Below are 121,896 nucleotides of genomic sequence, written 5' to 3'. Positions count from 1 at the left end.
ATGAAACTTCTTCGAAGAAGTTGCATGATAACTAAGAAATTGGCCAACTATGTGAGGCTGCAACATAGCCCATCATATCACCATTCCCTCTTGCACTAAGGGAAATGACAAGAGAACTGTGTTTCATTCACTTCAATCTTAGTATTTTGAATTGTAAATGAGCAGCATAAAATGTATGAATTGTGCTACCTTTATAAGTAATCCTTATTTAAAGAAATATCAGTTGTAAAAGTTTTTGATTAAATTAAACCCTTTTACCTACGTTAGGATTAAGGTTAACTGAAGAAGAATGAGCCAGTCCTCTACATTTACAGTTGTGGTGTGAACTGTCCTTGTGCTTGTTTAACCAAGATGCAACAACCCCACTTCTGGGTGAACATCAAGATGGAGAACATTACCAATTTCTCTCATCTCTCATATACATGGGAATTTGAATACTATTATGATTACATAGACCCTGTAGTTGTGGATCAACACAAACTCAAATATAACAAGTGTAAGTAGTTACATTTCTTACCATTCGGAAAAATCAGTTTCAGTACAAAGATTTTATGCCAATTACTTATTTTAACTTTATTTGATAGATTCCGTTGTTATAATATTCTGGATGTTTTTGGCTGCGTTTGTGAGTTTCTTTTTTGGAATTTTAATACTCATGTCACACCCTAAGAACACGCAACGGTAAGAGTTCAACAGTGTTGATGAAGCAATGTTTACTAACAAAATTGCTGGTTATGAATTTTAAAACGGTAGTTATTTTATTCAGAATTGCAATGAACCAGAATTCACAACTGGTAAATTCACAGTTTATTCAATCTTTTACACAGAGCATACAGCACCCAAACCACACAGCTGAGAAGTTCCTTTTCTGCTTAACAGGTATATAAAAAGCTTTGTTTTATCTAAACACTTATGCAAGGTTTGATAATGTTACATTTGATTAGGCAGTTCATATTTTAAAGTTGCAATGTAGAAAATACTAATATGAGTACACACTGTAGTTCACAAATAGAAGGATTAAACTTTCTCTTTTAATATGTTGTCTTCAAAGACTAAGTGATTGACTAATGTCACTACAAATACTTTTGACAGATCTTTGGGCCAGTGAATGTGACTTTTTCGGTCCTTTCTCCTCAGCCCCTGCTACCAGTTTGACATGTAGCAGAAACATCTCTGGGGATGTGGCTCCACTCCACATTTCATATATGTATTGTGACAGCAACATCAGCCCAGCTTCTGAAAATGGGAAGGGGGGGAGTGGGGAGGGACATGACCTAAAATGATTTACTTGTTTTTTTTGTTTGTTTTCTATCAAAGCAGTAATACTGTGTAATTCTTAACATTTTCCTTTTTCTGTTGACATTTCACAGACATATGTGTACCAATGCAAAACTATCAGAGAAGACAATAAAGTCAATGATTTTCTCTGAAACTGGATTCTCTTACCTTTTCTGAACTGGCCATGTGTAGTCTCAGTCAAAGAGAGCACCACTTGATGTAGGTTATTAGAAGGGCAGCCGCACGCCTCCAGTAAGTGTATCATGATGCTTGTGAAGAGCTTGAGCATCTCAACTCTTGAGCAAGTCAAGGACTGGTGCTCAGACATCTGGTGATACAGCCTGAGAAGGTCTGCTTTCAGTGCACGATCACAGAGTAGTGCATCTATTATGCCTTTGTTTGGTATTGCCACATTTTGTAACCACTGAACGAAGTCTACTGTTCCCCTTTCATTACATTTCTCTTCGATCAATGATCTTAGTGACCACTTTATGAGCAGGTGTGCTGTGGCACTGACTTGACAGCTAAGGTGTTCACTGTCACTTTCCTGGGGATGCTTACTGCCCTTTAGATCAGAGATTGGAGATACAGGCTCCCAGTATGTGAAGATAATCCTAAGGTGAGGTTTACAGTTAGCCAGAATGGTCTGTTTCTGCTTTTCCACCTCAGCATCATCCATCTGTTCCCCTTCTTGGGCACAAGACCGAGTAGAAAGGAAGTTACAGCCTTTGTCCTTCACAGTCTCTGAGGGGGGAGATAAACAAACACGCATGTTTAACTCATGTCATATAGAAGGACAATCATCAATACCCAGCATAGAGAAGCAGGAAAGACCATGAGATGTACAAAGTTTACTGATGAACAAGAGCAGTTATTTGCAGAATAGGGCATTTCTCTGTAAGCTTATCCACTAAACATAAACAATAATACAGAAAGTTAACCAGATAGCAGTCAGTTGTGGGCAGAGAATCATAGCACTAACCGAACAACTCCATCATGTGCTTCTCAGCCACATGTTGCAATAGGGTCAGGAGGGCTGCATCATGGGCCATTGAAGCCCAGCAGTGGAGCAGAGAGAGGGCAGCAGAGGAAGACAGGGATTGTGGTTGCAGAGTCAACCAGTCGCTCTCTTCATGCATTTTAAGAACTGTCCTTCGATGCCTCAAAACAGAGCTCAGTGTCTCCACTAACAGGCTCAGATGTGCAGCCTTCACACCCCTTCACACAGCAAAAAAGGCAAGTCAAAAAAGAACACATTTTTATTTACAAACCAAAAACACTAGGGGATATGCATTTTTGTAACGTGTAAATGGGTTTCTCTTTTACCTCAGGTGTCTGATGACGGTGGAGAAGAGACACAGGAACTCATTGATGAGAGGAAGCGGTAAGCACTTTGTGTGCCTCTGAGGTTTATTCTCCGCAGTGGCCTCCATGTTCTGGCTTTCCTTTTGCCCAAGGTTGGTAAACCAAACCACATGGATCAGATCTATGACTGCACTGAGAACACACTGATCAAGGTGTCTGAAATGAAGAAAAAAGGTTCCATTAACACATATAAATAGAACAGTTCAACCGTTCTTGGAATACATCTGTAAAAATTATTTTTATACTGCTCCAGTATAGTAGTGCTCACCTCCTCTCCACTAATTGTTGTGCCCAGGTTATCAATCCATGACCCTTGGTGAAGTTGTAAGCAGCTTTGGTTACTTGGACAGCCTGGTGTAAAACATTTAAAATCTGAGCCTAATGGGAAGCAAGAAAAACTTTTAGTACACGTTGACCAAAATGCTAAACAATGCATGTGAATTTTACTAATAATCTTGTAATGAATGTCATTTCAGTTCTACTTTCTGAGTATGAATCATATGCATTAAAAGACAGAATGATATGCAAAGCACTGTAAAAGGTTTTGCCACAAATGTGTATCTTCGCAATCGATCAAATGCCAGGACCCTGCTTGACATTTCCTAGATGTGTGTTTAATCACCCAGTATTTATTTATTTTCAAAATCACACCGATTGCTGATTTATGGCAATTTTGCTCAAGTTTTGATTTAATTGTGCATTCCCCCCATGCCTTTCAAGGCTGAAATTCGCCTTTCTATCAGCAGATGTCGCAAGGGTTCCCTTGCACAAGTCTATCATTCAGACAAAGGTTACAGTTACCTAACATTCCATTCTGATACGTACTGCTCAAGAATAAATTTAATTCTTTGGAATGTTGCGTGGATTTCAATAGACAACGTTAAAAGTAACTGTTGAGTGGGCTGTTATAATGTTAGGCACCTGGTATTAGAAAAGAGGGACTTTGATTGTGAAGGAGGAAGTTGTTGCGAAGAGTAGAGACAAAGAGGCCAAATACAGGAGTCACGGAGCACAGTAGTTCTCATCATTTTGCACATAATTATAGACTATATATAAACTATACATATTTTGCTACACATATCTTATTTAGTCTGCATAACCTTGGTCTGAATGACAGATATGTTCAAGCGAACCCTTGCGACATCTGCTGATAGAAAGGCGAATTGCAGCCTTGAAAGGCAAAGATCCATCCATCGTCAACTGCTTATCCAAGTCGGGTCGCGGGGCAAGCAGCTCCAGCAAGGGCCCCAAAAGTCCCTATCCAGAGCCACATTAACTAGCTACGATTGGGGGACCCCGAGGCGTTCCCAGGCCAGTATGGAGATATAATCTCTCCACCGAGTCCTGGGTCTTCTCTGAGGCCTCTACCCAGGAGTGCCCAGAAGGCATCCTTACCAGATGCCTAAACCACCTCAACTGGCTCCTTTCGATGCAAAGGAGCAGCGGCTCTACTCCGAGCTCCTCACGGATGACTGAGCTCCTCACCCTATCTCTAAGGGAGACGCCAGCCACCCTCCTGAGGAAACCCATTTCAGTTAAGTTGTTTGACTACCTCAGTGACCTCCCCCAGAGAAATGTAATCTGGTCCCCCATCCGCCTCTTGCTCTGCCTCTATCATAGAGGGCGTGGTGGGATTTAAGAGTTCTTCAAAGTGTTCCTTCCACCGCCCAATAACCTCCTCAGTTGAGGTCAACAGCATCACATCTTTTCTGTACACAGCTTGGATGGTTCCCCGCTTCCCCCTCCTGAGATGGTGGACGTTTCCCAGAAGCACTTTGGTGTGGAGCGAAAGTCCTTCTCCATGTCTTCTCCCACACCCGCTGCTTTGCCTCTCTCACAGCAGAGTCCGGAGACCTCCTCCGGAGACCTCCTCCGGAGACAACATATCCCAGAAGGCCTCTTTCTTCAGTCGGACGGCTTCCCTGACCACTAGTGTCCACCATGGTGTTCGAGGGTTACCGCCCCTTGAAGCACCCAAGACCTTGAGGCAGCAGCCTTCCACCACGGCATCAGCAATGGAAGCCCTGAACATTTCCAACTCCAGTACAATGCCCCCAACCTCTGAAGGGATGCATAAAAAACTCCGCCGGTGGTGTAGTTGAATATCTCGCCTGTGGTGTAGTTGAATATCTCGCGTACAGGGGCCTCCTCCAAACATTCCCAGTTCACCCACACTTCTTGCTTGGGCTAACCAGGTCTGTCCAGAGTGTTCCCCCACCCCCTGACCCAACTCACCACCATATGGTGATCACTTGACAGCTCAGCCCCTCTCTTAACTCGAGTGTCCAAAACATACGGCCTCCGATCCGACGACACGATTACAAAATCGATCATCGACCTTCGGCCTAGGGTGCTCTGGTACCACGTACACTTATGAGCATCCTTATCTTCGAACATGGCGTTTGTTATAGATAATCTGTGACTGGGAGGCCGTTCCTCCCAATCACGCCTCTCAAGGTGTCCCTGTCATTTCCCACATGCACATTGAAGTCTCCCAGCAGCACTATGGAGTCCCCCTACTGGGGCCCTAACCCTCCCCATGGGTGGTGGGCCCAATGGATGAGTGCAAAGATGAAAAAAAATAAAAATAAACACTCTTCACTGGGATCAAATGACCCCTGCTTGGCACTTCTAGAGCTAGGTGGCTTTGAGGATACTATCGAAAAAATTATGAAACATATGATTGCAGACATAATTGACACTCCTATTAATGTATTATATTTCCTAATACTGCAGAATTAACCAGAAATTACAATTATCTTGTCAAATCATGTTTATCTTTAATTAACTGTGTTTGTGTCTCGTGTCAATTGAGTTTCTCTACGTTGTTTTACCCTTCAGGGCTCAACATTAACATTTTTTGGCACTGGCCCGATGGGGCCAGTGGGTTTGAAACTTACTGGCCCAAAGACAGTTTTTACTGGCCCCTCCTCCAAAAGTTGTAATTTATCATTGTTACAACAAAACCAAAGACTTATAAGTTGTGTTATTCTTTTAACATGTTTATTATTTATTATTATTTATTAAACACATCCTGGATATAAAAAGAACTCAAATGAAATCACATTTCTAGTGATAAAAAATGAAAAGGTAATAGTCAACAAAACAATTGACTTTTAACCTCAAACATGACGTGCTCTCTTCCCTGCTGACAGCTATCTCTGCACAACTCTGGCTGGCTGAAACCTCTGGTCCCTCAATGCTAATATATAAAAGCTTCCATAGCATTTCATCAGTATGATACTAGGTACCCAAGTCGACACCATTCTTCTGCTGCAGTTCAATAGCCTGGGGGAACGAGACGAACGGCTGGCCCGTCTTAATTACGTGATATGCCGTTGTTATAAGTCGTGCAATAACACGATGGGCATCTACATTTAAATTCCTGACAACTGACCAGCATGGTCAACGGCCTCGAAGATGGATTGTCAACCATCCGCTTAGCTGTCACGCAAACCAGGTGCTGTCTGCTAGCATGGCTGGTCAGGTATTGTTTTCGAAAATTGTCGGTGCCTCTGTAAAAATATCCACTTTTGGCTGCTTTAGATGGGAACCTACGACAGACGACACAGTGCATCTTCGTTCCATTAAAAAAGTTGCCTCCGTTTGAGCTCGTAGCTCTACTTTGCTGCCATCTTCACTTTATTGTGTATCGACATTAGAGAATTACAATTTGACAACCAGTCGTCACTCACTACTCAACTCTTGATTTGCCAACTGTTCGCCCCACGAGCTGCAAAGTTATTTATGCATTTAGCAGATAGCAAAACATATGAAGGATGTTAACTTTTACAATTCAATTTTTTTTTTCAATCAATAATTTGCAGTGGCCCGATCGGGCCAGTGACTTGCTAGTTTAACTGTCCCAACGTTACTTTTAACTGGCCCCGGGCCATTGTTATTGTCGAGCCCTGCCCTTAATTTTACCTTTGAGATCACTCAATTCCAAATGTTTTCCTTGTCTGTTGTCTACATTTTCCATTTCTCCAACAATCACTCATCCATCACTCTATTCACTGTGTTGCTGGCTAGATGCTTCACCATTTCTTTGTAGAAACCCTAGCAACCCTCAGTTCATTACTCTTAAAAAAATGTTTGCCATGTATTTTTGAACTACAACCTGTTTCAAATTCTGTTCAGTCAATTTTCTAACTATTTAACTTGTTATGTTTTCTGTTCTTGAATAATACTTAATACCCCAGTCAATACTCAATAGCCCTAGTCAGCCAGAACGCATAGTGTTATTGCTGAGTGAACTTCGTGTGTGTCATCTAAACTGGAAGTAGCCAGAGTTTGTTTCCATTTATTGTGCTAAAGTAAGTTAGTTTTGCGGGTTGAGCAGAACGGGATCTAGTAGTTTTGGGTACTTGTGACGTGTCGAGACCCGGCTTTGTTTAGATAAGCTCGCGGGTCGTTGATAGTTGCGGCTCGTAGCATATTTAAGGCAGCCTAGCACTGCAGGGGCAGCCTCGTCTTATAACCTCGGTGCACGAAGACTCAGTCGGACAAAGACAGGGAGTCTACCTGCGGGAGTCCACCGAGGAAGGACGAGGCCGGATCACCTCTTCTGAGGGTTAGATGGCTGAGCGGTTTGGGAATCAGGATATTAATCAGAAGGTTGCCTCGGGGGAATGTTCCTGTACTTACTGTAAGTCGCTCTGGATAAGAGCTTCTGCTAAATGACTAAATGTAAATGTCTTCTGATAAGTATCACCAGAGCCTGTCTACGGAGAGCCTGTCCACTCCTTATTAAGACCCATTGTACCGAATTTGGTTGCAGTTCCACCAGAATTCCACTGGGGGTGATCGCAGGCGAGTGCAAAATGAATGGGAGTCTATGGAGCTAAACGGCTAAATTTGTATCTTTCGCCTGATTTTCGTTGAAAAATCTACGATTGATTGTAATTTTTGCAAGTTCAACATGGATTATTGGTCGCAAGTTGAATGAACAAGTACTTATGTCCTTTCGATTTCTTACAGGGTGAGTCGTTGTTGCCCAACATGGAGAGCGGTGAGCACTAGTGTCCACCATGGTGTTCGAGGGCTAGTAATCCGAAGGTTGCCAGTTCGATTCCCGGTCATGCCAACTGACGTTGTGTCCTTGGGCAAGGCACTTCACCCTACTTGCCTCGGGGGGAATGTCCCTGTACTTACTGTAAGTCGCTCGGGATAAGAGCGTCTGCTAAATGACTAAATGTAATGTAAATGTAGCATTCTGCTAATGAATGCTGATTGGTTGTGAACGACTGGTTACAACCAGAGATCCTGCTTGATGGCATCCGAGGTGTGTGTGCGTGTGTGAACATTTCGGCGTGGTCTTTGAAACATTAGCAAACCAAAACTCTTTCTAGCATGTGTATTGACAGGGAGAGCCTAACCTGTCAGCTGTGTTGTCGACTCCTTGAGATAAAAAAGGATTGACTCAGAGCTTGCCGTAAAGCAGTATCTCTGGCCGTACGATGTGTATGATGTCATTGACCTTTTGAAAGGCTTTTTAGAACAAAAAAACCAACTTAAAAAAAATCACCCTGCAATGTGTATTTTCTTTGCCTCCCCTTTCGAATGCAATATTCAAATTACTAGACAAAAAATGATATCCTGAGAAAAGTGGATTTTGAGGGGTATAGCTTTATAGACCTCCATTCATTCTGCACTCGCCTGTGAGCGCCCTCATATGGAACCAGAATGGAACTGCAACCAGTTCAGAAAAAGTTTCCCGAGAGTGGCAGTTCTCTCCATATTAGACATTCTCTGGTATCACCCTATTTGTATTCTAATCTACCTAGAACATATTCATAGCTAGCATGTGTTTCTCCAGAATTCCCATTCATTACACCACTCGCACACGTAGATATGTTACAAAGTATACACGGTCCACTTTTAACCTTTGCTACCTATCCAGATCTTCTCCACTTTAAATCTGGACTAAGATCTTTATCCAGATCTTCCCGGATGACCGAGCTTCTCACCCTATCTCTAAGGGAGAGCCCGGACACCCTGCGGAGAAAACTCATTTCGGACGCTTGTATTCGCGATCTTGTTCTTTCGTTCACTACCCACAGGTAGGAACGTAGATCGACTGGTAAATAGAGAGCTTCGCCTTTTGACTCAGCTCCTTCACCACGACGGACCGATGCAGAGCCCACAACACTGCGCCGCACCGATCCACTCGTGAACAAGACCCCGAGATACTTGAACTCTTCCGCTTGGGTCAAGATCTCCTCCCCGACCCGGAGATTGCACTCCACCTTTTTCCGGTCGATAACCATGGCCTCAGATTTGGAGGTGCTGATTCCCATCCCAGCCGCTTCGCATTCGGTTGCGAACCGCTCCAGTGAGAGCTGAAGGTCACGGCCCGATGAAGCCATCAGGACCACATCATCCGCAAAAAGCTGCGACCCGATCCTGAGGTCAACAAACCGGACCCCCTCAACGCCCTGGCTGCGCCTAGAAATTCTGTCCATATAAGTTATGAACAGAATCGGTAACAAAGGGCAGCCCTGGCGGAGTCCAACTCTCACCGGGAACAAGTTCGACTTACTGCCGGCAATGCGGACCAAACTCTGGCACCGGTCGTACAGGGACCGGACAGCCCCGATCAGGGAATCCGGTACCCTGTACTCCCGGAGCACCCCCCAAATGAGCCCCCAAGGGACACGGTCGAACGCCTTTTCCAAATCCACAAAACATGTGTAGACTGGTTGGGCAAACTCCCATGCACCCTTCCAGGACCCTGCCGAGGGTGTACAGCTGGTCCACAGTTCCAAGGCCAGGATGAAAACCACATTGCTCCTCCTGAATCCGAGGTTCAACAATCCGACTGACCCTCCCCTCCAGAACACCTGAATAGACTTTCCCAGGGAGGCTGAGGAGTGTGATCCCCTAAAGTTGGAGCACACCGTCCGGTCCCTCTTTTTTAAAAAGGGGAACCACCACCCCGGTCTGCCAGTCCAGAGGCACTGTCCCTGATGTCCACGCGATGTTGCAGAGTCGTGTCAACCAAGACAGCCCTACAACATCCAGAGCCTTAAGGAACTCCAGGCGGACCTCATCCACCCCAGCTTTGGAACTGTGTCGGAAAAATTGAAGATGTAACACTTTTATTCTGTATAAAATGATACTGTGTTTAGCTTTGTGTGCAAAGAGGCCTACCCCCAAATCTGAACTCTGGGTAAACATACAAGACCCTTATCTTGGGGCTGAGGACGAAGAAGAGGGGGGTTTGTTTGTTTATTTAAAGATCCTGTAAAGAAAATTCCATGATTTGCTTCTCAGTTATTATTTACGTGTGAAATGAGTTCCTGAAAGCATGTGCAAAGCGCGAAAACTTTGTCGCACTGAAATGTGGAGTTAGACCGTAGAACAGTTTCTCTTCCGTTTTCAGATCAGGTTTTAATGTGCGGAGCCAAAAAATTACTGATCTACCTCACTTTGACCGATCTACGTCAGATCACTGAATGGCTCCTCCTGCTGTACTGTTATTGTAGCCTACATCAGCTAACTAGCTAGCTTCAGGATGTCTCCCTCCACCCGCAACTGCATCTTCCCTGGATGCAAGAACTTCAGATGCGCTGTAACGCTATTTAACCCTTTCACACGTACGTTCAAAATTTCTTGACTGGTCCCCAAGAGTGAGTTATTTATGTGCGTTAGTTTGTTATATCTCAACGTTCCAGAAATTGATTATGACACATTATAATCAAATTTCTATACAATTTCACAATTTCTCGATTCACATTTGAAAGTGACCTAGTTTGCACCCCGTATTAGTGACGACTACTCAATTCATTGGTTATTTTGTTTATCCCACCTTCTCGTTATGTATTTCTTCTGCTTCAGGGGACTGGCAAGACCTTCAAAGTTTTGGCTAATATTCTGATGCCAGAAGTATTTGTATAACTCTAATTATACCACCCATATATTTTGCACGATACTCAGATGAAAGCAACTGTTGTATTTCACAAGGTGATGTTTTAGCCAAACTAGCTAGCTCGTAGTGTAGTAAAGTGTCAATCAACAAGTTAGCTGTTGCTAATTTACTAGGCTATGTTACGTTGTTTGTGTGGTCGGATTATAACAAATACAAAATAATTCAGATACACCCAGTCAGTCTAACTTGATTGCTATACATCTTTTTGTTCTCTCTTCCATCTCGTAAACCTACGGAGTTGGCAACGAGACCGTGTTCTCAAAATAAGTTACTGGAAACCATCAAAACAAAAATAAAACGATGCATTACAATCCTAGCAAATTAGTCTGACTGGATGCACCTGCATTATTTTGTACTCATTATAATCCGACCACACAAACAACGTAACATAGCCTAGTAAATGATCAACAACTGCTGATTGTCAACCATGAGCCATAGGCGAGACTGCAGAATGACTCCCAGACCACTTGACGAAAGGCGATCAAGCAAGCTCATGGTGCTTGGATACCTTCAAACCTTTTTGGTTGGCTTCTACTTTTCTGGGAAAACCTTTCTGGTGAGTAGATTATTTATAATCACAAGTTATACACATACCTGTGGCATGATATTGAGATGAAAGCATGACTTGTTGTTTTCCACCAACTGATGTTTTTGCTAGCTAGCTCGTTGCTATGTTTAGTCTAATTAGAGCAAACAATAATGCAGACATCCATTTTTAAATTGATGGCTATGTTTTGTGATCTCTTGCTACCATCTACTGCCATTCATTATTCCTCATTTATTGTCAGGCCACAGTTCAAGTATTGCAAAAATGAGAGGCAAGTGTAATTTCTTTGGAAAATCTAGGCTAGGGCTACTTGATGGACGACATGTAGAATAAACCAGACTTTATGCTTATTCAATATAACAACCTATTGAAATGACAAGACTAATGTATGACTAATGTTTCATAGGGTAATGAACACACCTCTTGAGTGCCTGCTGTTGACCGTTTTCTATGTATTAAACATCTCCCTTTCGAGATGTTTAATACATAGTTGAAAGATGGTTCAGATGGTTCAATAATGTTGAAAGATGGTTGCACTGCTGTACAAATTGTCCATGTATAGTACATGGCCTTCTGTCAGGTGTCAAGCAAGTAAGGTCAGCACAAAGCGACTATTCCCTGCTGAACATCAACTAGACCGTCGAGCACTTAATTCCTTGGTGTACCAGCAGCGGCTGAAAGCCCATTTCACATCCCACATCCTCACCACATTGTATAGAGCAGTGGTTCTCAAACCTGTCCTCAAGTACCACCTATCCTACATGTTTTAGATGTTTCGCTGCTCCAACACACCTGATTCAAATAAATGGGTCATTATCTAGCTCTGTAGAAGCCTGGTAACAAACATGCATTTGAATCAGGTGTGTTGGAGCAGGGAAACATCTAAAACATGCAGGACAGGGGGTACTTGAGGACATGTTTGAAAACCACTGGCATAGAGGGACTATAGAGAGCATCCCGAGGAACTGCATCACGGCCTGGTTTGCAAACTGCACCACTTCGAACCGAAACTCTGCAGAGGATAGTGAGGACAGCCGAGAAGATAGTTGGGGTCTCTCTTCCCTCCCTCACAAACTTCTATACCTAACGCTGCCTCCGCAAAGCCACACGCATTGTGGACAAACCCATGCAACCCACACGCACCTGTACATCATCAGACTCCACTCAATATTTTTGCATATGGCTGCTACCTCAATAACTCATGTCCACATATTATGGTATTAGTATGTTATGTTTACATTCAGTTTCCCTTGCACTAGCTTACTTGTTTACATTCACAGTATCCCCACTTCTTGGTGTCTTGAGGCATTTGTCACAAATTTCATCTTGTCTTATTGGACCAATTTTATTGACCTAATTCCACGCAGTTGTTGTAGTTGTCTCGATTATATCTAGGTCTTGGAAGAACATTGTTTTGTTTCATTGTGTACTGTAAGTACATGATGACAATAAATGCCAGTTGACTTGTCATGACAACAGATCCAGAAATCCCAAGCCCTTCATGATCCTGGATGTCCATAGTGGATCCTATGTAAAGGATCATGTCCTAAATATAGCCAGTACATCACACAACTCAAACATGCAGACCTTTTTGCCGATATGTTGACGGAAGCTTTGCCTACCCCTACACAGCATCAAGGTTTTAAATAATTTTTATGTGATATTTTTTATAGATGTGTGCTAATGATATTTCTTGATATGTAACGTGACAATGACGAGATTGTAGCCTTTCCTGGACATGTACCTGAAATGGGTAAAAGGATACTGTGGTAAAAATTAATAAACGTGTTGGTGTGGGTTTTTTAACTTCTTAAAATACTTATTATAATAACACTGTCACTACTGTTCCGATTTTCAAATATTCACACAAGTGAATACACAGTGAATGGATGATATATTATTGTAGTGTAGCTGTCGAGAATCTAACTTGGCTAATACCAAAAATGTAGACTGCCATGTTTTTTGTTTTGATCAGTACTCAATGCTTTGTGGGTGTCAAAGGGTCAACGAGATAACCTACTCTTCTCACTTGAAAATACTGAGGGGTCAAGTGGTACATCATCAAGGGTCATATTTGTTGCCAGAACACAAAAAAATCTAAGATGGCCTCTAGTAGCTCAAAACGAGACAAGACAGACGCTTGTCGGATGTTTTAGATGCATATTTGTGAACGTATATCTATTATTTCGATCTCTGGTTGTTTGTACAAAAGTAACATGTGTTGGAAGTGATAGCCAAGTCAAGGAGAACTGATAGTTTTATGGTTTAGTAGGTGACGTGAGTAAAGCGAGAGTTATTTTTGGTTAGCTGTTAGCTAACATTAGCTAAACTAAATTGTCTTAACATTTTCAATAGATAATAAAGGTCAACTTTCTCAAAATATACAGTGTATGTTTATTATTTCGATCCAGGGCCGTCGTTTAGGGGTGAAAGGTGATGACAATTCTAGGGGACCACAGCCCAGGGGGGGCCCACAAAAACCCCAGAAGCCTATTATGTAGGCTTCCCTTTCTATGACTAAATTATTATGCATAGGCCTAACTAATAGGCTACTCATACTAATGCATCAGAATTAAAACAAAGCCACAAAATCAAACCAAATTGGAAAAAAAAAGTTTGCAATTTCAGAGAAATAACACCCTTCTTAAAAAAATGGTTTGGTCCATGGTTCGCTCCTCTTTTGAAAATTTGCACGTAACGTTATTTTTCACGAAATGCAGCAGCAGCCAGCTGGTTATTAAGAGAAATCTGGATGCCAAAAAAGAGAGGAGAGGAAGAAAAGAGAGGCCAGGAGCACATCAGGAGCCCAGAATATCATCGATTTTTCTTTCGAAGAAAGGTGAGAGTGTTAAGATAGCTGAACAGGTGCCCTGTGGTTCACGAGAAATAGCATAGCTCGCCTCGTTCTACGTCACGATGTTGGAGTGACTAATGTTAGGAGCTAACATTAGTCATTAACATTACTGTGTTAACCGAATGACACTAATGTTTAACATTACGTCTGGTCAGCAGTGTAAAATAATCGCCTGACAAGGCTGACATTACAAAATGATCCACTAAATATCATCCACAGAAAAGATCAGTAAGGTTATAATTCGCCAAACGTTATAATACGCTGTCAAAAAATTCCAGTAGCATTAGGACACAATTTTCCATTCTTACATGAGCGTTTACTAAAACAAAACTGCTATGGTAGCCTGTTGACATGAGTCTTGTCAATGTTAAGCAGGGGCTAATCTTACAGCTTGCTGTCCTCATACAATAATAAAGTAAAGCTGTTTCTCTAGAGCTATGGCATTGATAAGCCAATTTAGATTTTGATGTTAATGCCAAGACTAGGTATTTTAGTTCTTCATCAGTTGTTTCATAAAACATAACCATAAATGTGTACAAAAGCAATATGAAATTAAATCATTAAACCTGTATGTGCTGCTACTACATAGTCAGGCCCCTCTAACCAACAAATATCAGAAATCAAAGCTACTACAGACAGTGAAGGGGATAGTGAAGCGCCTCATAGTAGTACCAGTCATGAAACTTCTGCAGACAGTCCAAGCACAGGAAGTGCACAAATACATGAAAGCCAGAATGAAGAGGCAGAATATTTGACATGCGACCCAGGATTGTGGCCAGAGAAGCTCACAGACCATGATCGTGAAGTAATTTTCAGAAAGCTAGGGCTGCCACTCAGACAGTGGCAGAATGCCAAAGGATTCGGTGGGAAAGAAATTCCCTGAGTATTTACAGTATGCTAAGTCAGCTAATGGATGGGAAAAACAGAAGATAGACTGGTTAATGTACAGTCAAAGCACAAAGGCGATATATTGTTTGCCATGTATGTTATTTTCTTGTGATGGCCTCAAAAAACCCTCGGCTAGTACTCTAAATTCCAAAGGGTACAAAACATAAAATCTCAAATGGCGGAGAATGTACAACAAATTCCCTGACCATGAAGCTAGTAAGCCACACAAAACCTGCTACCTCAAGTGGGAAAATGTGAAGTATTCTTTGAAGAAGCAAAAACAAGTTGACAGCAGGGCTGTCAACTTGGGACAAAAAATCGACTGGGACAAAAAATTGGCCCTGGCATTTTTGGCCCAGGCGGCCAACACCTGACTGAAGTATTGTGTCGTGGTGTCGGAAGACTGATTGAAAAGTGCATCATACATTTAAGTCATTTAGCTAAGACTTGCAGTACGTAATGTCACATTAAATAATGTATTTAAACTCAAACTTACGTGGTGGGTCGCTGTATATCAGATGTAAAAATGTCTGTAAAAAAAACGGACCCATCTGCAACCGACGCAAGCACACCCCACAATTTCCCCAGAATTGTACCAGGGGCGATTCTAGGATCAGACCTTTAGGGGTGCTCAGACCCCAATGAGAATGTGACATGAACACAGTGCCTTGCAAAAGTGTTAAACCCCTTTGCTAATATAAATCCCTAATTTAAATGGATAACAATTCATACATTTATGTATTATTATGCAAAATATTGAATTAATGAAAAAACTAAGGATGTCCCTTCATGAACTACCAGCATCAAATGATAATAAACAATATATATATATATATATATATATATATATATATATATTTATGTATTTTTTATTATATTTTTTAGGGGTGCTGAGATGAAATTTAGGGGTGCTTGGCGACCCTTAAAAAGGGTCTAAAATTGCCACTGAATTGTACCCTCTATAGTGACATCAATAATTGCATTGCAGGTTAATATAAGGGGTGCCCCTAAATTTTCTGCTTGTGCTCCTAAAATTTTCAGTAAGGGGCTACTGTGCTCCTAGTGAAAAAAGTTAGTCTGGAGCCCTGAAATACAAGTGTTATACATTGTGTAGAAATCTGAAGCAGCATGCGTAAACATTCATACACGTTAGCTTTCAAACAGAAAGCTATGCAGAAAGTTATGTACATGTGTAATAAATACTGGGGTTGAATTTAACCAATTAAATAATTTTTATTTTTTTGGTGCAGCGTTTATTCGAGGGCGGCGTTTATTACACAACGTTCATTTTTGGTGCGGCGTTTATTCGAGGGCGGCGTTTATTCGAAGGAATACGGTATGTGTTGATCTCACACAAATAATTAATTAATTCTTAAGAGTTATGACTTGTATATGGTATTAAAAAATATATACATATCGAGATTTGATATTGTATTGTGATTATTACTATTTTGCTTAATATTGGCTTAGCAACTTTTAAAACTGTTAATTTAAATAATTGTAAGATTCATATTTTGTGGCTTTGGACAAAAGTGTCTGCTAAATACAATACAGAAACACACACACAGCCTCCCTCCCTTCCTGAGTCCCTGTTAATTTGCCTACTCCTTACCACGTTGTCAACTACTCTTTCTTCCATCTTTTCCTCACTCGCTCCCATGGCCCTGTCATGGTCACTCTCCTCCTCGGCTTCTTCCCTAACCCTGTCAGTATGTTGTTTCTGCTTCTCTGAGCCAGCCACCTCTCCTCCTTCCTCTACCGGTAATGCTGATGTTGAAGCAGCTAAAGCCCCCCCAAACATGTTCGAAATTTTTGCAAGTTTTGTGGCATTCATCTGTAGATCTGAAGATCCATTTTAGCAATGCTAAACTTTAACGATGTTAAACCAGCATACTTATTAGCCAACAGCTCGTGTGTCAAGGCCTGCGGGAGGCAATATTATGATTCAGGGGAAGGGAGTTCCTGGATTTGATTGGGTCAGGCCAGTGCCAATAAAGAAAATTAACCAATGGGCCGCTGTCAGTTCTCTATGGGCCGGCCCGACCAAAACCATTTTTACCACTGGGCCGCTGTCAGTTCTTTATGGGCCGGCCCGGAAAAAAAAAGCCTATAAATTATATTGCCGATTCGGCCCAAAAATGCGTCGGCCCACCGGGAAAATGCCCGGTATGCCAGATGGCCCTGGTTGACAGAAACAGAGCTATTCTTGAGAGAATATTAGACGTCACACTTTTTGGGGCCTCAAGAAATTTAGCATTCAGAAGGAGCACAGACAATCTTGATGATGTACATAATGGAAACTTAGTTGGCATTATGGACTATAGCTATAGCTCAGTATGATCCTTTGTTGAAGGATAATTTACGAAAAGTGAGGGAGAAAAAGACAGTCACAAAAATGACCCATTACCTAAGCCCAGAATCTCAAAATGAGTTCATTAAACTCTGTGGAGACAGAGTTTTGAAAGAAATATTGAAGGAAAGGGAGCATGCAATTTATTATTCATTGATATGTGATGCAACTCCTGATGTCTCCCATAAGGAACAGAATGTAATTCTGTTAAGATATGTTGATCAGAAGGCATAGGCGGAAATCCCGGGGGGGACAGGGCACACACGACCCGCCCATCCTGAGAAAAATATGATTTAAATAAATAAATCACTGTACACAAGGAAATGTCTATTATATATATTTAACATATTACAATGTAGGCTATGTGTTACAGCAGTAATTTTGGTGCCCCCCTCGGGAATTGCTCTTGAGAAAATGTGATAATTGTCCTCCCCAAAATTGATAGCAGATTTTCGCCACTGTCAGAAGGAGAATGATCAGTGGGATGTAATTGAACGTTTACTGCAGTTCGAAGAATTTTATGGAAAGAGTGGCCATGAAATATCAGAGATGATATTGAAGACTTTAGAGGAGCACTGCATTGACATTGCAGATTGCAGAGGCTAGGGGTTCGACAATGGTGCAAATATGTCTGGTAAAGTTAAAGGGGTCCAAGCTGAAATAAGGAAAATAAACCCACTTGCTACATATCCGGCCTGTGCCTCACAAACTCTGAATCTCGTTGGTGTACATGCTGCAGAGTCATGTCCAGAGGTTTCAACATTGTTTGGCTGTTTGAATTGCTTGTATTGTATCTTCTACAGAGCAATGGGCCATTCTCAAAGAAAAGACTAGCTGCTCACTTCATCGCATGTCCGATTCCCGCTGGAGTGCACGCATAGCGGCTGTTAAACTAGTTGCAAATCACTTACCATCGATCACACAGGCCCTGGATAGCATCCTTGCTAGATGCAGCTTAACTAATGAAGCCATATCAGAGGCCATTGGTCTGAAGAATTATTTCACATCTTTGAAAGCCATCGTTCTTCTCACTTTCTGGAAGAAAATCCATTGAAGACAGAAACATAATTCTGCAGTCAGGGAGAATTGCACTTGATGTTGAAGCAGCCAACAAAGGCATTGCGTGAAGAAATGTTGATCTTTCGCAACTTAGCGGATGGTCTTCTTGCAGAAACTTCCCTCGTTGCAGAAGCTATGGATGTTCCCACTGGATTTCCAGTCAGCCACAAGTGAAAGAAAAAAAGTTTTGCAGATGAGTCAGAGGTCAGAAGAGGGCAACCAACAGGAGACAGAATCAAATCTGTTTCGAAACAATGTTTTGTATGTGGCATTAGATAACAGAATCTTTGCCTTGGATACCCGCTTTCAAGCCATTGCCAAGTATATGTGAAGAATTTGCTGCAATCTTGAAAATCAAGGACTTACAATTAGATCAGATTCACTCAGTTTGCCATTCATCAACAAGCAAATACAAACAGGATCTTACTGCTAGCTTTGAAAGTGAAGTGCGACATCTTAAGTCTGTGTATAGTGCCACATTTTCAGACTGCCAATCTCCCCTTGACCTGCTGATTTCAATCTATAAACTGCAGCTCCAGAGCCTTTTAGGAGAAGTGTGTGTTGCCATCCGCATCTTCTGCACTTCTCCACAGAAAGGGCGTTTAGCAATTTAAAACTAGTTAAAAACGACCTCAGATCCACAATAGCCCAAGACAGACTTAATAGCCTTGCCAGACTTTCAATTGAAAGTGAGCTAAGCAGACAGTTGGACTTCAAAAACTTCATTAGTGATTTTGCCAACAAAAAGGTCCGGTATTGGGCTTTGTAGGTGTAGTTTTTGATATTTATTTTACAAGAAGTATTTCATTGTGTTGTCTATTTTATTATTTTGCAAGAAATTCTAATAGAGTTGTAGATGTTACATAGCTACCTTGGTGATTGAGTATTAACTCCACCTTGTGGAGTATCTTGAGCCATAGTAATGTGATATTTTTGTTTGTTGCACACCAGGTGCTTGATGTTTACATGACAATCAAAATGGCATTATAGTTTTAGATATTTATTTTTAATACATTTAACAAGAAAGTACTTTATTATGTTCTTTATTTTTGTTTTTTGCAAGACATTCTAAAAAAGATGTTACATAGCTGTCTACCTTGGTGATTTGAATATTTAACAGCTCCACCTTGTGGAGTATCTTGAGCCTGTATAATGTGAGTTTGAGTGTGTTGCACCAGGTGCTTGATTTTTACATAATACCTAGTGACTCTTTGTTGAGTGTTTAATTGAAAAAATGGGTGCATTGGGTCAGGCACTGTCAAGAACATACAGAAACAGAAAAATAAAGAAAAAATTATAATATATATCAAAGAAAAAAAGTGGTGTAAAATTGATCTTTGGTGATGAAAAGTCGGGGGGCAGGGGCCCACACCAATATTCTTTCAGGGGGCCCAGAATTCCTAGCAACGGCCCTGTTTCGATCTCTGGTTGGTTATACAATAGTAAAAGGTGTTGAAAGTGATATCCAAGTCAAGGAAAATTGATAATTTTATGGTTTACTAGGTGACGTGAGTAAAGCGTGAGTTATTTTTGGTTAGCTGTTAACTTACATTAGCTAAACTAAATTGTCTGAACGTTTTCATATAGATACTCCAACAGCCGCCTCTGCAGTGACCATTTCACAGCGGATAGTTTTAACATGGACCAGAGACAGACGGGGTTCAGGAACACACGGCTTCTCTTGCAGCGCGGAGCCGTACCGAGCATCGCCCTCCCGGCCGTTCCTCCTCCAGTCGCACCTGGACCATACACCACCGCCAGCAGTTCATCACTCAGTTCTGTGTGCTTATTATAATTATACTAGATAATTTTTCCAGAGGTATCTCTGCTATGAGTTAGTGCAAACCACTAACTTGATATTAGGCTACTCGGTGTAGAATGATGGTATTTTGGTGAAATGGTAGCTAATGTGCTAGAAGTAGTTGGAGAGCTCACTGTCTGCTGTCCATTTTTACTCCTGTGTTACAGCTCTGGGGAACATTTCATTTATATGCATCTGTATGTTTCACTCATTGAACAAATATATTCTACATTTACATTTAGTCATTTAGCAGACGCTCTTATCCAGAGCGACTTACAGTAAGTACAGGGACATTCCCCCTGAGACAAGTAGGGTGAAGTGCCTTGCCCAAGGACACAACGTCATTTGGCACAGCCGGGAATGGAACCGGTAACCTTCAGATTACTAGCCCGACTCCCTTACCGCACAGCCACCTGACTCCCTCCACATTCTAATTCTATACTGTTTTGTTCGGCTTGACGTAGCGTCCATTATGTGGCTCGTAGGTACCCAAGGCAGCGCCTTCCAGCGAGGGGGCAGAGCTTCAGCTCCTTCAGGCGACACGCCCCCCCAGTCTCAAGCAGAGAAGACTGCAGATTTTCTCACGATTTCAAAGCCCAATTTAACATACTTGTTAATGTTTTTTTTTTTCATTTGAATTTGGATGGATAGTTAATAACACATTCTTCTGTGGTGTGGTGTACTTAAAACTCGTTTTCAATTCCACTTTACAGGATCTTTAAAGGAGATATTGTTTGGCAGGGAAGACTGAGGTCTGGTGACCATTAGCTTGTCACCTTGTGGGGGTAGGGTTGATGTTGTAAATGTCCATTGCAAGGGACGCACACACGTAAACATGCATGCACGCGCGCCAGGTCTATGCCAGGGAGCCAATGAAGGAAGAGCCATGGAACATTTGCATGCCTTTGTTTTAGCCAATAACAGTCAAGAGCGGTTCTGTTTAAATAGGTTGCTAGCACAACATGCTAGCGGACAAACTTTGTAGCACAATGGCGTGTGATGTTTTGTCTCCTTGTGGGCCGGCCGCAAGCAATAAAGCTTTCTTAAACTTGTTCACGGACTGACTGTGCAATGCTTGATAGATTAATATTTCTGACAAACTGCCAGTCTGCTGTGAACAAGGCAGACTTCATCCCGGCGTTTGACGGGATGCTTCTCCATGACCTTGCACTCAGGGGCGCCACCAGGAATTTCGCCCCCCCCCCCCCCCCCCAGCACACGTTAGCAACGACACATAACTACAACGTGCATAGATGTAGTAAGACTGTTGCACACAGTAGGCTACTGGCAGCATCATACATTTAAGTAATTCAAGACTTGCATGTACAGTAAGTAATTTCACATTAAATAATGTATTTAAACTCAAGCTTGTGTGGTGTGTCGCTGTCTTCAATGCCAAAGCCTAAACTTGATGTCAAAAGAAACGTTTTTCATTTCCGGCGTATTCAAACAATCCCCTTAAGTTTGGCTAGCATCAGCAGCTAGGCTAGCTTAGCACAATTTACCGAGGTCAGCTTCTCCACCGTGCAGGGCTCTAGTCTAAGATCAAATGGTCGTATTTGGCATTGTTACTGACAATGATCGCTTCCAGCAAACTTCTTTTGAATTAGCCATTTCCCCCTAAATAAATGTCAAGCTTATTTACGTTTTTTTGGGGGCATATTTTCAGTTAGCAGATGGTACCGTTTCAATCGCTATTCTATCTAATACTGCCGGTGACAACGTTGTTACTTAGAATAGCTTGTTTCAAAGGTGGTTCTTAATGAATGAATGCAATATGAGTGGGCTAAATGCTTGAAAATATCAGTACTGTAGAAGGGAAAAACTTAAGGTGACGTTTAAGTCATATAGTTAGGTTAGGTTCATTCTACATAACATTTAGTCATTTAGGAGACGCCCGTATCCAGAGCGACTTACAGTAAGTACAGGGACATGCTACACTTTTTGTATTTTGAATTGTACATGAGCAGCAACAAATGTAGGCTATGCTTTAAAATCTATGCAATCTTCATAAATAATAAGTAGGCATTTTTATATAAAATATACAGAAATATCAGTTGTAAAAATTACAGTTAATAAACGGACCCATCTGCAACCGATGCAAGCAAGCACACCCTACAATTTCCCCAGAAATTGTACCCTCTCTAGTTAATGGATTGCTTCTTGGACTTCGATAGTAATGGGGAGACTGGGGTGCTGCTGACTCATCTGTTGTTAAGTCTGTTAAAAGGGGCAGGGAGTCGGGACAATGATTTAATCTGAATATCTTGCTAAATGTTTCCCTGCACTGATGAAATGTTGATGAAATGTAGGCTAACACTGCACCCAGCTAACAAAATGACGTCCCCAGGACGTCCCTTGTTATCTGGGTAGCTAGATAGCTTATATGGACATTAAACCAACAGGTTAATACCACTCACAGATTGGCTACCCACCTTTCTTGGTAAAAAAATGGGTTACTGATTGAAACCCTCTCTTTTGTCTATCCTCTCTTTCTTTTTTCTCTGATCTTTTCCGAAACCCTGATTTGTGTTTACGGCCCGATATTCTAGCGACTAGCACATCTATGACTGCAACTAAACACCGTCACCGATAAGTGCGCTAAGGCAGGATCAAACCATTTCATGCAGATACAGGGGGATGGTCGGTCAATATGGATGTTTACTTTTTGGTCAATAGGGATATTTAACCTTTATTGCCAAACACAAGTAAAAACAAAGAGATCATTCATTGTATTATTATATTTTAAATGTATTATATACTCGATGATGGTTTATATAATATAATTTTATATTACTTTTTGGGGCCCCTGTCAGTCAGGGGCCCTTAGAATCGTCCTAACTTTTCCCCCCTATACGGCGCCCCTGCTTGCACTGACAGAGACATGGATTCGCCCAGAGAACACGGCAACTACAACTCAGGCCGTCGACTTCATGTCTCTCCTGACTTCCTTCGACCTGACGCTGCTGAACACTCCGGCGACCCACAAGGCAGGAAAACAGCTCGACTTCATCCTGACACGCAACTGTATCACTGACTTCAACTCTTCAACCCCACTGCACATTTCTGATAACTTTTTTATCCAGTTATGTCTCTCTCCCTCCAACTCCTCCTGCCTCCCCACCCCTCGTAACTTATCGCCGCAATCTCTGCTCCCTATCCACCTCCAATTTCTCCTCTATTGTAACATCCTCCCTCCCTCCCATTGACGAGTTCACGACTCACCCAACCGACACTGCCACCAACATCCTGATATCCACATTAACTGCGTCACTTGACACTCTGTCCCGTCAACCAGGCCTGCACGATCTTCTTACTCCTCCCATGGCTTCTCCTACCACTGCTATGCTGACGACACGCAGCTGTACCCTTCGTTCCCCCCGACTGATCCGGAAATCTCAGCTAGAACCGAGGCCTGCCTCACAGACATCTTTGCCTGGATGATCAAGCACCACCTCCAGCTGAACTCCAACAGAACTTCTCATCATCCCGGCCAAACCCTCGATCTCCCACGATCTCTCAATCACCCTGGGATTTGCGATGTTGACCCCTTCATCCTCTGCCAGCAACTTCAGGGTTACCATGGATGACAAGCTCGCCCTCACGGCCCACATTGCTGCGGTCTCCCGGTCGTGTAGATTCACCCTCTACAACATCTGGAAGATCAGGAGATACCTGTCTGAGCATTCCACCCAGCTGCTAGTCCAAGCACTTGTCCTCTCCAAGTTGTACTACTGCAACTCGCTGCTCGCCGGTCTCCCAGCATGCGCAACCTTCCCTCTCCAGAGGATTCAGAATGCAGCGGCCCGCCTGGTCTTCAATCTACCCAGACGCTCCCATGTTACCACGCTCCTCACCTCCCTCCACTGGCTACCCATCACGGCCCGCATCAGATTCAAGACCCTGGTACTGACCTTCCGAGCGGTGATCAGGACTGCACCCGACTACATCCAGCCTTACACCCTCACCCGCCAACGATAGTCTTCTTCTGACAACCGTCTGGTGGTCCCACCTCTCAAGAGCCCCGCTCCCAACCCAAGCTCTTCTCCTGTCTGGCCCCCCCATGGTGGAGTCATCTCCCCACCTACACCAGAGATACTGACTGTCTCTCCACCTTCAAAAAAAGGCACTTGTTCCAGGAGTACAACGGTACTTAAGAAAGATTTGTTGGATCAGATGTTAGTTTATTTCCTCCAAGAACACAATTACATTTATTGAGGGACTTGTTGCACTTGTTGGCTAGTTGTAACTGATTTAACTACTTGTACTCGCTGTGAATTATATTATTGTTGCTTGCTTTCCTCCAGGTACACTCTAGCACTTTCAAGGATCATGTTGTTTAATTGTAATTTGTTTAACTACATGCTCTTCTGGTTCTACCCATTGGAGGGGGGGGGGGGACAATCTCATTGTTTATGATAATTGACCTATGCACTTTTTGTAAAGCTCTTTCTTGTAAGTCGCTTTGGATAAAAGCGTCTGCTAAATGTAAATGTAATACACAGGACCTAAAACTGTGAGCAACTCATCAACTCATTCCACCTAAAGTCAGCATTCTACATGGGGATTATTTTGCTCTGACACAAAGTGAACATACCAGAGTTTGCTCATCACAGAGGGAACTGCTGCTGAAGCCTAGCAGGGTCTGGAAAATCCCCTGTTGGTCACATAGCTCATAACAGTATCTATCAGCCAAGCCTTCTTCCAGGACACTGATGATCCACTTTCGCTCCACCTTGTGCTGCAGAGTAAAACACACACTTTCACACCACAATCAGTCACAAACACCCTAATGTAATAAGTTTTACCTATATTTCTCCAGCTTCTTGTTAGGCTTGTGCCAAAACAACCCTACCTCCATGTCAAAGCTGTAGAAGAGCTTGAAGAACTCTGGGACTCTTCTGAGGTCTAGACTCTGATGACATAGCAGGAACCTGTTAACTGAAACATACATGTGGTCCTCTGCAAAATCAAAGACAAATGTTCATGAATACATTAATCTTCAATGAATACATACATACTAACCAATTCAGAAAGTATATGTACCCCCCCGGTCTGACGGGCAAACCGCACCCTACCACCTTAACTAACAGGTTTTCTGCGGGAAACCCTGCACACCAAAATTGTTTAACAGTGTAGGAATTAGGGCACTTTATACTTGTGTTACCCCCTTTTAAACGGACCAAAAGTAAACGGACAGTTGGCTGATCAGCTGTTACATGGCCTAGCCAGGTGTGTCATTCCCTTTTTTAGTTTACAAATAAGTTGATAAAAGGTCATTTCAAGGGAATATATTGCTGTTAACTCTCAAAATTAAGCTCAAAGAACTGTCACAATCCAGGGCTAATAATTGCAACCATTTTGGGTGCATATGCTCCTGAAATTGTATCTGTGCCACCAAAAAATTAATTTGAGAGCATTTGTGCGAGTGCAAATAATTGTTATGGCGCGACCATGTTTTCATTACTTTATAAAACGCTCGCTAATTAGCCTACTGCACAGTTTGTGCCTGCTGTGAGCTGATCCAGTGACCGGTCCACTGCTCTATCCAATGTTACATAACGTAAACTTAATTATTACGTTCTTAACTTTAATGCTGATTTTAGATTAGGTTAAAATTAGCCATCAATCACTCCTTGTCACTGTGCTCTGTTGTCACATGACAGGGAGCCAACTAGTGCGGAGGGGAGTCAGATGGCTGAGCGGTGAGGGAGTCGGGCTAGTAATCTGAAGGTTGCCAGTTTGATTCCCAGCTGTGCCAAATGACGTTGTGTTCTTGGGCAAGGCACTTCACCCTACTTGCCTCGGGGGAATGTCCCTGTACTTACTGTAAGTCGCTCTGGGTAAGAGCGTCCGCTAAATGACTAAATGTAAATTGGGGAGGCTGTCCCAGGACTAGGGACTGATGTCTGCAAGCTGTCGAACACGGTGCATCCCTCTGCTTTAAGAAGTATTCTGTGTCTCGCCACGTTTCAATACATTTGACGTGCTTCCCCCTTTGCACGTAATTGTTTGGAAACATTTGTAGCATTAGCGAAGCCTGAATCCTTGGCTGTGAAATACAGCCACACTTTCGACCGCTTCGCTTCAGGACATTTTAAATGCACTAAAAGCTAGCTAACGATAGACTAACAGAGCAAGTGTAATATGTTTACTAGCGATCACGTGCAGTGAATGGTTAATATGCTTTTATGTCCGTTTTGGTGAGCCCAGAGGGAAAATATGGCATTTTGAAAGTAGATTACATTAACGGTAGCTAGCTAGTGGTAGACTACAGAGAAAGTGTGAATATTTTACGTCTGTTTCGGAGCGACAGAGGGAAAATATTTCAGTCAACACATTAAGTGCAACCAAAATGAGGAACCGAAATGTGTGTTCTAATCCGGTCCGATTCCTACCGGATGCGTAGTTCCATAGTAGAATCGGGTTTCGGTACCCAACCGTAATCATGACCCCAAGAATCTATTCGAATCGAATTGTGAGGTACCAAAAGATTCCCACCCCTAATATAACATTACCGTCCGTGCTTCAAAATGATACAGTGATATACATTTTAGGCCATACCGCCCAGCCCTATGGTAGCACAAAGCCATTAGGATGAAAAATGTGTCATATACCCACCAGGCTTCAGCATCTGATGGGCTGCCTTGCTGATGTAACTGGTCAACACAAGGGGGAGCCTGAGATTATGTTGCTTGATGCCATTCTTGACTGTGTCCATAAGATAAAGCAGCTAAAAGTACAAAAGCCAGAAAACAAGTACCGAGTTTGTTTGGAACTGACCAATATTAGATGAATGAAAGAAAGTAAAACATAGAGTCACAGTCTGTTTACTTGTTTCTTCTCTTTCAAGCGTGCTCCCTCAAGGTGCTGGCAAAAGCAGGCCAGAACTTGGTAGGCTGCTGCCCTCAACTTTGAGTCATAACTACTCAGGGACACCATTACAAACCCAAGGGCATGGCTGGATACAAACTTCAAGCAGTCAATTACTGACTCTGTGACAAAGACATAAGGGTTTGATGGTAAATTACTTTGAACCGAACTTACAATACAAACAATCTTTAACAATGATGAATAAGATAGTCACCTGGCTGTAGCATTGCACTGAAGAGTGGCAGGAGAAAGCAAGGGTCATATAAACTCTCAAGGTCCTTCACTTGGTCGTCTCTGTAAACCATCTCTTTTCCCTCCTGTTAAAGGATATTGTCTTGATATGTAATTCCCATTCCACAGCTTAATGTATATTGGGTGAAGGGCTGTGGCTCACAAACCTTTGGGATGATTCTGCGTTGCTGGGGGAAATGGGTGATTGTGTGTAGCATCCTCTCAGCTTTCAGAAGGTCCAGTATGTCCTCTGTGCTGGGTTGCTGCCAAAGGGACTGCCCCAAGCTTTTCTTTGCCTTGTGGTGGTCTACAGCTGCAGGGCCCCAGAGGAGAGACCTGGCGATCACAACACATCTCTTTAACACACTGACACACAAACTGAAGTTTAAATGCTCAACATCCTAAGTTGATGCCAGGGGTATCAACATGTCAAAATTGTTATAAATTGATTTGCATTTTAATGAGTGAAATAAGTAATTGACCCCTCTGCAAAACATGACTTAGTACTTTGTGGCAAAACCCTTAATGGCAATCACAGAGGTTAGATGTTTCTTGAAGTTGGCCACCAGGTTGCACACATCTCAGGAGGCATTCTGTCCCACTCCTCTTTGCAGATCTTCTCCTCAAAACCTTAATGACTTATTAAGGTTCTGAGGCTGACGTTTGACAACTCGAACCTTCAGCTCCATCCACAGATTTTCTATGGGATTAAGGTCTGGAAACTGGCTAGGCCACTCCAGGACCTCAATGTGCTTCTTCTTGAGCCACTCCTTTGTTGCCTTGGCTGTGTGTTTTTTTATTGCGAGATTAACGTTATTTTAGGCCTAGCAAACTTTGTAGGTTTTTTTCACATGCTTTTGCAACAACTAGTGACGTTAGAAAAAATGCAACACCACAACGGATCTAGCTAGACAGGAAACAAAACAATAGGCACGCCGCACAAACTTGTTTGGGCTTGCAAGCCGGCTAAAGAGTAGTAAGCTAACGTTACGTTTTGAGTGGATGGCGAGCGCGAGATGCTGAAATGGATGCCAATAAGATTCTGAATGGAAAGTTTACCAAAAGTTGCCAAATGGTTCCACTGACAAGACCAAAGTGATCTGTGTGTTTTGTCGTTGTGAACTGAACTATCATCGCAGCACGTCCCGTCTGAAATACCACTTGATGGCCAAGCACACAGCTGATGCAAATTTTCAGCTCCCTCGTCAAAGCCAGGCGATTGCAATGTTGTTTTCAATAAAAAAATAAGGGGGTTGCTGGGTGGTGTTAAGCAGGCACAGTCTTAAGGTTACCCAGATATGTCAGCACTGGATCCCAGACCGAGAAGAATTTGTCCCTGGACAGTGCGCATTTTATTTTCTCCAACTGTATGAACTGCATTAGGTCATTAAACCACAGAGACACACTGGGTGGATATTTAGATTTCCAATGTAAAATAATTCTCCTGTGTGCCAGCAATTATGTTTTTATATCTTGTCCTTATTGTAGAATATCTCCTGTCTGTAGTACCAAAAATGGCCATTACTGCGTTGGCTTGTAGATCAATATTAAGAGCCCCTGACAATGTCTTAAAGATTGTAGACCAATAGGATGCTAGGGCTGAGCACGACCAAAACATATGGGTTAAGTTGGCAGGAGTATGTCGACACCTGTCGCAGCTTGCATCTCTGTTAGGGTATATTTTAGCAAGTCTGGCTTTGGAGTAGTGGGTGCGATGTAAGATCTTGAACTGTATTATGTTTAATTTAGCACAAGTGCTGCCATTCACTCCTAGTAAAACACTGTCCCAAATGTCTCCTTCCAAGTCCTCTCCCAGCTCATCCACCCAGTCTGCCTTGATCTTTGCAAGAGTCGTATTTCTAAAAGAAGATATACAGGTATTGATTCTTGAAATAAGTCCTTTAAAGCTGAAGGTAGTCCCCAACAGATCATCTAAACCAGAAGGTGATGGTAAATGTGGAAAGTTGGGATCCTGATGTTGAAGGAAGCGGCGGACTTGGAAGTATCGAAACAGGCTAGACCGAGGGAGGGAAAATACTGTTTATATACATATCTTTAAATGTAAAAAGGCCTTGCCTTTGCCAGAGAGTAAAGTCAGAGTCCAATCTAGCTGGAAGGAAAAGATGATTGTTGTGCATGGGACTTAAATGGAGAACATTATTAAACCCGAAGCTACGTCTAAGTTGAAACCATATTTTGAGGGTATTGATGATTACTGGATTGTTGGTGTATTGAGAGGCAGAGATGGGAAGGCTGGAGGTGACCAGGGCTCCAAGAGAAGATGCGGCTTCAAAATGGAACCAGTCTGTATCAGGTGACATCACATTGTTGAAATTAAGAAGATAGGTTATGATTAATGGTTTATCTGATTTAAAATGAAACTCATCTTTTTAGTATATTCTATATTACTGGAAACCCTATGTTAAGCTGTTGACTGATTATTATTAATACTACAAACCAGTAGAAGATATTAAGCCCAAAGTGTAAAGATCTGGATATTAGGGGCTGAGGAATGCGGGAAAAGACCACCTGTAGATATGCTTCCACTTTTACAAGCCAGAGGCCCCCAGCTATAAATCAAGTTGCACGTTTAAGACCCTGCACCCACACACTTGTCTACAGCTGTAGAGTTCAGGGCCAGTACCACTAGCCGTAAATTGGGAAAATTGTCGTTTTATAAAAAATAAACAAAAACCTCCCTGTAATCTGCCACCCCAGGACAAGGGACCAATAATGAGAGGGTGTATAATGCATCTGTGACCAACTGTACTGTACAAATAATAGGAAGAAAATTATATAAGGGATTGTCCGGAGAGAAACGGGCAGCCTGCTCTTGGGAGCTTACTCACTTGGATAATTTTGTCACCCTGTGTCTGAATAAACCTTTGTGAGTTCCAGTGCATCTGTTTTGGACTTAGAATCATTTTCAACTTTGGGACTTAGTCTTATTTTTCACTTGTCAGGACTTCACTTATTTCACTATACAAGGGAACTTACAAAATGATTTACAACACAGGAGCGTGGAGCCAGTGCATGATTTTTTGAACATTTGAGGCCCAATAGTAATGACAAAGATTTGGAAGAGCTAGGCCACCTTGCAGTCTAGGCCTCTGTAACAGTTCTAGCTTTATTCTAGGTTTCTTCCCGTCCCATATAAATGAAGTGAAGATCTTATCAATAGATTTGAAGAACGGTTTAGGGAGATAAAGTGGAATACACTGAAAGAGAGAAATTTGGGGAGCACATTCATTTATATACAGTTCACTTTCCCTGCTAACGATAGGTAAAGTGTCTTCCATTTCTTCAGGTCTGACTTGACTTTCTCAAATAGCAGCATGTCCCTTGTAATGTTAATGCCCAAATATCTAAAGCCATTTTTAGACACATGGAACGGTAGAGCATTGTCTTGTATTTGAAGACAAAGGTCATTCACTTTGGCTAAAATTCAGTTTGTACCCAGAAAAAGCACCAAACCTCCTCAAATCACGGATCACATGGGGGGCGCTTGAAACAGGGTCTGATACATACATTAATAAATCATCTGCGTACAGAGATACTCTATGCTCTTCCCCTCCCATATGGATTCCACTTAACGAGGGTAATGATTTGAGTGTAATGGACAGGGGCTCTATGGCCAGGGCAAATAGTAGTGGGCTTATAGGACAGCCCTGGCGGGTGCCTCTTGACAGCTGAAAATACTGAGCGCGCTTACCATTTGTAATTACTGAGGCTTTGGGTGAGGTATATAAGAGGGTAATCCATGACATGAAATTAGGACCTTACCCACATTTCTTTAAGCATGTAAATAAATATTTCCATTCTACCCTATCGAAGGCTTTCTCTGCGTCAAGCGCGATAACCACCTCGGGGATCGCACTGGGCGCAGGAGAGTGAATAATATTTAATAGCCGGTGGATATTTGTAAATGAATGACGCCCCAAAATAAAACCAGTCTGGTCAGCAGAGACCACGTCAGGCATTGTGGCTTCTAAGCGTAAGGAAAGGGCCTTGGCCAAAATCTTCACGTCACAATTGAGGAGGGAGATAGGTCGATATGAGCTTCATTCTGTGTCATCTTTACCTGGCTTAAGCAAAAGGGTAATTGATGCTTGTGTCTGCGGAAGGAATCCATGGGACACAGAGTCATTAAACATATCAAGTAAAATTGCAGATAATTTACCAGAGAACTTTTTATAGAACTCTATAGGGTACCCATCAGGGCCAGGCGTCTTGCCATTCTGCATTGCCTTAATCGCATCAACGATTTCTATACATTTTAGTGGAAGCTCAGTCTCAGTCCTATGTCTTGTTTTGATAGAAGGAGCTTGGAGACCATTGAAAAAATGTTCCATGTCAGAGCTATCATTCGGTACCTCTGACGTATATAGATTTTAATAAAATGAGGTGAATGTTTCGCCAATTTCTTCTGGATCAATAGTTAGTTCACCATCATCTTTCCGTATCTGTGGGATCTGTCGAGACACAGAGCGGCACTTAAGTTGGTGTGCTAATAGCCGTCCAGCTTTGTCGCCATGCTCAGACATACCCCCGTGATTTTAATATGAGACGTTCTGTCCTTTCAGTTGATGTAAACGAATTGTATTGTGTTTGGAGATCCAGCTTAAAAAAAATATAATTCAGGGGAGGGAGAGGTGGAGTACTGAGAATCCACCATAGCTATTGCTTTAATGAGCTCCTTGTGTTATACTTTTAATTTTATTTGTTCTAGCAGAATAAGATATAATCTCACCCCTGATTACCGCTTTTAATGTTTCCCACAAAAGAGAAGGGGAAATGTCATCCTTTTTGTTGGAACAGTGTTTCCCACACAGACTAATTTGTGGCGGTGCGTCACAGAATCAACACCGGCACCCACATATTGCGTTTCGTTATTCCTTAAAAATATTTGGTTTACGCTATTTAAAACATGCAGCGTATTCGTTCAGCTGCATTTCCTTTCCCTGCTCTCCCTCCATCTCTCGGTCACTCACGCGTGTCTCTCACATACAGACACAGTCACAACGTCAGCACACGTTAGCAACGACACATAGATACGCCGTTCTAGACAGACAGCGATATCAGTGAGCCCTCAGCATTAGTACCATAGCTAAAAGTCTAGGAAAGTTGAGGTTACTTTTCGCTAGGTACCTATGAACATGTCTTAATCTGCTAGACAAGGTTAGGGTTCCTCTTTGTTCTTTTGGTGAGCAATCACACGTGCCCTACTTACCGGCGTCATGGAGCCGACCAGCTAAATAGTCATTTAGCACTAGCGTTGCTACCTGCATATACCAGCTCCGTTTTTCTCCTAGATTCAGACCTAGTCCTGGTAAATTGTAGAGCTAGCCAACTACTACTAGGGGTGGAACGGTACACTGAAGTCACGGTACGGTTCATACCGCGGTTCAGACATCACGGTTCGGTACGAGTTGGGTACAACGGAGGGAAAAGCAAAACAAACCAGGTTCCTCTACGAGTGAATACGGGCACATTGAAGATGACATGTAAAATCCGATTGCGTCAGGGATTTTTTTGGCCCTATTTGTATGTGTATTTAATGGCTGGTAGGGAAGTTGGACAGTTTTTTTTGGTCTCGTTCCAGTGATTGGCAAACCTGGGTGATGGCGTCGGATATTTTTAGTCATTTAGCACACGCCAGATGCATTATATGCGTTAGCATGTTAGATGTATTTCCACTCACATACCCCACAACCAGTGACGTGCGGTGATGTCAGTAAGAGGCTAGGCACTGAGTTATGAAAGCCAGATTACCTAATTTATTGTTAGGCTAATATGTCAAAACAGTAAACGCAGTAAACAGTACAAGCAGCCACATAGCCAATCTTTTCTTCATATCAGTCTGTTTGAAACGATCGAAAACATGTTGTCCCTTTTGCTGCAGTAACTTAGTCCATCTAGGGCCCCGTCCACACTAGCCCGGGTAAATACAAATACCCGTATTCGAATTGAAAACGATCTCCGTCCACACTAGCGTTTTCATATCGTTTTCCAAATGTTTGCCGTCCACACTAACACGGGTACATGACAATCGTTGTCATGGTTACGCCACTCCTGCCCCTCCCTCCAGCCATCACGCTGCTCTGTTTACATACTCCTCGGGCAATACTATTTGGTGTTGTATAATTGGGTGTGCTTTGCCTTCGGCAAGGGCACAACCTTTGTTCTCTCACATGTATATTTATTATTATTATTTATTTTTGCCCCCCTAAATCTTCGTCAATATTTGGCCTACATAGACAACCTAGGTGTAAAAAGTTTCGTCTTGGTAGCGATTGAGTTGCTTGTATTTTGATTTACGTTCCGTTGCATGGTTTAGGCTCAAGTTAAGTTTTTGTGGCGAAAAGTTAAGCTAACGGTGGCTAATTTGCTAGCCACAGTCACTGACGTTACTAACGTCACTACGTCACTAACGTCACGAAAACTCGCGTGACTACCTCTAGCAGAACATTAGTTTAGCAGCTCGTTAACTTCTGGGAGATAGCTAAGCTAACTGCTTTACTGCAAGGCAGCTGCAGAAACGCCACAAGCAAAGAGGCCAGGGTGATAACTATTTACAAATTTTACTTTGTGATATGACACACAATTGTGATGTGTAATGTACAATATAAGCTGATATTATTAAGGAAGTACATCTACTTTCGGAAACAGTAGTCTACTATTTCACTGAAGTATTAGCATCATGACATTAGCCTCTGTTGCCCGGGCAACACATACTACAGTGGTCTATGATGCATCTGTGTTCAATCGTTAAAATAAACATTCCTCACAAATACATTTTCGTTGTAGGATTTATTATGACATTAGTAAACGATTTGTTGGTGAAATTACCATTACCTGTGGTTTCAAACCAGTGTATCTCACTGCAACGCTGTAGCCTACCCGAGACACGAGTGAGTAGCTAACAAAAACATCTCCACAGCTGTTTAGGAAGTTAAACGGCGACACAACATGTTCGGCACTCCCCTTACTTAAATCAAAAGTCTTTCAATAGGTGAAACTATCTGACTACTAACCTGAACTTCATTGCCACAGCCTAAACTTTGTCAATCTGTTCATGAAAATAATTAATTTCAGCCTTAACCGTACAACCGAACGTTCAATCAAATTCAACCAACGCAATCGCTACCAAGACGAACACAGCAGTAGTCTAGTACTGTACCGTAGTAGTACAATTTACCGGGGCAGCTTCTCCACACAGGGCTATATCGCATTGTGCGTTGTTACTGACAATGATCGCTACCAGTGAGCTTTTTATAAATGAGCGATTTTCCACTAAATAAATGTCAAGCTTATTTACGTTTTTGGGGGCATATTTTCAGTTAGCAGATGGTACTGTTTGAATCGCGATTCCATCTTCTACTGCCGGTAACGTCGTTGAATAGTCTTCAAAGGGGGTTCTTTATTAATGAATGAATGCAATATGAGTAGGCTAAATGCCAGAAAATATCACGAGAAAGGAAAAACTTAAAAGTCATAGAGATTAGGTCAATTTTTACTGCCAAATTTATTCGTTTTGATTCAGCTATGAGGCTGCCTCTTGCAGGGGAAATGAGAAGACATCTATTTCATTCTACGCTTCACTCGTATTTTGAGTTGTAAATGAGCAGCAAAAAAAAAGATGCTTTTAAATCTATGTAATCTTTATAAATAATAAGTATGCATTTTTATATAAAATACACAGGAATATCAGTTGTAAAAATTTAATAAAAAAACTGACCCCTGTGCAACCGACGCAAGCAAGCACACCCTACAATTTCCCCAGAAATTGTACTCTCTAGTTTAAAATGGTCCCACCAGCTAGCTGTTCAGCGAGGTCTCACCCAGAATCGCCGGCGCCGCTCTATGTTTGGTTTAAACTGTCTTCTCTGCCTTGTCCCCCTATCGTTCAGGCACACCGAGTACAATGCCCGCCTTCTATGTAGGAGTAACGCGTATCTATTAAGTGATAATACTTGTACCTGAAGTACACTAACTAAACTGGTAAATAAATTATAGAGATGGAGCAGCATATTTCTTTCACCTTCCATGTTCGTCTTGACATTATAGCTATAGTATAGAGCGCAAGCTATCCCCAGTGCCATGGCAACTGAACGTCATCGTATCTGAAAAGCTGGACCCCATCCACACCATAGATACATATAAAAACTAGATGTCTCGTCCGCGTTGCCGGACAATGGAGTCGAACGTCCGCACATGGCGGCCATCTTGCGACAGTCAACTCGCTCACCCATAACATTGTGTTGATGCTACATGTACTTTTTAAATGACCATAACTTTCTCAATTTTCAACCGATTTTGAAACGGTTTGGTTTGTTATCAACGTCAGAGATGTCGGTATGCCACTGCATACTTATGAATAATTATGTTATTAAAAAAAAAAATCGAATAGAAGTATGCAGTGGAATAACGACATCTCTGACGTTGATAACAAACCAAACCGTTTCAAAATCGGTTTAAAATTGAGCAAGTTATGGTCATTTAAAAAGTACATGTAGATTCAACACAATGTTATGGGTGAGCGAGTTGACTGTCGCAAGATGCCCGCCAAGACATCTAGTGTTTATATACATCTATGGTCCACACTACTACGCGAACCCGGCGTTTTCAAATGTCTCCGGCTAAGGGAGCGTATTCGATGAGGTGAGGTGGACAAACAGATGTAGAAACAGGCAGGTAAGAAAGCAGGTCTCAGGATAAGGGAACTCATTTCTATTCTTTCGTTTCTGGCAGATAGGACTTGAATGGGGTGTTAAATGTGTGTATTTTGGGTTGGGCGTGTGATTCATTTTTGATTAATATTATTTAATATAATAAAGTTCTGTGTAATGAATTATTAACGAAGGAATTATTTTGAACACCCCCGGGCAGACATGGATCAAAAAATAAAAATAAGAAGGTCGAGCAATACAATAACTGTAAAACAAACGAGCATATGAAAATGTGCATAACATAAGTATTGAAAGGCAACATAAGTGGTCTGTACAGTAGAAGAGATCCAGGTATGTACTTGTGTACAGTATAATATCGATTAGTCCAGCAATAACGTCAGTGAGTATTCATTCCTCAGGTCCTAAGACCGATGGCTACAGTCTTACTCCTTACTGAACTTCTGACCGATAAACTTCTGAGCTTCATCAGGTGAATCGAAGGTAAATACGTCTTCCCCGCACATCACGCATAGCCGGGCATAGCAGGTGGAATCTGACGTTCCTCCGGTACAAGGCTTGTTTGACGCTGTTAAACGCAGCTCTCTTTTTAGCGAGCGTTGTGCTGACATCTTGATAGACCCTTATGGTGGGACCTTGGTATTTGGGCTCATGATTCCTGGCCCAGCGCAACGCAGCTTCTTTCTGTTGAAATCTGGAGAAACAGACCAGGAACGTGCAGGGGGATGGGATCTGGAGGTCGGGGTCCGGTGGGCCCTCTCCAATTCTGGCGGCGCAGGGAAGACATCGGGACCCATCGCCTGCATCAGTGCCTCGGACATGAACTTCACGGGATCTTTGCCATCCTCGCTGCCTTCAGGGATGTTTAATATACGGGTTAGCTCTTTGCGAGCGATTCTTGAGGTCGTCAATCCGATCCAGAAGTGACTGGTTTTGGAGCGTTTTAATGGCAGACTCTGCTTTCGTTAATCTTTAAAAGTTGTCACCAGCCACAGACTCAACGGAGGTGAGACGGCCCTGGAGAGACTTCATTGTCGATTGTAGGGAGTCTAGTGAGGACTGTAGTGGTTTAATAGCCTCTAGAATCAGGAAAGAGACATCCTCCTTCAGTGAGGTTCTCTGTTTGGCGAATTCTGCAGACAATTGGTCCATGCCAACCACCGCGGGTACCTCTGGAGCTGCAAGAGGTATTGCCGATGTCAGAGAATTGTTAGCTGAAAAAGATGCCAGCTTTCCCGCAGTGCTCGTAGCACCACGTGTGGCCGGAGTTTCCACGTTGTTGGCAAAAGGAAAGTAACAAAAAGCAAACTGGGAGCCCCCACATGTGCGTCCTCTCTCTACATATCACAACCGGAAGTCGTTGTGATTAAATACTTTAATCGTTTGACAGCCCTAGTTTTGGGTCATTGTCGTGCTGGAATACCCATCCGCGACCCATTTTCAATGCCCTGGCTGAGGGAAGGAGGTTCTCACCCAAGATTTGACGGTACATGGCCCCGTCCATATTCCTTTGATGCGGTGAAGTTGTCCTGACCCCTTAGCAGTAAAACAACCCCAAAGCATAATGTTTCCACCTCCGTGTTTGAAGGTGTGGATGGTGTTCTTGGGGTCATAGGCAGCATTCCTCCTCCAAACACGGCGAGTTGAGTTGATGCCAAAGAGCTTGATTTTGGCCTCATCTGACCACAACACTTTCACCTAGTTCTGCTCTGAATCATTCAGATGTTCATTGACAAACTTCAGACGGGACTGTACATGTGCTTTCTTGAGCAGGGGACCTTGCGGGCGCTGCAGGATTTCAGGCCTTCACTGCCTATCTATGTACGTAAAGCGAATTAGTGGATATTCAAACTATAGTTTGCGATCAGTGTGTCTATAGAAGGAGCTATTGAAATTGTCTAAAAACATTCAAGAATCTGATAGATCCAGTTATTGTTCTTTATTTATTGACAGGGCACGGTCCAAGTATTGCAAAAATGAGAGACGTGAAGCCTATTAGTTTCAAGCTAGAAGCTACGATCTCTGCTTGCTGTCCTGTTTATCCTGCTCTCAAATGTTTGCTCCCTGAACAATAAATTGGACTGTGGCTTGTGTACATCAACACGAAATTGGGTTAAAACTCTATGCTAGTTTCTAATTAGGCTACTGCTCATCGCTGGTGGAGTTTATGACTGTCGTGTTCACACTTGTAGTTCGGTTCTCTTGAATCTCTTAATCCGGACCAACACATTTAATTATAGCCTATCCGTAGATGTAAAGGGAACAAAACGTAGGCTATTCTAAATGATCTGTCAGGCTAGTTGTAGTAGATAGGCCGCCTATTGATTTATCAAATGCAACTCTCGTTTTACATGCGCTACTGCCCTTGCGTAACCCGCCATCTACACTTGAAACTGGAGTCCCAATGTTACAGTAATACAATAGCCTACATAAAACCAAAATACACATTCTCAACCAGTTTGATATTATTTCTGACATTATCCACTGAGTCTTGTCATTCCGAAAGTGGTTAAATTGAATAGGCTAAGCATCAACAAACAATTCGCTCTAATTTTTGCAATACTTGAACTGTGTTCTGACAAATTAAGAACATTACATGTTTTGCCAGTATAACTGGATCTAATTAGACCATTGAATGTTTATGATGTCCCTGTATGTTTATACTTTTGACTGGGGACAACAACGCGATATTGCCAGCCGACTAAAATGTTTTGATATGTCGGGCTACTAGAAAAAACTGCAGTCTAGCCTAACCCGCAACGTGCTTGACTATCTTTAGCCAATAAACGCTCAAATGAAATAATCACTCACTAACAAAACGGAAATAAATGACAGATTGCCAGATTGTTCGTTTTAAGACCGTGCCATTGCTCCGTGCAACAAGCGCCATCTAGCGATCAATACATGTCAGTAACAACGTCCCTGTCTGTAGACTCATGTGTCAATTTGCTTCTAGTGTTGAACTCCAATTGTCTTACAGCTGTGGATGAGTACTGAGAGTTTTGGCCATATTTAAGAGGCATGTACCTCAGAGGATGAGAAACAACAAAAAGCAGTTGTAACTCGAGTACTTAAGGTTGTGGTAGAGGTTTTGTGTTACTCTTTGAAATGTACTGATGTTATTGTGGACATTCAAAACATGTATCCTCTCACAAAGCCACCAGTTGGCAGACATTCAATGAAACATGGCTTAATTGTTTACAACAAAAATGACACTTACTGGAAATCTATCATACTGATGTTATTTTGTTCATACTCTTGCAGAAGGAGTAAAAGTTTCTGATCTGCAAACAGAAACAAAATAATTTAAGACTGTAAATAATCTTGAGATATGCAGCCTTGCCTCAAGTCTGCTTCAATGCTTTTTATCAATCAAAAAGGTAAAGTCATAAAAACATTTTCATGAAAGGGTGACACTTTTCCACATCTGTAAACCTCTTCTGTAAAATGTTATTGATTTGTATTTGCACAAAGTATGCCAAAGTTTTGCCAGATATGGCTGTTGAGGTTTTCAAATATATATTTTTTGGGGTGTTTTGAGCACCAGATAAGCCCAACCTAGTTCCATGATATTTGAGAGAAGGTAGATATCTCCACAGCCAGTATCTACAAAACTTGGCAAATCAAACTATCCAGATCCAATCCAATCCCTTTAAGAAGAAAATGTTTACCTGAAATGCAGAGTGTCCCTCCATATGCTCCCAAAAGCACAACATAGTGGTTGAGGTTACAGACTGCAGGACACTTCTTCACCAAGGTTACTAAGAGAGATACTAAGGCTTCTGAAACCAGACATACAACTGAATGTTATGATCTGATAGTGTAAAGTAAAGTAATTGTCCTTGTTTTTTTAAGGGGAGAACATTTTAAATTAAGTAGTAGTAGTAGTTGCCCTGTCACCTTTAGCCTGCCAGTCTCCACAGATGTCCATTTCTGAACCCAGCATGGTGGATAGGAACAGAGAGTGGCTGCTGATCATCATGTGCATAGTAACTAAGGGCAACAGGTCTGTGAGGGTATCCCTGCCACCATACATGACGTCCAGAAAGCTGTTCAGAGTTCTCAGAAAGAGAGGGCATGTGTATCGATACCTGAAAAAAGGAAACTGCATTTCAGGTAAATTAACCAAATTAATTGTTTAATGTATTAATTATAGAATTAATACATTAACTTATATCTCTACACCATCTTTTTCTAAACAAAAGTTCATACAATGCCTTATACAGTGTACATTTTAGTGCAGGGTTAGTGCATTCCTAGAATGCAGTCTTGGTTGGAAGAATTGGCAACAATTATGTTTCAATTCACCCTGAAGTGGGATGCTCTATAGACCAAACATGAACTTTGAACCTAGATTCTCTCAATTTGTCCATTCACAAATTCTAGATGAATGATGAGCTATCGCTTTATTCTTATAAAGCTGGACTGGGTTTCTGAATAATCAACTCACTTCAGTCCAGTCTTCACAAAGCCATTCCATTCGATTGCTGCAACATCTGCAAAAGTCTGAACAAACACTTTCATGAATCATTACAGTCAGGGTTCCCACACATTTTGACCAATGGATATCCATGACTTTTCAATGACTTTAAACCAAATTTCCATGACCAAACTTCTTGTGAAATCTCAGTGTATACGTTAAAGAGATCAAATGTAGTATTTAAACAATGAGAATTCCAAAGCATACAGTATACCTTAAATGACACAAATGAATGAGACAATAGTTTGATTAAAAGAAAAAACATTTATAAATGTACTCTGGTTGACAGGCATTCATAACACTGACACATCAATAATAGCTTTAGTATGTAGTAACATCCAGCTAGTGCACACATTGCTTTCTCTTTTTTAGTGCAAAATTTAACAAAATGTTGAGTTGGCAACTAACTCTTTGACCATTAATCAACAAAAACAAATCACATTTAACCCTTGTGCTGCCTTCGGGTCACATGACCCAAAGGTTCATAACGAACCATCGTTGTGTTTACCCAATTTTACCCAATACAAAAACAAATAAAAATAATTTTCTTTTAACCTTCGCAATGTGGGGGGTCTGACGCATGCTTACAAAAATACAAAATTGCTTTACTTTGTTTTTGTATGCGGTAAAGTTGTCGCAATACGACGGTGGGTCACAACGACTGAGGGTCAGAATGACCCGAAGATAACACAAGGGTTAAACAGGTTTATAAAACAACATTTGCATAACAAGTGCTTTCTTTTTGTGTTTGACTGACACAGACTTCTGTCCCCTTGAGAGGCTAGTGACAGAGAATAGCTGGTGGCAACCTGACCAAGTTGTAATGAGAGAAAAAAAGTGCTTTCTTACTGTCCTCGGGACCTTAATTGAACAGTCACTTGGCAGCTTAGCGTTTCATTTCTGTAAGCTTCGCATCTATCTGCTTTTCAATCTCCAGCAGAGATACCTTCTCTTTTGCAGTTCGGCGGAAGCTGTTGGATTTGGTGATGAAGGTCAGTTGGCTTGTAGCTTCTGCTTTCTCAGCATATTCATCTGCTGATTTCTGAAGTGCACTAATATCAGTCTCCATTCTTGCCCTCTTCTTTTTCAAGTCATCCAGCTCATCTGGCCTTTCTCTTCAGGTCAATTCCTTGCCTCTCCTTTTCTCTTCATCCAGGTACCCATGGTACTTCTGCCTGGCTCTTGTAGCTGAAAGCAACAGTTCTTTGGTGATCTCTACCTTGTTTACGCCCCCAACAGACCTGACATGGTCGACAATGAGCGTCTGAGCCACCCAGGACATCTCCTTCTGATTCTCTACGATCATTTCCTTGTTGATTGAGAATCCACGCTCAACACTGCCCTGTCCATGAGACAAGACAAGCAGTACCTTCACCATATCCCACACTCTGGAAAATGATGGTTTCAACCCCATTGTCTCGTACAGGAGGGTGTCCACCTGGTCTGTCTTGGGGTCAAACTCCCTGAAGTTGGCCTGAAGAGCAGCTGAGTCACAAAACTCACTGAACTGAGGATGTCATCGCACACTGACTCGTCTACATGTTTGGCCTCAACAAGTGTGTGCGACATTCTTCTCATTTGGGGCACGCACAGATCCTTGGACACAGCCATATGTCTTGGGTCAAGGCACTGCATGTTTCTCACCAGTTGGTGATGCACTGGACCCTTTTTCAGCAGCTTTTCAGTCAGTGATCAAGAGATTCTTACAGTCCATCTTGATCTCCAGCACCTGCCTCTCTGAAATCTTCTTGGAAGACTTGAGTTGGTTTAGGGTGGTTTCTGCTGCAAATCCAATGTCAATCTTGAAAGAATATTTGTGCAGACTGCTGTCCTGAAAAGCAACATGGAGGAGCTTCAGTGTGGAGATGGCCTCCCTCAGGGTGTTTTCCTTCAGAAATCGTCCCATGAGCCCTTCAAATATTGACATGAAAATATTGATTAATTTCAAATATTCAACATTTTAATTTTGATCAGGTACAGCATGGGTTTGTTTGTTTGGTAGGCGGTGAGGAATGGAGTGACTTCTCTTGCAACGCTATTGAAGATTGCCACTTTCACGGTGAAGAGAGGATCTGCACAGCGGTCCTTCAGAGCCTCAAATGACTTCACCTTTGGATTGGGTAGTTCACCTTTTCCTACCATCTCAATGTAGGCTTTTACGTGCGGCCAGAGCAGCATTCCTCGTTCTGACTCGTTGACATTTTCGATCCATCGGTGATTACAAAATCGAAGCATGTTGGTGCTGCAACCAGTTGCCGTCACAAAATCTTTGTGACGAGCAGGGGAGTTGTGGAACAGCCAGTAAATTCTGGAGAGTGCGTGTTCAACTTCCCAACCTGTAGATTTGCATCCATCTCTGAATGCGTTGTGGAGTATATGCAACCCACACGAACCAATGTTGAAAAGCGACTTTCCCACATCCTTTTGCACACTCTTTTGGAGTATTTCGAACACTTTCCAGTTCACATTCGGGCCGTCCATAGAGATTTGGATAAGGTTGTTGACTGCAATCTCTGACAGCAGGTTGGTCATTTTCCCAACGACATCAAGGGCAGATGAATGGCCCATGAACTCAGAGCCGATGTATTTGTTCTTCACATCGGTGCCATCCCATAGCCTCACATGCAAATCCATCTGTTTGGACTGTAAATAGTGGTTCAGGCTTTCGTCAAATAGCATTACATAGGCCCTTTGCTTCATCACGTTGGATCAACGTGAGACTCTTGAAGTGGGGAGCGAGCCCGAACGAGCAGAGATATGCGCATTTGCTTTCGCCACAAGCAAATTGTGTTGCAATCTGGCTATCGGGGAACATTCGTTGAAAGAGCAGGCTGGCATCTTCGGATGATTTAAAAGAATAATGAGAATTAGCCACCTTCAGTGCCCACATTACCTCCGCAGTTAGGACTTTTTGTTACAGCATTGGTTATCGACGCCTGCTTGGTAGCCAGAGAGAGAGACGTGCTGCTCAGCGTAGCAGTTGACCTCGCTGTGGTGATAAAGCCGGTGATGGGTGTTGCTGTAGCTTCGCTAGCAGCAGCGCTCTGATGTTTGCTACCTTTGGAATGGCTAGTTAATGCCGCCTCTCCCATGTTTGAAATGTCGAATGTTTTTCCACCACACAACCAACATTTTGCTCGTCCCGGGTCTTTGTCTGTTGTAACCCATGACATGTACTTTTCCATTCGTAGCCAAGCATGATTAAATGTACACTTTCCTGGCATTTTAAATTATCCCGCGTGCTTCCCTGAGTTACTGTTGCTATGGCCATTGAACTTTTCAGTTAGTATGAGTGTATGCCTGCTTATATTTTGAGCGTATTTCTTTTAAAAGCATGTGAATTATTTAAAACTCAGCGTAAATGAACAACATGAAAATATGATTATACAACTTTCCATGACTTCTCCAAAACTTTTGGGATTTTAATTTTCAAGCACTTTTCCAGGCCTGGAAATAACCATTTTAAAATTCCTTGACTTTTCCAGGTTTTTCATGACCATACGAACCCTGTACAGTGAACCTGCACAGTGTAGTGTGACATTTGTAACATGTTGGTGAACCCTAATCAAATCATTCAAAACGTTACAGGAAGAATTAAACATGGATGAAAAAGAAAAAATCTGTGTCCACAATACTCCCATATTAGTGTGGACAGGTTAACCCCCCAACTAAATCTGTACATTTCAATTTGATACTTGATTATAGACAATTTGAGCAAATACCAACTTCTTTAAAGATCCTGTGAAGCAAATTCCATGATTTGCTTCTCAGTACATTATATACGTGTGAAATGAGTTCCTGAAAGCATGTGCAAAGCGCGAAAACTTTGTCGCACTGAAATGTGGAGTTAGATTGTAGAACAGTGCAAGAACTTCAGCTGCGCTGCAACGCTATTTAATTTCCCTATTGATGAGGAAAGGAAAAATAGGTGGATTGATTTTGTGAAGAGCCAAGCTGATGGCGAGCTTCGGATAAACTCCAACAGCCGCCTCTGCAGTGACCATTTCACAGCGGATAGTTTTAACATGGACCAGAGACAAACGGGGTTCAGGGACACATGGCTTCTCTTGCAGTGCGGAGCCGTACCGAGCATCGCCCTCCCGGCCATTCCTCCTCCGGTCGCACCTAGACCATCCATCGCCGCCAGCAGTTCATCACTCAGTTCTGTGTGCTTGTTATAATTATACTAGATAATTTTTCCAGAGGTATCTCTGCTATGAGTTAGTGCAAACCGCTAACTTGATATTAGGCTACTCGGTGTGAAATGGTAGCTAATGTGCTAGAAGTAGTTGGAGAGCTCACTGTCTTCTGTCTCTGGTGTCCATTTTTACTCCTGTGTTACAGCTCAGGGGAACATTTCATTTATATGCATCTGTATGTTTCACTCATTGAACAAATACATTCTAATTCTATACTGTTTTGTTCGGCTTGACGTAGCGTCCATTATCTGGGTCGTAGGTAGGCAGCGAGGGGCGGAGCTTCAGCTCCTTCAGGCAACACGCCCCCCCAGTCTCAAGCAGAGAAGAGTGCTGATTTTCTCACGATTTCAAAGCCTAATTTAACATACTTGTCTGTTTTTTTTCATTCGAATTTGGATGGGTAGTTAATAACACATTCTTCTGTGGTGTGGTGAATTTAAAACTAGGGCTGCAAGTAACGATTATTTTAATAATCGATTAATCTGTCGATTCTTTTTTCGATTAATCGATAATTGGATTAAAAAACAAAAACAAAAAAGCATTAATTTCCAACCCTTTATTCAAAAACAGAACGGAGAGTGCAAATTCACAGTGCAAAAAATCTTCAGAATGTGCACAAACAGGCACACAATTTTGAAAAAGTTAAAACAAAAGAGTTTTGTTAAAAATTTGATTGAAAATTGAAATGTTGTGGAAGTAGGCCAGACTTTATTAGAATAATCTGGTTCATATTTACGATTTTTTGACAATTTTGAAAAAAGTTAAGATTTGCGAGGATTAAGCTATTTTCAAAGATTAGTGATTTTCTATCATTTTATTTGAAACTTAATTGAAAAAGTAAAGGCTGTGGATGTATACCAGATATTGTTAAGATACTCTGGTGTCTGTTTGAGGTTTTATATTCCTAAAAATATTATAAAAGTCTACATTTTTCAAAATGGTATGGGTTGTTTTCACCCGGTCCCTAACGCGATGCTGCAAAGTAGCGTCTTCCGAATGTGAGACGAATGTCGAATATGAAACTAACTTCACCTCGGTCAATTAACACACTGTTTCGATGTATTTAGTGTGAAATGCTCCCACACCTTGGATGACTTGGGTCGTACTGATTTCTCTGCCTCCGCCATGTGTTTCAGAACAACGTTACTCAACAACATCTCTCCGATGGCCTTTCCTCTACCTCCGCTCCATGCTCAACTAAACTTTTCTTTTAAATACTCAAACATCTCCGCGACATATTGAGTGGCGTAATAATCGCGCGACACAACAAATCGATAATGAAATTCGTTGCCAACGCTTTTAATAATCGATTTTAATCGATTTAATCGATGCGTTGTTGCAGCCCTACTTAAAACTAATTTTCAATTCCACTTTACAGGATCTTTAAGTCTGTGACAATTCAGCATCACCAAACTCTATACCTTTCAACTGTCACTCTACTACAAACATTGTGGATTTATACGTGTCGCACAAGCATTTGATTGAATTTAAATTTAAAAGCATTTTTGAACCTGAAAAGTTGGAGAGCTCACGCAGTTTTTAAAATGGCGACAGCTTACTAGTGTCGGTAAGGGCTGAGCAATCATTTGAAATGCTCAAATGCCCAATTAAGATATATAGATAATATATATATATTAGACTATTTTGCCTCAGTTTTTATACTTTTTAGTTTTTATAGTCAATTTATAAAGACTGTTCTGGTTCTGTAACTTAAACAAAAGGAAAGCTATATTTTTTAAGCTCTAAGCTGTTGTCAATAGCCAACCATAGGCTTCTATGGTTTAAGTTGCCTCTAAATGGACCACATTATCGGTATCGGACGATACTGCTTCAAGCAATTGTTGATCAGACCCAATAAACCTGATCGGAGCACCCGTGTTACCATTTTCGACCTCGATATGGACACATATCTAACAGTAGCTTCTAATCCAACTTACTTGTTTGCTTAAGTAACTTGTGTGTTAATGTTCACCATCTAATAGCTAGTGTCAAGGGTTGTTGTGTACAAATATAGTTTGACAGTTAATTAGCTATGTATCAGTCATGTTCCACTTATTTTCACTCTAACGATGCAATGACATTCTTCATGAAGATCCATCAAGGATCTTCAGACATACTATACAATGTCATTTTTTTTGCATGTGTTTGTATTTACAAAGTACATGCTTTGCACTATGGACCTTCTAGTAGAAGTGACTAGATCGTCAACCACAATAATTACGTTTTCATTAACCGCAATTCCAACCATTTCTTTACCCCAACAATATTTTTGGGATCTATGTATTACATTCTGATACGATATATCTGTTGAGATCAGATTTTGGCCAATTACCATATTTCTCCGATTAAACGCCGCCCTCAAATAAACGCTGCACTCAAATAGCCTAAACCCTGCACCAAAAATGGACATTGTGTATTAAAAGCCGCCCTCAATTAAACGCTGCACCAAAAAAACAACAGAAAATGGTTATTTAACAGGTTCAATTAAAACACAGTATTTATTACACAAGTAAATCACGTGTACTATAATTCCCTCGAAGCACTGGCAGACACAAGTGGCTTTCTTGCTACAGGTTTATTTGAAGCTTCTCCAAATCCACCATGAAAACTAAACCCACAGTAACGAGAAAATAAAGACCACATTAGCTTAATATGAACATACAATGACATGCGCAGCATGTAAATAACGTTCACCAAAGTAAAACACAGACACACAACAACATACCTCATTGGCTGCATGCTGTACACAAGGGAAGAGAGGTTTCCTTAGATCACTAACATCAGCTATAACAACCTTAAACTTTTATCTGAGCATTAAATTGTCCGTGCTTCGCTTGCTTTTAGCTTGTCGACTCTCACTCACAAGCGTTCCAAGGCCTTCAAAATAAAGGCACTGTACTCTTACTAAATAAAGTCACTTAAAACCCTTAGATGCGTGAGTTCTAAATATTTCCGACGCTTCCACCAGAGTGAGTTATTTTTCCAAAACGGAAGCTAGCTAGCTTTAGTTAGCTTCCGTTACCTAGCATAATACTCGTAGCAATGCTACTACCTGCTAGTGTTACTTGTTAGCCTCCTAATTGTAAATTTTGAAGCCATACTATAGCGTTTGTCATATAGTTTTTGTATATCGGAAAATAGTCGGTTGGAATGTTCAGAATCGCACATGTGCGACGTTACGCTGTGAGACCCGCATTTGAACGATCACATGTGCGACGCTACTCCTTAACGGGTTAATAATACTGAATGCAATTATATAATTCTAAATTATGACATTGGTTGAAAACAAATTATAAATAATGTAATTGCGACAATTACATGTACAATATAGCGAGGTAGCTGACTTCACCACTCACAAATTCGCCTTTCATCAACCCCAAGTCGCGTGCTACAGATCTTTTGCTGCTGGTGAATGCTTTCTGCACAGCTTTCTGTTTGAAAGCTAAAGTGTAAGAAGTTTCGGCATGCTGCTTCAGATTTCTACACAATGTCAATTTTATACTAGGCTTTGTGTTGGACCTCCTTGTCTATTCTTTGTCTATGGCCGCACCGCAGCTACAATTCACAAAATCTCTCTTACTAATTAAACACCGCCCTCGAATAAACGCCGCCCTCGATTTAATGATCATTGTGTAATAAATGCTGCATCATTTAATTGAAGAAATACAGTATATCACATCAATTGAAATTTGTCTATTTGATTTTGTATGTGTACTAATAATTTTTTAAACCTTTGTTGATTGGTGTGTAGCAATATGTATCCCCTTTAAGGCTGTGCATTTAGTTTTCAATACATCAGTTATTAGCGTTCCTCCACTAGGAGAAAACCTATTGTTTTTGTTAGTACTCTTATTTTTCCTCTTCTCCGTGAAATGGCTCAATAGCTCAAAAAGTCCTTTACCAGATTTTTTTAAATTTAGCCCAATGATACAACAGGTCACTCACTACTCCCTGACCGCTAATGGTCCACAAATGCCCATAGGTGGCGCTATAAGCCATGCCCAAAGTCTACGTGATTTCCTTTGCGCCCCATTTCTCCAAAATGCCTGAAAATTGGTATACATGCCTTATTTGGGGAACAAAAAAGCCTCAAGGACCCATATGGTCCGCCATGATAGATTTTTTAAAATCTGTTTTGTAGATAAACCTACAAAACAGATCTCCTCCTGATTCGTAAGTCCAATTGTCTTCAAACTTGGTAGATGTGTAGAATACATGTCTGTCTATAGTTTCGGAATTAAAAAGAAATTCAATACAAAATGGCTGAAAGGGGTGTATTTATATCAATGTACACATTTCCTCAATATCAAATATAATTTTGACTGATGGTTTTTCAACCCTCATTGGCTTTAAGATGACATCATTCTGAAGTACAATACGCAATTTCACCTTGATATGTCAAAATATGATTGAACTAGAGAGGGTACAATTTCTGTGGAAATTGTAGGGTGTGCTTGTTTGCGTCGTTTGCACAGGGATCTGTTTTTTAATGACATTTTTACAACTGATATTTCTGTATATTTTATATAAAAATGCATACTTATTATTTATAAAGATTACATAGATTTAAAAGCAGCTTTTTTTTGCTGCTCATTTACAACTCAAAATACGAGTGAAGTGTAGAATGAAATAGATGTCTTCTCATTTCCCCTGCAAGAGGCAGCCCCATAGCTGAATCAAAACGAATAATTTTGGCAGACCGGTGTAAAAATTGACCTAATCTCTATGACTTAAACGTCCTTTTAAGTTTTTACCTTCTCGTGATATTTACAGGCATTTAGCCTACTCATATTGCATTCATTCATTAATAAAGAACCCCCTTTGAAGATTATTCTACGACGTTACCGGCAGTAGAAGATGGAATCGCGATTCAAACAGTACCATCTGCTAACTGAAAATATGCCCCCAAAAACTTAAATAAGCTTGACATTTATTAAGGGGAAAATCCCTCATTCATAAAAAGTTCACTGGTAGCGATCATTGTCAGCAACAACGCAAAATGCGATATAGCCCTGTGTGTAGAAGCTTCCCCGGTACATTGTACTACTACAGTACAGTAGACCAGGGGTTCTCAAACTTTTCAGCCCACGACCCCTAAAATAATGGTGCCAGTGACTTGCGACCCCCGCATCCACGGAGGTGGTTTACGTATACGTGGGAGTAAAAAGAGGCGCTGGATCTGATCCAGACCTGCCCACCAGAACCGGCCCCTGTATACGCCACCACAGCTAACCTGTTAATGCATGCAATGCTTGATGTGATGCTAATTCGGGAGTTAGATAGCGTGCGCGAGCCAAATTTTTTGGCCTTTATTTGAGCGCAAAATATTTTTTGAGCTTTAGTGTAAAATAAACAGTTTTTTTTCAATTGGTAAAACCAATTGAAATCTAGTGAAGGTGATGTATTTTTGTCTCTTAATTTTTCAGCCCCACCCTTACGTTTCTTAGCCTGGTTTTCCATCGTTATTCTTCTCCCGGTGCTCCCGATGGCCAGTCCGCTACTGCGGGGCTGTGCCGCAGTGGTGGATTTTCAAGTCATATTATTTTAAATTCTCGTGCTATCAAGGGGTGTTGCAGCACCCTCATCGCCCCTAGTTCCCACGGCCATGGGTATTCCCTCTCCACTGAAATCCAAAACTCAGCCAGTGTCTTGTTCGGTCGCTTGACAGTTCAACTAATGCGTCCTGCTGCTTGGATGTCAGATGGTTTGCCATACTTACAGTGAATGGAAAATCAAAAGGCTGATGGCTTTTTTATTTGCATGCATTAATTTAACTACTATTTTTAACTTGTTAAAATTTGGGCTAAAATATGCTATTTCTAATTGTTTTACAATGTTCCTTGATTTATGGAAATCATCTCGCGACCCCCCCTCGTTGTCTTGCGACCCCCACTTTGAGAACCACTGCAGTAGACTACTGCTGTGTTCGTCTTGGCAGCGATTGCGTTGGTTGAATTCGATTTAACGTTCCGTTGTACGGTTTAGGCTGAAATTAATTATTTTCATGAACAGATTGACAAAGTTTAGGCTGTGGCAATGAAGTTCAGGTTAGAAGTCAGATAGTTTCACCTATTGAAAGACTTTTGATTTAAGTAAGGGGAGTGCCAAACATGTTCTGTCGCCATTTGATTTCCTAAACAGCTGTGTAGATGTTTTTGTAGTGTGTTTCGCATAGGCTACAGCGTTGCAGTGAGCAACACTGCTTTGAAACCACAGGTAATGATAATTTCACCAACAAATCGTTTACTTGTAATGTAATGTCATAATAAATCCTACAATGATGTATTTGTGAGGAATGTTTATTTTAACGATTGAAAACAGATGCATCATAGACCACTGTAGTATGTGTTGCCCGGGCAACAGAGGCTAATGTCATGATAATAATGCTAAAGTGAAATAGTAGACTACCGTTTCTGAAAGTAGATGTGGGCCTACTTCCTTAATAATATCAGCTAATATTGTACATTACATTTCACAATTGTGTTTCACATCACAAAGTAAAATGAGTAAATAGTTATTACCCTGGCCTCTTTGCTTGTGGCGTTTCTGCAGCTGCCTTGCACTAAATGAAAGATTGAGGAAGAAGAAGGATTTGGAAGTTGAAGAAGTTTAAAGAAGTTTGAGAGGATTTGAAAGAAAACTCCATTGGAAACCCATGTTAAAAATATTATGAATATTGATTTATATTAATTCAAGCATAAGAGGTACAAAGCTGAAAAGTCATAGCACCCATGGCCTGAAACTGCTGAATTTTTTGATAGCTGAACGGTTTTAATAGCTGAAGATTTGAAGGCGCTGAAAGGTGCCACGGAAGAAATAGAAGATAAATAATAATAAGTTGAATAAAGATTCAAAGAACAATACTTGGAATGCTGAAGCAGCATTCCAACAATAAGTATGCAGAATAACAATAGTGTTTTTGCTTGCAGCAAACACACTAATAATAATATATATGTGAGAGAACAAACCTTGCCTTCGGCAAGGTTGTGCCCTTGCCGAAGGCAAAGCACACCCAATTAAATTGAATTGCTCCACAGCGCGGGCAGACTCATCCTGCCCCTTGACACATGAACAGCTTGGCGAGACCCACACACATCCTTTCTGGAAATTGTGGGCTGATCAAGCCCCCACCCTCACTCCTTGGTTTTTAGCTCCCGTTTCATTTAGCTTCCAATCGCAGCTCGCCGTTACGAATATAAATTATTTTTCATTGGCCATTGTTGTTTTCAACTGGAATCGCCTGATAGCCGTGTTGGAGGCAGCCAAGTTCGTTAAGTTAGATCGTGAGTTTGAAGTGACAGAAAACCGAACTCGAAAAGTAGATAGTTTTTTTCCTCTGTTTATAATTAGTGAGTCATTTTCAATCTTGGCGAATTCTTCACCAAAAAAGGTTGAGGAGGGCAGCCTTTAGGAGACAAAGCGATTCCCCGGCTGAGAATTTTGATTTGGGTTGTGAAAGTCTTTGTAATTTGAGTGAGTTCGGACGCCAGGTAGACCGCATAGTCTTAGGCGGCAGCCATATCTTGGTCGCATCATGTTCATGACATAAGTTCACCATTTTACAGTTCGGTCAATTCTACACCAAAAAAAGTCGAGCAGGGCAGCCTTCAAGAGATGTGAGAATTGTGCTTTTAGCCAGATGGTCCAACTATTGATTGATGATGATGAATGATTTGTGGAAAACTTGCAATTTGAGTGGGACTGCGTCCGCCGGTGCATTGTTTTGACGTTAGCCTCAGAGTCAGACTCGGCTCGCTCACTGGCAGTGTGTAATTGTTTTTGTATTTCACTCAATTCTACTCCAAAAACACCAAGGAGGACTGCTGAAGATAGCCAGTATCTAGGATTTTTCAAAGCGAGCCTGTTTCATTCGTCATTTGCCTGAGAAAGTGACCTACGTTAGTCAGGCTGGTTCACTCGGTCAGCCTATTTAAAGTTGATGAAAGTCAACTTTTTAAGTCAACTAAAGTACATTGATGAAAGTCTAAATGTTTAATCCTTTCCAGCATGCCCAGCTGGCATGCTGGCCATGCCAAGCTGCTGACTTTTAGTGTCTTAAGTGATGAAACCAGTTCAAGTCAGACTTTTGACCTGAATCCAATGATTATTTTTCTGAATAAAAACCACTCAAGAGAAGTACTGCTTCTTGGATGATTTGTGCTCCACATCAGTACATCTCACACATTTGCCTTTGTTTCCATAGGATTCATGAGCTTTTGGGTCTGTGGATGCACTTCCATTTAGCCAGATAGGAGTCACTAAATCCTCTTTTCACAGGGGCCTCATGTATAAACGTTGCGTACGCACGAAAAGCTTACGTACGCTGGTTTTCATGCACACGGTGTTATGTATAAAAATGTACTTGATGTGAGAATGTGCGGGCCATCACAGAAACTTTTGAGCAGACGTGAGAATGTGCGGGCCGTCTTGTCTGGCTCTGTAACGTGGCGAATTCTAACTGAAAAGTGCCGAAACTCACCAAACATTAAAAAATAAAGTTTCCACTACAGTTACTGTCATACGGCTATGACTGACTATTCAAAAAACATAAAAATAAAAGGTTGATCATTAATGTGGATGATTCACATCAAAATGCCAAAACCCAAAGGGAAAATGCTATTAACTGTTTAATCCACCACCACTTAATAACATGTTAAACTTAAGGGTGTCAAACGAACGACAAAATCACTCAGGGAATGCATGTCAAGCTAACCCTATGCCACGCTATTACGATGCGCCACTACACGTTTCTTAATTTCGAGTTTTACATCGGACCATTTCTTCTTAATTTCTGCCATGGTCCTTCCCTTGAACCCACAGCATATACGGCACCAGCAATAATAATAATTTTATTTGTAATGCACTTTATTATTTAGCTAAATCTCAAAGTGCTACAGGTCAAAAACGATAAAGGGCGCAGTGACAGTTTTCCACTCCGCCGACTTTCTATTGTTGCTAATATCTGATGACAGGCCGCCAAACAGGACACATTTTCACATTTCCACCTCTGTTGTTAGAACCTTGATCTCACAGTCTGTGAAATATATCTTTTTTGCGTGTTTAGCCATTTTAATTCAGACAAAGAAATGACCTCAGGAGGGCATTTATAGGCCATCTGCATATTCATTTATGGGAGGAGGCAAGGCAGGGTCAGTGGCTCGTTCACGTGCGGTCAATCTCAAGTTGATTGTGATTTATAAAGAAAAGGTGCGCAGGAAAGGTCCGCCATCTTCTGGTATGAAAGCTGCGCAATCATTTATACATGAGCAGGGTTCTTGCAGGTTTCAGCAAGTCAAATTTAAGACCTTTTTAAGACATTTTAAGACCGTAAAGATTGAAATTTAAGACCTACACAACGCATTACCCCCAAAAATATTCAAATCAAAGAAATTCTGAAAAAAACAAACATTTTATTTCAATGAATTCAGTCATTGAAAAAGCATACATTTAATTTACAGATAAAACAATCACATTAGTAATTTTAAAATATTTTTTGGGCAAAGTTTGCAGCGAGTCTTGTACCTGGAGCTGGGTACCTCTTGTAACCAACAGCGGAAATCGCTGTGATCTAGCCATGTCTCATTGAAAGTACACTTTCCCATTTTCCACACGTAGCCGAACTTTAACAAACTGAGCAGACGTATTTCGCGGGCAGGTATTGCATTTATAAACAGGATTTGTAGTTTTATCACCGTGTACATATCAACACCAATATCCCCCAGAAAGAACTACAACACACCGAACCAACGTTCTGAGGGCAGCGTTCTGCTGGTTTCGTTTGTAGAGCTCCGCTTTGTAGGCTGCGACTCAATACTTTTTTGCTACTTTGTCATAACTTTCTGCGGCCAGCTGTTCTGGAAATGAACGAGGGTAAAACCTTTTTAAGACCTGACTAAATGAAATTTAAGACCTCGGATGAAAATATGGCAGTTTTTAAGACGTTTTAAGGCCTTAAATTTAAAGTTCAGAATTTTAGACTTTTTAAGACTTTAAGACCCTGCGGGAACCCTGATGAGGCGTTCATATATTCCTCCTGAACATCCTCCTCTCTTGTTGTCCAACCTTTTTCATAAAAAATAAAATAATATTTGCGGAGGAACCTGCATACTATAACCGATAAATAACTCACCAACATCCCAGCCAGTCTCTCCAGAACAGCATCCTCCTGGGCCGATGAGACTTTTACCTTCTCTTTACGCTGGCAGAAAGAGGAGATCAACCACTTTAGGGAAACACTAAGGATAGACTTCTTCCAGGAGTCTTGCTCCTCTGTAGAAACTGTTGTCAGCTTATCACTGACAGCATCAATCAGCTGCAACCTGCAATGAAAACAAACAATATGCAGAAATAATTAATCTCTGCCTCACGGCGAGTACGCACCATAGAACATGTCTGTGCACTGTCTGTTGAATTGGGTAATCAATGTATTTTGATGCATGTTACCATTCACAGCTGCCTTCTCTCTGCAGGACAGCAGGTAGGTTGGAGATGAGATTGCTAATGTCCTTAACTTTAGCTGCCAGCTTGACAAGACTAGCCAGAGTCTCCACATGCTGAACCACAGTCTCTCTTATCTCCTCACTAAGCACGGAGGTGCACAGCGGGGCCAAGAGGGACTGCTTCAGTGCCTTCAACACCTTGGTTTGCACTGCAGAACATTAACAAATTAAACTTAGTATGCATGTTTTTTTCTGCATACAGAATTCAGAGGCGGCCACCTCCGTAAATGTTGGTGCAACCTCTGCCTCCATCTCTTGACAAAACTCTTGTGTCTTCTTGGAAAACACAATCTTCTAACAAGCGTCGCTCTCTATGGATTTCTGTAGTTTGTAACTACAATTGCGGCATTAAGCCATTTGGTGGCGCTGTATCGAAAGTAGCACAGTGCTCTGGGAAGTTCTCTGCCTAAACCGCCAAGGAAGAAGAAAAGAGCGGCACTCTGATATTTTGTGGCTGTTCAACAGGGTAAATATGGTTTCTTTTGCATCCAAGCATTTCCAATTTCTTAAGCAGGGCTCAACATTAATTTTTTTCTTACTGGCCCCAAGACAATTTTTACTGCCCCCCCCCCCCCCCCCCCAAAGTTGTAATTTATCATTGTTACAACAAAACCAAAGACTTATAAATTGTGTTATTCTGTTAACATGTTTAACCATTTATTAAACACATCCTGGATATAAAAAGAACAAAAGTGAAATCACATTTCTAGTGATAAAAAATAAAAAGGTAATAGTCAGCAAAACAATTGACTTTTAACCTCAAACGTGACGTGCTCTCTTCCCTGCTGACAGCCATCTCTGCACAACTCTGGCTGAAACTGAAACTTCTGGTCCCTCAATGCTAATATATAAAAGCTTCCATAGCATTTCATCAGTATGATACTAAGTACCCAAGTCGACACCATTCTTCTGCTGCAGTTCAATAGCCTGGGGGAACGAGGCGAACGGCTGGCCCGTCTTAATTACGTGATATGCCGTTGTTATAAATCGTGCAATAACACGATGGGCATCTACATTTAAATTCCTGACCAGCATGGTCAACGGCCTGGAAGATGGATTGTCAACCATCCGCTTAGCTGTCACGAAAACCAGGTGCTGTCTGCTAGCATGGCTGGTCAGGTATTGTTTTCGAAAATTGTCGGTGCCTCTGTAAAATGTAAAAATATCCACTTTTGTCTGCTTTAGACGGGAACATACGACAGACGACACAGTGCATCTTCGTTCCATAAAAAACGTTGCTTCCGTTTGAGCTCGTAGCTCTACTTTGCTGCCATCTTCACTTTGTCTCGCGCCAGTTGTTAAAAAATGTATCGAGATTAGAGAATTACAATTTGACAACCACTCGTCACTCCTCAACTCTTGATTTGCCAAATGTGCGCCCCACGAGCTGCAAAGTTATTTATGCATTTAGCAGATAGCAAAACATATGAAGGATGTTAACTTTTACAATGCGATTTTTTTTTCAATCAATAATTTGCAGTGGCCCGATCGGGCCAGTGAGTTGCTAGTTTAACTGTCCCGACGTTACTTTTTACTGGCCCCAGGCCATCGTTATTGTCGAGCCCTGTTAAGGTTTCCTAAATTGACATTACATCACATCAGTGATTACATTTTGGTTTTACAGCTTAGTTTAGTTAGTTAGCAATGCTGGTGAGCTAGATTGCAAAAGTTTTTTTTCTAAGTTTAAGCTTTGCAGATATGGCTTGTTGAGTAAGTGATTTCTTACTAAAAGAAACTTCTAAAAGGCGAGTTTGCGAGGAAGATGGTCATGAAGGCAAGTGAAAGAGGGTGCAGAAATATTATTACAGGCAGTGGAAAAGCAGCAAATCATGCTACTTACAGGCAGTTAAAAGGTAGCAAGTCATGTTACTATGCGGTAACTTTGTCACAGGGCTCTCAAGTCTCCTGCCACGAGACACGCATTTCACCCATTTCTCATGCAACAGCTTGTATTTCTCACGCATTTCAACCACTTCTCACGCTGAGAAGGGATAATTTGTCCCGCTATATACAATTAATGAACGAGTCGCACCTGCCAAGTTAATAGCTGCCTCCAGTTATACAGAGTAAAAACCAGCCAATCAGAAACATCACCACCAGCTTGGATGTGTTGCAAGGTGGCCATCGATGGACCAGACCAGGAGGCCCTGGACTAGGAATGCATGAAAAAGTTTTACTTAATGGAAAACAGGCGATTTTAATGGTCTGCCTCTGGTTTTGAACTGTGTAGATAAAAAAAAAAAGTATTTTCATGTCATTTATGTTCAAGTTATAAAAAAATACGGTTTCGATAATTGTCATTTTCTTCAATCATCTTGTAAAATGTGAAAAAATGAGAAAAATTGCATTGCAGGTTGATTTAATGTGTGCCCCTACATTTTCTGCCTGTGCCAAACTGCTCCTAAAAAAAGTTAGTCTGGAGCCCTGTAACGAACTTGGTGAACATTTATATTTGTGACACAGTCTGGTGAAAAGTTGTCGGCCAATGTCATTTCTCCGTTTTTTACATAAGTGGAAGTGCAGATTGTAAGTTTTCAAATGATGTATCATACATTGAAATCTTAAAATAGTTGAAGATACGCATATCTGAATGTTGGATAGCCCAGATATTCGGCCTCAAAGATTTTAGACCTTTTCATGCCTTAAGAGAGGTGTGATTGTTTTGTGTTAATTATTAGAATGTTGTGCACCGGTTATTTCACCGCAGTGAAGAAAAGAAAAAGAAAACAATATTCGCACTCAATCAAATTCCAGGATACGGCTTTCTTGACTTATCCTAGATATGAGTTTTAACACCCAGTATTTTTGTACTGACTACATTGAACTGTACCTGGTTATGGTTCAAGTTGTGTCAAGTTGTTGGTGCAAATCGCATCTTCTGAAAACAGCCTGAAAGATGTAATCACGGTTTGCCATGTCAAACAAATAAAAATTCATCCTTTGCACTAGGGGTGGGCGATATGGCCAAAATCTTCTATCACGGTATGAGTAATTTTATATCACGGTTATGGTATATATCACGGTATAGTAATTGTTCTGTAAATATGTAAAAGACGTTACTGGCTATTATTTAACGGCAACGACAGTACGAGCGTTCCGATTGGCTGATGCGCAGTCATGCCATCCGCGTGGTGACCTACTCACAGCTCAATACGAATCCGTAATGCCAAAAAGAGCGAAAGCGAGCAGTCTCACTACAACGGACCCGTCTGTGAATAGCCCCCTCTCCATGCACGATCTGAATCAATGCGCGGGACAAACAGCTTTTTCCCCTCAGAAAAGACGGCCGGAGAATCAATCTGGAATTTACGAAAGGTTAGGCCCGACCCCATGTCCACCCTCACAGACTCACAGACTCACAGACTTTGAGGGACAATCTCGCTAAGTCTGTGAGGGCTTTTAGGGCTGTCCCACAGTCAAATCGTCAAGTAGGCAAGGGCTTTTTTGAGCCCTTTATGCACCCTTTTCGTAGCCTGGCTCTGCCCTCCTACGTACTTCCGCTCAATTTTCATTTTGCTTCTGTACTGCATCTGGGCTTTAGATATATTAGTCAGATGTCTCCGGTAAATTACAAAATTGTATCTTGTACATTTGTATTTTTTGTAATATTTGTATTTTGATATTGTAATTTACGGCAACTTATATTTTATTTTATTGTATATTTAATTCAATTCTAATCCCACTTAGTACTGCTAGTTTATGTACCCACTTAGTACTGCTAGTTTATGTACCCACTTAGTACTGCTAGTTTACGTACCCTTAGTATAGATAGTCCACATATTTAAATTTTAGGTCCCTATATGTTTATTGTATGCACCTTCCTGCCAAAGCAAATTCCTTGTCTGTGCAAACTTTCATGGCGAATAAATCCCATTCTGATTCTGATTCTAAACTTTTTACCGGTCCAATCAGCGAACAGAGGGAGTGGCTGAGAACAATGACGTTGATGTTGTGCGCAAGTTTGAGTTGTAGTTCCGTAATGGCGGCGGAGAAAGATGCGAGCGAAGCCAGTTGGTCCGTTGTGGCAATGCTGCCGAATATCCAGACGTTAAAGCCGAAGCAAGAACAATCTTTGATCCCCACGGGGTTCGTTTGATTCTCCATCTAGCTCCGTTAGTGGTGAAGAGTTGGCTAAGGCGAACTCTAGCGATTGGTTATGGCAGATCCAGAGTGGCTCTGGGAAGATCCAATAGTTATATAGTTATTATATAGTTATATAGTTGAATAACTTCAACAGAGAACCCGCCTTCAAGGAAGTTAACGCTCGTCAATGGATCGAGCCCAGACTCTCTGTACAAATGAAATGTACGAGAGTCTGGTTAGGACCAGGCTACCCTTTTCGACGGTGCGTGTCCACTGCAGCAACGCAAATCGCTTGCCATTGCTGGCTTTCCCACAGTGCACCACGCTCAGGGGCATGTCAGACAGATGAATGCAGAGTTGTAGTTCTCTAAATATATCGCTAGTTTCCCCTACCATTATATTAGGGGGGAACCCCACCCCCCCAACGGCACCCCCGCCCCCCCTGGAAGGTCAAGTTATTATTATTTTTTAATATATTTTTTTTAAATATAGTGCCAGATCACAAAATAAGTCATTTAAGGTTACCTTTCCTATACAACAGGTCTATAGCTTGCTCTTTTATTAAACAAACTAAATGGCCTTATGTTATTTATCTTATTTACACGACGGCATGTCATTTCTGTCTCATGTTTGCCTTGACTAAAGTCAAGTAAGTCTGTGATGGTTCAGGGCTAAGGGGGGACATGGGGATTGGGCCTTACATTATTTTCTGCACAAATTTGTCCAAAACGGATACGCTCAAGTTAAATATAATAATATTCATAGTTAAATACATTCGGCAAATACAACAATATGAGTCCAATGTAATGTTTATATTACATAAAGCTCCCCCAAAAATTTGCGCTCAAATTAATGCAAACATTTTTGCATTTTGCAAAATTATTTTGTCAATGAAAAGCTAATCAGAAAGTTTTGGTAAGGAGCTTTTGACACTATACTATGGAATAGCACCTTGTAGCTTTGGGCCCGATACATGAACCTTATTGCTTTTACAATTTCTTATTACGAGTTTCTGACTAGGGTTGCAAAATTCCAGGAATTTTCTAAGTTGGAAACTCCATGGGAATTAACGGGAATGAATGGAAATAAACAGTAAATTTGTAAAATAGCAGGTTAGGCTATGACAGGAAACTTAAATGTAGTTGAAAACCCATCTTGCAGCATATTCTTGGTTAAAACAAACAGATTTAATGCAAATTCAGTTAATTTCTACTCGGCGCATTCCTCAATCACATGCACACAGCATACTTACTTACTCCAGGGCTATTGAGAACACACATCCTGCATGTAAGCAACTATTTGGTTCTCCTCATTTGACACAAGTCCTAAAATCTCCTTGGATTGGAATGCAAACAAATAAAGAGTGCAGGGAAAGCAGTCACATCAGCATCTCCACTTAAAGAGAAGCACAACTCACCATCTTTAGGCCTGGCAGGGTCCTCTCTGCAAACTGTCAGGAGGTAGGTATTAACCAAGGGAAGAAAGGCCTCCATTTGACCAGATAGTCGCTCCATGTTGGCAGGCTCCAGGCACCACAGCTCAAAGATGAGGCGATGAGTGGAACAATTTTGTAACAGTAGGGAGCCGATGGTCTGGGTGGAATGGCTAGGATTCTTAAGACAGTACTGCATCACCTCAATGTGCATTAACTTGGCACATCCCGGCTCACTAATAAGGACTTGAAGGAGGTAGGCTTCGAGGGCAGGGCTGGAGCAGGACAGCAGCAGAGTGCCAAGGCCCTGAAGATGAGCCACGGACAGACCATGGTCTTTGAAGGGCTGGTAGGTGCTCTCTGTCAGGACCTGTAGCGCTGTGCACCCATACACACTGAGCTCAGTAGGCATGGTTTTGTCACAGAAGGTGATAAGGCCTTCCTGGGGGAGCAGCAGCAGAGCTGTAACCACCTCCACTACTCGGGAGGAGTCCATGTAGTCATGCAGGACAAGGAAACCTCTAATAGCTCGGGACATCTTCACAGGTGCTTTGGAGCCCTTTTCTCCCAACTCTCGAAGCAAAGCCTTACATACAGCGCTAAGAAATCTACTAAGAAGATCTTGCCTGCCAAGCTTTCTCAGGTAGGGGGCACTAATCTGCAGCAGGTCCAGGATGTCATCACTTAATTGGCCACATAGGAGCTTCAGTCTGCCTGGGTTCAGGGTGTGAGGGGGTACAGAGGCCAGATCCACAGCCAGGAACCATTGCTCCAGATAAGGGTGCTTGAAGATGGACCTCAGAACAGCCATAATGGTCTATAAACACACACAGAATTAACATTAGATTATTATACATTAAAACTGAGATTATTATACAGTACTCAGCGTGAATGAATATCCCTCCCCCCCATCAGTTTATCATTTGTTCTTTCATTATTCAATTGAGAAACCATAATCAAAACATTTAAAACAATAAATGTACTCTTTCCATTGAGAATCTAAATTAAACAATGATTAAAGATTGCAACTAATGATTACTCTTATACTTTTTGAATGTTCTGAATATAATAAACAATGTTTGATTTATACCCTGCTATATTAGTTCATGACAACATGACCCATGGTCATGTCCAGGAGAGAAATGTGCCTATTTATTATGTTGCTTGTAGCATTAATAAACTGTCAATATGCTGTTTATGCCTGCCTGCATAGCCATAAGTTAGTTATTTGTAAGATGCGACTATGGAGACACCAGTGTAGGTCCAAGGTCACAATGTTACCAATCCCTATGAACCATCTAAAGACTAAACAAACGCTATCTAGCACCATGAATATGGCGTCTTCTGTCTGTGCTTGCGAAGGCTATGTTGATGTCACACCCTCACGTTTCTTGTGAGAGTGAAACATCCCATATTGTGATACTATTTAACTACCCTTCATTCCTGTATTTATGGTCCAGTCCTCTGAGAGGCTAAACTTGAGCGTATCAGACAACTGCACCTTACAGATCTGTAATAAATGTTACATTTTGTCTGGAACTTGTACTTGGCAACTGACTTCATTGACTTGGTACTTTTACAGCAATAAGGTAAAACAAGAGACTTCTTCAACATTGAGTGAACAAGTTGGTGACATACCGTTTTCGGGCAATACATGTTAAAAGAGTGCACGTGAGTAAGGGTGCAAAACCAAACTGCAAAAAAAAGAATTGTTCAACACACAAACCACGGTTTGGTTTTTACATGTAACCCGCGTTTTTTTGGATCTCCGAGAAAACACAACCTAACACCCTTTGTCCTTCCCCTTTCCAAGAGAGTACTAAGAGAGCTAAGTATTTAGAAAGATGATTTGTTATATAATATTTTATTGTTAACTTTTAAAAGTTATTGCAATTAATCTTAACGGTGCGTTTACACTGCAGCGACGCAATGCGAGCGACAACATGTTTTCCATTCATTTTCAATGTAGCCAGGCGAATCGCTTGCGTGGTGCATTGTGGGTAGCGACGCAACGCGATCGAGTTGAGATTTTCTCAACTTTATGCAAATGAGGAGCGATTTTCGCTAGCGATGGCCAATGGCAGTGTTTTCTTGTTTGTCGTAACGTAGCAACCATGGTAAACATTTCTAGCTTTCAGTTTTTAAGATGGAGGAGAAACTAATCGCCTGTGTGGCTGCATATCCAGTCCTGTACGATACGTCTCTGTATTTGTACAAATACAACGTGTCAACGTGTATGTCTATTAAACAGTTTTGTATTTTGTATACAAGTTGTATTTTGATCGATGTTGCGAGTACGTGAACCCAAGTCTGCACACTTGGCCATGACAACTACAAAAGTGACTTTAGAGAACTACAATTCTACATTAATCTGTTTGATACGCCCCCGCGCGTGGTGAACTGTGGGAAGGCAAGCGATTTGCGTCGCTGCAGTGTAAACATTTACATTTAGTCATTTTTTTTTTGTCATTTTTTTTTTTTTTTTAACCTGTTTACGCTCCTGTTTCGCTCGCGAGACAAAAATGCTGCCTCCCCCTTCCTCAGTTACGACGCACTAAATTCTAAAAAATATATTTTTTAGACGCTACACATGTTATACATCGTTGGAAAGCTACGATTCTTGTGCTTCCATTGAAATAAACCAATTCAAGATCAAGTCGCAATAGCAAGCAAAGTCAACGTCTTTTTCCGGTGAACATTCCTTCAACAATGCCAAAGAAAAAAGTTGTACTCACCCTAAGTTGTTCAAATAGGTCCAGGTGTGCAAATCATGCCATCAAAACTTGATCTGCGTAAGTCCCAAGGGTTCAAAGTATCTAACCATGTAAAGTAATTCGTCCAAATACAATGTTTTACGTTCATGAATAGCCATTATCCTTTGTTTCATTATGCAAGTTAGCCGACGGAAGAAACAACTTGTTCACATAAAAGTGTTATTTTCTCAGATTTATCAACGGAGTATTTACAAAATGAAGGTCTCAAAATGTCCGTTGAACCCTCCCCTTTTGATTGACACCTTGTTCGACCCAATAGGAGCTTCCATGCCCCGTTGACAGCCCTCTAAAGCCAACTAGGTCTGTGCGTCCTGCCCCCCCCCTGCCCCCCCCCCCCACACTCGTTCTAAACAAATTTCTCGAACTGGCTTCGACTGGCTCTGAAATTAGCTCGTTAGCCTTGTAGCTGACAGCTAGCTGAAAATGCCAATACCTCATTTGTATGCGTCTGTGGAGCCTTCAAAATAACAGTCGATTGCGCAATATGGTTGACAGAATCAGTGTTCTTTGTGCGCCAATCCTTGGAATCAGATAAAGCACTCCAATGTGTTCATGCTTCAGTTTTTGTGTTTCAGTATTACTAATTAGGGATTTAGCTATTATATATGATAGTTCTAAGTACCACCTTTCATTAGAGATAACAATTATGAAAAATAATACCTTTTTATTTGACCTTGACCTTGGTTACAAAGGGTCATTTTGGAGTCTCCAAAAGACCCTTTTAGAAAATTCCTGGATGTACTCTTATAAAAACATGTGTCAAATATGAATATATTGTGGTATTATGTTTGACTTTTGATTTTAATTGGGTAAGGCTTCAACCTGTGGTCCAATTTAGTCTTCCAGATAATACCTACCAACTCTAGGCCTATTCAGGCCTCTGTTTTCAAAACAAAATCTAGGCGGAAATAGAAATTTTCACTTTCCTTGTGTTCAAGCTTCTATTACTCAACACTAGAAGGACTGACAGGGGTCCTGACAACAGGGGACATAACTTCAGAGTGTCAGCTTTCAAAAGAGATCATTTACATGCATGTACTCCAAATGGTTCAAGAACAGCTTCCAATTTACTTTGGGTATGCTGTTTAGGCGTTTTCAGGCAAATTTAACAGGAACATGAAAAGGTTAACGCACTGTTAGACTTGTGAGTTCTAAATATTTCCGATGGTCCCCACAGCGCAAGTTATTTTTCCAAAACGATAGCTAGCTAGCGTTAGTTAGCTTCCGGGCTAAGTTAGCTAGCATAATACTCGTAGCAATGCTACTACCATTCTCGTGTTACCTATTAGCCTTCTCCTTAGTACATTTCGAAGCCATACTAAAGCGTTTGTGGCATAGTGTCCATCAGAAATTATTCAATTGGAATGTTCGAAATCTCATATGTGACGTTACGCTGTGAGACCCGCATTTGAACAATCACATATGTGCGACGCCTCTCCTTAATGGAAGGAAAAAATGATTTTTCCCTTTCTTCACTTTTACAGGTCTGGAGGGTCATGCAGAGGCCTGCTCAACAGAGTTCAACAGAGGATGCTGAGAGCAACAACAGAGGATGCTGAGCGTAACAGAGGATGCAACAGAGGATTCTGAGATCAACACAGACCCCTTGCTGGACTACCCCTCTCTAGCTGGACAGCTTCTCTTTAGCCCTGACCCCAGGGGCCTGTACTACGAATCAAGATCAACATGCTCTGGATCACTTTCAGTTACCCGGCTACGCGAAGCGTAACAATTGCAATCACGATAAGTGCTATCACGAGGGCGGTTATCAACTCTAACTCAACCCAGATCTTTCCAATCTATAGACGTGCGCGTTCATATAAAGGGGCGGTGTTTTCACCGTATATCCAATCGCAAACATGGACAAAACAAGAGCTGCATATTTCACGCAGGAGGAGCCGACAATAATCTTCCAAACTTTGTCTACTCCTTCTGCATGAAATATTGTAATACAAACATATCAGGAATACAGACATATAATACAGACAAAAATCAATAAAGTCGCTGCTGCCAAGCTGGCAGAAAATAGCAGACGCTGTAAATACGTAAGCTACATGACTTATTGATATCTTGTGCCCCAGGCACAAGATGTGACCATAAGTACACGTGTGCATTCCATAACGTTAAACTTTTGTTGCTGTATTATTTTAGTTGCAACCCTGGCAGTGGCAAACGATTGTGGGAGCAAATAAAAAATAAATATAAAACCATAATTCAAAACGGTAAGTAGCAGTAGGCTGCACATATTTTAAGGCCAACAAGTACAAGGCTGAATTGCCTGTCAGTCCCTTTTGTAGGATATTGGTATAGCTACACAGGGCCTATAGAACAATGAAATGGCTTGCAGCCAACAGGAAGAAAATAAAGCAAAGAACTGGAGGGGCCCTCCTCCACAGCACTCCTGCTGAGGAGCTGGCCCTCTCCAGCTATCAGGGTCGCCCCATGATGGAAGGAGTGGAAGGGGGCATTTATTCAGACCCTGGTGGCAGAAGCTCGGAAACCCAAGCATATGTATGTTTCAAGTAATCTATGTGACCATGTTCATTCAACATTTATTTATGAATATTGTAGGAGTGAAATGTATTACTTAATGGTGGGCATAGATTAATTTTTTTAATCTATATTAATCTCACTGTAATCTTGGCGTTAATCTAGATTAATCTACATTAAAATGGCTCATTTGAATTCCGCCGAAGGCATTCAGAATATGTGTGCTACCCAAATAATGACTAAAAGTAAGTCTTTGAGAACGGGTTTCTCAAGCCAGGTGGCGCATTAGACCAGGAGCTCATCTCCTGTTTCCAAAATGCATCACAAACTGCTTGAGAAAGCTGTTCTACTATGATAATTGATGATGAAAATAAATTATGTTCAATAAGATGTACTTGTGTTTATTAACTGTTTATTAGATTAGTTAGCTTGGCTGATTGACGGGCTTGCCTCGGTTGCACTCAAACATCGTAGTTTGACGACGACTCTTCCCCTGCACTACATCAGTGCTTGGCCCGGCATCTTCCGCATTAGCTAAGGGATGCTTTGCGTTTATGTGGTATTTGAGACTGGAAGAACAACTACAGTAAACTAATTCCGCATAGCACAAGGTGCAAAATACCTTGTGTCTTGTCAAGGTTTCCATTGGGAAGCTTCTTAAAAATACATTTTCTATGAAGCAAACCAGGCGGCTTCATAGCTGCATCCATGTTAGCACGTCACGTTTGATGTGATAATTTCATACACAAGGCATACACACAGGTTCGAAGACTCGTTCTCGCCCCCTACAGTGCAATTCGGCTAGGTATACATCAGCGCTAAAATATTTTTATTACCTGATAAGAGTCGCTGCGTTAACGCCGATAATGGCCCACCACTAGTATTACTGTTCTCTGCAGTGACAGGAAATACAGTGGTGTTGCTCCTACCACCCACTGTTGTCCCACTGTGCCATACAGAGGTAACAGTGAAACTAATAGTCATACGCCAGTATGTATACCATATGTGGTTGCTGAATATTGATCAAATATGCCATTTACTTTCTCAAGTGGAGGTCCTAGATCAGGGGTGCCCAACCTTTTTTGAACCAAGATCTACTTTTAAAGTTGATAGTGTAGAGATCTACCAAGCCATAACGAAAGCCGTAGCGTAGCCACAATATATTGTTTGACACTGTTTTCTGACACATAAAGGTGCACATAAAGTTTTAACAATAATAATAAATTTACTGAAGTAAATGTGAATGTGCGTGGTGCAAAGAATAACCACAAGTAGGCCTAGGACTGGACCGTAACAACACAACATACAAACAACCCAAATAATACAATGCCTAATTCAAGTTGGAAAAGTAGTATTTCGCTACCTTAGTGGGATTTCTGGCACTGAGAGGAGGAAGCTAGTCTCTCATAGTCCGGACAGTAGGAGCTGAGTGCCAGCCGTAAGCAAACCGCAAGGTGGTCATCAGTCATGGTGGATCTGTGTTTTGATTTGATGATTTTCATATGTGAAAAGGCAGACTCACACAAATATGTTGATCCAAAAAGTGCAGTCAAATTCTGTGCAGTTTTTCTGAGGTTGGGGTACTTCTCTTTCTGCATTAGATTCCAGAATTGGACATTCATGTCAGGTGTTGCTCTGGATTTGAGCTCAATGTCATTTTTCAGTGTGAGGATCTCATTCTCAATAGCACAGCTATCCAGGTTGAAGAGTGATGCCACTTTGGACGTTACACAATCCACATTTATATTTTCCCCAAATGGAAAACAGAGATAACTGACAACAGGCTCAATGGATGCAAAGTCAGTAAAGCGCCTGTCAAATTCTGACAAGATGCTCTGCACTTGATCATCATAACGTGCACTCTCAAGCTCTGCACAGTCTTTGCCCTGACGCTTAAGTTCTGTGTCCATGTGTGTAAAGTTCCGCAGATAACACTGCTGCAGCCGACTTGATACCAGGTGTAACTTGCTTTTAAACGTGTTCACGGAACTGATCATGTTCATGATGTGTTTCTCCTTACCCTGCAGCTCTAGATTCAAGTTATTGAGATTCTCGGTCAGATCGGTAAGAAAGGCTAAATCCAAAAGCCACTGACTGTCTTCTAGCTGTGCATATTCAGCATGGTTTGAACGTTTCAGAAATTCTTTAATTTCGGGCAACAATTCAGAAAACCGTTCCAGAAATTTACCTCTGCTGAGCCACCTAACGTCTGTGTGCAGCAGCAGGTCTGTGTGTTCTGCACCTGTCTCCTCAAGCTGCGCACGGAATAATCGCCTCTGCAGACTCCTGGCCCGAACAGAACACACAATCTTGTTAGCCACATCCATTACGTCTTTCATGTTTAAAATCTTTCCGCACAACCCTTGCTGGTGAATTATGCAATGATAAGTCAGGAAATCCGGGAAGGATTCACACTGTTTGCACAATCCAATGAACCCAGCAGTGCGTCCAACTATCGCTGGAGCCCCATCGGTTGTAATGGAGACGAGTTTGAAGAGGGGCAACTGGCTCTTATTAACAAATTCCATAAAGACTTGAAAAATATCTGTGCCTCTCGTGTGCCCTTTCAAAGGCAAAATGGTCAGCAGCTCTTCTTTTACACTCAGGTCGTCAAAAACCATTCTAACGAAAACACATAGTTGAGCCACGTTCACAGCATCAGTGGATTCATCGAACTGGAGAGAGAAACCCTCACGTGTCAAGATCATTCTTCAATTGCTGTTCAACATCCTCCGCCATTCCCTCGCATCGCCGTGTAACAGAATTTCTTGATAACTGCAAGTCCTGAATAGCAGACACAATCTCCTTTCGATTTTTAAAATCGGCAAAGAGCACATCTGCGACTTCCATGAACGCTTCTTTCACAATCTCACCATCCTTGAAAGATTTATTTCCTTTTGCAAGAACGCGACTGACACGATACGATGCTATGGTTGCAGCCTTACTTTTGGTGTTGGGCCTGGTAAAAACGGACTGTTGTGCTGCTAGCTGACTTTTCAATTCCTGGACTTTTCGGGCGCGCAGAGGTGATTTAGCTGGGAAGTTTGTATCGTAGCTCTTGTGGACCGTCTTGAAATGCCGCTCCAAATTCCCTTTCTTTGGTAAAGCCACGTTTGCATTGCAGATAAGACAGATGGACTTTGCATTCGAATACACTAAAAAATAATCCTCCTCCCACTCTGAATGAAAATTATAAGTTTTAGATTTGTTAGCTTCTGCCATGGTAGTAGCGCCTATCCACTTGCTCTAGTCTAGCTTCTCGCGCCCTTTCGAGTCCTTAGTTACAACCTAGTAACCATACACTGCATGCGCGCGTGAGATTTTTTTTTCATTATGCCTGATATAGCCTACTATTGTAGGCTACAAATCTACACACTGCTGCTTCACTCGATCGGCAATTCATTGTGCCTATTTAAGATGTTTTAAGTTGGAAGTTTTAATGTATTTTAGAAATAGGCTACACACAACGAGTGACACAACATTTCTCGCAATCGACTGCAACTCAGCCCGCGATCGACTGGTAGACCGCGATCGACTGGTTGGGCACCCCTGTCCTAGATGATCAGGAAACTGTGACTGCCTGCTCAGAGAGCATTTTCGGGGTACACTTTTGAGTTTTATTTAACACTTGCAACACAGATGGTGAGTGTGTGAACGTGTGGCTGTGATTGAAGTAATGATTTCGATTGTAATGACTTGCTAATGGTGGTGGTCTGAACATGAGACAAGTCCTTACAGTGCTCATTTCAAATATGACTCATTTGATTAAATTGCTATGGTGTTAAACTCAGCAGGAAGAGGAACGTCTTCCTCCCCCTGAGCCTAGGGCCTCCACTTCAAGGGCAAGACAGCGACACAAATTATAAGCAATGAACCTTGAAACACAGTAGTCAAATGGACACCTTCAACTTTCTCCAAGTGTGCCTTGCAAAGGGACAATGTTCTTTGTTTCAGGTTGGAGCAGACAATGTGAGGGCCCTGTATAAAAGAATCCTGGAGCTTGATATAGAGTATAAGAGGCTTGTAATTAAAAAAAAACAATGCTGGCTTTTCTGTGTTCCTAGGGAAGGGAGAACACATAAGGATGTATTTAAACTTTTTTCTACGTTTTGGTCTTTTTATACCTTTTTGTGGCTTTTTTGTTGTGCATTTTGAGTCTTTTGTGGGGTTTTTTACCATTTCTTTCTTTCAATGTCATATGTATTCTTTTTGAAAAATGCTATAAAAGTGAATGAAACATCCAAATTCAATGAAAGTGGTGAAATGATCATTTATTTAACTTGTGAAGAGCATTGTATGGTACCATACACATTGTTCTTTTTGGTTTGAAATGTTTTCAAACATCACATTTCTGATATGGAAATGATTAGAAAAAGGCGCAAAGCAACCCAAGGACAACAGAATGGGTTAAGGGGAGACACCCCAGTGAATAGGGATAACATATCAACATGAAACCTCCCCAGTTGATAACTAATATTAGGTAAAATATGGTTTTCATTACTAGTTTCCTGTAAATGTATGTTTAAATGAGCAAATGATGCATTAAGTTGTAAAAATTAGTGCTGTCAAACGATAAAAATATTTAATCGTGATTAATCGCATTAATGTCATAGTTAACTCGCGATTAATTGCAATTAATCTGCATTTTTATCTATTCTAAATGTCCCTTGATGTCTTTTTGTCCCATAATTTTTTCTCATTTTAATGCTCTTATCAACATGGAAAAGTGGACTGGATTGCTTAGTTAGTGCAAATATTTTTATTTTATTTTATTGAAAACAACATTGCAACATTGCCTGGCTTTGACAAGGTGGCGGAAAATTCGCATAAGCTGTGTGCTTGGCCATCAAGTGGTATTTCAGACTGGATGTGCTGCGATGATAGCTGAGTTCACAACGACAAAACACACAGATCAATTTGGTCTTGTCAATGGAACCATTTGGCAACTTTTTAAAAGTAACCTTTCCATTCAGAATCTTATTGGCATCCATTTCGGCGTCTCGCGATCGCCATCCACTCAAAACGTAACGTTAGCCTACTATTCTTTAGCCGGCTCGCAAGCCCAAACAAGTGTGTGCGGCGTGCCTGTTGTTTTGTTTCCGGTCTAGCTAGATCCGATGTGGAGTTGTAGTTTTTCTAACGTCAGTAGTCGTTGCAGCAGCATGTGAAAAAAACTACAAAGTTTGCTAGGCCCAAAAAAAAGTTTCTCGCGATAAAAAAATTAACGCCGTTAAAATGGGTTTGCGTTAACAACGCGTTTAACTGACAGCACTAGTAAAAATATGATATAATTTGCATACATTTCCATAACGGAAATCAGAACGTTGCATGAAGACAGAATGAAAATCCTTGTTTCATTTTGTCAACATATTAGAGTCCAAAGTTTTTACAAAGGGCACTTTGGATATCTCTTTTCCATCACTCCATTAATCAGAATATGGTGGCAACAGCCATTGTAGAAAATCCTTTACAAATTGCGCGGCAGACCGTGTTCTTGCTCAGGTTCTCCGCATCACCCACACTATAAAAGTAGGTAGCGAAATAACAAAACGGTATATATAGTCTGTGGGACTGTGAGCGAACGGCTTCGATGTGTCGCATTGGCAACATACGGCTCAAGAAGCTGGCAAAGTTACGTAATTCCCTCTGCTGAGAATCTATATCTTTCATAAAGATAGTCATGATGGAATGCGAAAGGGTTTTGTCGGTCTCTAAATGTTCTGGCTCTTCTGAGTGCACCTCTCACTATCCGCGCACCAAGCTCCACAGGATCTTCTATGAACGGTGACGGCATTATCCTCAAGAATGAGTTAGTGGGCGGGGCTTTTATACCAGTTGATCTCTGATCTCCAACTTAACTTGCTCCCGACCAAGTTAGCCGTTCAGCATGTGTTACCATGGCGATTTACCCCGGTAACAAGTGATCAACCGTCGTAGTACAGAAAACCCTGGGTTGAACCTGAAGTTACCTCGGTAACGCCAAATCTTGATTCGTAGTACAGGCCCCTGGACAGCTTCATACAGCTGGCCTGTCCTGCCTGCAGGCCCTGCTTGCCCCTGCCTGCCAACCCTCCAGACAGTCACCCCACAGACACAGTAGCTCTGCAGACTGCTTTTTTGAGGACATTGATGAAAAAGGACAAACCAGCATTTTTTACTTTGATGAAAGTCTAAATGTTTAATCCTTTCCATGTCCCAGTATGCCAAGCTGCTGACTGAGTGTCTTAAGTGATGAAACCAGTTCAAGTGATACACTTTTGACCTGAATCCAATGATTACTCATCTGAATAAAAACCACTCAAGAGAAGTACTGCTTCTTGGATGATTTGTGCTCCACATCAGTACATCTCACGCATTTTCCTTTGTTTCGATGGGATTCATGGGATTGCTAGTTTCTGATCCACCATTTCCACCATAGTGTAATAATAAATATAATTTAGGACAGCAATTACATTTTTGTGTTATCCTTTCGCATTACACACATTTAGTCAATGTTCTTAAACTCAACCGATTATTGTCATTTTACCATACTGTTCATATTGAACAGACATCAGTGTTTACTTGGAAAGATTACTGTATATTTCCACTTTTGATTGGTATTTCCACCGTAAGTTTGGTCTTTAATTGGGTGTGCTCAAGCCTTCGGCGAGAGCACAACCTTTGTTCTCTCACATATATATTATTATTATTCTTTTTGCCCCCCTAAAACTCAGTCAATATTTGGCCTACATAGACAACCTAGGTGTCAAAAGTTTCGTCTTGGTAGCGATTGAGTTGCTTCTATTGGGATTTACGTTCCGTTGCATGGTTTAGGCTCAAGTTACGTTTTTGTGGCGAAAAGTGAAGCTAACGGTGGCTAATTTGCTAGCCACAGTCACTGACGTTACTAACGTCACTACGTCACGAAAACACGCGTGACTACCTTTGGCAGAACATTCGTTTCGGATCTGTTAACTTGGGGGATAGCTAGGCTAACTATAGCTTTACTGCAAGGCAGCTGCAGAAACGCCACAAGCAAAGAGGCCAGGGTGATAACTATTTACTCATTTTACTTTGTGATATGACACACAATTGTGATGTGTAATGTACAATATAAGCTGATATTATTAAGGAAGTACATCTACTTTCGGAAACAGTAGTCTACTATTTCACTGAAGTATTAGCATCATGACATTAGCCTGTGTTGCCCGCGTTATCTGTTTTCAATCGTTAAAATAAACATTCCTCACATATACATTTTCGTTGTAGGATTTATTCTGACATTAGTAAACGATTTGTTGGTGAAATTACCATTACCTGTGGCTTCAAACCAGTGTACTGTAGCTCACTGCAACGCTGTAGCCTACGCGAGACACTACACAAACATCTACACAACTGTTTAGGAAGTCAAACGGCGACAGAACATGTTCGGCACTCCCTTACTTAAGTCAAAAGTCTATCTAACGACTAACCTTAACTTCATTGCCACAGCGTAAACGTTGTCAATCTGTTCATGAAAATAATTAATTTCAGCCTAAACCGTACAACGGAACGTTAAATCCAATTCAACCAACGCAATCGCTACCAAGACGAACACAGCAGTAGTCTAGTACTGTACCGTAGTAGTACAATTTACCGGGGCAGCTTCTCCACATAGGGCTATATCGAATTTTGCGTTGTTACTGACTGATCGCTACCAGTGAGCTTTTTATGAATGCGCGATTTTCCACTAAATAAATGTCAAGCTTATTTACGTTTTGGGGGGCATATTTTCCGTTAGCAGATGGTACTGTTTGAATCGCGATTCCATCTTCTACTGCCGGGTAACGTCGTAGAATAATCTTCAAAGGGGGTTCTTTATTAATGAATGAATGCAATGAGTAGGCTAAATGCCTGAAAATATCACGAGAAGGGAAAAACTTAAAATGACGTTTAAGTCATAGAGATTAGGTCAATTTTTACACCGGTCTGCCAAATGTATTCGTTTTGATTCAACGATGAGGCTGCCTCTTGCAGGGGAAATGAGAAGACATCTATTTCATTCTACACTTCACTCGTATTTTCAGTTGTAAATGAGCAGCAAAAAAAAAATGCTTTTAAATCTATGTAATCTTTATAAATAATAAGTATGCACTTTTATATAAAATATACAGAAATATCAGTTGTAAAAATGTCATTCAAAAACGGACCCCTGTGCAACCGACGCAAGCAAGCACACCCTACAATTTCCCCAGAAATTGTACCCTCTCTAGTTTCATTTGGAAGTGGTTTAAAAAGGTCTGAAAAAGTCTTACATTTAACTTGTTTATACCTGTAGACAGGGGCGCCGATGCAAATGTTCCCTGCACTGATTAAATGTTGATGAAATGTAGGCTAACACTGTACCCAGCTAACAAAATGACGTCCCCAGGACGTCCCTTGTTAGCTGGGTAGCTAGATAGCTTATATGGACATTAAATCAAAAGGTTAATACCACTCACAGATTGGCTACCCACCTTTCTTGGTAAAAAAAACTGGGTTACTGATTGAAACCCTCTCTTTTGTCTATAATCTCTTTTTTCTCTGATTTTTCCGAAACCCTGATTTGTGTTTGCGGCCCGACATTATAGCGACTAGCGCATCTACTGACTCCAACTAAACACCGTCACCGATAAGTGCGCTAAGGCAGGATCAAACCATGTCATGCAGATACAGAGGAATGGTCGGTCAATATGGATGTTTCTTATATACTAGTGTAATAATTGGACCAATACGCTGTTCCTATTGGTCCAGAAGACGTTCTCAAAAGTTAATACCGTTTATATACCTCCTTAAAGTTCGCAGAGGTAAATAAACGCTTTTACGGACCTAGCAACAAGCGGTTGCCTTGGAGATGTAGTCATTGACCTTAACAACGTGGCATCTGCTCGGCAACAAAGTAGCCTAAATTGCCCCCCAAAAAACTAAAACAACCAAATATGGTTTCTGCACAGGTCCGCAAACGCCCCGCAATCGCTTCCCGTTTTAAAGCAGTATCTGAAGCAGATAGAAGACGAATTGATGTCGTTGATATGTTGCCTTGGAGGTGTAGTGACGTCACCAGTGCAAGTGCAGCTGATTGCTCTGACAACATGGCGTCTGCTCCAGATTCGACGTGTTTGATTTGTGATCTTCCCACGTATTGTTGTAGTATATAAGAAACCAAATGTTTACTCCTCGACAGGTCAGCAAACGCTTTGTCTCCTCGATTTGTTAAAACGATTTGTTTGTAAACCTCGACCTACGGTCTCGGTTAACAAACGTTTTAACAAATCTCGGTTTACAAAGGCGTTTGCAGACCTGTCGAGGAGTAAACATTTGCTGTTTACTTTATGGTCAATAGGGATATTTAACCTTTATTGCCAAACACAAGTAAAAACAAAGAGATCATTCATTGTATTATTATATTTTAAATGTATTATATACTCAATGATGGTTTATATAATATAATAAAATGTTATATTACTTTTTGCCTATTTTTTGGGGCCCGTCAGTCAGGGGCCCTTAGAATCGTCCTAACTTTTCCCCCCTATACGGCGCCCCTGCCAGTAGACACCCTGTGAAGCCCACGCCCCCCACTCCAGAGACAGTTGGTGACAGAGAGGTGCAGATATTAAGTTAAACATAGTCATGCCTTAAGAGTAGAGTAAAAAGTAAAGACTAAATGTGTTCTCTGAGTTGGTGCATGTCAGTTTAAGCAAAGGTAGCCTTTTAAACCTCTAGGTTTAAAAACTCCCCACCTCCATCAGAGACACTGACTGTCTCCGCACCTTCAAGAAAAGGCTCAAGACGCACTTGTTCCAGGAGTACAACGGTACTTAGCAATGATTGGCTGGACCTGATGTTTCCTCCAGGATCACAATGACTTATTGAGAGACTTGTTGCTCTTGTTGGTTAATTGTAACTGACTTAAAACTACTGTACTTGCTGTGTAATATATATTTGTCGCTTGCTTTTTTCCACAGGTACACCCTTGCACTTTTTGAGGTTCATGTTGTTAAATTGTTTAATTGTAACTTGTTCAATTACATGCTCTTATGGTTCTTCTATTTGGGACTTATTTCATTTCATATTAATTCATTATTCATAATAATGGTTTAATTTATGAGTGGCCACTAACTATACTTAAATGCAATGTTTGACTCCTAACTAGCAAGAGTAGCGTAGCAATAGTAGGCACATTTTTACGGTTGAGATTTCTTAAAGTTCAACTTTTCACCTCACCTTCCCTAGCTACAGAAAATCATAAATAGCTACTAGTCTCACACACAGCGAACAGACCGTGGACCAGACTAACAACAACTGATGGCATGGTGAAAATTCCATGACATGTCTGCGACAGCTCCCAAGTGCTCTCTGACGCAGGGAAATTACATCACTCATTTTGTTCACTCACTGCTTAAATATACTGGACTCACTGCCGTTCACTACATAGGAGATAGTGAATGAGTGAACGATTTCAGACACAACAAACAAGTTTCCTCCCTAAAATCTTCATTGGGGGTACATACAGTTTTGCTTTATGGCCTTAAATCACTTTCTTATAGATGTTTTTTTGTACTGAAAAATCTAATTTGCAAACAATAAACCTGTTGCTGGAATATTCTATTGTATAGGAACCCATAGAAAGTATTAATTCTAAAAGAGAGACAGATGATTTTCTGAGACTTTTGTTGGGGTGCACTCATTGACGCTGAGTACTGTACTATATTATACTAACATGCAATAGAAAAGTAAATTGCCTACCAGGTCAATGTTGTCCTTTGCTTTGGTTGCCAAGTTGACCTCGTGTAAAAGGTCCGCTCCCTCTTCACCATCCACAGCCATGAGTTCCGTTGTCCCATGGAAGCTTAGGAGCTTGCTAACGATGTCCTGCAGAACTCCCATGAGTGTACTCAATACTGGTGCACCTGATTCTTTGGAAAGCTAAATAAAAAATAGGAAGTCAATCCAATCCCTGCTCCAAATTCACCTCAATGAAAACTAGATACCAAATACCAAAGTAAGTTTTAGGCCAGAGTAATTAATTTAGTACCTTGCTGAAATTGTCGATAGTGGATTTTATGTAGAGCAAGACTTGCTTAACAGCCACTGGAAATGCAGCCATGTCCATAGTGGACAGACAATCCTCCACTGTCCTCCTGAAGCGGTTGTCTAAAAAAGCAGAAGCTTCTTGGCTGTATTGAGCTTTCATCAAGGCAGTGAAGGAAACAGGCCCAAGTGAGCTATTGCTTGGACTGTCAGATGACTTGAACTAAAAGAAAAATAGGAATAAAATAAGTTACTTATATAAACTATAATCAGCTCAAAAGTAATATAATTATTGTTGTTCCACACTAGTGACACCAACCAGTTGTTTCTGAAACTGCTGTGGCAGCCATCTTGAAAAATAGTGATGGAGATGTATGATAGAGGGATGAGGAGGTGGGAAATCTTCAGAGGAGACGACCAACTCTTCATCATACTGCAGTAGAGCCAGGCAGAGGGGAAGTGGATCTCTTTGACAATGCAGTATGTCTGAAAGCACTGCTGCCACATATTCACACACCACCTCTAGAATAAGGAAAACAAGATCAGAAATATAAAATGATGACGCATGCATCTTTGCACTTTGAAGGGAAATGAGTAGAGATGCATTTCAATAATAACCAACTGTAAACAAAAGAAGCTGCAACAAAAAAAAAGTATACAAGAATGACAAAGGTAAAACGAGGTTATTCACTGTTGGTTAGTTGCCAACTAGTTATTTGAGTGTGTCAGTCTCAGAAAAGTTTAAGATGTAACCTTTTATCCTGTATAAGAATGATACTGTGTTCAGTATTCTGTGTGCAAAGAGAGGCCTACCCCCAAATCTGAACTCTTGGTAACACTAGGCTTACGTAAACAAGGTGACCTGGGCTGACCACTATCTTACTGGAGAGGCCATAAAATATGTTAATCATATGGTCAAGCTTAGAGGGGTCAGAGAGCACACACACGCAAACACTCGGACACGCACGCACACATGCGCGCAAGATCTATGCAAGGGAGCCAATGAAAGAAGAGCCATGGGACATTTGCATGCCTTTGTTTTAGCCAATGACTGTGGAGAGCGGTTCTGTTTAAATAGGTAGCTAGCACAATATGCTAACGGACAAACTTTGTATCACCATGGCGTGTGATGTTTTGTCTCCTTGTGGGCCGGCCGCAAGTAATAAAGCTTTATAACTTCTTCACCGACTGACTGTGCAATACTTGATATGTTAATATTTCTGACAGTCAGTCAGGGTTGGGGATTGACCAGCACACCTCTCCCCCATTTACCGGTCCCCTGCAGAGTAAGATTACAAGCAGTTTAGTGACACAAAGCGATTCGAACCATCATTGGACTTGTTATAAATGGCTTTGTATCGAAAAAGCTCTTAGCGTTCCACGACCCGCCGGCTGTAGGATTGCTGAGTACTAAACTACACAACGCACAAAACTACTTTCTTTAAATTGGTACACGTGCCATATTTAGTTGGAAAGCGACGATTATTGTGATTCTATTGATGTAAACCGCTTCAAGATAGTCACAAAAAACACAGTATTACATCCAGAAATAGAGATGGTGAACTGCAAAATGAGAGGTCATAGGTTCAAATCCAGCTACAGCCTTTGGGCCTGTCATAATTCAGATTTTCTGTTTAGTTGAACAGGATGACATCATTCTGAAGTCCCATACGCAATTCACCTTGATATGTCAAAAGATGACTGAATTACAGCTGCCTAAACTTTGTCCCAAAGCTGACCAAAGCTATTACTATTCTATTTCTATTCATGTAAACTCAACAGTTGATGTGTTTCAGAGAGGATAGAGAGGCTGGCTTGCAACCTCATGCTCTTGAGCTTGAATCTCCATTCAGCCTGTTGTTGTTTGCCAAACATGAAGTAATGTTGCTCTCTTGTTGTCCAAATCTTGACCTTCTACAGTGTACATGTTTATAATATTTTGCCATTTAGCGGAGGAAACCGCATCGCTGCGTGGCCCCTAATAATAGGAAAAGGTAGAAACACAAAGTGGCTCTGCAGCTTCATTGCTTTGCCACCAATAATAATAAATATAGCTGCAAGCAGTGATGAGGGTTCCTCCTCAAAATGGCAAACTATTTAAAAAAATGGACAGTAGAGGGACAGAGTTAACTCTTGACAAAGGAAAGGTAAAAACAAGTTTCACCCAGAAGCACTCATCAATATTTGAACTACAAACCCTTCAGTTACAAATACTACACTCTAACCTAGTGTTTCCCAACCGGGGTGCCGCGGCACCCTGGGGTGCCGTCTGATGAGAGCAGGGGTGCCATGTAAAAGTCCTTCAGCCAGTAGCGGACTGGCCATCGGGAGCACCGGGAGAATTCCCGGTGTGCCGAGACACATCTGGGCCGGAGGGCCGCTTGCCTTATTTAACTACTAATAAAATGTCGGCAGAAGATTGAGCGACACGGTTGGCCGGCCCCCCTTTCCCCAAGATCGGTTGGTCTATTCCAAATGAACGTCAGTGCAGCCCTTACCCTGCCCCCTTTGTCTCGCTTACACACGACAGTGACACAGATCGAAAGCTGGCTAGTAGAGACTATATAACAATCGAAAACCAGGCTAAGAAACATGGGCTGAAAAATAAGAGACAAAAATACATCACCTTCACAAGACAACGTTTTACCAATGAATGTTTATTTTACATTAAAAAAAAACTATTTTGCGCTCAAATAAAGGCCAAAAAAACCTGAAACTCCCTAACTTGCATTACATCAAACACAGAATGTGGATGCATTGGCAGGGCAGCTGTGGTGGCATATACAGGGGCCGGTTCTGGTGGGACAGTCTGAATAAAAGACTATTTTTACTCCCAGTCTGTCCCTACCTTCAACAAATTTTCCTTGTAGCTGGATGAGTCGACTGACATTAGTGGGCACGCACGCTCAGCTCCTGGAAAATGTTTGAGTCGTAGATGGCGACAGCATTAGAGAAGAAAAATATTTTATAAATCAATGCCTGACAAAACAACAGGAGAAGATGTGGTGCCACAAAATTTGGAAACTTTTCTAAGGGTGCCATGACTGAAAAAAGGTTGGGAAACACTGCTCTAACCCACTGGCACTTCTGCAAGTGTATGTAACTGGACAGGTGAGGAAAGGACTTTTACAATGTCCAAAGCAGTCTCACAATATCGATCAAAAAACAACTTTTATATACATGAGGCACAATATCCAATACCCTGACTAGCTGGAGCATGATCTTATCTACAAAACACAATAGGGCGACTTGGACAACAAGAGAGCAAAATTAATTCATTCAACAGGCTGAATGGAGAAATCACATAGTAGTGGTAGTGGTAGTAGTAGTAGTAGTAGTAGAGGAGGAGGTCCAACAGCAGCTTTCAATTTACTGTGGGTATGCCTTGTTTAGGCGTTTTTTACAGGACTGTTAAGAGGTCCATAACGACAAGTGGGTTAATGCAAAGTAAAGCCAGGGTGAAAAAGCAGCCATTTATAAGGCGTTTTCAACAACCTAGGCAGAGACTTTGCATAATGGCTCTAGCTTACTGACTAAATCTAACACTGTAGTGGCCAACTAAGCCTGGGAGGCTTGGTGACAGTGCAATACCGACAGTAAAATTCGTAAGAAGTGTGTTTTTGTCATGTTTTCTATTTTGTCTTTTTTGCAATATGCCATATAGACACGTACAATAGTCTAAACATGTGAAAACAATAATGAGAAATTATATCAAGACATCATCTTTAAGGCAGTCTAGGACTAACATTTTTTTAAACATCACGCCCTGCATTAAAGTCCTAGCAAAATACGTGACTCGCTGACCGAGCACGTCGTTGTTTAAAAAAGTCTTGGGGAGGAAAATAAATATATTCATGCATACTTTTGGGAGTCAAACTCTTTGGACAAAGCTTGAACAAAATCTTATACCTCATACAGGGGTATGACGCGTATCGTTATGGTAGGGCCGCCCGTCCCAGCTATCGGTAGCCGATCTGGGAAAACTTTTTGGAAAAGATGGGCTATGGACCTGATACGCAGATTTTCTATACATGTGTGAGGTTGTCTCTTGCTGTGGTCAAGAGGTCATGGAGCAGGCCTTGGACAATACACATATAGATCAAGGAATGTGCTAGAGTCAACTTAGGTTCAGTGCAAGATGCAGAGAATAGTACAAGCAATGATTGATGACAGCATCACCTGTGTGTTGTTTCTTCTGTGCATCAAGTTGTGGAATGAGTACCGTTTAAGGAGATGTTGTGATGGTAACTATATTTGTACAGTCCAGCCATATATAAAGGACTTCTGAGAGACATGTTTTCTCACTCATGCCAACCACTCTGCCTGTCGTGGTGACGTGATCCGAGCAGCTCGACTTAATAAACAAAGTCAACTCTTTTCATTGTGGTGCTTTCCTTGGCCCCTCCTCTGACAGAAAATCATCTAACAGGACCCAACCAACTCTATTTAGGAGGGGAGAACTCCCTCACATGGTACAACCCATGCAGAGGCTGAGGTTTCAGAATGCGGGACGTGTGTAACCTACTTTAAGAGAAGATAGACTAACGTGACAAATGTCAACAACAACAAAAATCCTCGACCGGCCCAAAAGTGAAGCGGCCCACCGGGAACTCTCCCGATTCCCCACCCCGGCCCTGGTTGTCATTATAGTACCAAAGTATATCATAAAATATGGAATCATTATTTGCACGTGTAAACGTGTGTATAAAAATAAAATAAAGAAACAACTTTTTAAAGTGTTTGATAATTTGTTGGACCGTTTTGGTATTGGGATCCCACGGGACCCAATGCAAATGTCGGATCAAGTGGTTTTAACTTTTCTGTGGAGGGGTGTCAAAAAAATAATAATGCGGGTCCGTGGAGTTGGCCTAGCTAACCAGAAGGAAACTTCTCAGTTGTTAGAGGATAAGGAACAGTTTTTTTTTAAATATCTAGCCTAATAATATATATTTTGGCATTCTTTTAGGGGGCGGGCGGTCATTTTGTGGGGACGGGCTGCCCCTCCAAAACAATGGTATTGGAAACACTTATTTCACTATTCTAAAATAATACAACACAAGCAAGCAAACATTTTTCCTTAATCTGGTACTGACATCTAAAATGGACAAAACGATATTATGACTGTGTCTATATAGGTACCAGTGTGTATTTTGACGCCATAGTCATGCACTCACACAAATGCGACCACGTGAAATTCTTACTTGATCATTCTCAATTTTCAAGCCAAGCCTTGAGCCCTGTCATCCCAACAACAGCCTGTTACCATTGCCACAATGTACTGAATAATAAACAGATTATACAAATAAATAACAACCCTCTTCCTCGCAAGCTTCTGCCTTACCATTATCCACTTTGCAAGCTATTAGCAGTTTGTTCCTGGCCTCGAGCACAGCAGGGACCAATGCACTGAAGGGAAAGGTCAAGAGGATGAGGTCTTCACTGAGAGATGGCTCAAATGCCTCAATCTCTACTTCACTGCTCTCCATGATGACGTCCACCATGCCCAAGACATCTGGAACACAGTACCAGATTATATTTTAAAAACATAACCCATCTCATGGGTTTTTCCCATATGTGTAGCGGTGGGCGGAAACCCTTCACATGGCGAAATATTTGGAAACTACAAACTCTCCTGAATACAAATCTGTTTAAATCACTTGGATATCTTTACCACAACTGAAGTTACATCATTTTAAAGTTGACCTGTGTCAAAAAGTGATAAGGGAGTGTAGCAACCGATAACGTAATAACGGCCAATAACGTAATAATTTAAATGTAATAAAACCAATAACGTAATAAATTGCCAATAACGTAATAACTTTTTGCCAATAATGTAATAACTTATTACATTATTGGTTGGTTATTACGTTATTGGCCTTGCATTTAAAAAAAAAACTTTGATGTAATAAAATGTAAAAATGTAATAACTGAGCCAATAATGTAATAACTGAGGTATCACTTTATTTTATCTTCAATTTCTGGAAAGTGTCACTTAGCCTTAATATTACATCTTGCAACAGATGCTTAAATATCCGACCTTACAGATACCCCTCCACCCTCAAACCCCCCCCCCCCCCCCCCCCACAGGAAGGCTTAAAGGAGCAATTACGAGTCCATTTGGATTTATATCTCATTCTTAGGGTTCCGTTATAGTACTCCGAGTATCCAACTCTGCAGACGCTTTGACGGAGTCGTGAGTCTAAGTTATGCGTTGCCGTTTTCAGTATGGTTTTGAAATTCACTGCTGGAACGCTGGGCCTGCGGGAATGAGTCGTTATCTGACCAATGACAGCCCCGCGGTCTCCATTGGTAACATTTTTTGGAGGCATATGTCGGGCTACCATAAGCAAAGCTTTACTTTTACTCTGGGATTCTCGAATCGGCCAAAAAGTGTTAGGGCCAGTCTGATCTACAAGGCAACATTAAATTGCTTGCAGATTCGGATGAAAATGTAATAACTGAGCCGTTAATGTAATATTATATAAATATGACTGCAGCCCCCTCATTCAATAATATATCATACTGCTTTAATCACCAATATTTAAAAGCTAAATGTTTGTCTGATGCATATAATCTAGATGCTGCTCCTAAACTGAATTAATGCACTCATTCATCCACATATGCACAACCATGCGGTTCTTGAATTAAATCTGTAAATTCCATAAAGATAATTGCACTGTAATTTCATGTACTGGGCGTCTCTCTCTTTCTTAGGGTTAGCTTATTTTTAACAGTTTTCTGCTCATTTGGGTCTTTACTCAAATATAGATGCTGCTGCAAAAGAAGCGTTTCTTCAAGAAAATTAAATGATTTTATGAGTTTAAGTACATGTGTGCTGTTAGTATTTAATTTTTATACACATTGATGAATACAATAGATTAAAAAAAAATATCAAACATGACAGCAATAACAGTATGTGTGTGTGTGTGTGTTTGTGCTAGCCTGGGTGAACACACCGGAATCTGCAAGCAATTTAATGTCGCTTTGTAGATCAGACTAGCCCTAACACAGTTTGGCCGATTTGAGAATCCCAGAGTAAAAGTAAAGCTTCGCTTATGGTAGCCCGACGTGTGCCTCCAAAAAATATATGTTACCAGTCGAGGCGACTGAGACCAATGGAGACCGTGGGGCTGTCTTTGGTCAGATAACTCATTCCCGCAGCCCCTAGCGCTCCGGCGGTGAATTGCAAAACCATACTGAAAACTGCAACACAGAACTTAGACTCACGACTCCGTCAAAGCGTCTGCATTGTCACAGAGTTGGATACTCTGAGTACTATAACGGAACCCTAAGAGTGAGATATAAATCCAAATTGACTCTTAATTGCTCCTTTAAAAAGGTGACATGACATGAAAACTTCACTTTAGGAGGTTATTTAACATTAATATGAGTTCCCCTAGCCTGCCTTTGGTCCCCCAGTGGCTAGATTTTTCGATAGGTGTAAACCAAGCCCTGGGTGTTCTTCTCCGCCTTTGAGAAAATGAAGGCTCAATTGCTCTGTTTGAAAATCTCCTCTTTGTGACGTCACAAGGAGGAAGGTTACCTCCCCTCTCTCTGCTTTGCCCGCCCAGAGAATCTGGCCCGCCCATTAGAAACTGAGCTACGACCGTGCAAGTGTTTTTATCCTCGAGATACATCATGGCTTGCAAACGAACGAAGCATTACATTTGCTCAGTTTGGATGTACAAAGGAAAACAAAAATCTTTTTACAGTTCCTTCATCCGAGCCTCTGAAGACCTTAGTGTCTTAATTTTATTTTCTCTGGAAATGCACCTACACAACTTCTGTTGTAGGCGCATTTGTTTTGTATGTCTGCACCAAACACTTCAGCCACAACTGTTTCTTCAATTTGAGCTAATACAAAACTGGCCTTGCTGAAATTAAATTCTGGATCAGTACTAACTTTCCTTCGTCCAGCTACTAACCTCGGACAAGTAAGTTAACTAACGCTATATCATTTTGTAGCTTTACTGTATATGGTTACCTAGCTTGCTACCCTTAGAATGTGGCTGTAACATTAGCTCTGCAGCTAACAGCTGACTTACTGTCGCTAATGTAAAGGTAGATAGCATCAAGTATGTGTGTGAATACACATGCAGTAACGTGAGTGTTGTACACTTCTTTGTTATTTGGATTACCGTTCTGCTGTTGGTGTTAGTGCGTGCGCGATATCCGCCTTTCCCCTCATTGAAATGACTGAGTGTGTACCTCTGCAAACCATGGTTATCAGATGAGAATGGGCAAATTCGAGGCATCTTACAGCAACGGGGCTACAGCCATTGCGATACATCCATTGTAAACATTAGCGCATGGTGCCGCCCCTCCGCTCCTCATTAGCATTTAAAGCTACAGACACCACAACAGCGCGTTCTGAGGAAAGCTCCTTGTGGGACTGCTAGTAGTGGCTGTAATTCTGCACCAAGGCTGAATTTCGGGAAAGAGACTTCTGATACAGTATTAGGGGACCACTAAGGCCTATATAAAAGCATCCAAAAAAAGCATGTCATGTCACCTTTAAGGCCTCCTGTGGAGGGGGGTTTGAGGGTGAAGGGGTATCTGTAAGGTCGGATATTTAAGCATCTGTTGCAAGATGCAATATTAAGGCTAAGAGTGACACTTTCTCTCCAGAAATTGAAGATAAAATAAAGTGATACCTCAGTTTTACCCAGTACATTATTGGCTCAGTTATTACATTTTCAAAGTTTTTTTTAATGCAAGGCCAATAACATTAACCAGCCAATAACGTAATAAGTTATTACATTTTTGGAAAAAAGTTATTACGTTATTGGCTCAGTTACTTTATTACATTATTGGCAATTTATTACGTTATTGGTTTCATTACATTTAAATTATTACGTTATTGGCCGTTGTTACATTATTGGCCGTTATTACATTATCGGTTGCTACAGGGAGAAAACTGCATTCAAAGATTCCACTCTGTTTCATAATTCGATTTGACATGAAATTCTTGCTAGCTAACATGTCCAAAAACCCTTGAAATTAACTGTTTCATGAGTAATCATATACGTTTTGTACATTACAATGAAGTTTAGGGTGTTAACGATACAAAACATCAAAAATCTGAATTTTGACAGAAAACTATTTTAGATCTTTTATGGCTTATAGCCAACAATGAGCGGCGCAACATCCGACGGGTTTCCGCAGGCTGCCACACATGTACCTATGTGTGCATTCTTTACCATCAATTTGTGAGATGGGTGCACTGACAGTGTCACCCTCCTGGCCACTCAAGTTTGCTTGCAAATATGCTGCCTCCTGAACCAAGCTTGCCACCTTTTCTGTGTACATATGAGGGTTGTAAACCAGGTTCACCAAGACCTGAAAAAACAGCACGACTTAAAAAGATAAGAAAACACACAGAGAGGGTGATAGGTTGGATATAAATACATTAATAACAGAGAGGAAAAGAGTGAGAGAGAATGGCAGACACCCACCCTTTCTAAGAACTGAATGACTGTCTCCAGATTGGCTAGATTTAGCTGAGCCAAGTGGCTGAGCCAGAACTCTAGCTCAATCCCGGTGTACTCAAAGACACCAGTGTCTTTCAGTACCTGGCAATGACAAAACAACACTAGTTTACGCAAACGTATACATGCTATTGACTTAAGTGACAAGCTACAGGACATGCTAACCAGACTTACCCCTAGCAGTACGAGTTTAGAATTCACCATTACAGCAGGTTTGAACATAAACAACAGACAATATATGCAACAAGGAAGTGTGTCACTAAAAGGACATTTTTAATTTCAGATTAAGAACAATGAAAATAAACATTGGCCCACACCAAAATGGAGGAATAGACAAATAAAAAAATATTCAAATACAAAAATAAAAACTTACTTTAAGCACCAGCATTTGCGTGCAGGTCTTGAGATGATTATTATGGCTGTTTGCAAACATCTTCAGAAGCAGGTAAAACACAGACTTCTCTGCATGTACAACATCCTGTGGTAGCAATGAAATAGTAAAACAAACCGACAACGAAAATGACAAAACATAACATATCTGTTAAATATGTGGAGTGAATTTAGTGTGCATCTGTTTTCATAGGGTCTTCTGTTCGCGGGATCCAAGTTCCCACAGTCCAGTGTTCTACCCCTAACCCTAACATATAGTCATACAGCAGTTTCAACCCTTTGACGATTTCCCACAACTATCCATGTCATTTTAAGTGAAACCTGAGCTGGGAAACATCTTTATCTGGTTCCCCTATGTGCTATGTAGAGCTGCGGAAAATGTGTGCCTGGGAATATAGGACCCTGGGAACATAGGAATAAATTGTGAATTTAGCATTGATGGTCTTCAATTTGATTACCTGAACATGAAACCAAGAAAACTTGCTGGTAGGGAGATGTAAACACAGCTGCAGTATTTGATACTGGAGGTCAAGGGGAGCATCCTCGCTCACACCTTTCTCTGACACGATACCTGAACACATATAGGATTACTATGATTATTTTGTGTATTTTGTATTAAGATGAGTGCAAAACTCTTAAATAAAACATAGATCTGGTACAAGAGCAGAAATACCTTTTAAAAGCTTGCTAAAGTCAAACTTGCTCTGGGTTACCAGATGTGGCACAACCTTCTGATAAAGATACATGACCTGTAGAATTAGAGCCTTCAGCCGGATGATCTCTTGAGCCTCAGCACCTGCTAGACAACAGAACATTGCTGTCACTCGCAGTCAAAAACACAGATATGAACATACAGCGAAATATTTTTTCAAATAGGCATACCTGTCTCTTGAGTATGCTTATCTTTGGAAGTATTTTCTTTTTTTTCTTTCTGTGGTTCGCATTCATCCTTTTCCTTTTTTGTTAGTGATTGCCACTTTGACACAATGCTGGTCATATCTGGCAAAATCTATAGACAAAGCAGGAACAAAGAAATTATTGATCTTATTTTCTCTGTTAGCCCTCAAACAATACAAACTTAATGTGTGGGTAGATGCTACTGAATGCTCTAGTTAGGTCGTGGTCAGTAGGGTTGGGAAGCCTTCATATTTGTGCCGCTTTTACAGTACAGTGAATACAAAAGAATTTGGGCCACTATTACAGACGGAGGGTACTTTATAAGACACTATAGAGTAGCTTGGCAAGATTATTAATTTAAAACATTTTATATACCGGAATTAAAACCCTACCAATCAAGAAATAAAAAGGTACTGTATTTTACAACTAATTGTAAAATGAATGTCTCTTGCCATGAATTACTCTGAACTCCTCTTGAAAACACAGTTCCCCTTCTAAAGATCATTTTCAGTGATGATATAGCTGGTATGACAGACAGTGCTCATGCCTTAACACTAATATGTTCCTTTCTGTGGGACCATGAAATCTCTTACAATCCCAAAAATATGGATGACTTCCAACATTGACTGATTCTATATTTTATTGGATGGGTTGGCCTTCCTACTTGGGGGTGTGTTCACAACATTTACATAACACAAAGCAACCAATATACTCTTGTCCATAAACTAAATGATCGTGAACATAATTTATATAAAACCATGCAAATAACATTAAAATAAAAGACTCATTTTATTCCCCATCCTGTAACTGCCCCATGGACAAGTGAAATGTAGTGTATTTTTGTTAAACAGCTAGCAGTTATAACTCGTCTCATCTGGACACACGTTCGACTAAAATTGCTAATTGGGTGTGCTCACGCCTTCGGCGAGCACAACCATTGTTCTCTCACATATATTTATTATTTATTGTTTATTTTCACCCCCCTAAGGATCAGTCAATATTTGGACTACATAGACAACGCCTGTGTCAAAATGTTCGTCTTGGTCTCAATTGCGTTGCTTGTATTTTTATTTACGCTCCGTTGCACGGTTTAGGAGGTTACAACGTTTTTGTGGCAAAAAGTGCCTTTAGTCAACGAAGGGTACTCAGTGCTAGCTACGTCACCACGTCAGCAACGACGCATAGATTGATGTGCAGTTGCACAGCGAGTATCGTGCTGTGGTGTACTACATTCAAGCAAATCAATACTTGCATGTACAGTAAGTAATGTCACATTAAATAATGTATTTAAACTCAAGCTTGTGTGGTGCGTCGCTGTCTTCAATACCACAGCCTAAACTTTATGTCAAAAGAAACATTCTCATTTCTGGCGCTTTCAAACAATCCCCTCAGTGACGTTTGGCTAGCAACAGCAGCTAGCTTGCTCGTAGCAAACTTCTTTTGAATTAGCCATTTCCCCCTAAATTAATGTCAAACTTGTTTACGTTTTTGGGGGCATATTTTCAGTTAGCAGACAGTACTGTTTGAATCACGATTCCATCTGAAATACTGCCGGTGACAACGTTGTTACAGTAGCTTGTTTCAAAGGGGGTCCTTGAGTAGGCTAAATGCTTGAAAATATCACTAGATGGGAAAAACTTATGGGGACGGACCCACCTGCAACCGACGCAAGCGAGCACACCCTACAATTTCCCCAGAAATTGTACCCTCTCTAGTATATAGTAAAGAATTAATTGGAAATTTCAAATGTAGAGGCTGTGAACATGTGTCTGCCATATTATAAGACAACATTGGTATCTGATGTCATGCGCAAAAATAACCTAGTGAACTATTTAAAAAAAGAAAAAGCATTAAAGGGTTCATTCATTTTTTAGACTTAAGGAAATCCTGCTTAGACAAAACACAATTTTTTAAAGCTTTTTTTAAGTTACCTTGCTCAAGGCCTCCTTGTACAGTTGTACAAAGTCGTCCATTATGGCCGGTGTATAGATATCTGAGGTCTCCCACACTGTCTTATCCAGACAGTACTGTATGTTTTTATGGGCTCTCTTCAGAACGAAGGACACCATAGAGAGGGTCGTTTGCTGCACCACTGTGTTGGCTAACTGTTGGAGACATCCAAAGGGAAAGTCACAGCGTCTAATATGTTTTTGGTCATGTCACATACAGGTTGAGGTTTTACTTACATTGAGGCCCTGGGTGAAGAATGCTTTGCTACAGACAGGTGGGATAGACGTCACCATCACCATGGATAGCAGACGAGAGAGAGGGATGACTTCTCGAGTCTGGAGGGCTTTGGAAACCTCTGGTTGAGCCTCATAGATCTGAAACACATATGGCGGTAATTTTATGACTTTGAATGTTCAATAAATAATAGTGACTACCTAGTCTTAATTCAAACAAATGGGCAACATTCACCATATTTAGTAGAGTCATGTTTTCCTGCCAAGCATCCTTGACACGGGGAGTGAAGGAATACTGACTTTCCTTAAAATATCGAGGCAGAATGTCAGGACTGACTTTTAGTGTCCTGGCCACAAGCTCTGCAACAAGCTCATCCTCTGTGGCTTTTTTTAGCCCCACCAAGAACTGCAGCAGAACAATGTTCCCAGCCCTGAAAACAGTGAACAACCTTGGCTCAACATGGAGAAGGAGTGGATGGTGGTGGTGGGGGGCGGCATTTAAGCAGATCCATTCCTTACCTGCCAATTATTCCAAAGCTGGGGTCATAGAAACTTATTCCATGTTTACGAGAGCAACACAAGTCAATGAGGAAATTGTGAACAATTTGGCGCACAACCATTTTCCCAGACTCTTGATTTCCTGCTTCCTGCAATTCATATACAAGTACACATATAAACAAGTGATTCTTTAGGCATATTGTGAAGTGGAAGAGAAACATTGTAGACATATAACCTTGCTCTCTCCTGTGCTTGCATCCACAATCCCATTCCATCTGTACAATGATGCTAAATTGGATAATACAGATGGGCTAAAGAAGCGCACTTTGTGTGTCTTGCTGATTGCTTTGTTCTGTACAACCTGGATCAAAAGATAACAGGATCAGTTAGTAACAACTCCAACTCATAGAAATCCAGTTCATGGCAATGTTAGTCACTAACTCTAGTCTGCAGAGTAGACAAGATCAGGTTGACAATGGATATCCTGTCCTCTTTCAGCCCAGAGTTTAGGATATCCGGCAGGAAATCTGGGAAAAACAACAATATTACGATATCAATGAGAACATTTAATGACTCTAGATGCCTGATTATAGATTAGAATATTAAAATTGGAATTAAAATGTACCCTTCATCTCTAGTAACTGTCCAATTGTTCCATTATCCCCAGATACCAAAAACGACAGTGCAAACTGTATAAAAGCCATTCGGACATCAGGTCTTCCCTGTATGGAGACATTAATTAAATCACTAGTAATATTTTAAATTCTTATTAAGTTGGTGTATAGCCTACATGACAAAGTACCCCACCGAGACTGAAAACATTAGGAATCCAATCATTTTAAGTATCTAACCATCTTATCTCGTCTTCTAACAAGTCCATTCAGGCTTTTGTTGAATTGAAAGTGCCGGAAAACCTCTCGGGCTGCATCTGGGCCCTGAGACACCATGGCAGACAGGAAACAGAGGCACCGCCGTACAAACCTGTCATTGAGGGGAAAACAAAATGTACATAAAAGAGCAGATATGTGCCACTTATCGTTGATGTCGCTGAAGAATCCATACCTGTGGTTGCCTGAGTGAAGAGAGCTTTGTATGAGTTTCATGTGAGTAGACACTGTTTTCTTCACTATAGTGGTGCCAACCATACTGAAGTGATTAAGATCACTGGCTGTTCTCAGTAGGATCATCTCCAAGCTCTGGAAGATGAGGATCATCTGTTGATAAAAATACAATATTGTTACATCTGTAACAATGTGCTTATTTTGACCTGACGACTAAAATTCAGGTTGTAGTTCACATACCTCATTTTCAGTGTGCTTTTCTCCCTCAAGTAAGTTAAATATTTCTGAGCATTCCATTGAAATCTTTATGTACCCTTCAACAACATCGTACAGGTCAGGGCATGGCAGTTGTTTCGCTTTTAATATGAATGTCTCAAGACCTATACAAGAAGCAAAGGGGGGGATTTTCCATGTTACTTTAGCAAATATGCATGTTTCTACCTAATGGTAGTTTTAGACATACCTAGCTTCATGACGTTTGTAATATAAAATAGATTATCAAATAATCAACGGATACAAAAGTATTGTGGTTACATACAAGCTACAGTATTGTAGGTACGAGTCAGGTAATAGGCATGTAGCTTGCAAGCAGCACTCTCACCAAACATTGTTTTTGCGGGCTCTCTCAGAAAGGCTTTAAAACCCGTTCCATTAAACTCGGCTTCTTTTACTTTCTTAATTTGAATATTCGGCTCCTCTGAATCTTTGCTGGGTCGTTTTTTCGCCATGGTTTTTGTAGACGAAGTCGACAGTCAATGTTAAATGTACAGTGTGTTGGACCATCACACACGTGTTAGTTCTACTTCGGTTTTGGTTGGCAGACAACATCCAGCTGCACACACTGCCACCTGCTGTGTTGGAGTCTGTGAGGCAGTCTTGTGCACATTCCCTTCCATGTTTTTTTTTCTTCTAATTATTATTATTTTATTATTATTACTACTATTGCTAAAACACTCTTTTGAATTATATGGTATTTTTGCTAAACTCTACACACCAACTTTACACCAAATGACAAAATATTACCCAAAACAAACAATTGTTGTTGTCATGTATGTACACAACATTATCTCGATCTAGATGTGTAAGTAGCCTAGTGTGTATTCCGAACATAGGCCTAAAGGGAAACGGGAAAACTAGAACCAAGTCGAACTAGAACCGAGTCAAATAGTGTATATTAAAGGTGACATGACATGAAAACTTCACTTTAGGAGGTTATTTAACATTAATATGAGTTCCACTAGCCTGCCTTTGGTCCCCCAGTGGCTAGAATTTTCGATCGGTGTAAACCAAGCCCTGGGTGTTCTTCTCCGCCTTTCAGAAAATGAAAGCTCAATAGGCTATATGCCAACGGCTGTTGTGACGTACTTCCGCTGAAATCTCAGCCACCGCGAAAACTTCCGTTACTAGGCTACGCGTCCACTTGTTATGGTAGGTAGCGTTAGCTGCTACGCTAGTTGACATGAAAAAGTCAAAGTTTAAATACCAGAGTGTCTGGTACAACTTCCAAACACTGCTGTGTGCCATAGTGCCAGGCATCTGGAAAGTACAATACTGTACTTTTTTTACTTTTCCTGCCGATGAGGAGTTGAGGCGTAAGTGGATCGTCACTATCCGCAGGGACAAATTCACGGTAACGCCTCATACCCAGGTGTGTAGCCAACACTTCAAAACAGAAGACATCCGTGAACCAGCATCAGAAACAGGTCGACGGCTTACATTTACATAATGCATTTAGCAGACGCTTTTATCCAAAGTGACTTCCAAGAGAGAGCTTTACAAAAGAGCATAGGTCACTGATCATAACAACGAGATAGCCCCAAACATTGCGAGCAGCCAAAACATGAAGCATACATTGTGGAAAACCAAATAAGTGCCAAAGGGAAGAACCATAAGAGCATGCAGTTAAACAAGTTACAATTGAACAACATGAAACTCCCCACAAGAGTGCAAGAGTGTACCTGTAGAAAAAACAATCAACAGTAAAAATATTTCACAGCGAGTACAAGAATTTGAAACCGTTACAACTAACCAACAAGAGCAACAAGTCTCTCAATACGAGTCATTGTGATCCTGGAGGAAACTAACATCAGGTCCAGCCAAGCATTAACCCTTGTGCTGCCTTCGGGTCACATGACCCAAAGGTTCATAACGAACCATCGTTGTGTTTACCCAATTTTACCCAATACAAAAACAAATAAAAATCATTTTCTTTTAACCTTCGCAATGTGGAGGGTCTGAGACAGCCCGACGGTTAAAAGAAAATGCTTCACTTTGTTTTTGTATGCGGTAAAGTTGTCACAATACGACGGTGGGTAACAATGACTGATGGGTCAGAATGACCCGAAGAGAACACAAGGGTTAAAAGCCGTTGTACTCCCGGAACAAGTGCGTCTTGAGCCTTTTCTTGAAGGTGGGGAGACAGTCAGTGTCCCTGATGGAGGTGGGGAGTTGATTCCACCATTGGGGGGCCAGACAGGAGAAGAGCTTGTGTTGGGACCGGGCGCTCTGGAGCGGTGGGACCACCAGACGGTTGTCAGAAGAAGACCGTAGGTGGCGGGGGGGGGTGTAAGGCTGGAGGAGAGACTTGATGTAGTCGGGTGCAGTCCCGTTCACCGCTCGGAAGGTCAGTACCAGAGTCTTGAATCTGATACGGGCCGTGATGGGAAGCCAGTGGAGGGAGATGAGGGGGACGGTGAGGATCTGGATACCCGAAGAGGAGATACGGAGAAAACTACCTGCAGACTTTAACCCTTGTGTTATCTTCGGGTCATTCTGACCCATCAGTCATTGTGACCCACCGTCGTATTGCGACAACTTTACCGCATACAAAAACAAAGTGAAGCATTTTCTTTTAACCGTTGGGCTGTCTCAGACCCCCCACATTGCGAAGGTTAAAAGAAAATTATTTTTATTTGTTTTTGTATTGGGTAAAATTGGGTAAACACAACGATGGTTCGTTATGAACCTTTGGGTCATGTGACCCGAAGGCAGCATGAGGGTTAAGGAGTACCCTGACACCACAGTCATCCTTGACTGCCCTGAGCTGAGGTGTCAATGCCCATTTTCCCCTCTCCTCCAGAGTAAGGTATTTTCCTCCTACAAGTCCCACTGCACTCTGAAGGGGCTCATTGGGATCGCGCCACATGGGCCAGTGACATTTGTCTCTGCGCTGTATGCTGGGTCTATCAGCGACAAACAGATTACCTGTGAATCTGGTGTCCTCAATTTGCTCAAACCTGGGATGGCTGTCATGGTAGACAGAGGTTTCCTCATTAATGACATTGTGCCCTGCAAGGTTTACAGGCCAGCCTTCCTCTCTGGCAGGCCTCAAATGTCTGCATCTGAGGTTAAGGAGACCCAGGCCATAGCACGTCTAAGGGTGCATGTGGAGCGCTCCATTCGCCGGGTCAAAGAGCACTAGTTTTTTGATTCTGTGATCAATCAACTATACACAGTGGCTTGTCTCCTTACAAACTATGAAAATGGACGACTGGTAAAGGCCTGGGCAAAGAAGCCTGAGATCTGAGGATTCCCAACATGTAACCACACTGTATATTTATACACTTTCATAAAGGCACTGCATATCAGGCTTTCAGCCAGACGACCTTAAACAAGGCATTGCACATAACATACATACAGACTATGTATGATATGTGCAGTGTCCTGATGAGGGACGTCTGAGTGAAAGCTTGATATGCAGTGCCTTTATGAAAACTTGGTGATATAAAAAAGAATTGCATGGATCCAAGCGTGCATAAAACCAGTTTTTGTTTGTACATACAAATAATCTTTTGTTCTAGAATCCTTTTTTAAAACCATTTCAATTCCTTAATCTTATCAAAGTTTATATTTGTTTGAAATCTGTTTGTATACAGTTTAGGCCTTTGAATGCTACCTTGTTAAAATACTTTTTTGGTCAATTCAAGTAGTCATCTGCTTTTGTTTGGTCTCTCATTTTTAATTTCTGTCTCTTACCTTTTAAAACTAAACTTAAGCCGTACAAAACACCGAAATGCTTAGATCCAAGTCATTTATTACATATTTACCCTAAACATTACATCACAATCAAAAACACAATGCAGCAACATTTCAATGATGAGGTTGTAATTTATTTCCTACACAGTAACTTCAAAAACATTTATACTGCAATCAAGTCATTAATTGGCCTTATTTGGTCTCTCATTTTAAATTCCTGTCTCTTACCTTTTAAAACTAAACTTAAAGATCCTGTAAAGTAAATTCCATATTTTGCTTCTAAGTACATTATATACTTGTGAAATGAGTTCCTGAAAGCATGTGCAAAGCGCTAAAACTTTGTCACACTGAAATGTGGAGTTAAACCGAAGAACAGTTTCTCTTCCGTTTTCAGATCAGGTTTTAATGGGCGGAGCCAAAAAATGCCCTATCTCCGTCATTTCGACCTATCTACGTCAGATCACTGAATGGCTCCTCCTGCTGTACTGTTATTGTAGCCTACATCAGCTAGCTAGCTAGCTTCAGGATGTCTCCCACCACCCGCAACTGCATCTTCCCTGGATGCAAGAACTCCAGCTGCGCTGCAACGCCATTTAAGTTCACTATTGATAATGAAAGGAAAAATAGGTGGATAGATTTTGTGAAGAGCCACGCTCATGGAAAGCTTCGGATAAACTCCAACAGCCGCCTCTGCACTGACCATTTCACGGCGGACAGTTTTAACATGGACCAGAGACAGACGGGGTTCACCAACACACGGCTTCTCTTGCAGCGCGGAGCCGTACCGAGCATCGCCCCTCCGGCCGTTCATCCTCCGGTCTCACCTGGACCATCCACCGCCGCCAGCAGTTCATCACTCAGTTCTGTGTGCTTATGATTATATTAGATAACATTTCCAGAGGTATCTCTGCTATGAGTTAGTGCAAACCGCTAAATTGATATTAGGCTACTCGGTGTATAATGATGGTATTTTGGTGAAATGGTAGCTAATGTGTTAGAAGTAGCCTAGTTGGAGAGCTCACTGTCTGCTGTCTCTGGTGTCCATTTTTGCTGTTACAGCTCAGGGGAACATTTATTTATGTGCATCTGTATGTTTCACTCATTGAACAAATACATTCTAATTCTATACGGTTTTGTTCGGCTTGACATAGCATCCATTATCTGGGCCGGAGGTAGGCACTAGGCAGCGAGGGGCGGAGCTTCAGCTCCTTCAGGCGACACGCCCCCCCAGTCTCAAGCAGAGAAGACTGCTGATTTTTTCACGATTTCAAAGCCTAATTTAACATACTTGTCGCTGTTATTTTTTCATTCGAATTTGGATGGGTAGTTAATAACACAATCTGTGGTGTGGCGAACTTAAAACTCGTTTCCAGGTCCACTTTACAGGATCTTTAAGCCGTACAAAACACCGAAATACTTAGATCCAAGTCATTTATTACTTAGTACTTACATTTATTACTTCCATAAACATTACATCACTATCAAAAACACAATGCAGCAACATTTCACTGATGAGGTTGTAATGTATTTCCTACACAGTAACTTACTTAATATTTACACTGCAACCAAGTCATTAATTGGCCAAGAAGGCATTGAGGTAGAAATAAAAGAAGAAATAGTCAACTTTTTCTTTAATGGTTTGTATGACTTCCATGTCACGGGGAATTCTCTGAATGAACATGTCATCTTCTGTGTAAATGACAAAGTCACACCAGTCACACCCAGACATCAACATTTGTCCCTGGACCTGCCAGTAATAAGGATGGGATCGCCTCAGTGTATGTGTACCCTCCTTTATCATAACGTAAGGGCAGTCAACATAGCTACTTACATTTTGGAATTTAATTTCTAACAGGCCAAACACTGGCTGCCCCTCAGGATCAAACACAATCCCATCAGGTGTTGACCCCATCCATGGTGCCTCAGGGTGGATCAGGAACCCACATGGGTAGTGGTTGACCTCCTTTACCTTGCAGTACTCCTCTACTGCTATAGGCTCCAAGGCAAGACCCCGCCTCATGTCAGCAGTCTGATGGCAAGATCCCAGAAGCCTTTTTTCAAGGTTTTCAGCAGAGCTTTCCCCCCCTGGTGTGGAAAACTTATTTGAATTTGGTAGAGGTGATGCGGCACCTCCTTAGTTGGTGCCACTCAACGCAGGAACTATGCTCTCGCGTGCTGTTTTCGATTTTGTGTGCTGTCTCAAAAGATGTCGCAAGGGATGCAAGATGATGGTGCTGATGTTCAGACAAGACAAATGCACAGGTAGAGGGTCCCAGTCTGTAATGCGAGAGTGGCAGCTGTGGGGGAGAAGGGGCATCTGTGTGTGGACGGGTACTGGGGACTGTCCTTACTGGTAACTGATAGGACAGCACACTTCCCTCCTGCACCGGACCAAACATGGACTCAACCAGAGGTACACCACTGGAGATAGCCATTGCTGTGATCATTGGAGCTTCGGCTGCACTAAGTCCTTGGTACGCCTCCTGGACTTTCAGAGTGCAGATGTCTGGCAGAGGGCAGCTAACTCCTTTATACAAGTTGCTTCTGTGAAAAAAAGACAAACAGATGTGTTATAATTAAGAAGTACATGTGCAAAGGCATGTGCATAGTGTATGTACTGAATGTAACTAAATGAGTTTTGTGCGTGTGACAGTGTGTGCGCACACTCGTGGGTTGCTTGTATGAAGGAGGGAGTGTGTGTGCGTACATCCACGGAAGTACGGTAAGTGAGTGAGTGGGTGGGACATATGCATGTGTAGTTATGTGTGCATTTAAAGTGTTACTCCAGTGTACTTCCAAACATAGCCCTGTTGGTGGGTTAGGGTTAGAGTGTGCGTAAATGTATGTGTGCAAATGGATTTGGTGTGTTTGTGTGTGTGTGCAGTGTAGACAACAAAATATACCTGATTCCTTCTGCAAGTCTCCTGTCTCTTGGTCTGGCTGATATGAATACCATGTCATTAACTGGACCAGGTTTAATACCCTGCATCGAAATAAAAATCAGAATCAAAACATGTTTGAGAAACATTCAAGAGATATCCATACATAAAATGAAAGAGTAATTAAAAGGCTTGCTACCATGGTCCTTGGTTTGTGCCACCTTTGTTCAGTTTCTGTGCAGCTGAACACTGGGGGAACTGATGCAAGCGTCAGCTGGGAGTAGTGTGCCGTCTGGTACAGTAGCGCTGCCACATGACTGCACAAGGCTGTACCTGCCACACAGGTACACTGGCATCCCTGTAACACCACCGGCTTTGAATCCCTTAGCACAATCTGTTACAACACCAAATATTTGTTAGAGAAAATGTACCGGCTACAACTGCAATTAACCCTTGTGTTATCTTCGGGTCATTCTGACCCATCAGTCATTGTGACCCACCGTCGTATTGCGACAAATTTACCTCATACAAAAACAAAGTGAATTTTCTTTTAACCGTCGGGCTGTCTCAGACCCCCCACATTGCAATGGTTAAAAGAAAATTATTTTTATTTGTTTTTGTATTGGGTAAAATTGGGTAAACACAACGATGGTTCGTTATGAACCTTTGGGTCATGTGACCCGAAGGCAGCACAAGGGTTAAAGAGAGACAGTCTTTCACACACTAAATTTATGAACTCTTGTTAGTGAAAATCTGTTATTGAACTTTAATCTCACTTTACTCAATTTAAAATAGCAGTGCAGAATAAGTAATGAAGAAATTATAAGAACTCTTGACAAAATCTTGCTTCTGTGGGAGCCACTCATTTTACATTCTTTCTGGCACACCCTGTATTCATATTTCACATGATATCTCAGGTACCATAATGATTCATATAGTGCAATGATGGTGTTTATCTGTATCTAATTCACAGCAATGATATGACTCACAGAAACTTGATTTTAACAAACAGGAACCTGTTTCTTTTGAACCTGAACTGAACCTGCACTGAACCTGCAGGATGACTTTCCCTTACACTCAGACAGTGAGGCTTTTGGCTTTTCCTCATAGATCTGAAGCACTCAGACCTAACCGTGACCTCTCCTGACTCCTTGTTTGAAACTGTGATTAACATAGAGGTTAGGGTATGACATTTCAGAAACACAAAATATAACCTATCACTCTGCTAACGTTATTAACGTTGCTTCCTCACTGTGCTAACTTTGGCTAGTAAAGAGCCAAGGAGCTAGCATGTATCAAAACAGATGCTTGTTAACTTACCTTCGTAGTTGGATATATAGCTGGACACATACAATTTAAAACCTTTGTCTTTTTTTGACGTTGGTGTCTTCGATGTGGCCTGGATGATCCGATGTACATCGTTTACCGTTATACTCGGCAGGTCCTGCAGCGATCGCGTAAAAAACGCCATAGCTAATGCTATCTTGTACCGGAAGTATTGCTGCCGGCTGAACAATCCGGAAGCATCAGAACGGTTTGAAAATCTCTTTGTTACGTCACAAGGAGGAAGGTTACCTCCCCTCTCTCTGCTTTGCCCGCCCAGAGAATCTGGCCCGCCCATAAGAAACTGAGCTACAACCTTGCAAGTGTTTTTATCCTCGAGAGACATCATGGCTTGCAAACGAACGAAGCATTACATTTGCTCAGTTTGGTTGTACAAAGGAAAACAAAATTATTTTTACAGTTCCTTCATCCGAGCCTCTGAAGACCCAGTGTCTTAATGTTATTTTCTCTGGAAATGCGCCTACACAACTTCTGTTGTAGGCGCATTTGTTTTGTATGTCTGCGCCAAACACTTCAGCCACGACTTTTTCCTCAACTTGAGCTAATACAAAACTGGCCTTGCTGAAATTAAATTCTGGATCAGTACTAACTCTCCTTCGTCCAGCTACTAGCTACAAGTAAGTTAACTAACGCTATATCATTTTGTAGCTTTACTGTATATGGTTACCTAGCTTGATACCCTTAGAATGTGGCTGGAACATTAGCTCTGCAGCTAACAGCTGAGTTACTGTCGCTAATGTAAAGGTAGATAGCATCAAGTATGTGTGTGAATACACATGCTGTAACGTGAGTGTTGTACACTTCTTTGTTATTTGGATAACCGTTCTGCTGTTGGTGTTATGGCGCGTGCGATATCCGCCTTTCCCCTCATTGAAATGACTGAGTGTGTACCTCTGCAAACCATGGTTATCAGATGAGAATGGGCAAATTCGACGCATCTTACAGCAACGGGGCTACAGCCATTGCGATACATCCATTGTAAACATTAGCGCATGGTGCCGCCCCTCCACTCCTCATTGGGTGTGCTCAAGCCTTCGGCGAGAGCACAACCTTTGTTCTCTCACATATATATTAAACATATATATAAAACAATATATAATATATATAAAACAATAGTGAGAATGCTTAACAGCATTCTCACTATTGTTTTCCTGTTTCTCTTTATTATTATTATTGTGAGAATGCTGTTCAGCATTCTCACTATTGTTTTTCAACTTCTTAGTTCTTCCGCCGTTTTTTGGCCTTTAACTCGTTCTGCATACTTTAACCGATTCCTACAACTTTTGTATCAAAACGTTCAGCTCCTTCAGGAGATGATGGCTATGACTTTTGGTATTTCTCACTTTTATACTTTTTAAGACATTAAGGTTTTTGTGCAAATTATTCTCCCATTAAAAGTAATGGTAAATCCTTTCAAATCATTAAAAAGCTTCCTCCTCTTTCAAACGTAACTACTTCAGCTTACTTTCAGCTAGAGACACCATTCAACCTTTAAAATGTTCACAAGACATTCAGCTATTCCCAAATGATTCAGCTTTTTCAAATGTTCAGCCAATTTTGAATTATGACAGTTTGAAATACATTAAAATGTTTGCTCCTTCTTGATTTTTATGAATCAATTTCTGATATTCAACTAATTTGTCAAACAAATTCCTCTAACGTTCATATAGTTTAACTTACAGAAACAAGTTATACCTTAAAATGTAGGAAGAATTGTCCTCTTTCAGCCAATGTAACTACTAAAGAGCTTACATTTACAGATTTTCAGCTATGAGCCTTGAAGCGAGAGCAGCCTTTCAAATTCTCTCACTAACTTCAATGGAGAGGTGAGTAAAATCAGTCAGAGAAAGCAAGAAGGAACAAGATTTTGAAACTGCCGATAGAGTCGTATTTCTGACCGCACAGACATATAAAGGACATCTCTGGTTTCGGCAGAGTCTTGGGTCTCGGAAAATATCCTTATATTTTGGATTGGACGTACAGTTTTGCGTCTAGGTTATCTTGTTTGAGGTGTGGATTCTAGCTACATTTCTCTTATTCTCTGCCCTCAGCGCGTTAGCAATCATAGCTGCACCATCACTGTAACAGACACGCACCACTCAGTCTCTCACACAGGTGATTGGTACGTTTACTTGACCATGAGAAACACGATTACTAGCAATTGTCGGTTTATTCGAACGATTACTCCGTTTACATGTGTAATTAGTTATGCGATTACTCAATAAAAACGTCTACATGATTCTTTTTTATTAATCGTTGTATGCTCCACGGACAAAACTTGCACCATCATCCTTCTGCAACAAAGTGTCGCCGTGTCTTCCTGTATCGGCCCTACTGCTGTATGTTTCATTCCATCAACACATTGAATCCAACTAAGAAAGCCGAGTAAACGCATAGGCTACATCTGCTACTGCTAATACTATCCCAACTATAATTTAATCTGTTAACCCTCGTGCTGCCTTCGGGTCACATGACCCAAAGGTTCATAACGAACCATCGTTGTGTTTACCCAATTTTACCCAATACAAAAACAAATTAAAATAATTTTCTTTTAACCTTTGCAATGTGGGGGGTCTGAGACAGCCTAGCTGTTAAAAGAAAATGCTTCACTTTGTCTTTGTATGTGGTAAATTTGTCGCAATACGACGGTGGGTCACAATGACTGATGGGTCAGAATGACCCGAAGATAACACAAGGGTTAAAACGATAATATTCTTGTTATGACTAGCTAGCCTCCCAGCTAACACATGACGTGGCGGCAACGTTGCCAGTAAGTGCTCAGTTGGTAACCCGCGACGTTACCTTCTGGCAACGTCGTGGCAACGTCGTAGCTATGTTATAAAGGGAATGTTGCCAGTTGGTCCCATGGACAACGTTGCCGCGACGTCGTACCTTGGTCGGCTGGTTCCGTTATTTTTTGGTCCCCTGGACAACGTTGCCGCGACGTCGTACCTTGGTCGGCTGGTTACGTTATTTTTAGACCCGTGGGCAACGTTGCCGCGACGTCGTACCTTGGTCGGCTGGTTACGTTATTTGTTGGTCCCCTGGACAACGTTGCCGCGACGTCGTACCTTGGTCGGCTGGTTACGTTATTTTTTGGTCCCTTGGACAACGTTGCCGCGACGTTGTACCTTGGTCGGCTGGTTACGTTATTTGTTGGTCCCCTGGACAACGTTGCCGCGACGTTGTACCTTGGTCGGCTGGTTACGTTATTTTTAGACCCGTGGGCAACGTTGCCGCGACGTTGTACCATGGTGGGCTGGTTACGTTATTTTTTGGTCCCATGGACAACGTTGCCGCGACGTTGTACATTGGTCGGCTAATTACCTTATTTTTAGACCCGTGGACAACGTTGCCGCGACGTCGTACCTTGGTCGGCTGGTTACGTTATTTTTTGGTCCCGTGGACAACGTTGCCGAGACGTTGTACCTTGGTCGGCTGGATACATTAATTTTGGTACCATGGGTTAAGTTGCGGCTAAGTCGCTCTTTGGTCGCAGGACAACGGATCTCGAGTGCATATAGTGGTTTATCCAGAGATGGAGAGATCACACTGGACTGCTCTCAGTTCTGACACTTTTGCAATGTACCCATAGTCTACATGAATTTCAATCACACACAATATTAAATGTTGCACCCAGCACGTATAAATGTAGACAATGCATGTAATTCATGTGCAGCTCAGCCCCAGCATGTCATTGGTCATCAATTTTCTCATATGCAGAAACATAGCTTTAATAAATAAGACTGAATCTGGAATATAATTTAGTCTTTCATTCTTTACTATAAACATGTACAAAAGCAATCAATGTGTGATGTGTAACATGATTAAGCAAACATTCTTTGTATAGCACACCAAAGCTGTATGACACGCAATGCAAATTTGTGCTCCAATAATTTTTGTGATACAAAATTGTTAAATGTGACCAAAAGGTAAGCGACTCTTAAGAGTTTCATTTCCAAAGACAAGTCATCACAGAATATTACAATTCTTCCTTAGCAAACCTGCCCCTCAGTCTGCCCCTGAGCAACAACTTTGCGCATGCCCATTTCAACGCATCGCTCAAATTGGGGTTTCAGAAGAGATTTTGCAGGGGTTCAACACCGTCTTGTACGCATTGGATTTCAACTGGAAATTAGCTACTTCAAAGGTGAGTTTCTTTACAGAAATATATAAACATATTTTAAGAAATTTGATGGGGCATACTTATACGTATATGTTTGAAATGTAGGCCATTTAGCCTGTTTATGTGCTATCAGATTCACATTGTTTACGTTAGGATTTCGATAGCTACAGTACAGTAGAGGTTAAACCCTCCAGAAAGTTATGTTGAAATACTGAAAATGCATAGGCCTACATGTTTTCAAAGTTTAGCTTCTCACAAATCACCCACAAAAGAATCAGTGAAAATAAACGTTCAGAACTGTTAAAAAACCTTGTCCCAAAATAGTTTATTTAGCCCGGAATTTTCAAAGACTGTGGAGCTAGCGTGGCTGATCACGTTTTAATCACAGCAATGGCGTCTATAAAAGTATCATGTCACTAATTTTTCCAATTTGTACATGGCATCTTTTTTTGGATAAGTTTATTCGTTTTAACCTTTTAGATGCGTGAGTTTTAAATATTTCCGACGCTTCCACCAGTTATTTTTCCAAAACGGCAGCTAGGTTGCTTTAATTAGCTTCCGTTACCTAGCAACCTAGCATAATACTCGTAGCAATGCTACTACCTGCTAGTGTTACTTGTTAGCCTACTAATTGTACATTTTGAAGCCATACTATAGCGTTTGTCATATAGTTTTTGTCTATCGGAAAACAGTCGGTTGGAATGTTCAGAATCACACATGTGCAACGCTACGATGTGGGGCCCTGCTTTCGAACGATCACATATGTGCAATGCTACTCCTTTTATATCAATATGCTATAACTATGTACATAAACTACATTCCATTTTCATTTCTGTACAGATTATCCTACCACCGTCACACGGCCTAGCACTGTGTCCCTGGGAAATGATGGTAAAGTAATGAATGACCGTTTAAAACAGTGACAATAATTGTATGAGCCATGGCAACCTAAAGGCTATGTTTTGAAGCAAAAGCATGACTTAAAACTTTTGCATCACCAGATTCCATACCCCTAGATGTCAACTCTGGTCTGGTGGAGGTGAACCAATTGGGGGCCCAGGAAAACAGCTGGCAGCCAGGCAAGTGCAAATATAAGACACACAAAAAAAAAATATGCTTTGTATACAACCATTCAAGGTAACATTTGTTATTTACATAAATGTTACAGCTAATCTAGAAGAACCACAGTGTATGCCAATCATGCTAACTCTTGTAAACTTGTTTTACTTGTCTTTAATGACAGACACATTACAGGTTATGCTCCGGAAGATGGAGACATTGGAGGAGAACCAGCGAGAGGCTCTCCTATTCAGGCGACTACAGGGCAGACACACTGAAGAGGTGCCAGTGATGGACCTACAGGTGGCCCAAACACAGGCTGAACTCCAAGACGCCTTAAGCGAGGAGCGCCTTAAGGTGCTGGAGTTGCGAAAGAGAGTGGTAAGTGTTTGGAGATGCCATGAACTATGGCTTACACGCAGCGTTCAACGTTCACATTGGTGCTGACAATAAGTTCATGACTTCTAATTCCAGACGCTGTGATGAAGTGGAAGACGGGACTGGGAGAGAAAGCTGTGGAGCTCCTCATAGAGGAGACACTCAAACACAACCCGGCAGCCCGTTCAAAACAAGCCAGGTGAATGAATCATGATTGCAGCTTCCATATCCAACCTTTCACATGGCTATGTGACACAAATCTAGAATCACGTGTTTTTTTGATGATGTATATTATTTTAGATGTGATTTTTTTATGACTTGTATAGCGCCTTTTTACACGTGCAATTATGTTGATAGAACACTAACTTATTTTGTGCTTCATTGTCAGGGCCAACAGACAGGACCTGTAGCGGGGACTGGCAGAAGATTTTAATTCACTGTTTGGCACTTTGTTTGAAATAAAATGACAATGTTACATGGAAATGCTGCCTTGTTTATGATTAGCTGGAGTTAGGCTACACATCATACAAACCTCCTAAAGTTGGCTCCCATGTAGCCTATTATACAAGAACAAGTAGCATTTTGGGCAAATGAGGTCTGCATATGAACCGCCCCAATATAAGCAGTAGAATTGAGAAATATAGGTTACTTAGTTAACGTTGCAGTTACGGACTGGCAACGTCACAAAATTACGTTGCTAGGAGGTCGCGGTTACGGACTGGCAACGTCGGAAAATGACGTTGCTAGGAGGTCGCGGTTACGGACTGGCAACGTCGGAAAATGACGTTGCTAGGAGGTCGCGGTTACAGACTGGCAACGTCGGAAAATGACGTTGCTAGGAGGTCGCGGTTACGGACTGGCAACGTCGGAAAATGACGTTGCTAGGAGGTCGCGGTTACAGACTGGCAACGTCGGAAAAATAACGTTGCCACGACGTCGCGGTTACGGACTGGCAACGTCACAAGATTACGTTGCGGTTACGTTCTGGCGTCCCACAGATGCACGGTCCCGCAACGTCGCCAAAGACGTTGCGGCAACGTATGTTTGGTCATCGTGTGACGTTGCGGCAACGTAAGGGCAACGTAACTATGTTAGCTGGGCTACTTCTTCTTCTGTTTAACAGTTCAGCTTTCAGCTTCTCCCACATTGTAGGCTATTTTAGCTCTTAGCTTTGTTAAGATGATGCAGTTCAGCTTCCACACTGCCTCTTTTGTGTGACTCACACATTTTTGAAATTCATTTCAGCTTGCGGGTATTTTCTCATTTCTCACTTTTATACTTTTTAAAATATTAAGGTTTTTGTGCAAATTATTCTCCCTTTAAAAGTAATAGTAAATCCTTTCAAATCATTGTTGGAATGCTGCTCCAGCCCCTTTCAAAAATACCTTTCGGTTGCTTTGAAGCTTCAGCTTATAACTTTCTACTAAATTTTCACTATTTTCAGCTTTTTTAGCATGGTCAGCTATCCCCATTCAGGTTTTCAGCATTCTCACTGCTGTTTCGCAGGAACAGCCTTTTCTAGTTGGGTGTGCTAAAGCCTTCGGCGAGAGCACAACCTTTGTTCTCTCACATATATATTATTATTATTATTTTTATTTCTTTTTGCCCCCCTAAAACTCAGTCAATATTTGGCCTACATAGACAACGTAGGTGTCAAAAGTTTCGTCTTGGTAGCGATTGAGTTGCTTCTATTGGAATTTACGTTCCGTTGCATGGTTTAGGCTGAAGTTAAGTTTTTGTGGCGAAAAGTGAAGCTAACGGTGGCTAATTTGCTAGCCACAGTCACTGACGTTACTAACGTCACTACGTCACTAACGTCACGAAAACACGCGTGACTACCTTTGGCAGAACATTCGTTTCGCATCTGTTAACTTGGGGGATAGCTAGGCTAACTATAGCTTTACTGCAAGGCAGCTGCAGAAACGCCACAAGCAAAGAGGCCAGGGTGATAACTATTTACTCATTTTACTTTGTGATATGACACACAATTGTGATGTGTAATGTACAGTATAAGCTGATATTATTAAGGAAGTACATCTACTTTCGGAAACAGTAGTCTACTATTTCACTGAAGTATTAGCATCATGACATTAGCCTGTGTTGCCCGGGCAACACATACTACAGTAGTCTATGATGTAGCGTTATCTGTTTTCAATCGTTAAAATAAACATTCCTCACATATACATTTTCGTTGTAGGATTTATTCTGACATTAGTAAACGATTTGTTGGTGAAATTACCATTACCTGTGGTTTCAAACCAGTGTAGCTCACTGCAACGCTGTAGCTTACGCGAGACACACGACAAAAACATCTAACTTACACAGCTGTTTAGGAAGTCAAACGGCGACAGAACATGTTCGGCACTCCCCTTACTTAAATCAAAAGTCTATCTAACTACTAACCTGAACTTCATTGCCATAGCCTAAACGTTGTCAATCTGTTCATGAAAATAATTAATTTCAGCCTAAACCGTACAACGGAACGTTACATCCAATTCAACCAACGCAATCGCTACAGTACCAAGACGAACACAGCAGTAGTCTAGTACTGTACCGTAGTAGAATTTACCGGGGCAGCTTCTCCACACAGGGCTATATCGCATTTTGCGTTGTTACTGACAATGATCGCTACCAGTGAGATTTTAATCAATGAGCGATTTTCCACTAAATAAATGTCAAGCTTATTTACGTTTTTGGGGGCATATTTTCAGTTAGCAGATGGTACTGTTTGAATCGCGATTCCATCTTCTACTGCCGGTAACGTCGTAGAATAATCTTCAAAGGGGGTTCTTTATTAATGAATGAATGCAATGAGTAGGCTAAATGCCTGAAAATATCACGAGAAGGGAAAACTTAAAAGGACGTTTAAATCATAGAGATTAGGTCAATTTTTACACCGCTCTGCCAAATTTATTCGTTTTGATTCAGCTATGAGGCTGCCTCTTGCAGGGGAAATGAGAAGACATCTATTTCATTCTACACTTCACTAGTATTTTGAGTTGTAAATGAGCAGCAACAAATATATGCTTTTAAATCTATGTAATCTTTATAAATAATAAGTATGCATTTTTATATAAAATATACAGAAATACGGACCCCTGTGCAACCGATGCAAGCAAGCACACCCTACAATTTCCCCAGAAATTGTACCCTCTCTAGTTATTATTATTATTTTTATTTCTTTTTGCCCCCCTAAAACTCAGTCAATATTTGGCCTACATAGACAACGTAGGTGTCAAAAGTTTCGTCTTGGTAGCGATTGAGTTGCTTCTATTGGAATTTACGTTCCGTTGCATGGTTTAGGCTGAAGTTAAGTTTTTGTGGCGAAAGCTAAGTGAAGCTAACGGTGGCTAATTTGCTAGCCACAGTCACTGACGTTACTAACGTCACTAACGTCACGAAAACACGCGTGACTACCTTTGGCAGAACATTCGTTTCGCATCTGTTAACTTGGGGGATAGCTAGGCTAACTATAGCTTTACTGCAAGGCAGCTGCAGAAACGCCACAAGCAAAGAGGCCAGGGTGATAACTATTTACTCATTTTACTTTGTGATATGACACACAATTGTGATGTGTAATGTACAGTATAAGCTGATATTATTAAGGAAGTACATCTACTTTCGGAAACAGTAGTCTACTATTTCACTGAAGTATTAGCATCATGACATTAGCCTGTGTTGCCCGGGCAACACATACTACAGTGGTCTATGATGTAGCGTTATCTGTTTTCAATCGTTAAAATAAACATTCCTCACATATACATTTTCGTTGTAGGATTTATTCTGACATTATTAAACGATTTGTTGGTGAAATTACCATTACCTGTGGTTTCAAACCAGTTTAGCTCACTGCAACGCTGTAGCTAACGCGAGACGCACTACAAAAACATACACTACACAGCTGTTTAGGAAATCAAACGGCGACAGAACATGTTCGGCACTCCCCTTACTTAAATCAAAAGTCTATCTAACTACTAACCTGAACTTCATTGCCACAGCCTAAACGTTGTCAATCTGTTCATGAAAATAATTAATTTCAGCTTAAACCGTACAACGGAACGTTAAATCCAATTCAACCAACGCAATCGCTACCAAGACGAACACAGCAGTAGTCTAGTACCTTACCGTAGTAGTACAATTTACCGGGGCAGCTTCTCCACACAGGGCTATATCGCATTTTGCGTTGTTACTGACAATGATCGCTACCAGTGAGCTTTTTATGAATGAGCGATTTTCCACTAAATAAATGTCAAGCTTATTTACGTTTTGGGGGGCATATTTTCAGTTAGCAGATGGTACTGTTTGAATCGCGATTCCATCTTCTACTGCCGGGTAACGTCGTAGAATAATCTTCAAAGGGGGTTCTTTATTAATGAATGAATGCAATGAGTAGGCTAAATGCCTGAAAATATCATGAGAAGGGAAAAACTTAAAATGACGTTTAAGTCATAGAGATTAGGTCAATTTTCACACCGGTCTGCCAAATGTATTCGTTTTGATTCAACGTTGAGGCTGCCTCTTGCAGGGGAAACTAGAGAGGGTACAATTTCTGGGGAAATTGTAGGGTGTGCTTGCTTGCGTCGGTTGCACAGGGGTCCGTTTTTTTATGACATTTTTACAACTGATATTTCTGTATATTTTATCTAAAAATGCATAGGGCCTACTTATTATTTATAAAGATTACATAGATTTAAAAACATCTTTTTTTTGATGCTCATTTACAACTCAAAATACGAGTTAAGTGTAGAATCTCATTTCCCCTGCAAGAGGCAGCCTCATAGCTGAATCAACGAATACATTTGGCAGACCGGTGTAAAAATTGACCTAATCTCTATGACTTAAACGTCCTTTTAAGTTTTCCCTTCTCATGATATTTTCAGGCATTTAGCCTACTCATATTGCATTCATTCATGAATAAAGAACCCCCTTTGAAGATTATTCTACGACGTTACCGGCAGTAGAAGATGGAATCGCGATTCAAACATTACCATCTGCTAACTGAAAAAATGCCCTCAAAAACGTAAATAAGCTTGACATTTATTTAGTGGAAAATCGCTCATTCATAAAAAGCTCACTGGTAGCGATCATTGTCAGTAACAACGCAAAATGCGATATAGCCCTGTGTGGAGAAGCTGCCCCGGTAAATTCTACTACGGTACAGTACTAGACTACTGTGTTCGTCTTGGTAGCGATTGCGTTGGTTGAATTCGATTTAACGTTCCGTTGTAAGGTTTAGGCTGAAATTAATTATTATCATGAACAGATTGACAAAGTTTAGGCTGTGGCAATGAAGTTCAGGTTAGTGGTCAGAGACTTTTGATTTAAGTAAGGGGAGTGCCGAACATGTTCTGTCGCCGTTTGATTTCCTAAACAGCTGTGTAATGTAGATGTTTTTGTAGTGTGTCTCGCGTAGGCTACAGCGTTGCAGTGAGCAACACTGTTTTGAAACCACAGGTAATGGTAATTTCACCAACAAATCGTTTACTAATGTCAGAATAAATCCTACAACGAAAATATATATGTGAGGAATGTTTATTTTAACGATTGAAAACAGATAACGCTACATCATAGACTACTGTAGTATGTGTTGCCCGGGCAACACAGGCTAATGTCATGATGCTAATACGTCAGTGAAATAGTAGACTACTGTTTCCCAAAGTAGATGTACTTCCTTAATAATATCAGCTTATACTGTACATTACACATCACAATTGTGTGTCATATCACAAAGTAATAAATAGTTATCACCCTGGCCTCTTTGCTTGTGGCGTTTCTGCAGCTGCCTTCCAGTAAAGCTATAGTTAGCCTAGCTATCTCCCAAGTTAACAGATGCGAAACGAATGTTCTGCCAAAGGTAGTCACGCGTGTTTTCGTGACGTTAGTGACGTAGTGACGTTAGTAACGTCAGTGACTGTGGCTAGCAAATTAGCCACCGTTAGCTTCACTTTTCGCCACAAAAACTTAATTTCCACTTAAACCATACAACGGAACGTAAATTCCAATAGAAGCAACTCAATCGCTACCAAGAGGAAACTTTTGACACCTACGTTGTCTATGTAGGCCAAATATTGACTGAGTTTTAGGGGGGAAATAAAAATAATAATAATAATAATATATATGTGAGAGAACAAAGGTTGTGCTCTCGCCGAAGGCTTGAGCACACCCAATGAGAAGACATCTATTTCATTCTACACTTCACTCGTATTTTCAGTTGTAAATGAGCAGCAAAAAAAAATGCTTTTAAATCTATGTAGTCTTTATAAATAATAAGTATGCATTTTTATATAAAATATACAGAAATATCAGTTGTAAATATAGCTGCAAGCAGCAATGAGGTGGCCAAGCAATCGAATGACCCATAAAACATGTTGTACATCCTCAGAAGAGGGTTACGAGTACACGCAACAAGTTTGGTGCGAATCCATCAAAGATTTGCTGAGATATGACCCAACTTCCTGTTTGCTGGCTTAACGGCACATTTTGATTGGCCGTAACGGGCAAACGGTTTTGAAAATCCAAAAAACATATGATGGCTTTTGTGAGGCTTGGTCTGAAGATGATCTCTGCCAAATTTGGTAAAGATTGGAAAACATTTGTAGGAGGAGTACAGAAAAAACGTTTTTTCAGTAATTCAAAATGGCGGCCGCATCAATTCGGCTGTTATCACAAGTTATCATGTGTCACACACGGGATGTCCCAAGATATCATGAGACAAAGGAATCACTTAATAAAGGCAAACGAATCAACAGTTATTGGCCAAAACACATTTTTGCATCCTGCGGCCACGCCCAGTGATCACATGACACCAAATTGTTTGGACATCCTCAGATGAGGGTTCCGAGTCATCATACCAAGTTTGGTGTTGATTTCTCAAGGATTGGCTGAGATATGACCCAACTTCCTGTTTGGTGTCTTTGCTGCCGATTTTGATTGGCTGTACCGGACAAACGGTTTTGAAAATCAAAAATCTTTGGATAACTTCTGTGAGGGTTGCTCTGACGATGATGTGTTCCAATTCTGGGGAAGATTAAAGAAAAATTGTAGGAGGAGTAGGCTTTCAAAGGTTTTCGATAAAACCGGAAATGGCGGAAAATCTATATAACCGGAAATTGACGTCATAGGGTGTGTTGAACTCGTCTTGACCCAGGGAATCCAATGGTACCTCATTTTTGAAAATCGGTCATACGGTTCAAAAGTTACGTGTGTAAACACAAGTCCAACTTTGACCCGTTGGTGGCGCTAGAGTGCTCCAATGGGAGACATGAAACTTGGTGAATATAAAGAGGGGACTGTGCTTAATGAGTGTGCCAAAATTCACAACTTTTTACCATACGGTTCTAGGGGCTGCCATAGACTCCAATGGCAGAAGAAGTGTAATAATAATAAGAAAAGGTAGAAACACTTAAGTGGCTTCGCCGCTTCGCGGCTTGGCCACCAAAAATAGCTGCAAGCAGAAATGAGGTGGCCAAGCAATTGAATGACCCATAAAACATGTTGTACATCCTCAGAAGAGGGTTACGAGTACACGCAACAAGTTTGGTGCGAATCCATCAATGATTTGCTGAGATACGACCCAACTTCCTGTTTGCTGGCTTAACAGCACATTTTGATTGGCCGTACCGGGCAAACGGTTTTGAAAATCCAAAAAATATATGATGGCTTTTGTGAGGCTTGGTCTGAAGATGATCTCTGCCAAATTTGGTGAAGATTGGAAAACATTTGTAGGAGGAGTACAGAAAAAACGTTTTTTCGGTAATTCAAAATGGCGGCCGCATCAATTCGGCTGTTATCACAAGTTATCATGTGTCACACACGGGATGTCCCAAGATATCATGAGACAAAGGAATCACTTAATAAAGGCAAACGAATCAACAGTTATTGGCCAAAACACATTTTTGCATCCTGCGGCCACGCCCAGTGATCACATGACACCAAATTGTTTGGACATCCTCAGATGAAGGTTCCGAGTCATCATACCAAGTTTGGTGTTGATTTCTCAAGGATTGGCTGAGATATGACCCAACTTCCTGTTTGGTGTCTTTGCTGCCGATTTTGATTGGCTGTACCGGACAAACGGTTTTGAAAATCAAAAATCTTTGGATAACTTCTGTGAGGGTTGCTCTGACGATGATGTGTTCCAATTCTGGGGAAGATTAAAGAAAAATTGTAGGAGGAGTAGGCTTTCAAAGGTTTTCGATAAAACCGGAAATGGCGGAAAATCTATATAACCGGAAATTGACGTCATAGGGTGTGTTGAACTCGTCTTGACCCAGGGAATCCAATGGTACCTCATTTTTGAAAATCGGTCATACGGTTCAAAAGTTACGTGTGTAAACACAAGTCCAACTTTGACCCGTTGGTGGCGCTAGAGTGCTCCAATGGGAGACATGAAACTTGGTGAATATAAAGAGGGGACTGTGCTTAATGAGTGTGCCAAAATTCACAACTTTTTACCATACGGTTCTAGGGGCTGCCATAGACTCCAATGGCAGAAGAAGTGTAATAATAATAAGAAAAGGTAGAAACACTTAAGTGGCTTCGCCGCTTCGCGGCTTGGCCACCAAAAATAGCTGCAAGCAGAAATGAGGTGGCCAAGCAATTGAATGACCCATAAAACATGTTGTACATCCTCAGAAGAGGGTTACGAGTACACGCAACAAGTTTGGTGCGAATCCATCAATGATTTGCTGAGATACGACCCAACTTCCTGTTTGCTGGCTTAACGGCACATTTTGATTGGCCGTACCGGGCAAACGGTTTTGAAAATCCAAAAAATATATGATGGCTTTTGTGAGGCTTGGTCTGAAGATGATCTCTGCCAAATTTGGTGAAGATTGGAAAACATTTGTAGGAGGAGTACAGAAAAAACGTTTTTTCGGTAATTCAAAATGGCGGCCGCATCAATTCGGCTGTTATCACAAGTTATCATGTGTCACACACGGGATGTCCCAAGATATCATGAGACAAAGGAATCACTTAATAAAGGCAAACGAATCAACAGTTATTGGCCAAAACACATTTTTGCATCCTGCGGCCACGCCCAGTGATCACATGACACCAAATTGTTTGGACATCCTCAGATGAGGGTTCCGAGTCATCATACCAAGTTTGGTGTTGATTTCTCAAGGATTGGCTGAGATATGACCCAACTTCCTGTTTGGTGTCTTTGCTGCCGATTTTGATTGGCTGTACCGGACAAACGGTTTTGAAAATCAAAAATCTTTGGATAACTTCTGTGAGGGTTGCTCTGAAGATGATGTGTGCCAATTCTGGGGAAGATTAAAGAAGAATTGTAGGAGGAGTAGGCTTTCAAAGGTTTTCGATAAAACCGGAAATGGCGGAAAATCTATATAACCGGAAATTGACGTCATAGGGTGTGTTGAACTCGTCTTGATCCAGGGAATCCAATGGTACCTCATTTTTGAAAATCGGTCATACGGTTCAAAAGTTACGTGTGTAAACACAAGTCCAACTTTGACCCGTTGGTGGCGCTAGAGTGCTCCAATGGGAGACATGAAACTTGGTGAATATAAAGAGGGGACTGTGCTTAATGAGTGTGCCAAATTTCACAACTTTTTACCATACGGTTCTAGGGGCTGCCATAGACTCCAATGGCAGAAGAAGTGTAATAATAAATATAGCTGCAAGCAGCAATGGAGGGGCCAAGCAGTCCAGAGCAGGACATGGCCTCCATAGCACTTGTGCAACAATTAAGTCACAACAACCTGTTGCACTCATGCAACACACAAAGTTTGGTTGAAATATATGTTTGTGTTCAAGAGTACTGAGAGTTCAAAGTTATTTTTCTGGTATAACACTGCAGGCCTCCTCTGCTCCTCATGGGAACGATGAAACCCAAGTTTGGTGACAATCGCGCAAATGGTTGCTGAGATATGCTCTTGCGCCTCGTTTGGCGGCTTCGCCACCGCTTTTGATCGTCTCTACCGAACAAACGTTTTTGAAAATTGAAAATTCATCTGATTGCTTTTGTGAAACTGGGTCTAAAGATCATCTTTGCCAAATTTGGTAAACATTGGACAAAAATTGTGGCGTGCAAAAGGTTTTTACACTTTTCCATGAAATCCAAAATGGCGGCCACGTCCGTTCGAATTTCATGAAAAGTTATTAATAGTCAGGCTTAATATCTCACAAGACATCAACAGACAAAGAAATTACTTTATTAAGGTAAACACTTCAACAGTTATTAGCGTAAACACGTTTATGCTTCCGGCCACGCCCCCTTTTAGTCACATGACAATCTTTGGAGGACATCCTCAGAATGAGGTTCCGAGGCGGCGTACCAAATTTAGTTTCACTGCCTCAAACAACTGCTGAGATATGACTTCACTTCCTGTTTGGTGGCTTTTCTGCTGATTTTGATTGGCTGTCACGGACAAACGTTTGTGGGTATCAAAATGCTCTACCATAACTTTTGTGCGGCTTGGTCTGAAGAGCATATCTGGTAATTTTGAAGAAGATTTGACAAAGATTGTAGGAGGAGTAGGCTTTCAAAGGTTTTTGATAAAACCGGAAATAGCGGAAAATCTATATAACCGGAAATTGACCCCATAGGGTGCGTTGAATTCGTCTTGGTCCAGGGAATCCAATGGTACCTCATTTTTGAAAATGGGTCTTACGGTTCAAAAGTTGCGTGTGTAAACACAAGTCCAACTTTGACCCATTGGTGGCGCTAGAGTGCCCAAGTATGGGAAATGAAACTTTGTGAATTGGACCAGGGGACTGTCCCTAATGAGTGTGCCAAATTTCACAACTTTCGACTAAGCGCTTCTAGGGCCTGCCATAGACACCCAGTCTTAAGAAGTATAATAATAATACATATAGCTGCAAGCAGCAATGGAGGGGCCAAGCAGTCCAGAGCAGGACATGGCCTCCATAGCACTTGTGCAACAATTAAGTCACAACAACCTGTTGCACTCATGCAACACACCAAGTTTGGTTGAAATACATGTTTGTGTTCAAGAGTACTGAGAGTTCAAAGTTATTTTTCTGGTATAACACTGCAGGCCTCCTCTGCTCCTCATGGGAACGATGAAACCCAAGTTTGGTGACAATCGCGCAAATGGTTGCTGAGATATGCTCTTGCGCCTCGTTTGGCGGCTTCGCCACCGCTTTTGATCGTCTCTACCGAACAAACGTTTTTGAAAATTGAAAATTCATCTGATTGCTTTTGTGAAACTGGGTCTAAAGATCATCTTTGCCAAATTTGGTAAACATTGGACAAAAATTGTGGCGTGCAAAAGGTTTTTACACTTTTCCATGAAATCCAAAATGGCGGCCACGTCCGTTCGAATTTTATGAAAAGTTATTAATAGTCAGGCTTGATATCTCACAAGACATCAAGAGACAAAGAAATTACTTTATTAAGGTACACACTTCAACAGTTATTAGCCAAAACACGTTTATGCTTCCGGCCACGCCCCCTTTTAGTCACATGACACAATCTTTGGAGGACATCCTCAGAATAAGGTTCCGAGGCGGCGTACCAAATTTAGTTTCACTGCCTCAAACAACTGCTGAGATATGACTTCACTTCCTGTTTGGTGGCTTTTCTGCTGATTTTGATTGGCTGTCACGGACAAACATTTGTGGGTATCAAAATGCTCTACCATAACTTTTGTGCGGCTTGGTCTGAAGAGCATATCTGGTAATTTTGAAGAAGATTTGACAAAGATTGTAGGAGGAGTAGGCTTTCAAAGGTTTTTGATAAAACCGGAAATAGCGGAAAATCTATATAACCGGAAATTGACCCCATAGGGTGCGTTGAACTCGTCTTGGTCCAGGGAATCCATTGGTACCTCATTTTTGAAAATGGGTCATACGGTTCAAAAGTTGCGTGTGTAAACACAAGTCCAACTTTGACCCATTGGTGGCGCTAGAGTGCCCAAGTATGGGACATGAAACTTTGTGAATTGGACCACGGGACTGTCCCTAATGAGTGTGCCAAATTTCACAACTTTTGACCAAGCGCTTCTAGGGCCTGCCATAGACACCCAGTCTTAAGAAGTATAATAATAATAATAATAATAATACTAACAATAACAATAATAATAATAATACTAACAATAACAATAGGTGCCTCGCAGCTTCGCTGCTTGGCCCCTAAATATAGCTGCAAGCAGCAATGGAGGGGCCAAGCAGTCCAGAGCAGGACATGGCCTCCATAGCACTTGTGCAACAATTAAGTCACAACAACCTGTTGCACTCATGCAACACACCAAGTTTGGTTGAAATATATGTTTGCGTTCAAGAGTACTGATAGTTCAAAGTTATTTTTCTGGTATAACACTGCAGGCCTCCTCTGCTCCTTATGGGAACGATGGAACCCAAGTTTGGTGACAATCGCGCAAATGGTTGCTGAGATATGCTCTTGCGCCTCGTTTGGCGGCTTCGCCACCGCTTTTGATCGTCTCTACCGAACAAACGTTTTTGAAAATTGAAAATTCTTCTGATTGCTTTTGTGAAACTGGGTCTAAAGATCATCTTTGCCAAATTTGGTAAACATTGGACAAAAATTGGGGCGTGCAAAAGGTTTTTATACTTTTCCATGAAATCCAAAATGGCGGCCACGTCCGTTCGAATTTTATGAAAAGTTATTAATAGTCAGGCTTGATATCTCACAAGACATCAACAGACAAAGAAATTACTTTATTAAGGTAAACACTTCAACAGTTATTAGCCAAAACACTTTTATGCTTCCGGCCACGCCCCCTTTTAGTCACATGACACAATCTTTGGAGGACATCCTCAGAATAAGTTTCCGAGGCGGCCTACCAAATTTAGTTTCACTGCCTCAAACAACTGCTGAGATATGACTTCACTTCCTGTTTGGTGGCTTTTCTGCTGATTTTGATTGGCTGTCACGGACAAACGGTTGTGGGTATCAAAATGCTCTACCATAACTTTTGTGCGGCTTGGTCTGAAGAGCATATCTGGTAATTTTGAAGAAGATTTGACAAAGATTGTAGGAGGAGTAGGCTTTCAAAGGTTTTTGATAAAACCGGAAATAGCGGAAAATCTATAAACCGGAAATTGACGCCATGGTGTGCATTGAATTCGGCTTGATCCAGGGAATCCAATGGTACCTCATTTTTGAAAATGGGTCATACGGTTTAAAAGTTGCGTGTGTAAACACAACTCCAACTTTGACCCATTTGTGGCGCTAGAGTGCCCGAGTATGGGACATGAAACTTTGTGAATTGGACCAGGGGACTGTCCCCAATGAGTGTGCCAAATTTCACAACTTTCGACCAAGCGCTTCTAGGGCCTGCCATAGACACCCAGTCTTAAGAAGTATAATAATAATAATAATAATAATACTAACAATAACAATAGGTGCCTCGCAGCTTCGCTGCTTGGCCCCTAAATATAGCTGCAGGCAGCAATGGCGGGTTCCTCCTCAACATTGCAAACCATTACAAAATTGACATGACACAGACATGTATTTCATACATGTACACAACATTTCAAGACAATTGGATCAATGGCTGATTTGAAGTCATTTTTTGAAATTCTTCACAAATTGTCACTGTAGAGAAATATCCATGCTGCCGACATTATGGGTTCTTGAGACTTCTTTGTTCCCCATTGGCAATCAGGCATGCGTACCAACTTTTAGACATTTTGGACTGACAGGGTTAAAATGCCACCCTTTTGAAAGTGACAACTTTGAAGCGTGTTGTGTCAGGCCACCTGTGCTCTGGTCAGGCCCATCATGCAGAGATCCATTCTTTAAAAGCTTTGATTACAACATTAACTTTATGAAAGTGAGGATACACTTCACTAAAGGAAGTGTGTAGGTTATGTACTACTACTGCTTGCTCTGCCCACACACTTTCCCCATCCATGCTGTTTCCCTCTTTCCCAGCGCAGGTCATGCCAAGGCATAAATGCGGCAGCCGTATGAGTATTAGAAGTAGCCCAAAAAACATACCATACACAGTCACACTGTTTTCAAAACTGAAACTGGTTAGAAGACCATGGCTATTAGAACTCTACCTGAATTGAGCTCTCTCTAGAGTCTCAGTCAAACAACTGTCAAGAGTCATGTAGGGAACTGGACCAAGGTATAGCTAATGTCCAGCTGTTAGCAAGTGTACCTTGTGATGGTACAGCAGCTTAACAATACTTTGTCATGGTCAGACTCTCTGATCCCATTAAACTACACAACATGGTGTAGGGTGACCAACAGTATTATCTTAAGTAAAAAACAATAACATTACACACATTTAAGTGAACGAACACAACAACTGAAATCCCTTGCACAGCTGTTGTAACCAAACTATTTTCCACAGCTATTTGCGTTTTTGGTGTGCACTGCATGCTGGGTACCCAAGGGCGCTGACGCTACAATATTTATTATCTAGATGTCTTCCGGCTGTGTAATATGACGAGATGCTAGCGATGCAAACATGAAAGCTTGTCTCGGGGGGTCATGCATGTGATCTCACTACAAGCTTTTGATTACACGTGAGGACTGTTAGCAAAGTATTTCTATTAGTGTTTTGTTAGTGATTGAATGGTAATGTCAGCTAGCTAAAAACAATGTTAGTTAGCTTGGCTAAAATGGTTTTCATAGCAACAGATATCAACAAATCAGATCTATCTAACTTTATTCAGAAGGGGGGGGGGTGGGAACATATAAACTAGAGGTGAAACGGTAGGCATTGTTCTGCCTTGAAGCTGCGTGCGCATCCTCATTGTTTGTAACCACCAACCCATCTATATGTAAAGATAACATCCAAGGTAGCAATTTCGCCAAATTTGACTGCAGATTTTTTACACCATATGTACTTCGTTATGGTTTTTGAGTCAAACAACTTGCTAAATGATTAAATGTCTGTTAAATGTCAAATCCAACTTTAAATGTATAAAAGAGAGAATTAAACCTAGAGGTTGAAAAGGCTACGTTTGTCTAAACTGACATGCACAAACTCAGAGCACTGAGTTTCAACATCCATGTACACATTTTGTCTCTATTTTTTACTCTACTCTTTAACGCATGACTATGTTTAACTTAATGTCAGCACCTCTCTGTCATCAATTGTCTCTGGAGTGGGGGATGGGGGCTTCTTATCCAACAAATTACATCCCTGAACTTTTAAAACATATCAATGGCCTACTACAATTGTAAACATCCTTTGGCCTTCCCATGCTGGGAAGAAAACTACAGTTTTTCTTTGATTAAACGTTGACCTTGAATAAACGCTGCACCAAAAATGAACATTGTGTAATAAATGGCACCTTCGATTAAACGCCTCCCCCAAAAAATCAGAAAACGGTTATTTAATTGGTTAAATTAAAACACAGTATTTATTACACAAGTAATTTACAAGTGTAGCATACTATTATCCCATGAAACACTGGCAGGCACAAGTGTCTTTCTTGCTACAGATTTATTTGAAGCTTTTTCTCCAAATCCACCGTTAAAACTAAACTCACGCTGTAATGAGAAAATAAAGACCACATTAGCTTAATATGAACATGCAATGACATGCGCAGCATGTAAATAACATTCACCAAAGTCAAATACAGACACAAAACAACATACTTTGTTGGCTGCATGCTGTAGCCTACACAAGGGAATAGAGGTTTCCTTAGATTGCTAACAACCTCTATAACAACCTTAAACTTATCACTTACAGTGAATGTGCATAAAGCTCCAGGACCTGACAACATCCCTGGCTGTGTTCTCAAGGCCTGTGCTCCTGAACTGGCAGAGGTGTTCACTGACATCTTTAACCTCTCCCTGTCGCAGTCTGTCGTCCCCAATAGGTTCAAGGGGGCCACCATCATCCCAGTCTCTAAGAAACCATCAGTGAGCTGTCTCAATGATTACCGCCCTGTTGCCCTGTTGTGATGAAATGCTTTGAGACTTTAGTCAAAGACCACATTACATCCTGCCTGTCACCTGCATTAGACCCACTCCAGTTTGCATATAGGCCGAACAGGTCTACAGATGATGTTGTAGCTTTGGCCTTGAACACTGCTCTCTTTCACTTGGATCAGAACAACATATACGTGCGGATGCTCTTCATCGACTTCAGCTCCGTTTTCAACACCATAGTACCATCCAGGCTCATCATAAAACTACAGGACCGAACATCAGTCCTTCCATGTGCAGCTGGACAGGACACAGGCAGTACGGTTAGGTAACATCACCCCACCAGTCTAACACTCAGCACTGGTGCCCCACAGAGTTGTGTGTTAAGCCCACTGTTGTACTCTCTGTTCACCTATGGTTGTGCAGCCACAAAAAGGTCCAACACTATCATTATGTTTGCTGATGACACCACCATTATCGGCTGCATCAAGAATGGTGATGAGTCTGCCTACAGAGCAGAGTTGACAACAATGACATCCTGGTGTCAGCATAACAGCCTGTTGCTTAATGTAGCAAAAACCAAGGAGTTGATAGTGGACTACTGGCGGCTGCAGGGAGAACATGCACCCATTCACATCGCGGGCACAGCTGTGGAGAGTCAAAAGTTTCAGATTTTTTGGTATCAACATCAGTGAGGATCTGAGCTGGACCACCATATTGGTGTGGTTACAAGGACAGCGAAACAGAGGCTCTTTTTTCAGCGGCGACTGTGGAAATTTGGCATGGACTGCACTATACTGACCAATTTTTACCGGTGCACCATTGAGAGCATACTGACTGGTGGCATTACAACATGGTTTGGCAACAGCACTGCCCCTGACAGGAAGACACTACAAAGAGTGGTCAAATCTGCACAGCGTATTACAAGG

General features: G+C 41.3%; 1 protein-coding gene and 1 long non-coding RNA gene across 3 annotated transcripts; one reads left to right on the top strand and one right to left on the bottom strand.

The window, feature by feature from the left end:
- Nucleotides 1-789: 789 nt before the first annotated feature.
- Nucleotides 790-92,185, bottom strand: urb1 (URB1 ribosome biogenesis homolog). Of its 2 annotated transcripts, none has more exons than XM_062458236.1 (39): nt 91,967-92,185; nt 91,606-91,745; nt 91,367-91,518; nt 91,156-91,285; nt 90,930-91,026; nt 90,746-90,831; nt 90,540-90,665; nt 90,326-90,453; nt 90,042-90,237; nt 89,810-89,947; nt 89,555-89,728; nt 87,609-87,735; nt 87,400-87,525; nt 87,185-87,297; nt 86,710-86,814; nt 86,304-86,420; nt 86,049-86,187; nt 82,190-82,360; nt 77,168-77,370; nt 76,853-77,071; nt 76,564-76,743; nt 60,542-61,373; nt 54,986-55,190; nt 54,672-54,861; nt 40,314-40,369; nt 39,764-39,954; nt 39,535-39,645; nt 39,084-39,147; nt 27,344-27,512; nt 27,160-27,262; nt 26,907-27,067; nt 26,694-26,805; nt 24,928-25,034; nt 24,670-24,813; nt 2,912-3,021; nt 2,605-2,799; nt 2,261-2,496; nt 1,447-2,022; nt 790-1,236 (listed from the first exon to the last, which is right to left on the bottom strand). In XM_062458236.1, the coding sequence occupies exons 1-39, from the start codon at nt 92,091-92,093 to the stop codon at nt 1,046-1,048; spliced, it is 6,747 nt and encodes a 2,248-aa protein (XP_062314220.1). In that variant the 5' UTR covers nt 92,094-92,185; the 3' UTR covers nt 790-1,045. The 2 variants fall into 2 exon arrangements, with proteins under 2 accessions (XP_062314220.1, XP_062314221.1); XM_062458237.1 differs by having other exon boundaries at nt 87,400-87,522.
- Nucleotides 92,186-103,658: 11,473 nt separating this feature from the next.
- On the top strand, nt 103,659-104,768 carry LOC134018322 (uncharacterized). The gene is made up of 3 exons (XR_009929918.1): nt 103,659-103,713; nt 104,530-104,580; nt 104,691-104,768. It is a non-coding gene; the product is annotated as an uncharacterized LOC134018322 (long non-coding RNA).
- The last annotated feature ends 17,128 nt before the right edge of the window (nt 104,769-121,896 follow it).

Source organism: Osmerus eperlanus, chromosome 4, assembly GCF_963692335.1.
Source record: "Osmerus eperlanus chromosome 4, fOsmEpe2.1, whole genome shotgun sequence".
Taxonomy (NCBI): Eukaryota; Metazoa; Chordata; class Actinopteri; order Osmeriformes; family Osmeridae; genus Osmerus; species Osmerus eperlanus.
Note: the sequence above shows the minus strand (reverse complement) of the source record. Positions and strands in the feature narration are given on the sequence as shown.

Coding starts and splice junctions, on each gene's coding strand:
- urb1 (XM_062458236.1), bottom strand. CDS start 92,093: ATGGCGAAAAAACGACCCAGCAAAGATTCAGAGGAGCCGAATATTCAA. Junction 90,238..90,325: donor AGCTTTGGAATAATTGGCAG/GTAAGGAATGGA, acceptor CACTGTTTTCAG/GGCTGGGAACATTGTTCTGC. Junction 87,298..87,399: donor CTTTAGCAAGCTTTTAAAAG/GTATTTCTGCTC, acceptor ATATGTGTTCAG/GTATCGTGTCAGAGAAAGGT.